At 44.7% G+C, this 124,181-nt stretch overlaps 2 protein-coding genes, 1 long non-coding RNA gene and 1 pseudogene across 4 annotated transcripts in view; 1 reads left to right on the plus strand and 3 right to left on the minus strand.

Moving 5' to 3' along the window:
• The window catches only part of SLC41A1 (solute carrier family 41 member 1), a gene marked incomplete at its 5' end in the record, with an annotated part of 22,568 nt that extends 1,966 nt beyond the window's left edge, over window positions 1-20,602 (minus strand). The window contains 11 exon segments of the mRNA NM_001261146.1: window positions 1-625; window positions 4,173-4,321; window positions 4,646-4,780; window positions 6,223-6,302; window positions 7,213-7,360; window positions 7,974-8,120; window positions 8,261-8,405; window positions 9,063-9,134; window positions 10,255-10,362; window positions 17,730-18,747; window positions 20,461-20,602. The exon segment at window positions 1-625 is cut by the window's left edge and continues 1,966 nt beyond it. Coding sequence (NP_001248075.1) covers window positions 440-625; window positions 4,173-4,321; window positions 4,646-4,780; window positions 6,223-6,302; window positions 7,213-7,360; window positions 7,974-8,120; window positions 8,261-8,405; window positions 9,063-9,134; window positions 10,255-10,362; window positions 17,730-18,101 — 1,542 coding nt within the window. The 3' untranslated portion in view covers window positions 1-439.
• Window positions 20,603-36,172: 15,570 nt separating this feature from the next.
• PM20D1 (peptidase M20 domain containing 1) lies at window positions 36,173-58,553 on the minus strand. Of its 2 annotated transcripts, XM_078004664.1 has the most exons (14): window positions 58,281-58,553; window positions 56,256-56,342; window positions 53,705-53,937; window positions 53,190-53,276; window positions 52,466-52,596; window positions 52,046-52,165; window positions 51,055-51,130; window positions 50,514-50,575; window positions 50,171-50,249; window positions 48,610-48,681; window positions 40,075-40,243; window positions 37,935-38,034; window positions 37,534-37,761; window positions 36,173-36,403 (listed from the first exon to the last, which is right to left on the minus strand). In XM_078004664.1, exons 1-13 carry the CDS (start codon window positions 58,447-58,449, stop codon window positions 37,560-37,562), a joined length of 1,587 nt encoding a protein of 528 aa, XP_077860790.1. In that variant the 5' UTR covers window positions 58,450-58,553; the 3' UTR covers window positions 36,173-36,403; window positions 37,534-37,559. The 2 variants fall into 2 exon arrangements, with proteins under 2 accessions (XP_077860790.1, XP_014974581.3); XM_015119095.3 differs by lacking the exon at window positions 37,534-37,761.
• Window positions 58,554-68,622: 10,069 nt separating this feature from the next.
• Window positions 68,623-107,957, plus strand: LOC144341437 (uncharacterized). The gene is made up of 4 exons (XR_013418361.1): window positions 68,623-69,141; window positions 90,986-90,990; window positions 103,020-103,173; window positions 106,041-107,957. It is a non-coding gene; the product is annotated as an uncharacterized LOC144341437 (long non-coding RNA).
• LOC696581 (non-histone chromosomal protein HMG-17 pseudogene) lies at window positions 85,033-85,491 on the minus strand (annotated as a pseudogene).
• Window positions 107,958-124,181: the final 16,224 nt, after the last annotated feature.

The raw sequence follows: 124,181 nt of genomic DNA on the forward strand, positions 1-124,181 counted from the left end.
TCTGTCCCTCTGTTCAACCAAAAATAAAACAAAACAGATAAAAAAGAAAACAAAACCAAAAACCCAGAGCCCACTCACAAAGGGTTTCTCATTAGGGCCAAGACAGGTTGCTAAAGCCAAACCCCATGTCCCCAGATTCCAGACAAAACTCCCTTGCCCCAGTCCACATCACCTGGAGGCACCCACCATGAAATTGCACTTGGTGATTGTCTCAAAAACCTACTTGTACTGCTTATCTCAGGCCGTCTGTCTTTCCTGGATTCTTGCTATACAAACTTGGCTCAATGTATAAAAATTCCCATTGAAAATAATGAGAATTTGGTATCAAAGTGAAGTCCTAGAAAGAGGTGGGAGTGTAGGGTGGAGTACGGACAGGGAAACAAAAGAAAAATTTCAAATAGAAAGTGCAGAGGGATGGGGAAAAGGTTGAGTGACCAAGCTAGTCCCCGACATCCGTGTCTCGGTCCCCTATGAGCCAGAGGACATGGAAGCTGAGTGCTAGGAGCCCAGTGCCAAGCAGGTCCCCCAGAGCAGTCAAGTATGGGATGGAGAAGTTGTCCGGGTCCAGGCCCCGGCCCCACATCCAGTGCACCATCCAGTCTGCGATGTACAGGAGAATCAGCACCTGGGGAGACAAAAAGGGCCCAGCCTATAGCCATCCCCTCTCTCCAGGGGGAGCCAGAGGCCACATGATCAGACCCATTCAGTGCCTTACAAGGCTTGGATGGCCACAGTCCTTACTTTTTATCTTCCTCTCTCCACTCCAGCAACCTCTCTGTGTTCCTCCACCCAACAATTACCACCTTGAGCAGACAACAGGCACAATGAGAGCTCTTTAGAAAGGAAGATGCTGCTACGGCCCAGGGTCACCCACATCAGCGTTATATTCTGCTCCCAAGTTTACCAAACGAGGAGCTTCCTGACCTAGATCCTACCTGTTGCAGGAACTCAGCCCTCTTGCCTCTAACTCTGGGTCACCTTATTCTGGGGTCACTCCAATTCCTGCCATGTTGGCCTTTCCAGGAGCCTGGCAGGGGGCTGGCTGTTGGAGTCAGCTTTTCCTAAAGGGATATCTTCTCTGGGCAGAGTGGTATAAGGACAGTATTTGAAGCTGCTGCTGGCAGTTGTCTAAGTAACAGACGATCATCCCAAGCTGGCTTCCTCCTGACCCTTTTCATTCTGTTGTTGTGGCTTTCCATTCCATTTCCTCTCCATTCTCTGGGCTCAAAGAACGCAAGTTTATTTTAACATTAGTCCTAATAAAGGTGAATTGTGAATAAGTCACCTCAATGTTAATATAAGGCAGACACTGCATACCAATTCAAAACACATTTGACATGATCTGCGGCTTTGATTTGTATCTGTGCTCTTGCTTACCTTCTATTCATACAGAGAATTAAGAATGACTCAGACCAGAATCTTGCCAGTGGGCCCAGGACCAGCAGCATCAACAACAGCTGGGCGCTTGTTAGAAATGCAGAATCTCTGGACCTCCTGAGTCAGAGTCCGCATTTAACAAGATTCACACGTGCTTTTAAGTTGGCGATGCCTTTGATCTAGAATACCATGGTGGGGCAGGCCTGAATCTCCTAGAATCTGCACAGTGCCTGACATTTGGGCTCCCCTAAATGACTGCATCTGCGTGAGAATGAAACAGTTTCTGATGGTTAAGCTCCAATACAGTCAGTCATCTGGGAGGTTTTACCCCTGACTATACTGTGTAAATACTGTGGTATGAAAATTCTGCCCTAAGGGATCCAGATGCGGGAACCACAGCCCTTAAGGGATCCGGAAGCCAGAAGTGATATCTATCTTTAGGCAATCTTGGTTGCTCTCCTGTCCTCTCTCTCTTTTTTTAAAATTTTAGGCTCTGCCTGAGAGAATCCCGCCCTCTCTTCAAGGAAGCCAGAGGTGACTCTTCACATTCTCGCCTGCCCTGCACACAGCTGTCTTGTGATACCACGGCCTTGGCTCCCCTGCCCTCCGTAACTTCACACCCTTTCCAGCAGCTGCAGAAGGGTCCCAAATACAGAGCATGGCCAGGAGGCCTTTGGGACGTGCCCTAGGAAGGGAATGGTAGCAGCTGTCCTCACATTCCAGCCTCGCAAGCAGGCCCCAGGACACACGGCTGGGAGGAGGTGGCAAAGGGATCAATAAGAGCCTTTACAGGGGATCAAGTGTCACGCTCTGGCCCTCCACAGATCTAGAGAGGAGAGCAGAGGCAAGAGTGTCTCCCAGGGTATTCATCATGAGTGATGGCACTGAGGCTCATCCTTTCCAATCCAGGCCAAGAGATGAGCTGAAAACCTCCACCACAGACCCTTGGCATATCCACCCCCACCTTCCCATCACGTGCTGCACTGGAACCCAGTAGCAATGGAATGCGACAGCTTGGCTAACTGCTGCAGGGCAACAGCATATGGCTGATTCTCAGCCCCGCCCCTGCCAAGATGTCCGAACACAACCTTTCTAAAGCTGGGGGTGAGGGGGCTGGAGGGACAGGTGTTAATCAATACACCGGCGAAATAAAATTATGGTCTGTGTATCATAGAATATGATGGAGCTGTAAGAAAATCAGGGTGTTGGCCGGGCGCGGTGGCTCAAGCCTGTAATCCCAGCACTTTGGGAGGCCGAGACGGGCGGATCACGAGGCCAGGAGATCGAGACCATCCTGGCTAACACGGTGAAACCCCGTCTCTACTAAAAAAATACAAAAAACTAGCCAGGCGCGGTGGCGGGCGCCTGTAGTCCCAACTACTTGGGAGGCTGAGGCAGGAGAATGGCGTGAACCTGGGAGGCGGAGCTTGCAGTGAGCTGAGATCCGGCCACTGCACTCCAGCCTGGGCGGCAGAGCGAGACTCCGTCTCAAAAAAAAAAAAAAAAAAAAGTCAGGGTGTTGTTCTCTTTATGTACTGATATGGAACGATCTCAAAGATAAACTTAAGTGAAAAATGCAGGGTGCAGACTGTGTACAGTATACCACATGTGTGTAAAAAAGAGGAGGGAAATAAGAAAAATATACGTTTACTTTTATAAATACAGAATAGGTTTGAAGGACACACAACAAAGGGATAATACTGATGGTCTGTGAAGGAGAAAAACAGATGGCTGTGAAGAAGAGGACAGAAAAGAAGACTTTTCACTGAGGTTTCACTATGAACCCTAAAACATTTTTGACCTATGTGACTGTTCAAAAATCAAACTTACAAAAATTTAAAAGGTAATAATAAGGGTGGACCTAGCTGTAAAGGGATAGCATAAGGGAGCCTTGTGGTGATGAAACAGTTTTCTGTGTTTTGGTTATAGTGGTGGCCACACAAATCTCCACTTGTGATAAAAACTGCATAGAACACACACACACACGAGTGCATGTAAAACCAGTGTGATCTGAATAAGCACTGTGGATCGTATCAATGCTAATTTCCTGATTTTGATACTGTCCTAAAGTTACGCAAAATGTTATTTTCCCATGGGGAGAAATTGGGTAATGGTATATGGGATTTCTGAACCTTTTTTTGAGAACTTCTTACACATCTGTAATGATTTCAAAATAAAAAGCTTTTACAATGTAATAATACAAGAAGGGAGAAAGTGTCACGGTATCATGGAATGGCAATTGTCACGGTATCATGGAATGGCAACTGTCACGGTATCATGGAATGGCAATTGTCAATGGTATCATGGAATGGCAATTGTCATGGTATCATGGAATGGCAAGGCTAGACAGGATCCGACAGATTATCTAGTACAGTGGTTTTGACAGTTTTTCAAGCTATGGGACCCTTTATGCAAATGAATTTCTCAGAAAGACTAGCATGCAAAACAGAGCCACATGGAACTCTGCGGCCAGTGGGGGTGGCACGCAAATCGCACATGCTCAGCATCCTACAACCACCTGCATGAAAACTACCACCCCCGGTCCATTCCTCTCAATTTACAAAGGTATTGCTGAGGATCAGAGAACTAAAAGAACAAGGTAAAAGTCACACAGCATGTTGGTGACTCTACTGGAACTACCATCTGTTCTCCTGCACCTTTGTCCGGTGTTTATCAGCTGCCCCGACACAGAGAAATAGGAGGTTGAGTGTCTAAGAGGCCAAGTCTGGCCTCCTCTCCCACCCCTGCAGGGCATCCTGGTTCCTTCCCATGCCCTTGCTCTTGCCACTTTGTACCTGGAGCAGTGCAGCTGTCATATAGAAGATGATGAAGATGAGTGTGAGGGTGGTGTGCCCGCCCTGCATACAGCTGATGGTGTAGAGGAACACCAGGTGTCCTGGGACCACGAGGAGGAAGAGGACCCGGGCTGAGCGAGAATTCACATCTGGAATTGGGGAAAAGAGGGTGTAAAGAGGAGGGGAGGAGAAGACCTGGCCCCAGAAGGTCTTTCAAAGTCAGGAGGGACTGCACCATATCCCAGGGCAACAGACAGATGAATGTCTCTACTTCTCCATCCTGTGGTCTCCAACCCCTAGGGTGCTCTAGGAAAAGACAGCCCTCCTGCCTGGGCTCTGCCCTTCAGAACAGCTGGCACAGCCCAGCAGAGAAGGAGAACCTGTGGATCTGGGCCCCAGCTGTCTCTTAAGTGAAGCTCATCAACAGTAGGCCCACTCCCCCCAGGGCTGGGAGCCTGGGAATCTGCCGTTACCAGGGCTGAAGAAGGTGGTACAAGGACTGGGACAGCGGCGAGGAGCTTGCTCAGAGTTCTCTCCTGGCATTCCATTCATGTGCAGGAAGGTGGAGATGCGGCTGGCCTGCACTGCCACCAGATTGCCCCCAACACCTGCAGAGACAGATACGGGCTTAGACACAGATACGGGTCAGGGGGAGGAGTGGGAACAAAATGATCTTCTCATTCTTTGTGTTTTATCTATAGAGGCACTGTCCTCTGTCTTAATTTAGGGTCTATGTGGGCATCACCCATTCACCAGTCCCCAAAAGAAGAGTAAGACACTAAGAAGGCAGACAAAGACCCCTGCTTCCAGGGCATCTTCCAGCCTCCCTCATCCTCCCCTCTATGGAGATGCAGCAGTTCCATGTTCCCCTGGCAAAGCTGTGACAGTGCTGGAAAGGATACGTGCAGATCTGCAGACTCAAGAGAGCCTGACTTCTCCACCAGTGCAGCATGGGCACCTGCCTTCCTACACAGCTGAGGGGATGAAGCCCTGCCTTGCCTCACCCGCTCTCCAACACTCTGAGCAGACCCAGGTACCCTATGGTCATATGCTGGCTCTGGTAACCAGTTTCAAGGATCAGGTTTGAGCTCCAAACTCTGGAAACTGGTAACTCCACCAGGACCTGTGCCGATTTCTCTGTTACCCTCACATCCCAACCTGGTCCCCGCTCTTCTCGGTCTTGCTCTGAGCTCTGGGAGACTGGTCTCCATGGACTGCATCACCCAGTCTCCCTTGCTGGCTGCTTCCACTGTGTTTGCTCGGTGGGAGGCAACAGCAGGCGACCAGAGGGCAGGTGGAGAGAGAGATCAGGTATGTCTTTCCCAATCCCTCCCTGCTTTTCAGCATTGGCTTCCCCACACTGGGGGCAAAGACAGAGCTTTCACTGGGCTCCTATAATGCTGTTCCCTCCTTACTATGGTTTGAATATAGTTTGTCCCCATCAAAACTCATGTTGAGGCTTGGTCCCCAAATGTGGTGGTGGGAGGTGATGCCTTTAAGATTGAATAGGTTATTAAGATGGACTAATGTCTTTCTTGGGAAAGGTATAGTTCCCATGAGAGTGGGTTGTCATAAAGCGAGGTTTGCTTCTCTTGTTTTGCCCATTTTGCACATGCTCAGTTTTCCTTCTGTTTCTCCATTTGGATGTCTGGATGCAGCATGAGGCCCTCACGAGAAGCAGCTGCCCAATCTTGAACTTCCCAGCTTCCAGAACTGGAAGCCAAATAAACCTCTTTTCTTTATAAATTAGCCAGTTTCAAGTATTCTGTTCTAGCAACAGATAATGGACTAAGATACTCCCCTTGACCCTTTAGGACTAGAGGCTTCCCATTGCTGCTAATCTCTGGGTGCCTCAACATCCCTTATCTGTCCTTTTACTCTGCTCCCACCTCTGTAAGCAGTCCCTTCATTAAGGTCTTGAAACATCTGAGCGAGATTCTCTTGTCTACTGGAACCCTGACTGATACAGAAACCAACCCCTTAAGGCCTCTTCTCCTGTCCCTTTCCTTCCCCCAGCCCTGCCCTCCGAAAGCTGATGCCCAGACCTCACCATTAATCACAGGCGTGAAGACAGCCATTCCCGCAAAGTTGGGGTCTGAGACAGTCTTGTCCAAGATGAGGCCTCCCACACTATAGAGACATAAAGACAAAATGACGCAAAGACCACTGAAGGGTTCTGCCTTAGTCTCTGGGATGAGAGGTCCAGGCCCACCTATCATTGGAGATGAAGGGAAGCACCGTGGCTCTCAGGAGTTCCTCATCGTCCAGTCCTTTCCTCCCTTGACAGGATTAGGTGCTGCTCATAACATTCTGACTGGGCAGTGACTCCAGAACAAGCTGGTGGTACTGGGTCAGGCAACCACCTCCTGTACCTGCCCTCTAAGTTGGCTGGAGGAGCAGCCTGTGGAACTATCTGCCGCTGAGGACCTCAGTTGTTCTGCCCACTCAGCATTTACTTCCCTTTCTGGTGATAGCTCTGGGGTCCTCCTCAGGGAACCACCTCTCTCAAGCTCAGTGACTGTGGCTCAGGTGACAATGCCTCAGTGATGGCTAGGCTCCACGTCCATCCAATCAGAGGATCGCAGCCCCGAGGCCACGCTGGCTGGTTTGGAGAGAATCATGTCACCAGATGAGAAGCAGTGGAACTCTATACTGGGACTTTGTGGCACTGGTGGGAGAAAGACTCTCTCTTCCCACTGGAATTGGTAGGAATAAGAAAAGCATAAACCTGGGCTGCAGGCCATGACAGAGAAGAGCAGAGCGGAGAGTCACAGAGTACTGGGGCCCTGATCTTAGGTATGTCCCTGAATTCAGCTGTGCCTTTTTGGTTCTCCAGGCCAATACATTCTGCCTTGGAATGAAACCCAGTTCAGATGGTTTCTGTCATTTTCAACAGAAGGACATGTGACTGATACACTAATGAACACATTTCTAGGGTCTGACCCCCACCCCCTCTCTCCAGGGTTTAAAAAGAAGTCTGTGGCAGGGTGGGAGTGGGGTAGGAGTGGGGTAGGAGTGGATACTCAGGGCTCCAGCCTACCTGCTGATGGCCATGGCAATGATAACAGGCTCCCAGCCCGAGTACAACACCTCCCTCGTGGCGGGGCTTCGTCGGGCCAGCACCACCCAGACAGGCAGCAGGGCCACAAAGAAAGCACACACCAGTGGGTAGATGTATCGCCAGTGATCTGAGAGGGCAGAGGTGAGAGGGAGATAAGCACTGTGGTTCCCTACTCCAAGTTTCTCCCTGGCTTAGCCTGAAAATGTCCCAACAGATCAATAGCAAGACTACACTAAATGCCAGTAAACACACTACCCCATTTGATCTTCACTGGCAGCTCAGGAGGTAGCCTTTTTCATTTTCATTTTATGGATGGGGAAACCAAGGTAGAGAGCTAGCCAGGCACTGAACCAATTAGGGACAGAGACCAGAGGACAGACACTCTCGGTCTCTTGATCGGATCCCAGAAATCACCATCTCCCACCCGTTTCTTCATTTTGCAAGCAGATCCCAGCCTCTTGTTCCTTTCATTTACTCTTGCCACCTCATCCCTCCAAGAGAAGTAAGAATATGCATGACCAAACAGGAATATACTTCTGATACTTTTCCCCGACCCTGATGCCTGCTTGAATTTGAGATCAGTACTTAGCTTCACATCTCTAAGATCAGCAATTATTACAACCTGTGTTCAAACCAAATAGTTTAAGAACACAGAAGAAACTCTTGCACATTTCCAAACTACTACCATCTCTCCCAACCCCACCCAGGACTCCACCCGAGCCACACTCTTGGTGGCTCACTCAGTTCCAGGTAGAGTCCCCAGCTGATGCCTGAGAGCAGCGCCAAGGTGATGAGGTCGCCCAGGCTGGCAGCAATGGGTGTGGCCACGTTGTCTGGGTTGATCCCAATCTTGCGAGAGCCAATGATGACTCCAATCATGATCATACCTGGTGAGGAAGTGGGAGGGGCAGGCAGGGTGAGAAGAGATAAAGGAGTCTCAACAAACAAAAAGACAGAGTGGAGTGCCAGGTGCAGCCAACACCTCTGGGGTGGCACTCCTTACTCCTCTACGCCCTCCCTTCCTTACCCAGTACCAGGGAGGCAATGAAGGCTGTGGCCACGCTGCTAGCACAGAGCAGGAAGGCGTGCGGAATACTGAAGTGGCCATCAGGGATCCAGCCAAAGACGACAGCTGCGATGGACGCCAGGAAGCCCACCACCGTGGCCTGCACCTAGGGACAGGAGTGGTAACTTGGAAAGCCCTGAGAGCAGTGGGCTTCCTAAGCTGAGGTCATGAGCATCTGGGCAGACCTCTTCCTGGCTGGCAGTAGCCCCAGGAGGCAGGCTGGACTGCACTGTCCAGTCCTCCCAGGCTGGAAGGATGTCTTTATTTATTTAGGTTCACACCAGACACTAGTACTGGGCAGTGCACTCTGCAGGAGCCCAGAACATGTTATTGGCTGAAGGAGTGTGCCTCTGGGGATGGGAGTGAGGTTCAACAGAGTCGGAGCCTTCCACCCAGAGTCAAGGCCTGGGCCTCAAGGGGGAAGGCTCCCGGTCTGAACCTGTGTGGTCTCAGGGGGAGATGGAACAGCAGTGGCACAGGACATCTCGTCACTCCTGAGTCTGCTCATATTGCCAGGATCTGCTGGGACTCAAAGGCACCTGCACCACCAGAAACTGAGAACTGGAATGGGTGATGCTGGGCTCTCCTCATCTTGGGCATTTTCTTGGGTAACCTAGTTATCTCCTAGAGCTACTCTGGGGGAAGCCAGCTCAGTGGGATACTGGAGACTTACTCAGGAGCCTGCTGGGGCTGACCTAAGCCTTTCAGAGATTCCTGACTAAGGGGAAGCTTAGCCCACCCTCTCTGGTCCCTGCCTTCTTACCTGGATGAGGGCCATGTTCCCAGTGATCATCCGCCAGAGCTCCTTGGGTGTGTCCATGTGTCCGATGTTGGCCTGGGAGAGGGAGGGCAAGGAGCTGGAGCTCCAGGCTGGAAAAGGCCTGAAGTTCCATCCATTAGGCTCCTGCCTAGATCATGAGGCAGTACGTGTGGCCTAAGACTCTGAGAGCAGGACCTGACAGTCCTGGAAAGGTGAAGCAGGATCAGAGAAACTGAGGCAAGAGGGAAGGAGCTAAAGCTGAGCTCCTGCAGCTGGGTAGGGGATGGGAGGGGGGTCCCCTAGGCAGTCGCCTCTCTTCCTCTCAGGACACCAGCTGAGCAGAGGCAAATTCCATTCTTTGCCCTGCTTATCTGGGCAGCCCACTCCTGCATGGGTCAGAACAACCCAGTCCCTGACTCTGAAGCCAGCCTGCTATCCCAAGGAAGGAAAGGTCAGCTGCTGGTGCAAGACTGAGGCTCCAAGAGTATTCGGGAAGGAGAGGGGGGCATGGGCCAGAAGTTGGGTAGGGCAAGTCAGGGTGGGTTAAGTTGGATGCCACTTCTCTCTTTCACCTTCTCTAGACTCTTGGCTGTGCAGGGACATCCCAGGCCTCCTGAGTTTTATCATCTCCCACCTCCAACCCAGGGCCCTATATCTGTTCAGGCCCGGAATGTCATGGCTCAAGACTGCGGGAGGTAGGAGGGACGAGCAGTTCCTCTCTGTCTGTTCCCTTAAAGAAGAGCAAGCTGCCATGGGTAAAGGGAATGGGAGGGCCGGGGGACTGGGGGTGCTGGGAGGGCCTGGCTCTGCTCCTGCCCAGCTGCAAAGCAGGGCTGGAGATCAGAGGAGGCCCCCATCTGTGCGGGTGGAGGAACCAGCATGATGCCTGCCTGTCAAAGCTGCACAAACAGTCACGAGGTGGTTGAGAGGTAGGGGGTGGGGCAGGAGTCCAGGGGTGGCTGGGACATCCAGAAACCAAGCCTGGGAACCACTTTGGGCAGGGAGCCCCTGCCCAGGAGCAGGACACCCAGCCTGGGATCTCCCTACACCTGCCCAGCCAGGCCCTCCCTTCCCACCCCAGTCCCACACTCCAGGACTGGGTAGTGGAGAAGGGCCCATAGCCCTCTCCCAGTCTCTGGCTCTGTGCTGCCCAGAGTCCTCTCTGTGCCCCGCTCCTCCCAGCCAGGACACTCACTGCAGTGGAAAGCCTTGATGCCAGGGTCATTTCCAGGTTCCCTTTGAGCCCCAGTAGCGCAGGCACTAGGATGAAGACCTCTGTCACCTTCTGGAAGACTTCCCAGTGCTACAAGGTGAAAACAGAACCCAGGAATTTCAGTGCCCCAAAGGGTGGGCATTGAGGTTCAACAGGTAGTCTGAGATCAGGGGTTCGAGGAGGAAATAGAATCAGCAGGGAGTGAGCACGCTAGCCACCTTTCCTCCAAGAACCCTGGAACGAAACCAAGCCCATGGTTCTTCAAACAACACAACCCCCCTTCCTGCTACCCAGAACCAGGGGGATGGAGAGGGTCTCTGCCGGTTGGGAGACTCTCAGTCTGGCACTACCTCCTCTGTCTGCTTTCCTGGAGGTGGGTGGGGAAGGGTAATGGGGACCCACACAGCTGAGCTGCCCTGGGCTGCCTGCCACCCTAGAAATCCTTTGCAATCCCCCCTCAAATTGCAATCCCTGGCCCCTTTGCTTTCAGTCCAGTTTCTCTGTTGTCTCAGCTGTGGAGAGTTGGGCTCCACGGGGCTGGGGCCGAGGCTGGGGAGATTAGAGAGTTTGTTTGGTTTCTATCTCCAAGGGCTTTGGGCCTCAGCCACAGCAACTCTCCTTCTGAACAGGCTCTGAATTAAGATTGTGGCCCCCAAACCTCTGAATGCTGGCCTGTAAGAGGCTTTTTATTCCTCTGTGCACTGCCTTACCCCACATACCTTCCTCAGTCTCTCAGTTAGGAGAAGCAAGTGTACTCCTGTAGGAAGCGCCCTGGACGAGAGTCAGGAGACCTGAGTTCTAGTCCCAAGACAATCAATCCTGGCTCTCCTACCAGTCTTTGGTTAACATCTATTAAGGACTGATTATGTGCTAGGCTAAGTGATCTCCATGTATTTCTCTTTTAATTATCTTAACAACCCAATAAGGTAGGGGCTATTTTATTCTTATTTTGTGAATGAGGAAACTGGGGTCCAGAGTGTATTCTACTAGTTAGTGCTAAGAAGATTGCAGGAGCCAGGACTGGCTATTTGAAAGCTACTTTACTTGCAACTGAAACTGAGGACTTGCAAAAAAGGTTAGGATTGTGTCTCCCTTCCTGGCCCTAACCGGGTAGGTGGTTTCCTTTATTTGTTTTAAGAATGGAAAGCCTCCAGGTTTGGAGAGGGAGGAAGAGGCAGGCCAGGTGGATATATGTGGGTTGGTCTGGGTATCATGGCTGGGAGGCCAAGGACTATGTTGGGCAAGGGCACTGGACCGAGAGCCTTGGGTCTCCGACAGGAGACAGCAGGGACGGGCCTCCTGCTTACTCCCCAATATGCCTCCTCACGTAGACCAGCTGGACACCTTAGACAAGTTACAAGGGCCTCAAGCTCTTGAAAAATGTTCAATTCAGGGACCAGTCAGATGGTCTCTCAAGGCATTTCCAACACCCACACTCTGTCGTGAAAGATGAGCAGTGGCCGGTTGCGGTGGCTCACGCCTATAATCCCAGCACCTTGGGAGGCCAAGGCGTGTGGATCACTTGAGGTCAGGAGTTGGAGACCAGCCTGGCAAACATGGTGAAACCCTGTTTGTACTAAAAATACAAAAATTAGCCGAGAGTGGTGCGCACACCTATAATCCCAGCTACTTTAAAGGCTGAGGCAGGAGAATCGCTTGAACCTGGGAGGCAGAGGTTGCAGTGAGCCGAGACTGTGCCACTGCACTCCAGCCTGGGTGACAGAGCAAGACTCTGTCTCAAGAGAAAAAAAAAGCATGTGGAGATTGGAACCCTTGTGCACTCTTGGTGGGACTATAAAATGGTGCAACTGCTATGAAAAACAGTATGGTGGTTCCTCAAAAAATTAAAAATAAAACTACCACATGATCCAGCAATCCTACTTCTGGATATTTATCCAAAAGAATAGAAAGCAAGGTCTTGAAGATATACTAGTATGCCCATGTTCATTGTAGCACTATATGCAATAACCAAGAGGTGGAAGCAACCCAAATGTCCATCAAGGAATGAACGAATACACAAAATATGCAAAGTGTGGTACATACATACCATGGAATATTTCTCAGCCTTAAAAAGGAAGGATATCCTGTCATATGCCATAACATGGATGAACCTTGAGGATATTACTCTAGTCATAAAAAACATTGTATGATTCCACTCATCTGAGGTATCCAAAGTAGTCAACTTCTTTTTTTTGAGACACAGTCTCACTCTGTGGCCCAGGCTGGAGTGCAATGGCGCAATCATGGCTTCAGGCTCCAGCCATCCTCCCATCTCAGTCTCTTGGGTAGCTGGGACTACAGGTATGCACCACCACACCTGGCTAATTTTTATATTTTTTGTAGAGACAGGGGTTTCACTATATTGCCCAGGCTGGTCTCGAACTCCTGGGCTCAAAGGATCCTCTCGCCTAGACCTCCAAAGTGTTGGGACTACAGGTATGAGGCACCGTGCCCAGCCTAAGTAGTCAAATTCATAGAGGCAGAAAGAAAAATGGTGGAAACAAGGGGCTGGGGTAGCAGGGAAAAGAGTGAGTCTTTAATAGGTACAGAGCTTCAGCTGGGGAAGATGAGAAGTTCTGGAGATCTGTTGTACAACGAGGTGAATATACTTAGTACTATTGAACAGCACACTTAAAAAGGGTTAAGACAGTAAATTTTATGTTACATATTTTTTACCACAATAACCAAAAGGCAAGGCTATCAGAGCAGGTGGGGCTAGGGCTTGAGACCAGGAGAAGCTGAGTACTGGGTGGCCCTATAAGGCAAGAACCTCTCTTTTCTTGTCAGAGCTCTCTCTGTGTGGATGGGGTGGGAGGCCTCACAGGACCCTGGGGAAGGGCTCATTTCAATGGGGCTGGAGCATACGCTTGCCTGCGCTCCTGGTCTGGCGAAGACCTGGGACTCTCCTTAGGGAAGCCCCACCATAAGGACTAACAATGGGGAGGAGACAGCCCCCCATCTCAACAACAGTTACTGGGCTTCCAGGCAGCCACAGGATGAGCCAGCCCCCTCCAAACACTGAAGGGAGGTAAATCCCTTCCCACCCTCAGACCCCCCAGAGTGAAGGCAGCCCCAGTGAGCTCCATCTGCCCTGGAGCAACTTGGGGACTATTACTCTTGAACACGGCTGGTACATACCACTGAGGCTCCAGCTCCCTGCAGTCCGGCCTTGCTCTGCTTCGCCTCCTGCTTCCTCCCAAACCAGCTCCAGAGAGGGGAAAAATCCCCCTTTTCTCCCCTTCCTTGTGGGCTTTCAAAGCTCCTCTCAGAGCACAGCCTCAGATCTCATCTTCACCCCAAAACACTGGCTCCACCCTGCTGCCAAGCTGCCAGCTCCATGAAAATCTCACTTCTGCAGGTAGGTATATTTTTTAATGTATATGTACTCGTAGAAAGAAAAAACCCAGAAGACGACTCCACATGTATGCAAGCAATGTTTTCTGAGCTGTTTGTAACTAATATTGCTTGCTTTTACTATTATTTAACAAAAAATGTATAAAGCTCAGCTAAGTTCCTCTGGTTGCTACCATAAGCACCCCCAAATCTCTCCACCTCCCAGCACAATGCACTCTCTCCTTATAGCTATAGGAGGACCTACAAAGTACAGAGTTTTAGGAGCATGGGATGAGAGACAGACAGGCAATGAGAGGGAGCAGTCACAGTAAGAGCCCCTGTGCAAAAGTCTTCCTGACTCTTACAGAATATAGCCTGGAACCTCACACTACCTGACCCTGGGCCAGCAAAGCCCCGAGTTGGCACTTGGGTCACAGAAGCCAATTCCTGCACACATACTTTCTTCATCCACAAACCCTCTCAAAGCTGCAGCTGAGGCAGAAAGCCTCTGACACATGGGCACGCATAGGACTCTGGGAAGAGATGCTGGAGGCTGGAGATGTGGAACCAGCCCAGGAATCAGGGTGGCCCTGAGGTTAGGAGTAGGCAGGATGTGGCAGGGGCAGACAGTAAGTAGCTCTTCTTCCTCCTTTGGCCAAATTCAGCCCCATCCTGTTCATCCAGGCTGGGAGTATCTGCCCCTGAAGTCACACCCGTCCGCCAAGCAGCCACCCACGCCTTCCTGCTCTGACGGGGATGAAAAAGGGCACGTTCCGGGAAGTGCTGCCCTGCTTGGGGGTGAGGGGAACATCTAAATTTTAACTGCTTCTCAGAAATGCAGCTCCTCATCTCTTTCCTTCTCTAACCTTGGGGTGAGGGGCTCATGGATCCCTGGTATTCTGGAGGTGAGGGAAGAGACTGCCTCCCCCATAGCCAAAACAAATCCTGAGGCACAGCAATCGCAAGTCTCGATCCTTGGTGGTCCTGCCAGTACCTCTTCCTTGCCCTTCCAATGCGCCTCTTCCATCCCTCACCTACTCCAAGCTCATACACTGACCCCGAACTGCCTTCAAGGGTTCTGGCCTGAGCCACCTCAGGAGGGTAGCAGCAGGGAAGAAAGTCAGAGCCAGGAATCAAGACATTAAGAAGACTTAAATTCCCAGATACAAGCTTTAGGCTCCAGGCTGTGGGAGAATCGGCTCCTGTGGGAGAAGCTGGGCTGGAGCTGATCTTTTAGGGTAAGGACTGGGTCAGATGAGATTGCAGTAACCCCAGGCTTCACCTGTCTGAGGCTCTTCCAAGAGGCATCCTCTAGGTGTCCAGGAAAGGGCTTTAGGGCAACACCTGGATCTACGGTGCGGTACAAAGCAGGAGGAAAGCAAATGGGTCCCTGACAGCAGGCAGGGGACGGAGATGGGAAAAGCAGAAGGGGTAGTCAAGTGAAGCAGGTATGAGTGTCCCGCCTAGGGATGCTGCGACCACAGGAGCAGGCCAGGCCCAGGAGGAATACTTCATTCCCACTCTACTTCCCCAAGGCCCCGCTTGCCATCCACTTTCATTGCTGTAGACTTCTGTATACACAGCAGAGTCTGCTTTGTTCGAGATCCTTAGCAGGTGAGTAGTGAGCTAAAATAAGGACCCATCTTAATCGAGCTGGGAATTAAAGTGCAGATGGGCACACTACTTCCTGCCACCCCATCCCTCACAAAGGCTGACAGATAAAGGGAGTGAGACGTCCGGAGCAGCCTAGGACCAAACTGGGCAGATGGGCACAAGGCTCCTGCAGTGAGGAGGCTCCCGTATCCCAACCCCCTTCAGAAGCCAACACCAGGCCCCAGCCTGCTTCCCTTCCAGATGCTGCAGGAACTTTCAGCCATGGTTGGGAAGTTAGAGCAGATGGACGTCCATTTATTCTTTTCCTACTTTGGGCCAGTACCAGCCCCTTAATTCACTGCAGATGCTGCTGTGCACATTTACCAGAGGGCAGATAAGAGGAGGAGAGAAATGAGCCTTCTAGGAAGAGAGTGGGTTTTCTTTTTCTTTTAAATTAAAATTACAATTTAATTTTTTTTTTGCATCGCGTTGGTGAAAGAGAAAGCAAGTTTTCTGTAGCAGCAAGGAAAGATGGGGGCCCTGGACCAAGGAGACATCTGAACCATGGCCAACACGGACTCCTGCTCAGTTGCTCCAAGACACTGGGGACACTCCATAGCCAGCTTCTCCAGATGGCCCCAGGGTCTTGGGGCACTTTCTGCCTGCCTCGGCCTCCCGAAGTGCTGGGATTACAGGCATGAGCCACTGCACTTGGCCCCTTCTCCGAGTTTTTAACCAACTGGTGAACCATGGCCATGGTGAAGGCCACAGGGGTTAGTGGTGTGGGCTCTGGGGTCAGATGACCAGGGACAAGTTACCTAATCCCTCTAAGCTACAGGTTCCCTACCTACAAAATGGAGATGATTATGGATCCTACCTCATGGGCCTTCAGAAGAGCCCCCCAAATGCTTCCCCACTACCATTATTATTATCCAGAAAATAAGACAACCCTCTTCAGTTCACGTCTGGACGTTGGTTCTGCACCCCTTTGTAGGTATCAAACCAGAATGCAAAAACTCCAAGAATGAGAACTGAGACCACAGGAAAAGAATAGAAGAGGTGGAGAAAAATGTTACCCTAGTCTCTTTCTCCTCCTCCTACTGTCCCAGTCACTGCCCTAGGGGGAGGAACAGCCACTAGGGGGAGGAACCCAAAGCTCCAGCCTGGCTTCCCAACCTCCATGCAGGAATAATCTTCAAGGTAACAGGTTTGGGGAAAGGGGAGGCAGTGCAAGGCACTTCGGCATGACTTAAACATCATTCTCATGAGCAATCAACGGTTCAGGGTTCCCCTGAAGGGCTCAAGTCAAAGTACTCCATGTGCACACACTATCAAGAACCAACCATCTTCAGTCTCCCGGGACACAGGCATGGCGAGACCTACCAGCAGGACTCTATATCACTATGGTCTGTAGGGTTGGCTTGGCACAGGGAAGGTGACGCTAAGCTTCGTGTCCTTCTGGGAGATATCATAGTCAGGGAACACTGGGGGTCCCAAAAAGCAAAAGCCAGATCTCCTTCTGCCTCAGTATTAATATTTCTCTGAGTACCTAGGACAGAGGCCAGCATTTAGCAGGAATTTGATACACATTGCTGAATTACTTAGATAAACCCAGCACCTTCAAAAAGTTTGGTGTGCCACACTGTGCCTAAAAGACTTTCATCTAAAAACAAAACTTTATCTCTTGGACCTGGAGGTTCTTTATAAGTCCTGACTCACAATAAATTAACATAGCACGTCTCTGGCTCTTAGCTTCCAGGTCCCTCCGACTCTCATACTTCATTCTACCCAATGTCCTCAAAAAGAACCCTCTTTGCCCAGGGCAGGTTCAGAATGACAGGTAAGGAGCAAAGAGGAGCGACAGTTCTGCCCAGGCCTAGTTACATTTTGTCCCCATTTACAGCAGATAATTAGTGCTTTTGGGTCTTGTTACACCAAATCTCCGAATCATGCATCAGACAGCAAGTGTCCACCCCCCCTCCCCAAGGGGATTATGCCAAGGTTACAGGAAGATAAGCAAAGCAAAATGCCTTCAAGAGCCTTCCCACTTAATTTGAGACCCTCTTGGCAGCTGAACAAATTCCTGCCCAGTAGGGGGATGGAGGAGAGGCTTGAAACTGAGCTTTCTATTATGGGTATCCTTGAAACCACAAATGCAGGGGAGAAAAGGCATAAAGAGGAGACCCTTGTAAATGTCTCCTACTGAGCTGGGCTCGGCAGGAATGCTTGGGAGAGATGGCAAGCAACGACCCTGTTCCATCTCTCCTCTCCCAAGCCTGAGCTCTGGAGCCAATTCTGTTTCTATTTAGCAATACTGCCCTGACTGCCTCCCCGGGGCTACTCGGCTTCCTTGAGGTTTCTGTAGGAAGGAACTAGACTAAGAAGAAACCAAGGACATGATCCAAAGGGAAACAGTATTCTAGGAAGCAGCAGCCACTTCTGACAGGGAGGTAGAGAGGAAGTTAAAAGTTTCCCAGCAGGCAAAGGTGGCCCTGGGCTCACAGTCAAGAGCTGCCCTACTCAGGTCCTACCTGCACGATGTCCAACACCATGCCAGCAGCCACGGTCCCAAAGCCTGCCAGAAGGAATGGAAACAGCACTTGCAGCCCAATGGAAAAGGAGGTCTCCTTGAGCGGGGAGGGTGGCGCAGGGCCACGGTCTGTGCTGACGTCGTCACTTTCGTTGCTCTGGCTCCCGTTCTCCAGCAGGGCGTCCTCCTCCCGAACCCCCTTGGCGTTGGCCCGAGACTCAATCACCACCTCTACCCCAGCCCCATCAGGCCCCAGGAACTCTGAGGTCCCAGCCAAGGGCTCTCTCCCTGGGCCATCTGAAGAGCAGGGAGAGGCAGAAGGGCCAGTCCCGTTCAGTTGGTGGACGTCCTTCGGCTCTGGCTTAGAGGACATGACAGGCAGGGAGGAGGGGAAGGGAGAACTTTCCTCTCTTCTTTTTGCTTTCTCTCTCCTTCTCTAACTTGGGAAAGAACTTAGTCTTGGGGTGAACCCAGGCTTGGGCGCCGCGGGACCTCTTCCCACGGCTCTCCACTCCTACCAGGCACTGCAAAAACTGATCCACCAACAGGCAGCCCCATCAAGCACTGAAGCCGCAAGCTGGGCAGAAACAAGAAACTCCTCACCAGACAGCCACTAGGGGTGCAGATGCCTGACTCCAACCCACCAGCTCTGTGCTTGAAGAAAATGTATCTGTCCTCTTATCTTCTTTGGTTCTCAGCAGCAGGCTCCTGGGAGTAGGGGGCATCCAGAGTAGAAGAGCTCAACCAAAGTCTGGGGCGCCCTCTGAAGGGGCCCCTCCTCCTTGAAAAGCAGCTTGAGTTCAAATCTTTCAGAACACAGTGCCGGCCTGGGACTGTGGCTTCTTCCCACTGCTTTGGCTGGGCTCTGTCAGCTTCCCACAGCTCCTTAGGCTCTGCTGGTCCCAGTGCAGCATCTGCTGTCTTTTCCTTCTCTTCCAGAAACTTCCTCTCTTCCTGGGAAGAGCTAATACCTCTTCAAATCCCTGGTCCTTAAAGTCACGAGAATCAGTGTGGAACACCTTATGTGGGAAGGAGAAAGAAAAGAAAAAGAACATTACGTTACAGCAAAGGACAGCTCCTACTGGGAGAATTTCCCCCCAAGGCAGTTAGGAGTTCGTCATATAGTTATAGAGTTTGCTATTTGCCTCCCTTTTTTCGCAAAAATTACTTAGTCCTGCACTGCTCCATCTGGAGGCTCAGCAGGAGCTATCCCTGCCATCCTCCCCACCAGCAACCCTCCTGGGGGATCACCACCATGGTCACCAGCAACGAGATGTGACCAGCCTGGGATTGGGAAGATGCCATGCAAGTGCCCTCTGCATTGTTTCCTCAGCAACTGGGGGTGGATAGGTATGTCCTCAGCAAGACCCCTTCTTGAATGCCCCTCCATTATTTAAGTGGGGTTCAGTTATAAATTCAGTCACAAACTCCCTGCCACAAGCCACCCCTGTATAAAGTGACTGCTTATCATCACAAGACAGCAACAGAAAGACAGTCACACAGGGCAAAGAAACAGGGAGAAACTGATTGCTGCGTGAAGTCCCCCAGACCCCAGAACGCTCTAGCTTCTGAGAAAACAAAACAAAGCTAGGAGGACTCCCTGGGCAGTGGGGCAAGCCTGCCAGACCAAGGCCAAGAGCCAGAGGCCTACCCACTCCTGCCCTTGAGAGTCAACAGTATTACAAAGAGCTCAGACAGCTGACTCGGATCCAGGCCTCTGTCTCTCCCCCTCTCCCCCTGCTCTTGGCCCTGTGAGCTTGTCAGATAGGACAACGGAGTTATCTCAGTTAGAAGGGACAGAGCATAAAATGATTGCTTATTACCCACGCATTTCAGTTAATTAGGCTCCTCCTGTTCCCCAGGGTTACTGAGAGTTGGATATAGTGGAATTCTTAGAAACAAAAACAAAAAAACAAAAGTAGCAATAAAAAAAAAACCCCAAACAAAAACCAAAGCACCCTAAGCCAATATGCACTTGCTCCAAATGCATCTCTTTAGCTGTAATGGCTCCACTTCTCTTTGCCTAAAGGAATCCCCAGGCTTCCTAATTCCTCATGGACTCTCATCCTATTCCATTTCACCAGAAGAACTCTTATTCGTAAAAAATAAATTTAAAGAGAGTTCCACCAGGTAAGAGGAACAGGTCCTTAAGTATTCCAAACACACACAATTAGTCAACTTCAGTTTAGGAAAGGCGGTATCAAACCCCAGGAACTGGCCAGGAGAACTGTTTCCTCTATCAATTCAGTCACCCATCAGGGCTCCCTTTTTCAATCTCCTTAAACACAGTACTGTGGTTCTTTCAAACTCCCTCACCAGAGATCCAGGAGGAAACCTCTGAGTCCTAGGGCCCCTATGCCAGAAAAGTTTCTGAGTCCGCTAAAAGCTGACACCCCCGCCTCCCTCCTGTGTTCCTGGCAGGCCACTGAACCTGAGAGGGGGCTCGCAGGAGGGGAAGCCAGTCCTCCCTCACCACTCCCCCAGTAAAGAGACTTCAGATGGGCCTAAGGCCCTGGGACGAAAGAAGCAAAAGTGAACCAGGACGCCCTATCCCCTCCTCCCAGGCGGGGACAAAAAAGACCCATTTTAGTATCCCCAACCCCGAGGAGGGAGAGAAAGTAACTGGGTGGCCTCCTCAGTCTCTCCACCACTCAGATTCAGCAAATGCGCTGCGCGCCAGGACTCCCGCCCTCAACCACCCCCTCCCCGCCCCAGGACCCCACAGGACTGACCTGCCTCTCGCTTGGGAGGAAGGGGGGCGCCTGGCGAGTGGCAACGGGGCCCGTGGTCTCGGGGGGTGCAGGGTACCCCCTCTTCTCATCACTCCTCCTCGGCAGTCCTCCTTGGCCCCCGGCGTGCCCCCCCCACACCCCCAGCCAAGGCGAGCGTCCAGCCGCGACACCCGGCTGGGCTACATTTCGCTTCTGCGTTACAGCGAGGCCGCCGCTCCGCTTCCACGCGTGGGAGGTGACCGGGGAGGGCAGGATACACCGCTTCAGGCCCGGCGGGGGGGAACCCGGACGGGGGACCGGGGGGCCGAGCTCACTCGCCCCCAATCGCTTCTTGCCCGCGGACTTGGGCCCAACTGGTTGGCTGCCGGTGGCAAACGTGATCTGGGGCAGACTGGGTGGCAACCCCCCTCCATCAAAAATAGATTCTCGGATGGACAACAGCAGCAGCCAATCAGGGACTGGGGAGGGGGCGGGATCACCCTCGGCCCGGCCCCTTTCCTTCGCTTGCTGCCCTGGAGGCGGGGCGCCGGGGAAACGCAGTCAGAGTAGTGACGGGAACCGGGAGCCGGCTCTACGCGCCTGGAGCGAGCGGGTCCCAGCGCCCATCCGCCCGGGGTCCGGGGGACCCGCTGCCCGAGCTCACTGCGTGGTGCTACCGCCCCCGGGTCCGCTGCGCCGCGCCGGAGCCCCAGCGGCCTTTGAGAGGCGTGTGCGACAGTGCGCGTCCTCTCCTGCCGCTGGATGTTTCCTTGGAGCCTCTGGGCTTCGGGAAGACCGGCAAACGTCCCTGTGGAGCCAGCCAGCCAGCCACCTCTGACCCTGGGCTCAAGCAGCCATCCGCGTGCTCCCTCCTCCCGCTCGGTACCCGGACAGAACAGTCCCTACCTTACTCTTGGACACAGCTCCTCTCCCGCCAGCTCTTCATTCAGCTCCCTCCAGATTCCGCGTTCCTTGAGCAAATGGCTCACCCCTGACGAATCCGGCCTTAAAAAAGTCCCAGCCTCGAAAGGGGTGGAGACTGGTGGGCGGGAGGGAAAGGAGGTCAGACTCACGGCTGGGGTCGCACACGTATCACCTGAGGTAGGAGGGAGGGGAGCCTCACTTCCTCTGACCCACTGAGCCTGGTGGCAGCGTGCGGAGAGATGTCTCCATCCCGCGCTAAATGAAATCCAACTTTCCCTGACGCACCTTGTGGGATCAAAGAGGGGTGTTCCCATGCTCACCTTTCGCCACTTCCTCCCTGGGGTATCTCCATCTCTCCAACACAAACTCAATGCCAGTTCTCTTTGGGATGTTTTTGTGCAGGGGGTGTGACCTCCCCCATAAAGGAACTCCCACCCCCAAGTTTTCCCCTCTTGTCAGTGGAACCTGTGACCAACGGTTCCTTCCTGTCCTTTTCCTCCCTGAAAGTGGCCCGGGGGCATTCGAACATGGCTCTAGACCCCTGAATAGGGTTTGGAACAAAGATGTGCCTGGGGAGAGGAGAACGCAGTGCTGTGTATGAAACTTTGGGCACGGGCACACACAGCAACTTGAGCAGGTCATTCCTTTTGATAAGGATGACAAATACACATACCAAACACTGTTCCCCTCACCCACGCCAAACCAGTACCCCCAGGATGATTCCGGATCAGCTCTGGAGTATTTGCATCAAGGGCCTGCAGACTCACAGGACCTACTAGAGCAAAATATCAGTGTCTCAGACCCCAGTTTTGGCCTCAAATACTGGGTTTCTCTGCCTGGAGAAGTAGCTGCTAGTCTGGGAAATGCTGGGCCTTGTCCAGAAAGATGAGGTTTGTGAATACGGGGTGTGGGGCTGGGTGGGGAATTAAGGCTGATATATCTGGAGAAACTTCAGTTGGGCTGGAGGCAACTTCTGCCCTGTTGTATTCAACAGTTCCCTCCCCTCCACTACCACATTTAATCTTGCCACAGCTCAGCTACCGGTGTATAAATCCTTGATCTCTCTCCTATTTCCTTTCTACCTTCCATGTTTTCACTTACTTGAAAACAGTTTCCCTCTCCTGTGTGTATTTTTTTTTTAATTGAAATATACCAGGCATTTAGGAAAGGAACACGAAACCTAAGTGTACAGGTCAACAAATGATGACACAGTGAACATCCCCCTATGACCACCATCCAGATCTAGAATGAGATCATTATTGGCATCCCAGATACCCTCCTTCTATCTGCTCCTGGTGACTATGCCATACTCCTTCTCAAAGTAACGTTTACTAACACTACAGGTTGGTTTTGCTTGCTTCTGAACTTTATATAAATGGAACCATTCAGTAGGTATTATTTTGTGTCTGACTTCTCTCACTAAATACTATGTTTGTGAAACTCATCAAAAATATTGTGGTAGCAGTAGCTTATTTGTTTTCATTGCCGTACGGTGTGCCATTAAATAAATATACCACAATTTATCTGTTATTCTGTTGATGGACATTTGGGTTGTTCCTACTTTGGGGTTGTTATGAATAAGGCTGTGATAATGTTTTTGTTCATGTCCTTTGGTACACTTACGTTCATATTTATACTAGATATATACCTAGGAGTAGAATTACTGGGTCATAAAAGGATAGGCATATTTTTAACTTTAGCAAATGCGACTAAACAATTTTTTCGAAGTGCTCATATTAATTTACACTCCTGCCAGCAGCGTCTTAGTGTTCCAGTTGCTCTATATTCTCATTAACACTTGATATTGTCAATCTAGAAAAATTAAAAAATTTAGCCATTCTGGTGGGTGTATAGTGGTATTGCAATTTAAATTTACTTTGTCCTGATAACCAATGAAGTTGACCACCTTTCCATACATTTATTTGACCCTTGGATATCTGTTCAAGTATTATGTCCATTTTCTATTATTCTATTCCTTCTGTCCTACTACTTTTTTTTTTTTTTTTTTTTTTTTTTTTTTGAGATGGCATCTCGCTCTGTCGCCCAGGCTGGAACCTCTTGGGTTCATGTGATTCTTCTGCCTCAGTCTCCCGAGTAGCTGGGACTACAGGCACATGCCATCATGACTGGCTAAGTTTTGTATTTTTGATAGAGACAGGGTTTCACCATGTTGGCCAGGCTGGTCTCTAACCCCTGACCTCAAGTGATCCGCCTGCCTTGGCCTCCCAAAGTGCTGGGATTACAGGTATGAACCACTGAGCCTGGCCCTGTCTTATTACTTTGTAGGAGTTCTTCATGAATATCAGATATGAGTCCTTTGTTGGTTATAGGTATTGCAAATATTTCTATAGTAAATAAATATAAAAGCCCTTGGTTTTGGTGTCTTCTGAAGTATCAGGGCCACTGGAACAAGAATATAATCTCTATATCTATTTCGATCACTAGTGTAAACCCAGCTCCTGGCACATAGTAGGTACTTAATAAATACGTTGAATGAATGATGGATGAGGTGGATAAGACTGAGGTAGGTACCTTGCTCTATGTTGTGCTGATCCCTAGAGTCAAACACCAAGAGGGCCTGGGGGAAGCCGATTTCCTCTGGCTTAGCCAGCTGTGACCTTGGGAAGAGGAAGACATCCTGGCCCTTCTCTACTGAAAGAGCAGAAATAGCTACAGTCGGTGAAATGACGAACACAGATGTAGGGAGCAGAGGTCACAGATGAAAAGACAGGAACTACCAGCAAGTAGCAGGCCAGCCAGATACTTCAGAAGGAGAGACTCAGTTGGGGGTGTCAAAAAGATAGTGAGGGTCTCTAAGCATCACTGTGGACCTTTGTATGACAAGAACTTCCAAAGGTCGTGTGGACTCTCTCTTGCCTCAAGACATGCCCAATCTTAGAGCTGGTTGGCCAAGTGAGCTCTTCCACGCCTAGAAACACATTTCTTTCTCCAAAGGAGGTCCCCTGAAACTTTGGTTGGAGGGTCTTATTCCTATCCCCCATTGGGCAACTCTTTTTTCAAAATCAGCTTAACTTCCTCATGGCCTGTAATGTCCATCCTGAATATGGAAGACCACTGAGTCAGCCTCTTCTCCATGCACTGTTTTCATAGGCCTGTTGCATTCTATAGCGTTTTTCTCTTGCTGTGTTTCTCTCCAGCATCCTTGACCAGCTCTGGTCAAGAGTCTCTCACTGATTCCTGTTACTCTGGGAGACAGAAATTTCTCCTTGCAGCACCCTAACAAACTCACAGCATCCCCTCCTCATGTCTTTCAGAATATAATGTGGCATTTACCTAGAAGCTGGTAGTAGCACCCCAAATTTTTATATAAACTGAGCTTGGGGATGCCATCTAGTTGGAGAGAGGCTGGGTGACTTGTCATGAAACAGCATTTGTATAGCAAGCACTTAGAATATGAGCATATGTTGGGTGTGGGGTGGGAAAGAGGGTTGTGGCAAAAGGAATTGTTGATCACTGGCAGGGGCCTGTGAAGGAGCCTGTGTGGGAAGGTCCTCTGTGGGGCAGCATTCTTCAGTCTTGCTTGGCACTTGTCTAATATGTGGGTAATTTAGCCTCTATCCTGAGGTTCTCTTAGCCCCATGGCCTTCCTTCTGGGCCAAGTACTGTCTACCAATGGCTTCTCCATAAACTACCTGAACACTCATCTTGAGACATCATAAAATTCCAGAGCCCCACAGATCCTGGACCCCCTAACCAGCATGGCTAGTCATAAGACTAGCCTGACATGGCTGGAAACTTTTCTGTTTTGTACTGTGGCGGAGGGTACCCCCTCCCATTTTTCCCCTTGCTTTGACTCCTCTGCTGCTCCCTCCCTCCCAGAGGTCAACTTCTTTCCTGCTGCCCAGAGCTGAGGTGACATCCCCTTCCGGCTTCATTCAGTTTTAGGAGGATGTAGTGATGGGGGTGGGATAGGGAAGTGTGGCCATCTGTGCTCAGCACTGTCATCATTCCCTTTGCTTCTCTAAAACTGAGTTCCCTTCCCCAAAGCCCCCTGGATACCCACGCCAGGATTCCCTTAGGCAAGATGGTTCCAGGTGTTTTGGAGCTGCAGCTCTGAATTTACTGAGTATAGCTGGGAAGCCTTGACAGCAAACAAAATGGTCTGGTGAACTATAACTGGGGATAGAAATGCAATCTTTGAGAGGCAGTGCTGCAGAGTGGAATATGCCACAGCTTTGTAATCATATGGATTTGAATCCATGAATGGCTCAGCCATTCATTAGGTACGTGACCTTGGGCCATATCTATCAAATGGAGACATAATTCCCTTTCTGCAACATATATTCCATGGTGAGCAGTTCTGTGCAAACCTACCCCCAAAGTCTGAGAAAGCTGACAGGCCAAAGAGACTGACAAATCTTGTTTCTTAGAAGCATTTAATAGGGACTTATGAACAGAAGCCCTGTCTATATCTCGGACAGCAGTGAGACCAGGGCTTGTATATCTTGTAAGGAAGGAATACCTATACCTTACAGGGAAGCAATGTGTAGAGAAAGGCGAGAATGCTATGTGAAGCTCCCTAAGGGCAGGATTTATGGTCAATTGTTTTAACCTAAGAGCAGGATTTATGGTAAGTACGTGGTCTAACCAAGGAATAGTAGATAAAATAGAAATCTTAGAGGCATTTCCGGAACTGGGGTTAATCAGAAGTCAACACGGTGGATTAGCATCCAAGATGGGGTTACATTAGCCTTCACAGATGATGAGAGGATTAGGATAATATGGCATTTGGAACATTCCCTGCACACAGTAGGACTGTTAAGATTTCACCAAAGAGAAAGAGCCATAAACAGGGATTAGGCATTTGGAATGGGCAGCTCAGGCTCTCTCTGGGCCTCACATGAAATTTTAGACTTCCCAGAGTGTGAGGGCATGCCTACCTGGAAAGGGTCAATGATGGACAGTCTCTTACATAGATGCAGGTGGGAGCTAATGGGGCAGCATCCCCACAGTGGGTCACAAGCCAAAGATGAGCAAACTTTATCTTGCAAGAGCCAGGAGGCAAAAGGACTGTATCCTTGTAAACCAGATTACCTAGTTTCAAACTGCCCTCTGTGTTTACTGCCTACTGCTCTATGATTATCCTCTAGACCAGGGTTTCCTAAACTGGCCTGGTCATAGGAATCACCTGTTGGGAACTTCTTTTAAAATATAGATTTCCAGGCCTCTTTCCTGGAAATTCTGTTTCCAAACGTCTGGTGCTGGGCCAGGAAACCTACCCTTTTAAATAAGTGCCCCAGGTGACTCCCATGATCCTACTAGGTTGGGAAACATTGCCCCAGTCTGGTGATTCTCAGTCTTGGCTGCATATTAGAATCTCCTGGGGAGCTTTAACAAAAATATACCTTTGTCACAGGAGGAAACATTGTGACAAAGGTATATTTTGTCACAGGAAGGCAAGGCTCAGGAAGTCTTCAAAGACATGGAGGTGCTTTGATTGACTCTGACTGTGTGGGTTTATATGCGAACTCATTTAATCCTAATAATTACCCTAGGAGGTAGGCTGTTGCAATATATCAGGTGGAAAATGAGGTCAGTGGGTTGGAGAATGGTAAATAGATTAAAAAGTTATTTAGGTTACTTGTTAGAGAATTGCAAATCAAAACCACAATGGGATACCCCTTCATATCCAGTAGGTTGGCCATAAAAATAAAAAAAAAAGAGAAAATAACAGAAAATGACAAGTGTTGGTGAGAGTGTGGAGAAATTGGAACCTTGTCCATTTGCTGGTGAGAATATAATGTGGTGCAGCTGCTATAGGAAACAGTTTGATGTTTCTTCAGAAGGTTAAACACAGAATTACCATATCACTGAGCAATTTCACTCCTAAGTATATGCCTAAAAGAATTGGGAATGGGAAAGAATTATTCCAGTTAGAGAGAAAAGAGTGAAATGGCAGGGAGGCAAGCGAGAATTTGGCATTTTCAAGGAACAGCAGGTTCTTTAACATGTGGTTGATGCATGTAGGGACGTGTAAAATGAAAGATGAAATGGTAGGCTTTGGTGATATGTTACATAGCTGAAGCCTTCTTTAACATGAACTTATTGTTTTATGCTTGATCACAAAGTCCTTGAACACAGAGACTTTATATTTTAAAATTTATATTAATTTCTAAATGCCTTATATTTAAAAATTTCTGTGAGGTTTGCTGACACCTTGTAATTTACACATCTGGGCCTTCTTTCTGTCAAACCCTTACATATGGAGTCTCATTCACTTGTATAGTGTCCATTTATGGTGCTCTGTTGATGACGCCCAAATATCTTTGTCTTAGACTTCTCTTCTGAGCTCTGAACTTGGATGTCTCAGCACTTCCAACTTGTGATATCCAAAATGTGCTAGTTATCTTCCAGATGTATATTTCTTACTCTGTCTTCTCCATCCCAAAAAAGAGGATTCCCCCTCTCATTTGATTGTCAGCCATCTGGGAGTCATTCTTGACTCCTTCCTCTACTTCCCTGCCTCCTCGCCCACCACCCATCAATCACCACTTGCCATGCATCGACTCTACCTCCTAAATAACTTTTTTTTGGATTTATTTATTTTTTGAGGTAAAATTCACATAACATAAATTCAAAATGTACAATTCATTGGTGTTTATTATATTCACAGTGTTGGACAACCATCACATCTGTCTAGTTTTAAGACATTTTCATCACCCCAAAAAGAAATCCTGTATCCATTAGCAGTCAGTACCCACTCTCCCCTTCCTTCCCCTCCCCTCCCTGATTAGTCAACCACTAGTCACTTTTCGTCTCTATAGATTTCCCTATTTTGGATATGTCATATAAATGGAACCATGCAATATGTAACTTTCTGCGAATGGGTTTTTTACTTAACATAATTATGTTGTTGTTGTTGTTTTATTTTTTGCCCTCAAATATTCTATCCAAATGTTTTCAAGGTTCAACCACACTGTAGCATAGATCAATACTTCGTTCCTTTTTATAAATAATATTTCACTGTATGGATACAACGTATTTTGTTTATCCATTCATCCATGGATGGACATTTGGGTTGTTTTCACCTTTTTTGATTATGAATAGTCCTCTGTGAACATTCATATATAAGTTTCATTTGAGTATCTTTTGTTTTAATTTCTTTTGACTATATACCATTGCTGGGTGATATGGCAATTCTGTTTAACTTTTTATTTTGTTTTATTTTATTTTATTTTATTTTATTTTATTTTAGAGACAGAGTTTCACTCTTGTTGCCCAAGCTGGGGTGCAATGGTATGATCTCAGCTCACTGCAACCTCTGCTTCCTGGGTTCAAGTAATTCTCCTGCCTCAGCCTCCTGAGTAGCTAGGATTACAGGCATGCACCACCATGCCTGGCTAATTTTTTGTATTTTTAGTGGAGACAGGGTTTCACCATGTTAGCTAGGCTGACCTCCAACTCCTGACCTCAGGTGATCTGCCTGCCTTGGCCTCCCAAAGTGCTGGTATTACAGGTGTGAGCCACTGTGCCTGGCCTTTTTTTTTTTTTCTACCTAGGTTGGACTTGAACTCTTGAGCTCCAGCCATCCTCCTGCCTCAGCCTCTCAAGTAGCCGGGACGACAGGTACACACCACCGTGTCCAGCCTATGTTTAACTTTTTGAAGAAACACTAAACTGCTTTCGATAGCTGCTGCACCATTTTACATTCCTAGTAGCAAGGTACAAGGGTTCCAGTTTCTCCACATCCTCACCAACATTTATTATTTTGCATTTTTGGATTATGGCCAACCTAGTGGATGTGAAGTGGTATCCCATTGTGATTTTGATTTGCATTTCCCAAATGACTAACCTAAGTAACCTTCTAATTTGCCTACTTCATAGGGTAATTATTAGGATTAAATGATTATATATATGTACATATAACTTAGAACAGTGCCTGGCATATAATAAATAATGTATAAGTATTAAAAAGAAAGTAGAAAAAGGAACAAAAGAACAGAAGGAAAGAAGGACCTCTTAGCTATACTTCCTTTCCCATTGTCCTAAGTCAAAGCCCACAATTCCACTCCTAATTTACAAGGCCCCAACTGGACTCCTTTCTTTTATTTTCTTTTCTTTTTTGGAGCCAGAGTTTTGTTCTCGTTGCCCAGGCTGGAGTGCAGTGGCGCAATCTCAGCTCATCACAACCTCCGTCTCCTGGGTAAAAGTGATTCTCCTGCCTCAGCCTCCAGAGTAGCTGGGATTATAGGCATGCGCCACCATGACTGGTTAATTTTGTATGTTTAGTAGAGATGGGGTTTCTCCATGTTGGTCAGGCTGGTCATGAACTCCTGACCTCAGGTGATCCCCCGCCTTGGCCTCCCAAAGTGCTGGGATCACAGGCTTGAGCCACCGTGGCTGGCCAACTCATTTCATGAAGGTTTCAGGCTCTCATTTGCCTTACTATTTTACTTTTGCTTACTACTTTGCCTACTCTATTTCCTGTCTGGCACAATTCTCTCCCTTGCCCCCCCAACTCTTTGCCTAGCTAACTCACTGTTTTTTTGTTTTGTTTTTAAATTTAAGAGCTTTTTTGAGGTATAATATGCAATAAACAGCACAGATTTAAGGTGTACAATTTGATGTTTTGACATATGTATACATCAGTAAAACATCACTACAATCAAGGTAAAGAGTGTATCCATAACCCCCTGCATTTCTTCCTGCTTCTTTTCATCTTTCTCTCTCAACCCATGCCTTGGGCCACCTGCCGTCTGTCACTACAGATGTTTTTCATTTCTAGAATTTTATATAAATGGAATCATGTAGTAGATATCTTTTTTGGTCTGATTTCTTTCACTCAGCATACTTATTCTGAGATTTATCCATGTTATGTGTATCAACAGGTTGTTCCTTTCTGCTGTTGAGTAGTGTTCCGTCGTATAGATGCACCTGTTTGCTTATTCATTCATCTGTTGATGGACATTTCAGTAGTTTCCAGTTTGGGGCTATTACAAAGAAGGCTGCTATATGCAATGTGTGCAAGCCTTTTTAGGGGTACATATTTTCATTTCTTTCTGTTTTTCAACTTTTGTTTTAGATTCAGGGGGTACCTGTGCAGGTTGGTTACCTGGGTATACTGTGTGATGCTGACGTTTGAGGTATGAATGATCTTGTTACCCAGGTACTGAGCATAGTATTCAATAGTTAGTTTTTCAACCTTGTCCCCCTTTTCTTGCTCCCCCACAACAGTCCCCAGTGTCTATTGTTGCCATCTTTACGTCCGTGAGTACCCAAACTTATAAGTGAGCACAAATGCTATTTGGTTTTCTGTTCCTGTGTTAACTTGCTTAAGACAATAGCCTCTGGCTGCATCCATGTTGCTACAAAGGACACGATTTTGTTCTTTTTTATGGCTGCATAGTATTACATGGTATATATGTACATTTTCTTTATCCAAACCACCATTGATGGGCACCTAGGTTAATTCCATGTCTTTGCTATTGTGAATAGTGCTGTTATGAACATGTGAGTGTATGTGTCTTTTTGGCAGAATGATTTGTTTTCTTTTGGATGTATATCCAGTAGTGGGATTGCTGGGTCAAATGGTAGTTCTGTTTTAAGTTCTTTGAGAAATCTCCAAACTGATTTCCACAGTGGCTGAACTAATTTACATTCCCACCAAGAATGTGTAAGTGTTCCCTTCTCTGCAGCCTTGTCAACGTCTGTTGTTCTTTGACTTTTTAATAACTTTCATTCTGATTGGTGTGAGATGGTATCACACTGTGGTTTTGATTTGCATTTCTCTGGTGATTAGTGATGTGGAGCATTTTTTTTCATAAGTTTGTTGACTGCTTGTATATCCTGTTTTGAGGAGTGTCTGTTCATGTCTTTTGCCCATTTTTTAAAGGGGTTATTTGTTTCTTGCTTATTCAATTGTTTCAGTTACTTATAGATTCTGAATATTAGACTTTTGTTGGATGCAAAGTTTGCAAATATTTTTTCCCATTCTGTGCTTTGCCTAGCTAACTCTTACTCAACCTTGAAATCTCAGCTTCAATCATGACTTCCTTACCAGAGGCCTTCCTGATTTTCCAGACCAGGCACCATGTGGTATATAAAATAACACCTTACCTCTCAGACCCAGGCAAGAAAGCCCCCTGCCCCAAACTTAATGCTTTAGAAGGCATCATATAATATAACCACAAAGGAAATAAATCCATTAAAAACACAGAGATGCCTCTGTCCCTTGGGATTCTGTGCTCAGCACTGGCACAGAACAACCAGTAACACTGAACCCACATTACTGAGTCTAATACAGTTCAGACCCCGGGGGTCAATTCTTTATATATCTTGCCCTGTCTTATTCATTTAAGTTGATAGATAAACATTGTATGTATTTACTGTGTACTTGACATTTTGAAATACATATACATTAAAAATATGGAGTGCTTTCACATATTTTTGTGTTATCCTTGTGTGGTTGTGTTGTTTTAATTGGAAATTTGTATTGTTCCAGTTTTAGTGTATGTGCTACCTAAGCAAACACACTCTATGTCTTTAAAAAAAGAAAGTAACTGTGTCTGGATGCCCTGAAGGTTTGTGGGTTGTATCAGTGTGAACTTTGGAGGCCACTGTGGTTTTGGAGTGTAGGCAGGAATTGAGCTGTCCAAGTGCTTAGCTAAGAGAAAAGAAAATTAACTTGTCAAATCCTTCCTTTTAGATAGCATGGCTGTAGTGGATTCCTTTTTTCTGAGACAGCCTCGCTCTATTGCCCAGCCTGGGGTGCAGTGGTGTGATCTCAGCACACTGCACACTGCACACTGCTTGAACCTCTGCCTCCCCGATTCAAGCAATTCTCGTGCCTCAGCCTCCTGAGTAGCTGGGATTACAGGCGCATGCCACCACACCCAGCTAATTTTTGTATTTTTATTAGAGATGGGGTTTCACCATGTTGGTCAGGCTGGTCTCAAACTCCTGACTTCAAGTGATTCATCCGACTCAACCTCCCAAAGTACTGGGATTACAAGCGTGAGCCACTGCGCCCTGCCTGTAGTGGATTTTTTTTTCTTTTTTTTCTGAGACAGAGTCTTGCTCTGTTGCCCAGTCTGGAGTACAGTGGTCATCTCGGCTCACCGCAACCTCTGCCTCCTGGGTTCAAGCGATTCTCCTGCCTCAGCCTCCCAAGTAGCTGGAATTAAAGGTGCCTGCTACCACGCCCAGCTAATTTTTGTATTTTTAGTAGAGACAGGGTCTTGCTATGTTGGTGAGGCTGGTCTCAAACTCTGACCTCAGGTCAGATCCACCTGCCTTGGCCTCCCAAAGTGCTGGGACTACAGGCATAAGCCACCACGCTTGGCTGTGTAGTGAATTCTCGCGTGACATATTATCTACCAGTAGTGCTGAGTGTCCATTTTCTTGCTCTGTTTTATGTTCCAATTTCTGGTTCTGGAGGTACCCATGAATTAGTGTAGTGTTTGCAACATTGCACGTTGGTGCTAAGAAACATTTTGTAGTAATAAATAATTTATATTATTCTTAAATTTTTATATTTGTACCTCTAGATACAACATGTTAAACATGATACTGATTCTTTTTATTGACATTAGATGGACACTGAATATTAGAATTGCAAGTAGGTTTGTTTTTATAAAATATTTAATTAGGCCAGGTACAGTGGCTAAACCTGTAATCCCAGCACTTTGGGAGGCCTGAAGTAGGATGATCGCTTGAGCCCAGGAGTTTGAGACCAGTCTCAGCAACACAGTGAGACCCTATCGCTACAAAAAAAATAGAAAAAATAAAAGCCAGGTGTGGTGACATGCACCAGTGGTCCTAGCTTTTCAGGAGGCTGAAGTGGGAGGATCTCTTAAGCCTGGGAAGTTGAGGCTGCAGTGTCATGATCTTGCTACTGCACTCCATCCTGGGTGACAGAGCAAGACCCCCTCTCAAGAAACAACAACAACAACAAAAACCAACCCTCTTTGATTAGATTTGAATTTTCAAAAAAAAAAATTTAATGAAATGTTCAGCTCTCAAGTAGGAACTTTGTCTCCTATTATCTTCCTTGGATAAAAGGAATACCGGGTTTAGGATGGCCATGTTTTTAGCAACCCAGATTCACAATCAAAGGATTCCAGCCAAACTTTCTTTTCCCATTCTCTTTGCGTATGAATATTTTGTCTTCCTTCTCACCTCAGGCAGTGAGGTGTAAAAAGCTTGAGCTAAGTCTTGATAAGGGTGTAGGATGTACCTATGATTATCTGTTGGAGCTCTTTCATTGCGGGATTTGGAAAGTGGTAGATGGATGGGGATGGGGTGGTGGAAAGTCACCGATTTGTTGCCTTATTCCATCCAGAGTCTTTTCGTTTGTTTTTTGAGCTGGTGGTCTCACCCTATCACTCAGGCTAGTCTTGAACTCCTGCCCTCAAGCGATCCTCCTGCCTCCACCTCCTAAAGTGCTGGGATTACAGGCGAGAGCTACTGCGCCAAGCCCCAACAAGTCTCGAGGCTGCTGTTGTTCCAGCCAGGCTGGGGACTTTGAACTGCTCTCTTGAGAAGCCTTCAGGGACCACCGGGCTGTAATGCAGGCGTTCTCAGAGCCAGGATTTGTAGCAGTTCCCTCTCATGGGCTTCCTACCCGCTCTGGGACTTTTTTTTTCTACAGCTGGAAGAGGGTAGTGAGACTAGAGGAGGGGAGGGTCTGCTGTTCACTCTTCTCCCAGTTGCTGTATGATCATTAGAGACCTGGTTGTTCCCAAACTCAGAGTAAAGGGAAAAGAGCTGAACCCAGAAGCTGGGGGTGGGGCTGGTAAGAAATGCTGGCAGACAGTGGGAGAGGTGTGAATAGGGAGAGTTGAGTTCAGCAAGAGGAATACAGAGAGCTAGAGCTAAGAACCAAGTCCAACAGTAGAATAGCCTTTGTCCTTGACATCTCTCTGGGTCAGAATGAATGAGCCACATACCACAGGTTCTTGAGGCAGGCAGCACGGTGCAACTGAAGAAGTACTGGACTTGGGATTTTTGACCTGCATTTCAATTCTGGGGCTGCCCCATAAGAACACTGTCAAATGACTTCTCTGAGTCTCAGTTTCGGTACTTTTAGCACAGGCTTTGGATTCAGATAGACTCAGCTCCTGGCACCTGCATGACCTTGGACAAGTTATTTAACCTAAGAGTCTCAGTGGCCTCATCTGTAAAATGAACAGTAACACCTTAGAGTTGTTGCGATGAGTAAATAAGATAATTTTTGGGAAGTAGATTCTATTGGTTACGTAGGATTGCAGAATAACAGTGAGTTTGGAGCCAGGTGACATAGACTTGAGCCAACTGCCTGCAGCTAGATGCGTAGCCTCTCTGAGAACCAATTCCTCCCCTGTAAGGAGTAACAATGCCTTCTTCGCAGGGTTCTTGTGGGGCTCTGCTGAGATAAGATGTATGAAAGCAGTCTGTACAGCTCTGTACAAATGTGAAGGATTATTTTTGTTCTTCAGCTCGCCCTCTAACAAAGGCTGAATAAGTACTGAATTGGCCAAAAAAGGGAGGGCAAAGGAAGGAATGTGAATCTTAGGGGGAGTAGCAAAAAAGCTGGAATAATCCCCATACTGTGGTTCCAACACTTTTCATGAAGCCCGAGCTCCAAGGAACAGTACACATCCAGGGAGGGAGGTGAGAAACTGGGGGCTCGAGGGGGAAGGGGGTTATGAGGAGAGGGAGAAGGAGCCCACTGCTGTCAAAGCCCAGGAGGACATGGAAGGTCCTTGCCTGGTGAGGAAAAGAAGAGGGTGTCCCTTGAGTCCCAGCTCCTCTCAAGAGGATCACAGACTCTCTTGTGATCCAGAAAGCACAGCTTCCAGCTTTGAGCCAAGAAATGCTGCCTTCCAATGCCCCCCACCTGGCAGCTACTGAGCAGATTCAAACATGCTCAGGGTTGGAGCCCAGAGAAAAAAGACAGGAATTCTGCTGTCCCCAGTGGAGGCTAGTTTGTGCCTCCTCATACCCCACCAGACAGCGCAGAGCCCCTCAAGCCAGCCTCCCCCTCCTCCTCCACCCTAATGCCCTCCACTTTCCCTTGATCTGCCTGAACCAGGACATGATGCCAGGGCCACGGCCCTGCTGGTCCTTAGCTCCGAGTGCCCTTCCCTTGGGAGCTTAGCCCATCAGATGTGCCAGGGAAATGTTTCCACAGATTAGTGCCTCCTGGGGTGAGACAGTAGCAGCAGGTGGCAGGAACAGGGCAGGGAGGGAACAAAGCCCAGGGAGCCCTTGGGAGGAGCCCAAGGACAGAGGCTTTCTTTTCCAGTCTCTGGCCTCCAGAACCAGGAGGTTTGGGGTTTCTCCAAAGCCCCCGCCTCAGTTTCACCCCTCAGTATCCAGCTGGTGATGGACAGATCACTTTATTTGACTGATTGTGGTGACAATTATGGTAGTTTCACAGTTTGGGTAAGTCCAGGTCCAGAAGTAGAATAAATTGGAGAGTAAGGGGAGAGATGCAGGAGAGAGAAGAGAGATGAAGATACAGCTCACAAGTCCAAGAGAGGGGAATAAAAGGGGAAAGAAAGTTCTAGCAAGAAGAAATATATAAGCTCTGGAGAAAGCATCCCAGCAACAGTGCCCCAAATTAAAGACTCCTATCAGATAACACCTGGTTGAGATTTCTCAAATCTACATTTGCTAAGCCAAGCCTGGAGGGTGAAGCAGTGAAATAACCAGCATAAGACAGATAAGGGACAAGAAGGCAGCAAATGCCAGTGGATCAAGGGATGCAGATATCAGGAGGAAGGGAGAAGCCAGATTTCTGCTGACTTTACCTTACCCCTGGCCTTGTTCTTGGGTGAGTTTAAGAGTGAGCAAGACAGATGGGCAATGTTTTACAATGTGGTTTTAATCAAAAGTTTCATCAACACTGGCTTTCCCCCTTGGGTTAGTCCTGGCCCGGGGTCGGGCATGCCTAACCCAGCAGGCCCCTTGACCTCACAGTTTGTGCAGGTGAGAAACTGGCTCCTGGTCTGTGTCAGCATTCTGAATCAACTCAAAGATGAATTTCACTTGGTTCTCATAGCCTTGGACTGAGATTTTCTCATTGATTCCATGGAAGCTGAGGAAAGTAAGATGCATTTAGGGAAGGAGGGGAGGGCCAAGTGCCACAGCACAAGTGTTATTATAGAGCACTTTCCTTACTCCCCTCACCAACCCGGAAACTACTGGCCCTCCAGGGCTAGGAAAGGGAGGGGCAAGGGAGGGGGCATCTGAGATTTCATATGACACATTGGTTGTTTCTCAGGGATCCATCCATGCTCATGACAAAGAACAGTGTGGAATAAACTCTTGGGGAGTCCAAAATAATCTCCTGCTGTGAAATCCACTCAATAATTTGTCCTCCAGGAGAATTGTCTTTTTTTTTTTTTGAGACAGGTTCTCATTCTGTAGCCCAGGCTAGAGTGCAGGGGTACAATCACAGCTCACTGCAGCCTCAACCTCCTGGGTTCCAGTGATCCTCCCACCTCAGCTCCTGAGTAGCTGGGACCACAGGCGTGTGGCTAATTTTTTTATTTTTAAAATTATTTTGAAGAGATGGAGTCTTGTTAGGTTGCCCAGGCCGGTCTCAAACTTCGCGGCTCAAGTGATCCTCCTGCCTCAGCCTCCCAAAGTATTGGGATTATAGGTGTGAGCCACCACACTTGACTGAGAACTATCTTTCCAATTCTCTTTCTCTTAGGACAGAGTACCTAGCTAGACTATCTCTAAGCCAGTCCCCTACTCTCCCACTAGAGGGTAGAGAAGGCAACTGCCCAGGGTACCTACCCAGTTTTCTGTGGCACCTAGGAACTTTACTATCAGACCTTACACCCACCAACCTGCCTCCCCACAGTGAAACAAAACAGAGCAAAACAAAACAAACAACCACCAAACTACATATGTAATCTCAAAGATAAAAGGAAACAGAGTACCTATCCATCTCCCATTTAAAAAACAAAAAAAGAAAGCTGTTCTTAAACTCCTATTCAAATATTTTCACTCTGTCTACAGAGGACTTAAGATGGGGAGACCAGGTCTGGACATGATAAGTAGCAGAGAGGTAAATGGAAATCGTCCTCCCATACCCCAGGATTAAAAATGTGCTGAAGAACCCACAAAAATAGTAATTCACACAGAGCAGTTAAAATTGGTGCTCACATCGTGGATTTCCATAGTGCTTTCTTCTGAGAAATCAAAACATGCACCCACCTTTGACCTCATGTGTGGTCTGCATTTCACAAAGTGCTGAGGAGTCTCCCCATTTTGTAAGTGGAGGAAACGGGGTCCAGAGGATAAGCCCTCTCCCAAAGACAGGAAGAGCTGGGATTAGCACCCAAGGGTACGGATTCCACCAGCTTCTCCCCAATCACCCAATTATCTCCATCTTTATAAAAGAGGGGCCAATTTCCATCAATTCTAGGGGGTGATGATGAGACTCTGGCAATAAGGACGGTAGATGGGTTAGGTTCTACAATGTCTCCATTTCATTTTGCCAAATCCCAGCTTCCCCCCGCCCTGATTCTGTGGACTGTCAGGAGCACAGGGTGGGAAAGAGACACGTCAAGTGTGTTTCTTTTCTCCCACTTGCTGCTCAAACCTGTTCCACTCACCGTTTTAAGTCTTCAGGCTGTAGATAGTAGGGATTGAACCTGTAGATGCCAGTGGTGAGGTCTGTAAAGAATCGGCTGTCTGTGTTGCCAAGACAAGTACCTAGAGAGGGAAGATAAACAGGAAAGGGGCTTTACATGAGCAACCAAACCAACAAAGTGGCTGGCATGTGGCCTGGCTGGAAAATTAGGATTACTGGGTCGTTACAGAGCAATGCCTGGGCTCTCTTGAAAGCCTATAGCTATCCTTACAAAACGCACCATTTCAGCCAGGAACATGGAATCTCCTTCCAAGGGCATTGGTGAGACATCCCTTGGATGGACCATTCAAGGGATGTCTCACCAATGCCCTTGGAAGTGTCCTCTCCCTGTGATGACCAGGGAGGCCAATATCTTCATTTCATACCCAAGGCCATGGCCATTTGCTATTTAAGAAACGAGAAACTAGATAGCACTTCTTTATCACCTGACCTTTATTCTGTATCACTCTAGGTCAAAAATAAATACCCTCTGGGAGAACTTTACTACTATAAAATATAACCCTCTTGAATTGGAACAAAATTTCCTGTTATTCTCACTCTCTGAAGGATGACTCTGTCTTCCTAGGGTCAAACCTTAGATCTGGAAAGTGCCAGGATACTCTTTCCAGTTTCCCACTCTCCTGAAGGTGGTAGCAGGTCACCTGGCAGGGGCTGGGACTTGTGCCCCTAGGTGTGTTCTTTGGGAAAAGAACTCAAGTGTGTGGGGTGATTTGAGACAGTAATTTGTGTTTTCTTTCATCTTCCACTCATGGTTTCAAATGGACATCCAGGCCCTTCACAGTTCCTTGCTTTGTGGTTGATTTCTGCCTGTCTTTTTTCTGTAAAAGCCTGGCCCCATTGGTGGACAAGTGCTCCAGAAGAAAGAGAATAGAGTAGGTAGCCTTTAAGGGCCAAGGGAGGAGAATCTGGGACTGTGAAGGCCGGGTTCCTGGATGTTTGGAGGAATCTCAGATTAGACCAAGGGAAAAGAAAACTAGACACGGGTCTTAATATTAGAGCATTAATAATTAAGCAATATCATTATTATTGAGCAATGTCTTTTTTCCTTTTTTTTTGACAGAGTCTTGCTCTGTCCCCCAGGCTGGAGTGCAGTGGTGCTGTCTCGGCTCACTGGAATCTCTGCCTCCTGGGTTCAAGTGATTCTCCTGCCTTATCCTCCCAAGTAGCTGGGACTACAGGTGCCCACCACCAGGCCCAGCTAATTTTTGTATTTTTAGTAGAGACGAGGTTTCACCATATTGGTCAGGCTGTTCTCGAACTCCTGACCTTGTGATCCACCCGCCTCAGCCTCCCAAAGTGCTGGGATTACACATGTGAGCCACCACGCCCGGCCAAGCAATGTCTTAATATTAGAGCAATAACCATTGACCAGAGATTCTCAAACTATGGTTAGTCATCACCTTAGTGATGACTAGGTTAGACATCACCACCTGTCAGAATCTCCTGTGGATATGTGTGAAAAAGGCAAATTCCAGGGTCCCTTCCAGATTTGGTTAACCCAAATCTTTGCAGTGAGTCCAGGTAATCTGCATTTTAATAGTTCCCTGGGGAGACCTCTTCCACTCTTAGATTGGAGAACCACTGTCTGCAAAGCATAGATTTGGATGGTGTGCTAGAAGGCTGCAGAAGGGGTACAGGTACAGAGGAGTGCTGCTGGGACTGATCTGGGCTGGGAAGCGTAAATTAGGTTAAGGCAAACGGTATGGGCTGGGAGGCTTTTCTGAGCTAAAGATTCTGAGCTTTGCTGCTGAGCTGTTATCCTAGAATGGATCAGAACCAGACTCTGGGAAAATCTTGGCCCCTTCTGTGACTCTTAGAGAGGAGGGAGTAGTCTAAGCCAATTCTCCCCTCTATGCCAGAGTGGCTGGCCTAGGTTAAGCAAGGACCCAGGCTTGACTGACCTAATTTATTGTTTCTGCTCCTTTCCTGTTTGCGTTTTCACTTCCACTCTGAAGGGAAAATACAGTTCTAGTCTCATCAGGAGGGGAAGCAGCCAGCTGTTTACAGGCTGAACATCTGGGGTAGGGGTGGGGAAGTAGACATTGGATAGGAAACAGTTCCAGCCCCCTCCTCCCTCCAGCCACAGCTGATGAAGTCATTACCTGGGATAGTAATATTGACTTCCGGGAAGACGGACTGTATGGTCTGGCGGAGCAGCTGGTAGCCCAAGGCCTTGTCATCATAAGGGCTGATGGGGAGGGGATCAAAGGCAGTCATCACATGGAACTGGACTCTGTTATCAGCCACAATGTTCTTCGTGAGTTCTAGGACCTCCAGGGTAGAAACAAAGGGGGTTTGATTTCTTATTGATTTCTATACATGTACAATATGAGCTTAAATATTCTGATTTCTTTCCAGCAAGGCAGAGCCCGGGGGTTTACAGACAGGACTCATTTTTTTAAACATTGGGACTTCAATTTCAGCTGACTGGCTAAAGGTGATGTAAGAGTTGGGTCTTCCTGGAAAGCAATCTATAGCATGATAGATTTAGGTTAAATGTTTTGGGAGACTTGTCTTACAGTCATGAATCAGATCTTGAATAGGAACAAATTTACATGAGCAACCAAACTAACGAAGTGGCAGGGGGGTGGCCTGGCTGGAAAATTAGGACTACTGGGTCACTATAGAGCAATGCCTGGGCTCTCTTGAAAGCCTATAGCTATCCTTACAAAAAGCACCATTTCAGCCAGGAGCATGGAATCTCCTTCAAAGGGCATTGGTGAGACATCCCTTGGATGAAAAATTGGATGGGAATTGGAAAATCAGGAAGTTATGTATCTTTCCCCTTGGGTGGTGAGCCACAGGCTGGTTGAAAGTGTTGAAGAGACAGCAGAATGTCAATCATCCCCAGGCTGGGGAATAGATGTGATGACCTGGCTTCAGCCTCGGAGAACCTCAGACAGGTGATAAAAAGGTCACACACTTTTCTTTCCCCTCTCTGGGCATTCCTGCTTCCTGTTTGTAACCAGCTGCACTGGAGCCAGGAAGATGAGCTCAACACAGACAAAAAGTCAGAAGTTGTGATACGGGTATTCAAGTTTTCTCTTTGCCTCCTTTCCTCGGGAAAGAACCTGAGGAAACTCCTAGAAAATTCAGTCTGAAACGAAGAGTAAATCCAGAAAAATTCCTGTCCCCAGTCAGGAAGTAGACCAGACCCTGAGGATTAGGTCACATAGAGCCATGTGGGAATGGACCAGGAGACTTAGAGGGACCTTCGCTCTCCAAAGCTCCAGCACTAGTCCCAATCCATTTGTTCAGTAGTTGCTTTAAAACTGCCTCTGCTCTAGAAAGGGGGGGTTGTCCCATAGCTGCAGATCACCTGAACGTGGGACATTATCTTAAGAGTACCTCTTTTTTTTTTTTTTTTTTTGAGACAGAATCTCACTCTGTCACCCAGGCCAGAGTGCAGTGGCACAATCTTGGCTCACTGCAACCTCCACCTCCCAGGTTCAAGTGATTCTCCTGCCTCAGCCTCCTGAGTAGCTGGGATTATAGGCGTGTATCACCACGTCTGGCTAATTTTTGTATTTTTAGTTGACACGGGGGTTTCACCATGTTGGTCAGGCTAGTCTTGAACTCCTGACCTCAAGTGATCTGCCCACCTTGGCCTCCCAAACTGTTGGGATTACAGGTGTGAGCCATCATGCCTGGCCAAGAGTACCTCTTTTTTTTTTTGAGACAGAGTCTCACTGTGTCGCCCAGGCTGGAGTGCAGTGGCACCATCTCAGCTCACTGCAATCTCTACCTCCTGGATTCAAGCAATTCTTCTGTCTCAGCCTCCCAAGTAGCTGGGACTATAGGCATGCACCACTATGTGCAGCTACTTTTTGTACTTTTAGTAGAGACGGGGTTTTGCCATGTTGGCCAGGCTGGTCTTGAAACTCCTGACCTCAGGTGATCCACCTGCCTTGGTCTCCCAAAGTGCTAGGATTACAGGTGTGAGCCACCGTGCCCTGTCCCAAGAGTACCTCTTTTATGCCAGAAGAATGTTAGGAGTTGAGTCTGGAGAGGAAGTGAAGGTTCCCACTTCTGGCTTAGAAACCACCATTTGAATCAAAACAAGTATCCCGCTATTGGATGGGCAAAGGGGTCACCAAGGTGTATTCTCACTTCTCAGACTATATTTTCACTCCAGCACTTATAATACAAGTATTCTAATACAAGAATTAGTGCACGGTCTTGACATATTCTCAGCCCATTGGCAAGTTTCTGAAGTCAGCCTCCATGAGGTGGGTTGGGACTATGCCCACTGCTCCAAATTCCTTAGAGGGTCCTCCAGAAATCAAAGAAGGCATGCAGAATGGATCCCTTCAGTAAGAGGCTGCAAGAGCTCAGGTTTCCCAGTAGCTGTTAGGCCAGGCAGGGACTGTGTCTGACTCAGGGGCAGGGACTGTCTATCTCATTTCCACATTTCCAGTAGCAAGCACATAAAAGGCATGCAATAAATCTTGGATACATAAAATTTAAAAGATGTGAACCAATAAAAATAAGAATAGGCGTTGATTCATTAAATAACTTGCCATGGGTTATATAGTCAGTTTTGTCAGGTCGGGTATCTGTCTGACTTTATGGGAATAACGCTTTACTGCTTCCTAAGTACATACAGTTAGAGATGGTGTGGAGTAGAACCTGAGAGGAGGTGTTCATCTGAGATGGACTCCTTAGTGGTATGAATGTTTAGCACAAGTTTCAAGGAAGGATATGAAACTGACAGAGATGAGGAAACAGATCATCTGAGCATGGAGAGGGGCAGGCACAAAAATTGAGATGTAACAACCAACTTTGTGCTTCAGACAGTCACTCACAGTTGTGTGAGCTTGGACAAGCTTCTTAACCTCTCTGTGCCTCAGCCTGCCTATCTGTTAACATGTAGATGATGGTAGCACCTACTTCATAAGTGGTGGTGACCTTTACTGGAGTTAATATGTGTAATGTGCTTAGGGCAGTGCCTGGCATATGGTAAGCACTCAAAAAATGCTAGCTGTTATTTGCTTGTTTAGAATAGAGGGACCACCTTGGGCAAGAATCAGAGGTACAAGAATGGAACTAGGAGGAGAGACTTGTCAATGGTGAGAGATCTCAAAGGTGACTTTAGAGCACACGAATCTCTCATTTCTCTGATCTCCTGTAGTTCTTTTTTTTTTTTTTTGAGACAGAGTCTCGCTCTGTCACCCAGTCTGGAGTGCAATGACGTGATCTCGGCTCGCTGCAACCTCTGCCTCCTGGGTTCAGGTGATTCTCCTGCCTCAGCCTCCTGAGTAGCGGGATTACAGGTGCTCACCACCATGCCCAGCTAATTTTTGTATTTTTGTAGAGATGGGGTTTCACCATGTTGGTCAGGCTGGTCTCGAACTCCTGACCTTGTGATCCGCCAGGCTCAGCCTCCCAAAGTGCTGGGATTACAGGCGTGAGCCACCGCACCCGGCCCAGATCTCCTGTAGTTCTTACAGTGCATTCCCACAACCTTATGTTGCTCTCTGTTTTATGTGTAAAGATATTTTCCTGTAAGTGAATGGTACAGCTGTTGAAGGCAAGGACAATGGATACTTAAAAACAGGTAAGGTCTTTAGAGTTAGCAAGTCCAGCTTCTGTCCTGCTGTAAGGCTGCTCATTAGAAAACTCATGACAGGTTGTCATCCCATCTGCTGGAATATTTCCAGTGGCAGAAAGCTCATCACTGCATGCTATACACCATTCCATTTTTGAGCATTTCAGTTATAAATGCCTTCCTTATAATGAACTCAGATACGGTGTCCTGTAATATCTAACCCCTCTCTTTCTTTTTGGAGACAGGGTCTTGCTCTGTCACCCAGGTTGGAATGCAGTGGTGTGATCATAGCTCACTGTAACTTCCAACTTCTGAGATCAAGAGATCCTCCTGCCTCAGCCTCCTGTGAGTAGCTGGGAGTATAGGAGTGTGCCTGCTTAATATTTATTTTTATTTGTAGAGATAGGGTCTCGCTGTGTTGTCCGGGCTGGTCTTGAACTCTTGGCCTCAAGCAATCCTCTGGCCTCAGCCTCCCAAAGCACTGGGATTACAGGTATGAGCCACTGTGCCTGGCCCTGCCTCTCCTTTTTTTGATAATGAATATACTCCAGCCTCATTCCAACTCCATGCCCTTTCCAAGGGCTGTTTTCCACCCAGCTGGGGCTTTCATCTCCCCAGGTCCTGGCACTCTTCCCTCCTCTCTATTCCCCTGCCACAGTGACCTTCCTTCCGGTCTCTCTGATGAAACCCCTGGAATCTCTAGGTCCATCCTGCCCACGTGCTGGAATGGAAAGCCTCCATGTTCAGAAAGCTTGTGGGTGCATTTGTCCTGGTTACTCCTCTCCCTCGGGCCCCATTTCCATGCATCAGGAACACTCCCTGCTGCACACCCTGTGCACAGAGCCTCGGGCTGCATCCAGCAGGAACACAGGCCGCCCCCAGAGTTCTCTCGCTCCATGGTGAGCACCTGTAATCCCACTACTCAGGAGACTGAGGCAGGAGAATCACCTGAACCCAGGAGGCGGAGGTTGCAGCGAGCCGAGATCACACCATTGCACTCCAGCCTGGGTGACAGAGCGAGACTCTGTCTCAACATACTCTAGTAATATAGTACTAAACTCACCATAAACACTCAGCAGAATCTTACCTGTCGAAATTAGAGGGCATCTGTACTGTTCCCCACTTTGTGCTCTTGCTGCCTGGATGCTATTGCCAGGTCTTTGCTCCTCCTCAGAGAGGGCTTCACTGACCACTGCATTTAAAGGAGCTCACTGCTCTACCCCTGCCCCAAAATTACTCTGTGACACAGCATCCTATTATTTTCTTTGTGGCATTTACCACTTAAAAAAAATCTCCTTGCTTACTGCTGTCTCTTCACTAGAACGTAAGCACCATTAGAATGGGAATCTTGTCTGTCTTGTTCACCATTCTCCCAAATACTTAGAAGAATGTCTAGTCCACAGTAGCTACCAATAGACACTTGAATGAATAGATGAAGGAAGAAAGGAAAGAATCTTCCCTACAACACTCTTATTCCACCCTTTTAGTGATGAGGAGCACAATTACAGTCCAAGATAGCACATTCCAAAACTCTCCCTCAAGTGGAGACTCTCTTAAACATCTCCCACTGGCCTCTCTACTCCTTCAGGCCCATTCAGGACACACTTTCCTTTCCACATGGCAACCTCTTGGATTTCTGAAGGTTCTGTTCCTCACAGCTAGGTGCTGGAGACCTACATACAACTGAAGTTGAATATGGAGCAGGAGAACTCTGGGGGCGGCCTGTGTTCCTGCTGGATGCAGCCCGAGGCTCTGTGCACAGGGTGTGCAGCAGGGAGTGTTCCTGATGCATGGAAATGGGGCCCGAGGGAGAGGAGTAACCAGGACAAATGCACCCACAAGCTTTTTGAATATGGAGGCTTTCCATTCCTCACTGCAGCACGTGGGCAGGATGGACCTAGGGATTCCAGGGGTTTCATCAGAGAGACCGGAAGGAAGGTCACTGTGGCAGAGGAATAGAGAGGAGGGAAGAGTGCCAGGACCCGGGGAGATGAAAGCCCCAGCTGGGTGGAAAACAGCCCTTGGAAAGGGCATGGAGTTGGAATGAGGCTGGAAAAAAAACTGGTGGAAAGAAGCTCAATGAGGGGAATTCAGTGATTTCCTGGCCCCATGAGACCCCAGGGAGAGGACAAAGGTTGGCACCTGATGAAAGGCAGGAGAACCCAGGGCTCACATTGGTCTTAACTCCCCCGCACTCCCCCGACCCCCTTCAATGGTGTGTGGCTCTGGGCAGGATGTCGATCTGCTCCCCGCTCTACAATGGGGAGTGTGCCTCTCTCCTTGCATGAGGGCAAGTAAAGTCCTCTCTGGGGAAGAACTTAGGAGAAAGGACCGTAGAAGTCCAAGTGCCACTGACCCTTGATGATCTGTGCCACAGAACTGCCCCTAACCCTGGTGTATTCTGGAATGTATAACTCATCTGATAGTCACTGGGTTGCCTTTTTGGATCTTTTTTTTTTCTGAAGCATCAGGTTTACCTTTTGAATTCCTTTTGCTTAGTCTGATGTTTAAATAAGCTGGCATTTACTGTGGATGTCAGACATTCTGTGTAACTTCTACTCACCCTTCGGCTTTCAGCTTAAACATCACTGCCTACTGTAGTCCCAGCTACTCGGGAGGCTGAGGCAGGAGAATGGCGTAAACCCGGGAGGCGGAGCTTGTAGTGAGCTGAGATCCAGCCACTGCACTCCAGCCCGGGCGACAGAGCAAGACTCCGTCTCAAAAAAAAAAAAAAAAAAAAAGAAAAAAAAAAAAATCACTGCCTTAGGAAGTCTTGCCTGATTCCCAGATGGGGTCTGGTTCCTTGTTATATTCTCTAACAAGCACCAGGTTCCTCTTCATTATAGCACTCATCGTGTTTTGCAATTATACATTCATTTTTAAATTGATGTTTGTAGCAGACCATTGCAAGGCTCTGGCCTCAACTCTTTTCTCTCCTAGCTCTCTGCACCTTCTTCCCATGGGCTTTTATTCAATCTAGAGGTTCCCATGATGTGAGTGACACTCCAGCCGCATCTCTAGTTCATATCTCTCTCCAGACCTGAAGTATTTATAATTGCCTATTTCATATGTTACAAGTTTCTCAAACTTCCAAACTATGATATTCTTGAACTTGTTTTTATTTCTGACTTTCCAATCTTAGTGAAAGTGGTCAACTACCCAGGTGAAAAACCTTGGAGCCATCCTGCTTTTCTCTCACTCCACACCCATATACATACCACATCCTATTGAACCCACCTCTGTCCCACCTCTGGTGGGTGCCCTCTTCTCCACCCCATGACCATGGCCTCAGTCCAGACCTTCACATGCACTACCTAAGATGCTGCAATAGCTCCCTGTCTCCTTCTCCTCCAGCACTCCCTCTTCAATGCTGCTAGCATGACCTCTCTAAAAGCAAATCTGAGTATTTGATTGAAGACCTCTAAAAGTTCTCTCCTGTCACAGATTTCACAGATTAGGGCCCAAACTCCTCAGCATAGCATACAAGGCCCAGATCTCTAAACTACAACTTCATTTCCTATCAGTTTTCATCTCCTATTACTTGTCCCCAATTTATCCTATTCCTTAAGCCACAATGAATGTCTTACTTCTAGCCAAGTTCTGTTTGTCCTCTAAGGCTTGGTTCAAAATTTTGGTAGCCAGAAAAGACTTTTTTGACCCTAAGAAGTAGCATGAATTTCTTTCTTTGCAGTGGTCCTATGGCAATTTGTTCACCTCTAATTTTTTTTTTTTTTTTTTTTTTTTTTGAGACAGAGTCTCGCTTGTTGCCCAGGCTGGAGTGCAGTGGCTGGATCTCAGCTCACTGCAAGCTCCGCCTCCCGGGTTCACGCCATTTTCCTGCCTTAGCCTCCCGAGTAGCTGGGACTACAGGCGCCCACCACCACGCCCGGCTAGTTTTTTGTATTTTTTAGTAGAGACAGGGTTTCACCGTGTTAGCCAGGATGGTCTCGATCTCCTGACCTTGTGATCTGCCTGTCTCGGCCTCCCAAAGTGCTGGGATTACAGGCTTGAGCCACCGCGCCCAGCCCTCTAATTTTTTTTTTTTTTGAGACGGAGTCTCGCTCTGTTGCCCAGGCTGGAATGCAGTGGCCGGATCTCAGCTCACTGCAAGCTCTGCCTCCAGGGTTTACGCCATTCTCCTGCCTCAGCCTCCTGTGTAGCTGGGACTACAGGCACCCACCACCTTGCCCGGCTAGTTTTTTGTATCTTTTAGTAGAGATGGGTTTCACGTGTTAGCCAGGATGGTCTCGATCTCCTGACCTCGTGATCCACCCGTCTCGGCCTCCCAAAGTGCTGGGATTACAGGCTTGAGCCACCGCGCCCGGCCTGGCCCTCTAATTTTTATAATCATAGTTTAGGGTTGTGGCTAAAAGCACAAACTCTGGAACTAGACAGCTAGATGTATAATCTTGGGTATACTATTTGATTGCTGTGGTACTCTGTACCTCAATTTTCACCAGTTAAATGCAGATTTAGGGTGGGTGGTTGTGAGGATTAAAATGTACGGGTATACCTTAGAAAGGTGCCAAATATGGCTGGGCATGGTGGCTCACACCTGTAATCCCAACACTTTGGAAGGCCAAGGTGAATGGATCACAAGGTCAGATCGAGACCACTCTGGCTAACACAGTGAAACCCCGTCTCTACTAAAAATACAAAAATTTAGCCGGGCACATGTGCCTGTAGTCCCAGCCACTCAGCAGTCTGAGACAGGAGAATTGCTTGAACCCGGGAGGCAGAGGTTGCAGTGAGCCAAGATCATGCCACTGCACTCCAGCCTGGGCCACAGAGCGAGACTCCGACTCAAAAAAAAAAAAAAATACATAGCAAACCTACTACATATATATAATGTTTGTTACTACAGGTATTGCTATCATTTATTCATACTTATCTTCCACTCCAGACCCCATGTATATCCAAACCCAGGATCTCCAATCCTAGCGAAGTAATTGGTGCATAGGTTGTCTTTGAAAAATGTTGGTTGAATAAATGGGACACTGGACCAGCCCTAGGACTGTAGTTAAACCCGGGCCCTGAGGGCCACATCTCCCTGATGCTGCATGAACTGTCTGGAACATATGGTACATACCTCTTGGACTGTCTGTCCAGAGTGAATCCGGAAGTTGACTGCGGCCTTGGCTACTGAGGGGATGACATTCACCTAGAGAGAGAAGCACAAAACCCTGGCCTGAGTCAACCTCAATCTTCTACATCTGCCTGCCCAGGAAATGCTAATTTCCTCAGCTCAGGCAGAGCTGGCTGATTTGACTTAAGGACCCAAGGCTTAGCTTTTCTAGTCTGCCTCTTGTCTTCTCTGAGCTAAGTGACATGTGGTTATATTCAGAGCTGAAGGGGTGTCTCTGCTTTAAGCCAGACCTTTGTGCTTCTTGGTGCTGGAGGGGGTCACAGACATGTTCAGAGCAAGGCTGCTTTCTCTGATCGCCCAGATATCTCTGTTTTGGCCCCATGCTGTGCCATTAGAAGCCTTCTGCATGCACTTTCTTTCCCAGCACACCCAGGACATTTCTGCAGCTGTTAACATTAGTGCTTACTCACAACGGGGCAGCCAGAGCCTCTGTTGGCCCCCATCATGGCATAGCACGGGGCTCACATCAGGTTTGATGCTTGAGGGGGATGAGAAGAACACATACTCCTCACATATTCCTGGTCAGGCAGGAACAAAAGAGTGACAGAAAAGTAACCTTCAGAGTAAGAAAAGGACCCTAGTGCTGCCCAGTGCTCTGCCTATTCTTACCTATTCCCAGCCAGTGGCTGAGCCAAGACAGAGGGATCTGGCTTGTTCTCTATGGCTGTTAGTGTGTTTCTGAGACCCTAAGACCTCATATACCCTTTGGGAGCTGGTTCCCACTTATCCTTGAGGCTGCTGAGCAATTGTTCTAACCAATCAGATAAGCCAGTCAGGCAGTAATTGCCTCCCCATTCCTGACCCTCTAGCAGGGATTGGTGGTTTCCCAGGTCCTGTTGTAAAATCTGACTTTTTTGCCTGACCAGGAGGAATCCAGGACTAATTGGAGAAAAGAATTAGGCTAGGAAGGGATTGTTCCTTGGAGGCCCGGAGACTCCCCAAGTACATATGTTTCTTTGAACTCGTATGGTGCAAAAAAGCACTAAGTTGTTAGGGACAGAACTGGGCTGTTGAAAATTAGCTGTTGCAACCTCTTTGTGCATCTGTTTTCTCAACTGGTTATTGGGGTAATACTCATAGGGCTCTTAGAAGGGTCAGATGGAGTAACAAAGTATCCTGGGGGGATGAAAACACCACTCAAATGTCAGGACACAGTGCTATTATTCTGATGAACACTACAGCTGACACACTGGACACTCCAGGAAGTTATGCCAGGAATTAATTCAGGGGCATCATTCACTTATATACCTGATTACTAGAGTGCTTCAAGGTCACATTGTACTCTAGGTGAATGGTGCCCCTTGAAGTTGTGCTGGTGGTACCAGCAGTTACAAGAATGGTCTAACTCCCTTCAAGATTTCAGAAAGGCCTATGTCTTTGCATGGCTAGGCTTGGATCCAGCTGACACACAGAGAAGGAAGGAAGGGCCAGTAGATAGAGCCAAGGAAGGGAGGAGTGGAGGGTGGTAGGGAAAAGCTGTATGGGGAGGAACCAGAGATGTTACCTTGATCCCTGCTTCGAATATGGTGAGTGCCGTGGTGGTCCTGATCATTGCATTGGTTAAGGGATTTTTCTCCATAAACCTAAAACAAACGGACCAAGGGCAGATGTTAGAAAGAACCAATGGGGTGAAGGAAAGGGCAGAAACATTACCCACTTTCCTGAACCCTGGAGATCTTTAAGACTGAGAGAGACATCTGAGAGATGTCTTAAATATACACACTTAGAGATGCAGTGTCTGGTGGCTGAGGGATGATTAGTCAGGTCCAGTTAAGCCAAGGAGAGGGGCCTGGGGGGTGGGTAGGTTTGAGGTGAGGGATATGAAAGAAGGAAAGATAATACTTTACCTGGTTATAAGGGGTTCAAATAGCCGTGGGTTGCTCAGGATTTTATCGACAGGGAAGGGAAACTGGGAAAGAACAAGGTCAGCAGGATTTCCAAGGGGTCAGCACCACAGGGTCACCTCTACTTTAGCCTGGGTCTCTGAGACCTGGATGTCTCTCTACTTTAGAACTGCCTCAGGAGCCCTTAGCAGTCAGGAGTGCTGCTAAATTCAGTTAGCTCAATCCCTGCTAGAGGGTCAGGAATGGGGAGGCAATTACTGTCTGGCTGGCTTATCTGATTGGTTAGAACAATTGCTCAGCAGCCTCAAGGATAAGTGGGAACCAGCTCCCAAAGGGTATATGAGGTCTTAGGGTCTCAGAAACACACTAACAGCCATAGAGAACAAGTCAGATCCCTCTGTCTTGGCTCAGCCACTGGCTGGGAACAGGTGAGAATAGGCAGAGCACTGGGCAGCACTAGGGTCCTTTTCTTACTCTGAAGGTTACTTTTCTGTCACTCTTTTGTTCCTAGCTGACCAGTAGTATGTGATACTTCTTCCCATACCTCATCTGCCATTTGCCGCAATACTGTCACCAGCGTCCCGCTTCCAAATATGATAGGCATTGGTGTCTGCTCCAGTCTGGAAGAGAAACAGAGTCCTCAAGACTTAGCGAACCCCAGCCAAAGATCAGTGGCTTGAAGAGGAGAAGAAGGGAAATAGGAGGAAGTTTCAACACTCCTGGCCAAGAGGTCTCCCATTCACCTCCCTCCCACCTCCACCAACTCAACATTCTGAAGATCTCAAAACACCCGCAGAAGCTTTCCCTGTCTACCAAGTCGGCATTAGGGTCCTTCTTTCCTCCCTCTGCTGTTCTCTAGAATCTTGTGTGTCCACTCTCATAGTCCATCCCATACTACAGCAGAATTGTCAGTCTCCTGACAGTCTGAATGAATATAGCACTCCTTCCCATTTTGCTAAGAAAACCCAGCCAGGGGTAAGCTCTGCTGTTACAGATTCTGCTGTCCTCATTCATAGCCAGTGGCTCTTATTTCTTTTTGTCCTCCTGCCAGGACAGGTGGAGAATTTCGACAGCTCTACCAGTCATTGCCAATTTGTGATTCTAAATGTCTGGACTCTGGACTACTCTAGTTCCCTGACCCAGCTTCTGCCTGTAGGTCCTTGCTTTCCATATGTATATACTGATAGATCCTCTTCTGACTCCAGCCCTTGCAGGATACTGGTGGCTCTGTCTCTCCTGTGTCTCCCTCAACCCCCACCTTGGAAGGAATTCTCACTCCATTTGAGATGACCCCAGTCTGGTATCTGTGAGCCATGCTGAAATAACTCTTTGTTTACACCTCTTGTATTAATCGCCTGGATCTTTAGTCTGTCCTGGGTTTCCCCTTCTGTTCTTCCTCTAGTGTCGATTTTTTAAAGCATAGCTTCCCAGCCCAACTTTAGGGCAGGAAGCTGAGCCTCCTCAAATTTAAAGTGGGAAAGTGCTAGGTCTTCCATCTTAAGTCTGGCATGGGAGCAGAGCCAGGAGTTGCTTACCGGCTGACAGCAGCTGCGAGGATGCCAATGCTCGTCTCCTTTGGAGGAGCTGAAGAGTGGCCTGAAGACATGTTTACTTGCAGCAAGAGGTTCATGGAACCCTTCTCTGAGACACCAATTCTGTAGAAGAGGATCGGAAACCACCCTCCTGACTTCTTGCCTCTCTGAATTCTCCCATAGGCCCATAGATCCATCTGTGCAATAGTCTAGTGGGCAAGGAGGTAGCTTCATGCAGTTTTAAAAATTTTATACTGGAGGAAGAATGGAGGGGGAAGCCTAGGAGAGGTTAAAGATTGGGGCGATTAATGCGAGAGGTGTAAACAAAGAGTTGTCTCAGCATGGCTCACAGATACCAGGCTGGGGTCATCTCAAATGGGGTGAGATTTCCTTCCAAGGTGGGGAGTGGGGTGCTTTACTCACAAGGCGATGGGCTTCTTGAAGTCGGGAATGAAATCATCCAAGATGAAGCCCCCCTCATCCACAACGAAGGCTAGCTGGACGCCCCTTGACTGTAGCAGGGCTGAGACCTTCTGAGCCCCTGTCCCTGACGACTGCAGACATGGAACACAGAGCTATAGTCCTTCTCAGTCAGAGACAGACCTCCAGACATAGCTAATGGGGACCCATTCAGCCTAGCTAGGGGCTCCAGAACCTTTCTACCTAGTCTCCTTCCTGGGAGCCAGGGCCCTAGAGAATTCTGCCTCACAGAATCCTGGAATGTCAGAGCTGGAAAGGTCCACCCTCCCTTATTTCACAAATGAAGAAACTGGAGCCAAAAGAGTGAAGTGACTTGCCCAGGGTCTAATTAAGTAGCATCATTGCAAATAAAATGCAGTTATCGCTCTCCCTTTTCAGTTCTTTTTCCATCACACCTATGTTTCTCAGGGTATAGGTGATGGACCCGCTGCCTGCCTCAGATATTATGAAGGAGTTTGTTAAAAATTCAGATCTATGGCACAGGGCCCAGGAATCTGAATTTTGGTCAAGGTCCTTAGATAGTCCTGGCATATAGACACACAGAGAAGGTGGTAAACTACCATATCATGGAGACCTTGCCACTGTGGGCAAACTGGACTAGGGTTAAGCGCCCACTCCCCTACCCTCAACAGAGGACAGAGATAGGTATAAGATGAGGAGGTTCTACCTCCTCATCATGGCCCAGAGAAATGAAGAAAGATCTTCGGGGGATGTACTTCTTGATCAGCAGGAGCTCCAAGGCCTGCAGTAATGCCTGGGGTTCAGAAGCACAACGGAAGAGGAAAAAGACATTATTTAGGTGGGTGTACCAGGGTATCAGAGACACTCAGTTGCCTGTTTTCAAGGATGGTGGGATAAGGATCTGATAGATTCTCTTGAAAGAGAACAGATTCAAATAGTACAGGGGACCTGATGTGGAGAAACATAACCTTTACCACCTGGAGAAGAGTATAAACATATCAATGACAGGACTGAAAGGGTCCCTGGGGATCATTTAATCCCATTTACAGCTGAGAAATCAAGGCCCAGAGAAGGGAAGTGACAAACTGATGGCTGGAACCCAGGTCTCCTGGAGCCAAGGTTCTTTTTACCATTATCGTCCACCTGCCAGGGTCAGTCAAGCACCCCCATCCTGAATTGATCTTTAGGGCCCCAAGTCAGAGGGAACATTGCATCTCAGACCATCACAGAGTTCTTGTCGTCCAGTGTGCCCCGACCATAGATGGCGCCTTCACGCTCCAACCCAGAGAATGGGGGCACTTCCCAGCCTTCCTCAGGGGCAGGCACCACATCAAAGTGAGCCATCAGCAGGTAAGGCTGCAAGCTGGGGTCCGAGCCTTTGATAGTGAACAGGTGGCTATACTCTTCCACAACTTCATGCTGGATAAAGCTGGTGCTGAGCACTGTAGGAAAGACTAGAGGCAAAAAGGGCAGGCAGGGAGAACCAGGGTTAACAGTTTCCTTAGGTTTTCCTACCATGTTGTGCTTCCTGTTCCTTTATTTACTTGTTTTTTTAAACATGCATCCTTCTTTAGGAAGCCTTCTAGGACAAAGCTAGTCTGATTCCTGATCTACCTGGACAATCTTTGAAATTCGTCTTCCCCATATTTCAATGTGCTATTACTATATAATAACATGCAAATCAAGACCCACCATTAAGGCCAGGCGCAGTGGCTCATGTCTATAATCCCAGCACTTTGGGAGGCCGAGGCAGGTGGATCACCTGAGTTCAGGAGTTTGAGATTGGCCTGGCCAACATGGCGAAACTCCGTCTCTACTAAAAATACAAAAATCAGCCAGGTGTGGTGGCTCATGCCTGTAATCCCAGCTACCCAGGAGGCTGAGACAGGAGAATCACTTGAACCTGGGAGGCGGAGTTTGCAGTGAGCTGAGGTTGCCCCGTTGCACTCCAGCATGGGTGATGACAGCAAAACTCCATCTCAAAAAAAAAAGAGACTCGGCCAGGCGTGGTGGCTCATGCCTATAATCCCAGCACTTTGGGAGGCCGAGGCAGGTGGATCACTAGAGGTCAGGAGTTTGAAACCAGCCTGGCCCACATGGTGAAACTCTGTCTCTGTTTTTTGTAAAAATACAAAAAGCAGCCAGGCGTGGTGGCGCGTGCTTGTAATCCCAGCAACTTGGTAGGCTGAGGCAGAACTGCTTGAATCCAGGAGCTGGAGGTTGCAGTGAGCTGAGATCACACCACTGTACTCCAGCCTAGCCGACACAGCAAGACTCCATCTCAAAAAAAAAAGACTCACTATTAAGATGGTCAATATCTCAAGCTCAGGCTTGGTCAGACCCATAACATGCTATCACAAGTACATGTTAAAGGGCTATGCAGATGAAGGATGCATTAAATTTTGACCATAGGAGGCCTCATTAATCAAATTATATTAAATTATTATATTAAATTAGTAGGCCCCATTAACCAAATTATATTTAAATATTATATTAAAAATCCAGAGACATTTTTCTTTTTAAAAAGCTACACATCTAGTGTATGTGTTATGTGAACATAAAGATTATTCTGTTTAGCACAAGGTCGTACTTCTGTGTGCAGGTGTAGATGTTCCTAGGGTCAATTATTCAAGTGACCTTAGCTACATGGGAGAAATAGATTTTCTCTCTCTCTGGGCTTTTTGGAAGAATTCACATATACTTCTGTGGATACCCAAAAACTGAAGAAGAATATGGTTTTATCTTGTCACCTAGCTTATCTAGTTCACTGTCACTATACTTTTATTTTCCTGCGTTTATCTCCTATTTAGTAGAGACTTCCAGCCTTTCCAGCCTGGCCTCAGCTTGGCTACTGGGCATTAATCCCTGAGCCACTCATTTTTGTTTTTTCCTTCTTCTTTTTTTTTTTTTTTTTTTTTCAGGGACAAGGTCTTGAACTCTCACTTATGCTTGAGCACAGTGGCACATTCATAGCTCACTGTAGCCTTGAACTCCCGGACTCAAGCGATCCTCCCACCTCAGCCTCCTGTAACTAGGACTACAGGTGCGAGTGACCATGCATGGCTAATCCCAGAGCCATTTGTCTCAGGGTGTTAGAGAGGGGGCTACTTGCTGCTCCTAGACCAGCTTCTCCCACCTCCAACAACTTCGGAGGGGTTGTTTTTAATTAGATTTAGCAAGGTAATCTCACTACTCTCCATGAGATTTTCACAAGGAGAGGGAGGAGTTCCAAGAATCCTTTTTTCCTCTGACCCATCGGTCCACAGTTCTGTACTCAATGGGTGGTGGGGATGAGGGAAAAGGACTGATGTTATAGCTCAAAGTTGTTGACTGCCTAGAAGCCTAGAAATGTGTTAGTAATGAATCTGGAGTAGGCCTGAGTACATTGAGTGTATGTGCACAGGTGTGTGGGGGTGTGTAAGGAGGTAGGTAGGGGTGGGAGGAGCATGGAACATAGTTCTGGGCAGTTGCATAAGTAGAAGGAAACGTTAATTCTACCTTTTGATGATTTAGCATTTATTGAATGACACATACGTAGGGCAAAGTTTGAGAGAGTTTACACTCTCACGCGATGGCTGGATGAACTCTCAATCTTTGCCCTACATATGGTGGCTTAGTTTTTCCAAGAGCAAATCTACAGTCTCTACTCTGTCCATGGGAATTAGATTGTCCTCTGATCAGTCGCAAAATAAACTCGTTATCACTTTGTAAAAGAACGGTGTCTCCATTGCTATTTCTACCACCCACCCCTTGCCCCTGATTTGCAGCTGACCTTTATAAATGTATTTTCCAAACTCAACCAGGGCTGTGGTATTGGCCTTCTCATAGCTAAAAGTCACTGTTGGAATCTGGATGGCACCTGTCAGAGTCAAATAGTGAGAGATGAAAGATTAAAAATGAATTAATCATTGTTTTTTTCTACAGTCCTCTGTGCATAAAAAGTTCTTTTGCATTTATTATCATATTGCAGAGGGCAAAACACTAATGTGAGGTAGGCGCTATTGTTTCCCCTAATTCAAAGATGAGGGAAAAAGCTTGGAGAGGTTAGGTGAGCTGTGTGAGCAACAGGCAGACTAGAGATTTAAACCCATGTCTTCTGGGTTTGTTAGGCTGATACGGTTCTTAAAGGCAAATACAGTCTAAGATTGGGGGGACGTGGATTTTTGGACCCTGGTCTTGAAGGGAAGCTACTATAAATTACTTTCTAAGGCCTCACTACCTGTGAAATCACCACTTCCTTTGATGAATCCAAGCTTCATCATTCTCAAGGCACCCACTGTCCTGGGTCCCTACATCAATGAGGCTTGTGTGTTTTTGTTTTTGTATGTAAAGGCTTATTCCTAATGTGGAGTCTCACTAGTCTGTCAACCAAGACCAGCTTTTTGGGCATATAATGCCCGGGAAGGGGTGGATTTAGAAGCCCCCAAACAAACTCCTCAGTCCTAAAATAATCTCATCCTCCTTACTCAGTTGTCTCAATTCCTGAAACTTCTCTGGGCTCCTCTCTTTGAGTCTTTAAGGCTTTACAGTTTTAAAGAGTTGCATGATCAAAGACAAACACCACTGGGAGGGAAAGCATGAGTCATGAGAATATTGAAGTAGACTGCTCTCCAAGAACACAGTGAGAACAAATTCACCTGAGGCAGGAAGGGTCTCTGAAAGACAAACTTCATCAGTTTTGCTAAGGATCAACGCTACAATAGCATAGCCCACCAGATAGATGGGGAAGCCGAGGTTCAGAAAGATTCAAGTGCCTACTCAAGGGCAGACCCAAGGATCTGAGCTCAGGTGTTCTGTCCCCTGCTCAGAGTTCTAAGCTGTGTTGCTATAAGGTCCCTATTCTAGGTTCTTACATAGCTTTCTATCTGTTCTGTGCAGACTGGGAGTGGCTGTCTAATGCCTTTTAGAGGACTATTTATGCTTTGGGAAAATGCTGCCTCCCAGGCCTGTCAGTCTAGCATATGAACAATCTACGTCCAACCATTGGGGTTAGCTTTTGGTCCCTGCATCTGCTTCTATATGTTTATGCAGGCAGTCTCTCTTAATCCATTACTTAATGAAAGGGAAAAGACTGGAGCTAAGCTGAATGGTAAAGAAGGATTTCATCCTATAGGATCTAGCACTCTGAACAGAAACTTTCCTGTTTCCTGGCAAATGCAGATTCAGAACGGGAATGAGTTTTTGGTCTGGATTACAGATCTAGGGGAGACATATTCTTCAATTAGGACTGAGAATTAGGAACATCCCACACCCCAGGAACACTCCACTCCCTTTCTTTAGAGCCATCTGATCCCAGCGAGTCCGGCACTAGATACTGAGACCCACTGCCCACTCTTTGCTGTGGGGCCCTGGGGAAGATCATTTAGCTGACCTAAGCCTCAATTTCTCTCCTTTGCAGATAAGACTAATATCATTTGTCTTATTTTACGACACCGCAGTAATTTATCAGGCATGCAAACTTTCAAAGGTTAAAAGTGATGTACCAATGAAAGTTCGTGTAATACTCGAGGCAAGCAGGGGAAAGAGTGGACGGTGGTCACGTCAAGAGGGGTGAAGTTGGAGTTTCCAGGTTAGGCAGGGCACACCAGAGTTCCAGGAGGCAGGAATGGGGGAAGTGTGACGTCCCCAGGCCGGGGCACGATGTGCTGGGAAGGGTGCTGGGGCCGGGCTGGGGTGCGTGTCGGGGCTCCGGCTGCAGTAGCTGATGCTTTGCGGCGGAAGCGGGGAGTCACGGGTTGACCTGGGGAGGGAAGGACCGACATCTGAGTATAGATGGGTGAAGGGGACCAGGGTTCACCTTTCAGCGCCTCTTTCATCGCGACCAGCTCCTCTTTGCTGAACTCAGCAGGGATTCGCGACTCCCTCTGATGCTCGTCGCTTCTCAGGCCCATCGATCTGGAGACGGTGGCGAAAACTAGGAGCAGCATAGCCGCCAGGGCCAGCACGCAAAGGCACCGCTGAGCCATGCTTCTCTCGAGCTCCTGATGTCAGGCTGCCGGAGGAGTTCTGACCTAAACGCCCCGACTAGCGTTTCTGGGTCCTGGCTCTGTTCTTATTCCGGCAAACAGCCTTAGCCACACCCCATCTCCAGATCTGACCAGTCATCGATTCGCTAGGACTGCGGAACACCCAATCGACAGAATGACCCCGCCCAGGAACCTTAAGGCCTTTCGGGGGTTGTGGTTTTTCATGCTGAGGCCAGCAGATACAGTAGAGCACAGGTGAGGTCGGGCTCCAGGCTAGAGTCAGGTCTGGTCTGCACTTGATCTCTCACCCATAAATCCCTTCCTGTATGACAACAAATCAAATAAAGGAGGAAAAGCAAAATAAAACGCACGAAACTTATCAGACCATACTCTGCTGCTCCCTTTTTCCGAAGCTTAGGACCTGACCACCATTCCCTAGGTTCTGGCGGGGAGCTCTCTAGGTTCCCAGCCTGATTTCATCTAAAATTGGAACAAATCGCTCTGTTTGTAGATACTGCTTTGAAATACCAGCTCAGAGGGTTGGCTCCTGTTTAGAAATTTTATTGAAAGTGCTTTTAATATTAATGTTAACACGACATTTTTGCAACTCTAAACAGGTACAGTAAGACTGAAGGATTTTTAGAAAGATTACTATAAAATATTTAAGAGAATTTTGATGTATAAAGAATTTTGATGTATTCAACCAAGTGAAATTTTATGGTTATTCAGAGTGGAGGATCTTTCTGGAAAAAAGAAAACCTGTCTTATGTCACAGAAATATAAAATTAGATTTCTTGAAGCCAGAAGAAACTGTTCCTTCCAGATTTCTTGATGCAATTTTATCTGGCACCACTCTCAAATTTTAGAATTCTCAAGAAAAATTCAGTAAGTGCTATACAGTCAGTAAGGTCATATTGCTACCTGTGACCAAAGCTACAAATTCACACTCCTGGCGTTTGCATTTCATTTAAGATTTGCTTAAAACAAACAAACAAACAAACAAAAAAAACTTCAGCCATGTAGTTACTTTTCTTTTCTTTTCCTTTTTTCTTTTCTTTTTTTTTTTTGAGACGAAGTTTTCTCTCCTGTTGCCCAGGTTGGAGTGCAATGGGGCGATCTCGGCTCACGGCAACCTCCGCCTCCCAGTTTCAAGCAATTCTCTGGCCTCAGCCTCCCAAGTAGCTGGGATTACAGGCATGCACCACCACGCCTGGCTAATTTTGTATTTTTAGTAGAGATGGGGTTTCTCCATGTTGGTCAGGCTGGTCTCGGACTCCCGACCTCAGGTGATCTGCCCGCCTGGGCCTCCCAAAGTGCTGGGATTACAGGCGTCAGCCACCTCGCCCTGCCTAGTTACTTTTTAATAGCAACTTTAAAACAGTATCATTAAATACTTCACATATTATAAAGATATAAAGAATAGCATAATGAACATTTCTGGATTCACCACCTAGTTTAAGATTTAGAATGTTAAAAATAGAGTTGAAATTTAAACATGAACATTGACAGAATTTTTAGTAAAAAGTAGCTTAATCTCTACCAAACTTTAAAAATTTTTTAAAAGAGACTTTTTATGTATTTATTATTTTTTAAAATTATTATTATTTTTGTAGAGATAGGGTTTCACTATTTTGCCCAGGCTGCTCTTGAACTCCAGGACTCAAGCTTTTCCCCTCATCTTCGAATTAGGGGAAACAATAGCGCCTACCTCACATTAGTGTTTTGCCCTCTGCAATATGATAATAAATGCAAAAGAACTTTTTATGCACAGAAGATTGTAGAACAAAATGATTAATTCATTTTTAATCTTTCATCTCTCACTATTTGACTCTGACAGGTGCCATCCAGATTCCAACAGTGTCTTTTGGCTCTGAGAAGTCCAATACTACAACCCTGGTTGAGTTTGGAAAATACATTTATGAAGGTCAGCTGCAAATCAGGGGCAAGGGGTGGGTGGTAGAAATAGCAATGGAGACACCGTTCTTTTACCAAGTGATAACGAGTTTATTTTGCGACTGATCAGAGGACGATCTAATTCCCATGGACAGAGTAGAGACGTAGATTTGCTCTTGGAAAAACTAAGCCACCATATGTAGGGCAAAGATTGAGAGTTCATCCAGCCATCGCGTGAGAGTGTAAGCTCTCTCAAACTTTGCCCTAAGTATGTGTCATTCAATAAATGCTAAATCATCAAAAGGTAGAACTAGGGTTTCCTTCTACTTGTGCAACTGCCCAGAACTATGTTCCATGCTCCTCCCACCCCTACCTCCTTACACACCCCCACACACCTGTGCACATACACTCCATGTACTCAGGCCTACTCCAGATTCATTACTAACACATTTCTAGGCTTCTAGGCAGTCAACAACTTTGAGCTATAACATCAGTCCTTTTCCCTCATCCCCACCACCCATTGAGTACAGAACTGAGGACCGATGGGTCAGAGGAAAAAAGGATTCTTGGAACTCCTCCCTCTCCTTGTGAAAATCTCATGGAGAGTAGATTACCTTCCTAAATCTAATTAAAAACAACCCCTCCGAAGTTGTTGGAGGTGGGAGAAGCTGGTCTAGGAGCAGCAAGTAGCCCCCTCTCTAACACCCTGAGACAAATGGCTCTGGGATTAGCCATGCATGGTCGCTCGCACCTGTAGTCCTAGTTACAGGAGGCTGAAGTGGGAGGATCACTTGAGTCCGGGAGTTCAAGGCTACAGTGAGCTATGAATGTGCCACTGTGCTCAAGCATAAGTGAGAGTTCAAGACCTCGTCCCTGAAAAAAAAAAAAAAAAAAGAAGAAGAAGGAAAAAACAAAAATGAGTGGCTCAGGGATTAATGCCCAGTAGCCAAGCTGAGGCCAGGCTGGAAAGGCTGGAAGTCTCTACTAAATAGGAGATAAACGCAGGAAAATAAAAGTATAGTGACAGTGAACTAGATAAGCTAGGTGACAAGATAAAACCATATTCTTCTTCAGTTTTTGGGTATCCACAGAAGTATATGTGAATTCTTCCAAAAAGCCCAGAGAGAGAGAAAATCTATTTCTCCTATGTAGCTAAGGTCACTTGAATAATTGACCCTAGGAACATCTACACCTGCACACAGAAGTACGACCTTGTGCTAAACAGAATAATCTTTATGTTCACATAACACATACACTAGATGTGTAGCTTTTTAAAAAGAAAAATGTCTCTGGATTTTTAATATAATATCTAAATATAATTTGGTTAATGGGGCCTACCAATTTAATATAATAATTTAATATAATTTGGTTAATGAGGCCTCCTATGGTCAAAATTTAATGCATCCCTCATCTGCATAGCCCTTTAACATGTACTTGTGATAGCATGATATAGGTCTGACCAAGCCTGAGCTTGAGATAGTGACCATCTTAATAGTGAGTCCTTTTTTTTTGAGATGGATTTTTTCTCTTTTCACCCATGCTGGAGTGCAATGAACTTAAACTATACCCTAGAATAAATGTACTTAACTGGTATTTACAGACCATTCTACCTAACAATTCAGAATATACATTTTTTTTTTCATCAGCACATGGAACATTCTCCAAGATAGACCATTTGATCGGCCACAAAACAAATCTCAATAAATTTAAGAAAATCAAAATTATATCAAATACTCTCTCAGGCTACAGTGGAATAAAATTGGAAATTAGCTCTAAAAGGAACCCCCAAAACTATACAAATATGTGGAAATTAAATAATCTGCTCCTGAATGATCTTTGGATCAACAATGAAATAAAAATGGAAATTAAAAAATTCTTTGAACTGAAAGATAATAGTGACAGAACATGTTAAAACCTCTTGGATACAGCAAAAGCGATGCTAAGAGGAAAGTTCATAGCATTAAATGCCTACATCAAAAATGTGAAAGAACACAAATAGACAACCTAAGATCACACTTCAAGGAACTAGAGAAACAAGAACAAACCAAACCCAAACCCAGCAGAAGATAAGAAATAGCAAAAGTCAGAGCAGAACTAAATGAAATTGAAACAAACAAACAAAAAAGGTACAAAAGATAAATGAAACAAAAAGATGGTTCTTTGAAAAGATAAACAAAATTGATAGACCATTAGTGAGATTAACCAAGAACAGAGAGAAGATCCACATAAGCTCAATTAGAAACGAAACAGAAGATATTACAACTGATACCATAGAAACACAAAAGATCATTCAAGGCTACTATGAACACCTTTATGTACACAAACTAGAAAATCTAGAAGAGATGGATAAATTCCTGGGAATATACAACACTCCTAGGTTAAACTGGGAATAAATAGAAACTCTGAACAGACCAATAACAAGTAGTGAGATTGAAATGGTAATTAAAAATTTGCCAACAAAACAAAGCCCAGGATCAGATGGATTCACAACTGCATTCTATCAGGCATTCAAAGAAGAATTGGTACCAATCTTACTGAAACTATTCCATAAGATAGAGAAAGACGGAGTCCTCCCTAAATCATTCTACGAAGTCAGTATCACCCTAATACCAAAACAAGAAAAGGACATAACAAAAAAAGAAAACTACAGACCAATATCCCTGATGAACATAGATGTGAAAATCCTCAATAAAATACTAGCTAACTGAATCCAACAACATATCAAAAAGGTAATACACCATGATCAAGTGGGTTTCATGCCAGAAATGCAGGGATGGTTTAACATACACAAGTCAATAAATATAATACATCACATAAGAGAATTAAGAACAAAAATTATGTAATCATCTCAATGGATGCAGAAAAAGCATTTGACAAAATCCAGCATCACTTTATGTTGAAAACCATCAGCAAAGTCAGCATAGAAGGGACATGACTCAAGGCAATAAAAGCCATCTATGAAAAACCCACAGCTGATGTTACAGCAAATGGGGAAAAGTGGAAAGCATTCCCTGTGAGAACTGGAACAAGAAAAGGATGCCTACTTTCACCAATGCTATTCAATATTGTACTGGAAGTCCTAGCCAGAGTAATCAGACTAGAGAAAGAAATAAAAGACATCCAAACTGCAAAATAGAAAGTCAAATTGTCACTATTCACTGATATAATGACATCATATGATGACATAATTGTATACCTAGAAAACCCTAAAGACCCATCCATAAAGCTCCTAGATGTGATAAACGAATTCAGTAAAGTTTCAGGATACAAAATCAATGTATACAAATCAGCAGTACTGCTAGACAACACCAACAACCAAACTAATAATCAAATAAAGAACTCAACTCCTTTTACAGCAGCTGCAACAAAATTAAATACTTAGGAATATACCTAACCAAGGAGGTGGAAGATCTCTACAATGAAAACTACAAAAAAACTCCTGAAAGAAATCATAGATGACACAAACAAATGGAAACATATCCTATGCTCACAAATGGGTAGAAACAATATTATGAAAATGAGCATACTACCAAAAGCAATCTACAAATTCAATGCAATTCCCATCAAAATACCATCATCATTCTTCACAGAACTAAAACAAATATTAAAATTCATGTGGAACCAAAAATGAGCCTGCATAGCCAAAGCAAGACTAAATGAAAAGAAGAAATCTGGAAGCATCACATTACCAGACTGAAGCAGGACTAACTTGTCTGTCATAACGTGAAAGAGTCTTGGAAGATGTCCGGGGTCCGGGGTCTAAAACCCCTCGTGGCCTTTGGAACAGCAAGCTCTATGCCAAAGAGTGGAAGGCTGCCCTGACATGCCAAACTCTAAGCCCAGGGCATAAAACCCCTTGTAGCTTGTATGGAATCTGGGGCTCAGGGCATAAACCCCCTTGTAGCCTCTGGAATGTGCACAGACTTGTTGGTTCCTTGCTTCTTACTCGTAAACATGTCCTCCATTATCTCTAGCAGCAGAGCATATTCTATATGCGTCAAAGAAAATGCTAAACCATCACAGCTATGCTTAATGCACCACTACCTTTCTACCCCCATGTCCTCATGCCCTCACCTGTTTACTCCCACATCTGCACGTCCTCACCACCTGCTTCTTTTCTTGGTCACCAATAAATAGTGTGGGCTCCCAGAGCTTGGGGCCTTGACAGCCTCCAATCTAGCATTGGCCATCTGGACCCACTTTATGCACTTTTAACTTGTTTTTTCTCATTCCTTTGACCCTGCTGGACTTTGTAGTCCCCACAGCCTGGTGTTGGGCCTGATCACCCCAACATTTCTGGCACCCAACATGGGGCTACGAAGACCCCGGTAAAGGAATGCTAGAGTGTGTGGAAGTGGAGGACACATCAACAAAGGACACCCAAGGATGACTGAAAGAAGCTTGGTGGGTAAGCTGGGCACTCTGAAGAACAAGAGTAACAATGGGACAAAAAGAAAGTAAACATTCTGCTTATTTAAACTTTCTAAGGCATTTATTACTGAGAGGGGGTGTGAAAGTTAGTACTCAGAATTTATTAACACTCTTTAATACAGTGTAGCAGTTTTGCCCATGGTTCTCAGAACAAGGGACAATGGAGTTAGATGAATAGGAAAGAATTGGCAGAGGTCTAAAATAGGTGCATAAAAAAGGAGCCAAAATTCCAGTTTCTGTTTGGTCAGTGTTGTTTTTGATAAAGGCAGGTCTTGAGCCATTTCAAACAGATGACGAGGCAGATTCAGATGAGGAAGAGGCAGACAAGTGTAAAAAATTAACTTCAGATTCTGAATGTGAGGAACAGTGACCAGAGGAAATTAAAGAAAAGAAAGGGAAACTAAAACAGATATATTTTAGTAGCCCGTTGGTTCCACCTGCTGAATTAAGTGAATGGCCATCTTCTTCCTCTCCCTCTAATGGGCGAGAAGATGAATTAGCTGCAAAACTTACTACTCTGGTAGCTGCAACATTAAAACCTGGAGGAAGTGGTGATGCTATACAAAATTATATTTAGAAGGTTAGAGCTGAAAGAGACCTAGAAGCATGGCAATTTCCCATTACTATAATCCAGCAAGGAGGACAGAATATAGCTAATTGGGCCCAACTTTCCTTTTAAGTCATTAAAGGAATTAAAGCAAGCCATTAGTCAATATGGGCCAAATTCTCCTTTTGTACAAACTTTACTAAAAAATGTGACTCTTGATAATAGATTAATACCATATGACTGGGTACTTTAACAAAGTCTCTTCTCCCTCCATCTCAGCACTTGCAGTTTAAAACCTGGTGGGTTGATGAAGCTCAAACTCAGGCAAGAGAAAACACACAAACACAGCCACCTGTGCCTGTTTCCTTTGAACGGTTAATGGGGTTGGGCCCTAACTGGGGCTGATTAGACACTTAAGCAGTAATGGAGGATGTTGCTATTGTTCAGTTATGCACCGTGTGTTTACGGGCATGGGAAAAAATAAATGTTACAGGAGAAATATGTCCTTCTTTCAGTTCTGTCCAACAAGGACCTAAAGAACCATATACTGACTTTATTGCTCAGCTCCAAGAGGCTATGCGTAAAGCTGTAACTGATAAAACAGCTCAAGACATGGTAATACAACTTCTTGCATATGATAATGCTAACGCAGAGTTATTATAGAGTGAAGCTGCTATTAGACCTATGCGAGGGAAGGCTCATTTGACTGAATATATTAAGGCTTGTGATGGCACTGGGGTAATTTACATAAGGCTACTACTCTTTTAGCTCAAACTATGGCTGGATTAAAGGTGGGAAAAAATATGCCCCATTTCTCAGGCTCTTGTTTTAATTGTGGGCAATTTGGACACACAAAAAAGGAATGTAGAAAAGGAAATCAAAAGGCAAAAACTGTTACCATCAATCAATAGAATAGTCCTGGTGTATGCCCTGGTGTAAGAAAGGCAATCACTGGGCAAATCAATGTCATTCTAAATTTAGCAAAGATGGGCAACCTCTTTCAGGAAATGGGAAGAGGGACCCACCTTGGGCCCCTCAACAAACCAAGGCATATCCAGCACAGCCAGTGCCCTTACAAAAGTACAAAAATTGTATCCCGCCACAGCAGGCAGTGCTGCGTAGATCTTTGTAGAACAGTTCCCATTTTCTTACTTCCTGGGGAGCCACCAAAGAAGGTCCCCAGGGGAGTTAGGGGCCCTTTACCCTCAGGAACAGTTGGTCTATTGCTTGGAAGGTCTAGTTTAAATTTAAGAAGTGTCACTGTACATACAAGAAGAATTGATTCTGATTATACTGGAGAGATTCAATTAGTTATTAGTTCCTCAATTCCATGGTCTGCTTCCCCAGGAGAAAGAATTGCTCAATTTTTACTGTTACCTTATACAAAGCTAGGAAGTAGTACAGTAAAAGGAACAGGAGGTTTTGGTAGTAGTAACCTAGCAGGAAAAGCTATATATTGGGATAATCAAGTGTCAGACAAAAGACCTATTTGTACAGTAACCATTCAAGGAAAAGATTTTGAGGGGCTAGTACATACTGGAGCTGATGTTTCTATTATTGGTTTAAATCAATGGCCCCAGCATTGGCCAAAACAAAAGGCATCCACTGGCATTGTTGGAGTAGGGGCTACCTCAGAAAATTTCTGAAGTTCTTTAATTTTGCCATGCCAGGGGCTGGATGGCCAAGAAGGGATAATTCAACCTATTATTACACCTATTCCTGTCAATCTATGGGGTAGAGACTTATTACAACAATGGGGTGCTGAAATATGTATTCCTACGGATCAGTATAATAATAAGAGTAAACAAATGATGATAAAAATGGGATATCTCCCAGGGAAAGGACTGGGAAAAAATGAAAATGGCCAACCAGAACATTTAGAACTAAAAGGGCAAACAGATAGAACTGGACTAGGGTATCATTTTTCAGAGTGGCCATTGCTGAGCCTTTGGCTCCCATTCCTCTTGTTTGGTTAACTGACAAACGAGTTTGGGTGGAGCAATGGCCACTGAAACAGGGAAAACTGGAGGTTTTAAAAGAATTGATACAGGAACAGGTACAAAAGGGACATATAGAGCCTACTTTCTCCCCTTGGAATTCTCCTGTGTTTGTTATTAAGAAAAAATCAAGGAAATGGAGAATGTTAACAGATTTGAGGGCTGTTAATGCTGTAATTCAACCCATGGGCACATTGCAACCAGGGCTGCCTTCTCCAACAATGATCCCCAAATACTGACCTCTGATAGTGATAGATTTAAAAGATTGCTTCTTTACCATTCATTTAGCTGCCCAAGATTATGAAAAATTTGCTTTTACTGTTCCTGCTATAAAGAACAAAGAACAAGCGGACAGATACCATTGGAAAGTACTACCACAAGACATGTTAAATAGCCCAACTATTTGTCAAACTTATGTTGGAAAAGCTATTAAGCTAGTTAGAGAACAATTTAAAGAATGTTATATCATACATTACGTGGATAATATTTTATGTGCAGCTGAAACTAGAAAGGAGTTAATGCTATGCTACAAACAGTTAGAAAAGGCTGTGACTGCAACAGGGTTAATCATAGCCCCTGATAAAATCCAAACTTCTACTCTCTTTCAATATTTAGGAATGAAAGTAGAACAAAGTACTATTAAGCCTCAAAGAGTTCAAATTAGAAGAGATAATTTAAAAACTCTAAATGATTTTCAAAAATTATTAAGAGACATTAATTGGATTCATCCCACTTTAGGCATTCCTACTTATGCTATGTCTCACCTCTTTTCTACCTTATGAGTTGATTCTGATCTTAACAGTAAACACTCCCTGTCCAAAGAGGCGTTAGAGGCACTTCAATTAGTTGAAGAAAAAATTCAACAGGCACAAGTGACTCGAATTAACCCTATGCAGCCATAACTGTTTTTAGTTTTTCCTACTAAACATTCACCAACAGGTGTTATTGTTCAACAAGATGATTTGGTTGAGTGGCTTTTTCTACCTCACAATACAACGAAAATACTCACTCTGTACTTAAATCAAATCGCTGTACTAGTAGGACAAGCAAGGCTGTGCACAACAAAGTTAATGGGATATAATCCAAATCAAATTATAGTTCCATTAAACAAACAACAAATTCAGCAGGCTTGTATTAATTCCCAGGAATGGCAAATTAATGTGGCAGATTTTATTGGTGGTCTTGATAATCATTATCCTAAATCCAAAATATTCCAATTTCTTAAATTAACATCATGGATATTGCCTTCCATTACTCAAAAAACCCCTATTGAAGGGGCCATCACTGTTTTTACTGATGGATCTAGTAATGGAAAGGCCTCATTTGTGGGACCTCAACAACAAGTTTTTCAAACTGACTTTGCTTCTGCTCAAAGGGCTGAACTTATGACTGTGATAACAGTGTTAAAAACTTTTAAACAGCCAGTAAACATTGTTTCTGATTCAGCCTATGTAGTGCAAGCCACACAAAATATTGAATGTGCCTTAATTCAAAATGTGACTAATGACCAACTTAATGTTTTGTTTCATTCTTTACAGCAAGCAGTACAACAAAGGCATTCCCCTTTCTATAACACTCATATGAGAGCACATACTAACCTCCCTGGCCCTTTAACTAAACTTAATCAAAGGGCAGATAATTATATGGGGCAGAGGATTTGCTTGCGTCTCTCCAGATAACAATCAGGCACCTGTGTGGGTGCCCACCAAACATCTGAAGATCTACCATGAGCCACACCAGGAAGAGAGGACTCTGGGAAGAGCCAGAGCTCCTGATATGAGTGATGGCACAAATGAACATCTCAGAGACAAAGGAGATGACCAAGTATACTCGTCAAGCAGATCCTCCAACATGGGTGCAAATAAAAAAACTGGCACAGATGGCAGAGGGCAACTTGATGGCACAAAACAAACCAAAGACAACTAGTAATTTAATGGTGGCTTTGATGGCTGTGTTCACCATTGCTGCAAGTATTCCCCCAGTAACAGCTGAAACAAAAAAAAATTATACTTATTGGGCATATATTCCTTTCCACTACTTCTATGGCCAGTAACATGGTTAGACCCCCCCAATGGAGGTATACACTAATGATAGTTTTTGGACGCCTGGTTCTACTGTTGATAGAGGCCCATCTCACCCCCAAGAGGAAGGAACAATTATGAATATCTCATTGGGATTTGAGCATTTACCTATTTGCTTGGGAAAAGCCAATGGGTGTTCACCTCCTAGTCATCAATCTTTGCTGGCAATAATGCCTGAATGTAACATCTCCATAGCACAATTGCATATGCTTTCTGGTCTTAGTATTTATCACAATGATTATGCTTCTGTAACTGAAGTTACTGCCCTCAAAAACCTATCTGTAAAGTGGATTGGACATGGTGAGAAAAAATGAAGGCATTTGCTTTGGAAGACTGTATCACATGGAAAGCAAAGGTGTTGCATAATGATTCATATGGCGTCATTATTGATTAGTCCCCTAAAGGGGCATTTATGGGGCTCACCTCTCAATCTGTAAGTAATGGTCACCCTGCATCTAAACAAAATAATCAGATGGTGGACACTATAAGAAGTATAGCAAGAGATCCTATTATTTGGGCATATGGTGGTATAGTGGTCCCTCAGTCCCAAATGATATGGCCTGCTGTAGGAGCAGAACATGAGGAGTTACGGAAAATATTAACGGCACTAAAAAAAGATAAAGATTTGGAAAGGGAAATATACAAAACCAACCCAATATAGTCCTAATAACATGTTAGAATTGGCTCACAATGATTCAGTCTGGATACAGAGTTGTGTCCATCCACCTTTCCTGTTTGTAGTGGGGGATTTAAAACTTGATCTCCTTAATCATCATGTGACTTGTCAATAATGTAGATTGTTTTCTTGTGTGAATTCTTCCATGTATAACACTGATCATTCTATTTTAGTGGTAAGAGCCCGAGAAGGAGTATGGATACCTGTGAAGTTTTCCCATCCCTGGGAAGCCTCTCCTTCTGTGCATATTATTACTGATTCTTCAAAAGATTTTGAGGTGCTCTCAGCATTTCATTGCTACTTTAATTTTCATTATTATGGGATTGATTGCTATGTAAATAATTGGCAGAAAAATTTTACTCTGCTGTGGAATTACCAAAGTAATATAGATCAGAAACTAGCCGATCAAATTAATGATCTCCAACAAACTTTAATGTGGCTAGGAGACAGTGTAGTTAGTTTAGAATATAAAATGCAGTTACAATGTGATTGGAATACCTCTGATTTTTGCTTTACTCCTCATCTGTATAATGAAACAGAGCATGAGTGGGAAGAAGTTAAGAAACATTTAAAAGATCATACTAGAAATTTATCTTTGGATATTACAAAACCAAAGGAGCAAATATTTCAAGCCTCTCAGGCACATCTGACACTAACACCAGGAACTGAACTGCTTGAAGGAGCTGCAGATGGATTAGCAGCTATTAACCCGCTTAAATGGATCAAGACACTGGGAGGCTCTGTGATTTCAATGATTGTGCTTTTAATCTATGTTGTTTGTCTTTATATAGTCTGTAGATGTGGAATCCACCTCTGGAGAGAAAGCTGCCACCGAGGACAAGCAATGATAGCTGTGGTGGTTTTGCAAAAATGAAAAGGGAGACAAGCGCCCAACTATAGTTACCAAAAAAGCATGGCACTGTATTAAAATAGGTGTGTGTTCTGTCCCAGTGGAACAGAATAGAGAACCCAGAAACAAAGCCAAATATTTACAGCCAACTGATCTCTGACAAAGCAAACAAAAACTAAGTGGGGAAAGGACACCCCATTCCACAAATGGTGCAGGGATAATTGGCCAGCCACATGTAGAAAAATGAAGCTGGATCCTAATCTCTCACTTTATACAAAAATCAACTCAAAATGGGTCAAAGTCTTAACTCTAAGACCTGAAAACATAACAATTCTAGAAAATAACAATGCAAAAACTCTTCTAGACATTGGTTTAGGCAAAGAGTTCATGACCAAGAACCCAAAAGCGAATGCAATAAAAATGAAGATAAATAGATGGGACCTAATTAAACTAAAAAGCTTCCGCAAGGCAAAAGAAATAATCAGCAGAGCAAACAGACAACCCACAAAGTGGGAGAAAATATTTGCAAACTGTTCTTCTGACAATGGACTAATATCCAGAATCTACAAGGAACTCAAACAAATTAGCAAGAAAAAACACTTGTTTTGTGTTTGTTCTGTAAATCAGCAAGGAAAACAATCACATAATTTCATTAAAAAGTGGGTAAAGGACATGAATAGACAATTCATAAGAAGATACACAAATGGCCAACAAACATATGAAAAAATGCTCAACATCACTAATTATTAGGGAAATGTAAATCTAAACCACAAGGAGATACCATTTTACTTTTGCAAGAATGATCATAATTTAAAAAAACAAACAGATGTTGGCATAGATGTGGTGAAAAGGGAACACTTTTATATGGCTGGTAGGAATGTAAACTAGTACAACCACTATGGAAATCAGTATGGAGATTCCTTAAAGAATGAAAAGTAGGCCGGGCACGGTGGCTCAAGCCTGTAATCCCAGCACTTTGGGAGGCCAAGACAGGTGGATCACGAGGTCAGGAGATCGAGACCATCCTGGCTAACATGGTGAAACCCCGTCTCTACTAAAAAATACAAAAAACTAGCCAGGCGAGGTGGCGGGCGCCTGTAGTCCCAGCTACTCGGGAGGCTGAGGCAGGAGAATGGCGTGAACCCGGGAGGCGGAGCTTGCAGTGAGCTGAGATCCGGCCACTACACTCCAGCCTGGGCGACAGAGCAAGACTCCATCTCAAAAAAAAAAAATAAAAAAGAATGAAAAGTAGATCTAGATCTACCATTTGATCCAGCAATCCCACTCCTGGGTATCTACCCAAAGGAAAATAAGTCATTATATGAAAAAGACATCTGCACATGTATGTTTATAGTGGCACAATTCACAATTGCAAAAATATGGAACCAATCTAAATGCCCATCAAGCAATGAGTGGATAAAGAAAATGTGGTATATATATACCATGGAATACTACTTAGGCATAAAAAGGAACAAAATAATGGCATTAGCAGCAACCTGGATGGAGTTGGAGACTGTTATTCTTTTTTTTTTTTTTTTTTTTTTTTGAGACAGAGTCTCCCTCTGTCACCCAGGCTGGAGTGCAGTGGCACAATCTCAGCTCACTGCAACCTCTGCCTCCCAGGTTCAAGTGATTCTCCTGTCTCATTCTCCCAAGTGGCTGGGACTACAGGCACATACCACCACACATGGCTAACTTTTGTATTTTCAGTAGAGATTTCCACAACATTGCCCAGGCTGGCCTTGAACTCCTGACCTCAAGAGATCCGCCTGCCTTAGCCTCCCAAAGTGCTGGAATTATAGGTGTGAGCCACTGTGCCCGGCCACATAGTGAAGTTTTGATACATATAATGTATAGTGATCAGATCAGGGATATTAGCATATCCATAATCTCAAACATTTGTCATTTCTTTGTGTTGGGAACATTCAATATCCTCCTTTTAGCTACTTGAAACCGTATAGTGCGTTATTGTTAACTATAGTCTTCCTACAGTGGTATAGAACAGTGGTCTCCAACCTTGTTGGCATCAGGGACTAGTTTGGTGGAAGACAAACATGGGTGGGGGAGGGGGAATGGTTTCAGGATGAAACTGTTCCACCTTGGATCATCAGTTAGATTCTTACAAGCAGCATGCAACCTAGATCCCTTGCATGCACAGTTCACTATAGGGTTCGCACTCCTATAAGAATCTCATGACCCCGCTGATCTGACAGGGTGCTGCTCTCTCGTCTGCTGCTCACCTCCTGCTGTGTGGTCTGGTTCCTAACAGGCCACATACCAGTACCAGCCTGTGGCCCGGGGGCTGGGGATCCTTGGTATCAAATACTAGTACTTTTCCCTCTTATCTAGCCATAATCTTGCTTTTCAAAAGTTTTTATTTTATTTTGTTTTTTATTGATACAAAATATTTTACATATTTTTGGTGCACATTTTTTATTTATCTTTTTATTTTGCAGTTGCAAGACATATTAGAGTGAAAACAGAGCTCCCATACAAAGGGAGGGGACCCAAAGAGGGTTGCCCACTCCCAGCTTGAATGCTTGGGGTTTATATCCTAATCATTGTCCCTCCCCCTGTGCTCTCAGATGATAGATCATTTGACTATTTCTTTACCTCCTGCTTTTAGTCTAATTTGTATTTTAGGAGCCCTCTTTACTACCTGACTGGTTGGGTGTAAGCAGAGTTACAAGCCCTGTGTTTAAAGGTGGGTGCAATTATCTTCTCCAGCTAGACTTAGGAATTCTTAGTTGGTCTAGGAAGTCCAGCTAGTCCTGTCTTTCAGTCCCCCCTCTCAACATGAAAACCCAAGTGCTGTTGGGGAGGTTGGCTGACGACTGCTCTAACTACTTCCTGCTGAATTGGGGCATAGTAGCAGTCATGCAGTTGAGAGTTCCTCAGGAGGGGTGCCTTCGATGTCATCAACGTCGGAGCATGGGCTAGCAGGCTGGTCCAGGGGTCTGCAGTAGATCTTAGTCATGGACTGCATCTGAGGCTCCATTTGAAGAACCATTTGTAGTTTTACAGCTTCAATTCTGGAAGAGACAAACTTAACAAGGAGGTTAAAGATACAGGGATTGAAATGTATGGCCTGAAGTACAGGGGCATATGGGTGTGGGTGGTGAAAGTAGGGTTTCCTTTAGAAAAACTCCTATACAATGGGGCATCAATATTTCAGGGAAGCCGCATTCTCCATAGAAGTTCTTGGTAAGGGGAGGTACTGGTAGTACAGCGGCATAGAGGAGGTGCAGAGAGTGTGAAAGGGGGTAAGAGAACAGTAAAAAGAAAAATATGACAAGGGAGGGCCATGGGAATCTACGATTCTAGTTACTTTCCTCACGGTCGTTGCTTGAAGAGCAGGTGCAGATCCTCTAGAGGTTCACAGGAATAGCTAGTGTTGTCTCCTGGATTTTTGGATTCCTTTGGCAGTATCCAGTGTTTGACTCGAGTGTGATGTATCCAAGACTCCACTCCAGACATTTTAACCATGGTTGGGGTAGATAAAATGACTTTGTAGGGTTATCCCAGGATGTGTCTAGGGATGGGGAATTAGAGGGAAGGGACTTGACTAATACCATGTAACCAGGGTGGAATAATTCCTTTCCCTCCTCTTGGGGACAGGTTCCCTGTAATGTTTTAAGAGCTTGTTGATATTTGGCTAAGGAGGTGATGTCTGCAAATAAGTTGGCCATCTCTCGGTCAAGCACAAGGTCATTGGTTAGGAAGGGCTGTCCCTACAGCATCTCGTATGGGCTAAGTCCTGCTTTCTGAGGAGAGTTTCAGATTCTTAGTAAGGCTATAGGCAACAGAGCAGGCCATGCAAGGTGGGTTTCTTGGATTAGCTTTTTTAGATGTCATTTGAGTGTTTCATTCATTTTCTCGACTTTTCCTCAGGATCGTGGCCTCCAGGTGCAGTGTAAGTGATGTTGTATGCCTAATGCCTAGGATACTCCCTGGGTTACTGCAGCCTTGAAAGCGGGGCCATTGTCACTCTGTAAGCCTTGGGGAAGTCTGAATCTGGGAATTATTTCATGAATTAGTGCCTTTATTATCTCTTGGGCCTTTTCTGTTCTACAAGGAAAAGCCTCCAACCAACCAGTGAAAATGTCTACCCAGACTAGTAGATACTGAAATCCCTGAGATTTGGGCATGTGGGTCCTAGGTAATGGCCTGTTCTTTGTTCTCCTGAAGGAGCTTGGCAATAAAAGCAGGGGATTATTTCTTTGGCACACTTCATAGGCCCTGACTATCTGCTTGATAGTTTTGAAAAGGCCTGGTACAGTAAATAATGATTTGGCCATCTGATGGGTGCTATCAATGCCTAAGTGAAAGGTCTGGTGAAGCGTTTTAAGCAATTTCCCTTGGTTAGCTGCAGGCAAAAGTATTTTTCCTTCTTCAGTGGCTAGCCATCCTGAGGGGAGGAAACTATGTTCTTGTGGGGTTCCCCATTCTATTTCTTCTTCTGAGTACTGGGGCTTGGTTTCCCGGAGGGGGTTACCCCACACTAGGGGTCCTTCTATAAGCATTTCTAATGGAGGATCCTGCCTTGTGGCTCTTTTGGCTTCAATATCAGCTTGGCGGTTCTCTTTTATTTCCCTTTCCTTTCCTTTCTGATGACCCCGGCAGTGTAAAACTGCCACCTCTTTAGGTTTCTGTACAGCCAATAATAATCTCCTAATGGCTTCCTGATGTTTGATAGGCGTTCACTCGGAAGTTAGGAATTCCCTTTCTCTCCACATTTCTGCATGGGCATGGAGGACTAGGTAAGTATACTTAGACTCTGTATATATATTTACCCTTTTTCCTTCTAATTCTAGTGTATAATGGCTGCTGCTTTTGCTAGGATGTCTCCCCTAACAAAGGAGTGGGGCTTTCAGGCAAAATTAGAAAGGCATAAGAAAAGAGTAAAGTTCCCCAGTCATGACTTAGCGTCTTGGAGAGGTATTTAGTGACTGCCTGTCCTAGGACCCCTCAGACAGTGACAGATCTAGAGGACAGTTGTCTGGGACAGGAGAGTAAGACTGAGAAGGCTGCACCAGTGTCCAAGAGACAGTTAACCCCTTGGCCCTCAATGGTCAAGCATACCCGGCGCTCCGTGAGGGTGATTGCATGGGCTGGCATTTGTCCTGGGCACCCTTGGTCCTGCTGCTGGATCAGCTAGTTAGTGGATTCTGACTCAGAGGACCTTGATCCCCTGGGGCAGTGGGTCTTCCAGTGAGTCCCTTGACATAAGGGGCATGGATGAGGGGTGGCTTATTTCCATTTGGACAATGTTTTTAAAAGTGTCCTTGTAGACCACTCGGGAAGCAAGCCCTATTAGGCATTCAATTTGCCCAGCCTGGCCGGGCGCGGTGGCTCACGCCTGTAATCCCAGCACTTTGGGAGGCTGAGGCGGGTGGATCACAAGGTCAGGAGATCGAGACCACGGTGAAACCCCGTCTCTACTAAAAATACAAAAAATTAGCCGGGCGCGGTTGTGGGCGCCTGTAGTCCCAGCTACTCGGGAGGCTGAGGCAGGAGAATGGCGTGAACCCGGGAGGCGGAGCTTGCAGTGAGCCGAGATCGCGCCACTGCACTCCAGCCTGGGTGACAGAGCGAGATTCCGTCTCAAAAAAAAAAAAAAAAAAAAAAAAAAAATTTGCCCAGCCTTTCCCTTTTTCAGAGCCTCCAAAGTCAGCTTGCCTGAGGGCCCTGACTAAAGCGGTGGCTTTATTTTTTTTTTCCCGTTTGTCCCGTTCCACCTGCTCCTTCTGATCTCTGTTATAAAAAACAGAGGTTGCCAAGTTCAATAGGGTTTTTAAGTTTTGCTCCAGGCCTAAGGCAGACTTTTGAAGTTTTTTCTAATGTCTGCAACTGACTGAGTGATAAACTTATCCTTTAAGATTAGTTGGCCTGGCAGGGCGCGGTGGCTCAAGCCTGTAATCCCAGCACTTTGGGAGGCCGAGACGGGCGGATCATGAGGTCAGGAGATTGAGACCATCCTGGCTAACACGGTGAAACCCCGTCTCTACTAAAAAATACAAAAAACTAGCCGGGTGAAGTGGCGGGTGCCTGTAGTCCCAGCTACTGGGGAGGCTGAGGCAGGAGAATGGCGTGAACCCGAGAGGAGGAGCTTGCAGTGGGCTGAGATCCGGCCACTGCACTCCAGCCTGGGTGACAGAGCAAGACTCCGTCTCAAAAAAAAAAAAAAAAAAGATTAGTTGGCCTTCAGTAGAGTCAGGTGACAGAGGGTGTGATTACTCAATGCCTCCCTTAGTCTCTCCAGAAAGGCAGTAGGATTTTCTTCCTTTCCCTGTGTTATAGTGGACATCATTGAATAATTTATAGGTTTCTTTCTAGTTTTCCTTAGTCCTTCTAGCACACAAGTTAGCAAATGTCTGCAGCACCAATCTCCATGCTCTGATTCTGCGTCCCAGTGAGGGTCTACACTGGGAACTGCCTGCTGGCCTGTGGGGAATTGTTCGCTTTCTTCTGTTGTCATCCTATTATTGACCTGACTGAGATACCAGAGATTGCCAAACTCTGGGGCTGCAGTTATGGTGGCACTTCTCTCATTTGGGGTTAGTGTCTGATCTAGCAGTAACATTATATCTCTCCATGTCAGATCAAAGGATTGTCCTAACCCTTGTAAAACATCAGTATAGCCATCAGGGTTATCTGAGAATTTACCTAGGTCTTTTAATTTGCTTCAAGTCTAAGAGGGAAAAAGGTACATACACTCTTACTGGGCCGAATTCTCTAGAATACATCTTAGGGACATTTTTGCCCTGTAGGGAACGTTTCCCATCTGAAAAAAGAACATAGGGATGCCAGCACCGCTAGTCATTTTCCGATGAGCATTAGTCCTAGAGCGTCCTCTGTGGTCCTAATGCTTATTCCTTTCCAGGTGCAAAACCACCCATGGACCTCTGCTTATCGGATTAGCTACGCTCACTGATGTAGCTGTCAAAACACCTGTTTTCCTGCCTTTCTTGACCACGAAGAAAGGGGTACGGCTGCTGGATTCTAGTGGCCCTTTACCAGCGTGCCCAACATTGCCTTTATGCTCAGGAGTGAGTTCTAGAGCTGGGCTGGGTTCCTATTTCTTAACAACCCAGCTGCCTCATCAAGAGGCAGTCCCATAAACAACAGTTGTTATGCAAATTTGTTTCTGAGCAGGTGGAGGTAACATTTTTGAGTCAGGATTGAGATAGGTTTTTTTGATTCTGTAAGTATTTTAAGGCTTGGCTGAGTTCAAACAGCTTGCACGTTTGAGCAGACCAATTATTAGGCAATTTTCCTAACTCTGCTTCTACAAGAGTTTCCCTATCAATTACTGAATACCCATTGTGTGTGTGTGTGTGTGTGTGTGTGTGTGTGTGTGTGTGTGTGTGTTTTTCAGTCTCACCCTGGAGGAACCATCTATCATCCTGTCCTGAAGGGAGTTTCTCCTAGGTCTGGTCAGACCTTTGTATGGTAATTAAGATTTAAATCCCCTGTTAGGAAATCTGCTGGGTTAAGGAAATTTTCAGTGGTTAATGTTAAGTCATCTTTTTCTAACAGAATGGCCCCATACTTTAAGTTTTTTGAGTTAGTAAGCTACCTTTCTGCTTTTTTTACTTAGGATAATTCTGAACTGGTGAGATGTACTCACAGTGAGGTTTCCTCTAAAAGCTATTTTTCTACTTTCTTCTGTTAGCAAAGCAGTAGCCGCTACCGATTGAATGCATATGGGCCATCCGTGGGTTACTGGGTTAAAGGATTTTTGGTAGGAATGCTACGGGTTGTCAGTGGTCTCAGTGTTTTCAGGCTATGCCCTTGCTTACACTGACAACAAGTTGGTATTGTAGTGTTATAGGGTCCCAGAGAAGACCTTCAATTATCAATTATAGGTTTTAAATTTACCTTGGCTTTTAAAGGAATAGTGTACACTGTTTTTTCTTTAACTACTTGTATATCTCTTTCTCTCTCTCTTTGACTTTCTGTCTCTCTCTCTCTCTCTGACTCCCTCTTTGCCTCTGTCTCTCTGTCTCTCACTCCTCTCTTTGACTCCCTCTTTTTCTCTCTGTCTCTTCCTCTCTCTCTTTCTCTTTTTGTAGATGGATTTTGGGAACACAGCAGAAGGACGTTCGCTTATTGCCCCCATTTGCCACTATAGGAATATGTGCCTCTCTTTTATGTACTCAATTTGCTTTCATCCCGATCTGTTGTCATAGACCCAGTTCCAGTTGTTAAAGTACTGTGTCAACAGTTCTAAGGCCCTGGACAAGGAGCCAAGGCTTGGAGATTGTATTGCGGGGTGGGGGTGGGGGTGGGGGTGGTAATCTGGGTAGAAATGGGGGAGGAGAGCATCTTACACAATGGGAGAGCAATCCTCCTAGCTGTCAGGCCTCGGAGCCCAAGCTAAGCCATCATATCCCCTGTGACTGCATGTATACATCCAGATGGCCTGAAGCAACTGAAGATCCACAAAAGAAGTGAAAATAGCCTTAACTGATGACATTCCACCATTGTGATTTGTCCCTGCCCTACCCTAACTGAAAAGATATATTCTCCCCCGCCCTTAAAGGCACTTTGTAATATTCTCCCCATGCCCTTAAGAAGGCACTTTGTATGCCTATCCCAAACCTGTAAGAACTAATGATAATCCCACCACCCTTTGCTGACTCCTTTTTTGGACTCAGTCCACCTGCACCCAGGTAAAATAAACAGTCTTGTTGCTCACACAAAGTGTTTGGTGGTCTCTTCACACAGACACGTGAGACATTTGGTGCTGAAGACCTGTGTCAGCAGGACTCCTTTGGGAGACCAGTCCCTGTCCTCACCCTCACTCTGTGAAGATATCCACCTGTGACCTTGGGTCCTCAGACCAACCAGCCCAAGGAACATCTCACCAATTTTAAATCCAGTAAGTGGCCTCTTTTTACTCTCTTCTCCAACCTTTCACTATCCCTCAACCTCTTTCTCCTTTCAATCTTGGTGTCACCCTTCAATCTCTCCCTTCTCTTAATTTCAATTCCTTTCATTTTCTGGTAGAGACAAAGGAGACACATTTTATCTGTGGACCCAAAACTCCAGCGCTGGTCATGGACTCGGGAAGGCAGCCTTCCCTTGGTGTTTAATCATTGTGGGGATGCCTGCCTGATTATTCACCCACATTGCATTGGTGTCTGATCTCCGCGAGGATGCCTGCCTTGGTTATTCACCCACATTCCCTTGGTGGCGAGTCAATTGCGGGGATGCCTGCTTAGGCTGCTCATCCACATTGCAGCCCAGGGCTGCTCACCCCACCCCTTCTCTCCGTGTCTACACCCCTTTTCCACTTTCCTGGGGGGCAAGCACCTCCCACCCCTTCTGTGTCTCTACACTTCTCTTTAAACTTTCCTGCTTCACTACGGGCAACCTTCCACCCTCCATTCCTCCCTCTTCTCCCTTAGTCTGTGTTCTCAAAAACTTAAAACCTCTTCAACTCACACCTGACCTAAAACCTAAACACCTTATTTTCTTCTTCAACACCGCTTGGCCCCAATACAAACTCGACAATGGTTCTAAATGGCCAGAAAACAGCACTTTTGATTTCTCCATCCTACGAGACCTAGATAGTTTTTGTTGAAAAATGGGCAAATGATCTGAGATGCCTGACGTCCAGGCATTCTTTTACACATTGGTCCCTCCCTAGTCTCTGCTCCCAATGCGACTCATCCCAAATCTTTCTTCTTTCTCTCCTGTGTTCCTTCAGTCTCCACCCCAAGCTCTGAGTTCTTTGACTCCTTCTTTTCTATGAACTCATCTGACCTCTCCCCTTCTCCCCAGGCCTCTCCTCACCAGGCCAACCCAGGTCCCAATTCTTCCTCAGCCTCTGCTCCCCCACCCTATAATCCTTCTATCACCTCCCCTTCTTACACCCGGTCTGGCTTACAGTTTCATTCTGTGACTAGCCCTCCCCTACGTGCCCAACAATTTTCTCTTAGAGAGGTGGTTGGAGCTGAAGGTATAGTCAGGGTACATTCGGGGTACATGTGCCTTTTTCTCTATCAGACCTTTCCCAAATCAGCCAGTGTTTAGGCTCTTTCTCATCAGACCCCACTAAATATATACAGGAATTCCAATATCTAACTCAGTCCTACAATTTACCTGGAGTGACTTAAATGTCATCCTAACTTCTACCTTCTCTCCAGATGAACGGGAAAGAGTTTTTTCTCTAGCCCAATCTCACACTGACAACTGCCGGCTCCATGAACCAGACCTCCAGGAAGACATTAGAGCAGTCCCTAGAGAGGATCCCCAATGGAACTATCAGGCAGATTCCCCAGGTATAGGTAGGTGAGATTACATGATTTCCTGCCTAGTTGAAGGGCTTAAAAAAGCAGCGTACAAAGCTGTTAATTATGACAAGCCTAAAGAAACTACCCAAGGTAGAGACAAAAACCCAGCCCAGTTCATGGCCTGCTTAGCAGCAACCCTTAGACGCTTTACTGCCCTGGGCCCAGAGGGGCCAGAAGGCCGCCGTATTCTTAATATACATTTTATTACCCAGTTCGCTCCCAACATTAGAAAAAGCTTCAAAAATTAGATTCTGGCCCTCAAACCCCACAACAGGACTTAATTAACCTTGCCTTCAAGGTGTACAATAATAGAGTAGAGGCAGCCAAGTATCAATGTATTTCTGAGTTACAATTCCTTTCCTCCACTGTGAGAGAAATCCCAGCCACATCTCCAGCACACAAGAACTCCAAACGCCTTAACCACAGTTGCCAGCAGTTCCTCCAGAACCTCCTCCCCCAGGAGCTTGCTACAAGTGCCAGAAATCTGGCCACTGGGCAAAGGAATGCCTGCAGCCCTGGATTCCTCCTAAGCCAGGTCCCATCTGTGTGGGACCCCACTGGAAATCGGACTGTCTAACTCCCCGGACAGCCACTCCCAGAGCCCCTGGAACTCTGACCCAAGGCTCTCTGACTGACTCCCCAGATCTTCTTGGCTTAGTGGCTGAAGACTGACACTGCCTGATCCCCTCAGAAGCCTCCTGGACCATCACGGACACTTTGGGTAACTCTTACAGTGGAGGGTAAGTTCGTCCCCTTCTTAATCGATATGGAGGCTACCAACTCCATATTACCTTCTTTTCAAGGGGCTGTTTCCCTTGCCTCCATAACTGTTGTAGGTATTGACGGCCAGGCTTCTAAACCTCTTAAAACTCCCCAACTCTGGTGCCAACTTGGACAACATTCTTTAATGCACTCCTTTTTAGTTATCCCCACCTGCCCAGCTCCCTTATTAGGTGGAGATATTTTAACTAAATTATCCGCTTCCCTGACTATTCCTGGGTTACAGTCACACCTCATTGCTGCCTTTTGCCCCAGTTCAAAGCCTCCTTCTCATCCTCTCCTTGTATCTCCCCACCTTAATCCACAAGTATAGGATACCGCTACTTCCTCCTTGGTGACAGATGATGCACCCCTTATCATCCCATTAAAACCTAATCACCCTTGCCCCGCTCAATGCCAATATCCCATCCCACAGCAAGCTTTAAAAGGATTAAAGCCTGTTATTACTTGCCTGTTACAGCATGGCCTTTTAAAGCCTATAAACTCTCCTTACAATTCCCCCATTTTACCTGTCTAAAAACCGGACAAGACTTACAAGTTAGTTCAGGGTCTGCGCCTTATCAACCAAATTGTCTTGCCTAAGCACTCCGTGGTGCCAAACCCATATACTCTCCTATCTTCAGTACTTCTCTCCACAACCCCTCCATAACCCATTATTCTGTTCTGGATCTCAAACATGCTTTCTTTTCTATTCCTTTGCACCTTTCATCCCAACCTCTCTTTGCTTTCACTTGGACTGACCTTGATACCCATTAGGCTCAGCAAATTACCTGGGCTGTAGTGCTGCAAGGCTTTGCAGACCTCCCCCCTTACTTCAGTCAAGCCCAGATTTCTTTGTCATCTGTTACCTATCTTGGCATAATTATTCCTGAAAACACATGTGCTCTCCCTGCTGATCGTGTCTGGCTAATCTCCCAAACACCCAGCCCTTCTACAAAACAACTCTTTTCCTTCCTGGGCATGGTTAGGTACTTCCGCCTTTGGATACCTTGTTTTACCATCCTGACTAAACCATTATGTCAACTCACAAAAGCAAATCTAGCTGACCCCATAGATCCTAAATCCTTCACCATTCTTCTTTCTGTTCTTTAAAAACAGCCCTAGAAGATGCCCCCACGCTGGCTTTCCCTAACTTATCCCAACCCTTTTCATTACACACAGCCAAAGCACAGGGCTCTGCGGTCAAATTTCTTACACAAGAGCCAGGACTGTGCCCTGTAGCCTTTCTGTCCAAACAACTTGACCTTACTGTTTTAGGCTGGCCCCCAACCCCATGACATATCTCTCTGATCCACCTGACATTCACTCCATTTCCCCGTATTTCCTTCTTTCATGTTCCTCACCCTGATCACACTTGGTTGGTTTATTGATGGCCATTCCACCAGGCCTAATCACTACTCAACAGCAAAAGGCAGGCTATGCTATAGCATCTTCCACATCTATCATTGAGGCTACCACTTTGCACCTCTCCACTACTTCTCAGCAAGCAAAAATCATTGCCTTAACTCAAGCCCTCATTCTTGCAAAGCAATTACGTGTCAATATTTATACTGACTCTAAGTATGCCTTCCATATCCTACATGGATATGCTACATATTCATGTATTATCCTACATATCCATGCTGTTATATGGGCTGAAAGAGCTTTCCTCACTACTCAAGGGTCCTTCATCATTAATGCCTCTTTAATAAAAACTCTTCTCAAGGCCACTTTACTTCCAAAGGAAGCTGGAGTCATGCACTGCAAGGGCCACCAAAAGGCATCAGATCCCATCGCTCAGGGCAATGCTTATGCTGATAAGGTAGCTAAAGAAGCAGCTAGCATTCCAACTTTCGTCCCTCATGGCCAGTTTTTCTCCTTCTAATTGGTCATTCCTATTTACTCTCCTACTGAAGTTTCCACTTATCAATCTCTTCCCACACAAGGCAAATGGTTCTTGGACCAAGGAAAATATCTCCTTCCAGCCTCACAGGCCCATTCTATTCTGTCATCATTTCATAACCTCTTCCATGTAGGTTACAAGCTGTTAGCCCGCCTCTTAAAACCTCTAATTTCCTTTCCATCATGAATATCTATCCCCAATCCCCTAATCCTCCACTCTTGACTCCCTCTTGGAGTGGATAGATGATCTTTGCTGACAGGACACACTCCAACACTTTCACTCTGATGAAGTCCTGTTCTTTACTGTTATACTCGCTCTTACTCTCATTCCTGTTCTTATGCCACCCTCAACCTCTCCCCAGCTATCTCCACCACACTATCAATCTCACTCACTCTCTCCTAGACATTTCTTTTTTTTTTTTTCCAAGTCAAGCTGTATCCAGCTTTATTAAAGATACTTTCCATAAACAATAATGATATTTCAGGCAGAACATGGGCAGACAATTGTTAACAGTATACAACAACTTTCAAACTCCCTTCTTCAATGGACTACCAAAAATCAGAAAGCCACTATAAAACCCAATGAAGTCTTCATCTGATGCTCTGAACAGGGAAAGTTTAGAGTGACGGTTGACATTTCATATTTAGCATGTTGTTTGACAACTTTTCACAAGCCGACCCTGACTTTCAGGAAGTGAAATGAAAATGGCAGAATGTGTCTGAAGATCCACAATCTAGAAATGGAACCACTGCTGTTTTGACAGATGTTATCTCAGTGGCATCACTGGAAAGTCTAGATTGCCTGACACATTGGTAACCAATGACTGGGGGTCAGGTCCCAACAGATGTCTGGGCTTTAGGGAGTTAAGTCTATGCTGAAAGATGGAAAGAGAGAAGAGGACATAAAAACAAATTTGTTTTTCCATACCACAAGGCTTTTGTGTCAACGTGGCCATGTGTGTCAAACTCAGGGAATCCCTCCTACTGGGAACCAAGAGGAAGTCTCTCAAAACTAGAAGGGAAAGGTGTTTTCTCCACATCAATCCAGCTGTGGAGACATTCTATTAGTGACATATGCCCCTTCCCCCAAAAACAACAATGAAGTGTTCTGTGTGCTAAGCTCAAAAAAAAAAGTAAAACAAAATTCTGCATTTTTATAAAACTTGATAAAAAATAGTATTTCAAACTGTACAGTCACCAGAAGTACACAGTTATCAAAAATGCACACTTCACTTGGCATCTCCAGCATCTTCAGCTTTCTGTGCCTGGTCTGTTTTGGCATCTCCATTTTCTGCAGGGTTATCCCCTTCCTTGCCAGCATCAGCTTTTCCCTTTTTCCCTTTGGGTACCTTCTCTCCCTTCTTTGCAGGGGCCTTTTTAGGCTTGGGCTCTGGCTTTGGAGGAGCAGGTTTAGCAGACAACCTCGTGGATCTTCTCTGTGGTTCATGCTTCACCTTGGCTTTATCTCCTTTAGCATCCCCTTCAGCCTTTCTCTTGGGCATGGTGGTGATGGCGGCGGGATGTAGGTGCTGGATGCAGGATGCAGCGCGTGCGGGCTTTGGTCGGTCCGAGGGTCGTTCTTGCCTCTTCTTCTTCACACTGCTCCTCTCCTAGCCATTTCTAATCCTTCTTTAACAAACAGTCGCTGGCTTTGCATTTCTTTTTCCCCCATAATCGCTGAGGCCTCAATTTACTCCCTGCTGAAAAAGGAGGACTCTGTATATTTTTAAATGAAGAGTGTTGTTTTTACCTAAATCCATCTGGCCTGGTATATGACAACATAAAAAAACCTCAAGGATAGAGCTCAAAAACTCATCAACCAAGCAAATAATTATGAACCCCCTTGGGCACTCTCTAATTGGATATTCTGGCTCCTCCCAATTCCTAGTCCTTTAATACCTGTTTTTCTCCTTCTCTTATTCAGACCTTGTGTCTTTTGTTTAGTTTCTCAATTCATACAAAACCACATCCAGGCCCTCACCAATAATTCTATGTGACAAATGCTCCTTCTAACAACCCCACAATATCACTCCTTACCCCAAAATCTTTCTTCAGTTTAATCTCTCCCACTCTAGGTTCCCATGCTGCTCCTAGTCCCACTTGAAGCAGCCCTGAGAAACATCACCCATTATCTCTTCATACCACCCCCAAAAATTTTTGCCACCCCAACACTTCACCACTATTTTGTTTTGTTTTTCTTATTAATATATGAAGACAGGAATGTCAGGCCTCTGAGCCCAAGCTAAGCCATCATATCCTGTGACCTGCATGTATACATCTAGACGGCCTGAAGCAACTGAAGATCCACAAAAGAAGTGAAAATAGCCTTAACCGATGACATTCCACCATTGTGATTTGTTCCTGCCCTACCCTAACTGAAAAGATATATTCTCCCCCACCCTTAAGAAGGTACTTTGTAATATTCTCCCCAGCCCTTAAGAAGATACTTTGTAATATTCTCTCCCTGCCCTTAAGAAGGTACTTTGTATGCCTATCCCAAACCTATAAGAACCAGTGATAATCCCACCATCCTTTGCTGACTCCTTTTTTGGACTCAGCCCACCTGCACCCAGGTGAAATAAACAGCCTTGTTGCTCACACAAAGCCTGTTTGGTGGTCTCTTTACACGGACACATGAAACACTAGCCATTTACAAACTTGGGACTCTGGCAAGGGTGGTGGGGAATGGGTCCCACATAACTGCTCGTGTTGAGAGCTGTTTGCCTAAATTGGGGTAAGACTCCCTGGGTTCATAGCCTAGTTGCTTAAGGACACAGCATAGAGCTTCCTTAGATCCCTTTGGAGATACAACTTGCTCTAATACTTGGAGAGGAAACGAAAGTCTGAAGCATTAGTACCTAGGAGGCAGGGATTGGAGGAAGTAGATTCAGAGGTAAGGAGAATTTTGGGGCTACACTTTCAAGAAAGTCATGGTCAGGACCCAGGAGGTATGGGTCAGAAGGAGAGGTAGGGGTGCACACATGGGCGACTGTTGAGTAGAGACTTCTGGCTGTGCCATGATCTTAACTGGCCAATGCCAGTTCAGTATGACAGCTTTCAGCCTCTAGTTGGCCCTTGGCTTCCCCCAGGAAATTGTGAAAGTGGAAGCTATTTCCAGGCAGACCAATGTTCCCAACCCAGAAGGGTTGGGGGTTGTTAGAAAGCCTTTTTCCAGGAAGCCTCACACTTGAGTCTTAAGTCCAGCGGCCATGCTAATCATTTTTAACCGGCTGACAGGTGCCCAGTATTTTCCTCCAATTCTAAGGAAGGATAGGACAGAATAGCAAGTGAAAGTGGTACAATATTACTCACTGCTTTGGAGAATCCCCTTATGGTTGCCACCAAATGTTGCAGGTGGGTCTTTGTTCTGCACATGTATTTTTTACATCCATAGAATGTGTAATGATCAAGTCAGGGTATTTGGGGTACTCATCATCTTGAGTATTTCTCATTTCTATGTATTGGTAACATTTCAAATCCTCTCTTCTAGCTACTTTGAAATGTATAGTGCATTGTTGCCAACTATAGGCACCCTACTGTGCAAGAGAATACTGGGGCTTATTTGTTCTATCTAACTATATGTTTGTACCAGTTAACAAATCTCTCTTTATCCTCCCTCCCACCCACACACTCTTCTTAGCCTTTGTTATCTATCATTCTTTTCTCTCTCTTGAGGAGATCAATTTTTTAAACTCCCATATATGAGTGAGAACAAGAGGTATCTGTCTTTCTGTGCCTAAGTTATTTCATTTAACATGATGACCTCTAGTTCCATCCATGTTGCTGCAAATGACATAATTTCATTCTTTCTTATGGCCAAATCACATTTGACTTGTATATGTGATATATATGCATGTATATGCATATATATGTGTGTGTGTATACATATATACACACATATATAAATATACATATATATGCATATGTGTATATCACATTTTCTGTATTCATTCATCTATTGTTGATGATTCTATATCTTTGATTCTATATATGTTGATTCTATATCTTTGCTATTGTGAATAGCACTGCTATAAACATGCAAGTGCAGGCATTCCTTTGATATAGAGACTTTTCCTTTGGACAGATATCCTGTAGTGGGATTGCCAGATCATATGGTAGTTCTACTTTTAGTTTTGTGAGAAATCCTGATACTGTTTTCCATAGTGGTTGTACTAATTTACATTCCCAGTAACAGTGTATAAGATTTTCCTTTTCTCCACATCCGCATCAGCATCAGTTATTTTTTGTAATTTTATTAATAGCCATTCTCATGGGGGTAAGATGATATTTCATTGTGGCTTTGATTTGCATTTCCCTGATGCTTAGTGATGTTGAGCATTTTCCCATATACCTGCTGGCCATTTGTATGTCTTTTTATTTTTTAATTTAATTTAATTTTTTTTTTTTTGAGACAGAGTCTCTTTCTGAACCCAGGCTGGAGTGCAGTGGCAGGATCATAACTCACTGTAACCTCAAACTCCTGGGCTCAAGTGATCCTCCTGTCTCAGCCTCCTGAGTAGCTGGGACTACAGGTGTGCACCACCATGCCTGGCTAATTTTTTAAATTTTTGTGGAGACAGGGTCTCGCTATATTTCTCAGACTGGTCTTGAACTCCTGACCTCAAGTAATCCTCCTGCCTTGGCATCCCAAAATGCTAGGATTACAGATGTGAGCCACCATGCCCAGCCTGTATGTCTTCTTTTGAGAAATATGTATTCATGTCGTTTGCCCACTTTTAAATGAGATTATTATTATTTTTTTTTATTATTGCTGAGTTGTTTGACATTCCTGTATATTCTGGCTATTAGTCCCTTGTCAGATAAATAGTTTGCAAATATTTTCTCCCATTCAGTAAGTTGTCTCTTCACTCTGTTGATTGTTTCCTTTGCTGTGCAGAAGCTTTTTAGTTTAATATAGTCCCATTTGTCTATTTTTGTTATAGTTTCTGTGCTTTTGAGGTCTTAGCCATAAAATCTTTGCTAGACTCATATCTTAAAATATTTTCTCTATGTTTTTTCCTAGCGGTTTTATAGTTTTGGGTCTTATGTTTACAGTTTTAATCCATCTTCAGTTGATTTTTGTGTATGGGGAGAGAAAGGGGTCCAGTTTCATTCTTCTGCATACAAATATCCAATTTTCCCAGTACCATTTATTGAAGAGGGTATCTTTCCCCCAGTGTATGCTCTTGAAGCTTTTACTGAAAATCAGTTGGCCGTGAATGTGTGGATTTATTTCTGGACTGTCTATTCTGTTCCATCGGTCTGTGTGTCTGTTTTTATACCAGTGCCTCAATCTCCCAAGCAGCTGGGATTACAAGCACCTGCCATTATGCCCAGCACATTCTTTTGTGTGTGTTTTTAGTAGAGATGGGGTTTTGCCATGTTGGCCAGGTTTGTCTTGAACTTCTGACCTCAAGTGATCCACCCACCTTGGCCTCCCAAGGTGCTGGGATTACAGGCGTGAACCACCACACCCAGCCCTTTTTACTGTTTTTGACTTAAAGTTTGTTTTATCTAAGTATAGCTACTGCTTGCTTTTGGTTTCCATTTACATGGAATATCTTTTTCCATTCCTTTGAGTGTAGATGTGTCGTCTTTCTTGTAAGCACCATTTGGTTGGATTATGTTTTTTTATCCATTCAGCCAGTCTATATTTTTTAAGTGGAGAATTTAATGCATTCATATTCAAGGTTATTATTGATATGTGAGGTTTGTTACTGTCATATTGTTAATTATTTTCTGGTTGTTTTGTATATTCTTTGTTCTTTTCTTCTCTCTTATTGATAGTAATTGTGGTTTTATGGTTTACTGTAGTGGTACCACTTAAGTCCTTTCTCTTCCTCATTTATGTGTTTGGTTTACCAGTGAGTTTTATACTTTTGTGTGTTTTTATGATGGTAAATATTCTTTCACTTCCAAGTTCAGGACTCCCTTGGGCATTTCTTGTAGCATTGGTCTTGTGGCGTGTTCCCTCAGAATTTACTTGTCTGAGAAAGTCTGTTTCTCTTTCATTTATGAATTTTGCTGGATGTAGTATCCCTGGGTGGCAGGTTTTTTCTCCCAGCACTTTGAATATGTTATCCCATTCTCTCCTGGCCTGCAAGGTTTTGATGTGAGTTTCTTTGTAGGTGACTAGATACTTTTCTCTTGCTGTTTTTGGTGTTCTATGGTTTGTTTTGACTTTAAACAGTTTAATCATAATATGCCATGGAGAAGATCTTTTTCAATTATATTTGTTAGGGAATCTTTGGGCTTTCTCTATCTGGTTATCTGTATCTCTTGCTAGATTTGGGAAGTTTTCAACTAATATTTTGTTAAATAGGTTTTCTCACCCTTTGTTTTCTCTTCACTCTCAGGGACAGTGGTAATTTGAATATTTGTTCACTTTATATTGTCCCAAATGTTACAAAGGCTCTGCACATTCTTTCTAATTTTTTCTTTATTTTTATCGCCTGGATTAGTTCAAAAGACTTGTCTTCAAGTTCTGAGATTCTTTCTTCTGCTTGATCTAGACTATTGAAGCTTTCAAATGTATTTTGTATTTAATTCAATGAATTATTCAGTTCCAGAATAAAAAAACCAAAAACCTCTCTCTTTGGTAAAGTTCTCATTCATATCCTGAATTGTTTTTCTTATTTCTGTGTATTGTTTTTCAGAATTATCTGATATCTCTCTGAGCTCCTTTAAAATCTGTATTTTGAATTATTTATCTGGGATTTCATAATTTATTTTTGATTAGGATCTGCTGTTGGAGATTTATTGTGTTCCTTTGGAGGTGTCAGATTCCTTTACTTTTTTTTTTTAATGTGAAAACAAACAGTCCAAGAAAACACTTAGAGTCCTTTACTTTTTCATGTTTCCTGTGTCTTTACATTGACATCTGTGCACCTAGTGTAACAGTTGCTTATTCCAATTTTTTTGTATTTGCTTTCATAAAGGAGTACTTATTCCTGAAGATTTATGTGTTTTTGGCGGGTAGGGCACTTTGGCTTTGATTTTGAGTGAGTGCACTAGTATAATCTTTCTATGGTTTTTCCCAGTTGTAAATAGTGTCAGTGGTATCTGTGATTTCCTCAGTGACTTAGGGTGCCGTTATTAGTGGAGGCTGTGGTGAAGTTTTTGCTAGGGACTAGGATGCCAGGTGGGCTAGCCTTTGGGCCCCAGTTTTGGGAGCAGGGGGCTGAGCATGCTGTCCTTTGTTCCCAGGGCAGCTTATGCTAGCATTAGTGTTAGTGGGTCCAGGGAGGCTGACTACTGGGCCTCCAGGTGGCTTGCTCTGATGCCAGTAGAGACAGTGGGGGGCTGGGCATGTTGACAGGTTTTTGGGCCCCTAGGCAGAGAGGGTAATGTGGGTGGTGGCAGTAGCAGTAGAGGAACAACTCACTGAAACCCAAGTAGTCTGTGCTGGTGTTGGTGGTGACTGTGACAGGTTAAGTGGGCCAGTTCCATAGCCCACTAGTGGCATGTGCAGGTAGGTACTATCTTTGATAGTATTGACAGATTGTGTTGGCCTGACTTCAGATCCTGGGAGGAGTGTTCAAGTGCCAATGATGGTAGACTGGGCCGGGAGATCCCCAGGCCCCTGAATGGCATGCTCGAGTACTGGGGGGACTGGATTGGGCTAGTGGACTTGTACTCAAGTCCCTGAGTATTGCATTCAGGGGCCAGCTGTGATAGACAGGGGTGGGGTGGTCTCTAGGCCACCAGCGGAATCCTTAGGTGGGAGTAGTGGTGGCTGTGAACATTTCTCTAGTTCTTAGAGGAATGTGGAGCCCTGAGGGTCTCTCACCCTTTTACTGATGTGTGGGAGCTTATCTCAGCTCCTAGCTGATCCTGGCTGAGCAGACTGCCTTGCTTCCCTCTCTTTCTTTGCTTTTGGTGCTTCCTGTCACTTCTCTTTTGAATTACATTGTTCTCTCATAGATAATCTAGTTGATGTATGAATATCTACTTGTTACTTTGGCTCCTGTCCAGAGAAGAGGTGTGTTCTAGCTGCATCTAGTCAGCTAAATTGCACCCTTCCTTGCTGTAATTTTGTATCTTTTAACAAATCTCTCTATCCCTTCCTTTCCCCTGCCCTTCCTAGCCTCTAGTATCCTCTGTTCTACTTTTTATTTCTATGAGATCAACTTTTTTTTTTTAGCTTTCATATATGAATGAGAACATGCAGGGTTTAACTTTCTGTTTCTAGCTTATTTCACTTAATGTAATGTTTGCCAGTTTCATCCATGTTGCTGCAAATGACAGGATTTCATTCTTTTATATAACTGAATAGTAATCCATTGTGTATACATACTACATTTTCTTTATCCAGTTATATCTTGTTGGACACCCAGGTTGATTTTGTATCTTGGCTATTGTGAATAGTGCTGTAATAAACCTCAGGGTGCAGATGTCTCTCTGATATAATTATATCCTTTCTATTGGATAAATTCCTATTAGTGAGATTGCTGGATCATATGGGAATTCTATTTGTAGTTTTTTTTTGTTTGTTTTTTTTTGAGGAACCTCCATAGTGTTCTTCATAGTGGCTGTACTAGTTTATATTTCCACTAGCAGTGTATAGGAATTCCCTTTTCTCCACATCCTTGTCAGCATTTGTTATTTTTTGTCTTTTTGATAATAGCTAACCTAACGGGGTGAGATGATACCTCGCTGTGGTTTTGATTTGCATTTCCTGGATGATTAGTGATGTTTAGCATTTTAAAAATATACGTGTTGGCCATTTATGTGTCTGCTCTTGAGAAGTGTCTGTTCAGGTCACTTGCCCATTTTTTTTTTTTTTTTTTGAGACGGAGTCTCGCTCTGTCCCCCAGGCTGGAGTGCAGTGGCCGGATCTCAGCTCACTGCAAGCTCCGCCTCCCGGGTTCACGCCATTCTCCTGCCTCAGCCTCCCGAGTAGCGGGGACTACAGGTGCCCGCCATGGCGCCCGGCTAGTTTTTTGTATTTTTTAGTAGAGACGGGGTTTCACCGTTTTAGCCAGGATGGTCTCGATCTCCTGACCTCATGATCCGCCCGTCTCGGCCTCCCAAAGTGCTGGGATTACAGGCTTGAGCCACCGCACCCGGCCCACTTGCCCATTTTTTAATCAGATTGCTTTTTGATTGTTAAGATGTTTGAGTTCCTTGTATATTCTGGATATAAATTCCCTGTTGGATAAATAGTTTGAATATATTTCACCCATTCTGTAAGTTGTTTTTCACTTTGTTGATTCTTTCTGTTGTTGTGCAAAAGCTTTTTGGTTTGGTAATCCCATTTGTTTATTTTTGCTTTTGCTGCCTGTGCTTTTAAGGTTTTATCCATAAAATCTTTTTCCAGACCAATGTCCTGAAGTGTTTCCCCTATGTTTTCTTCTAGTAGTTTTATTGTTGTATGTCTTACATTTAGGTCTTAGATCCAGTTTCAGTTGATTTTTGTACAGGGTGAGAGGTGGGAGTCTAGTTTCATTCTGCATATCGGTATCCAGTTTTCCTAGCATCACCTCTATTTTTCTGAGACAGAATCTCATTCTGTTGCCCAGGCTGGAGTGCAGTGGTGCAGTCACAACACATTGCAGCCTCGACTTCCCAGGCTCAAGCAAGGGAAGAGGTGAGATGTCACCTCAGCCTCCCAAAGTGCTGGGATTATAGATGTGAACCACTGGACCCAGCCCCCAGCATCATTTATTGAAGAGGCTGTCCCAGTGAGTGTTCTTGACATCTTCGTCAAAAATCAGTTGGCTGTAAATATGTGGATTAATTTCTGGGTTCTCTACTCCATTCTATTGGTCTGTGTGTCTGTTTTTATGCAATACCATGCATTTTAGTTACTATAGCTGTGTAGTATATTTTGAGGTCTGGTATTGTGATATCTCCAGCATTGTTCTTTCTGCTCAGGATTGCTTTGGCCATTTGGAGTCTTTTGTGGTTCCACACAAATTTTAGAATTTTTTTTCTATTTCTGTAAAAAATGTCATTGGTATTTTCATAGGAATTGGATTGAATCTGCAGATTGTGTTGGGTAGTATTTTCATTTTAGTTTTATAAATTATTCCATTCCATGAGGATGGGATGTCTTTCCATTTGTTTGTATCATCTTCAATTTCTTTATTTTAAATCAGCATTTTGTAGTTTTCTTGTGGAGGTTGTTCACCTTCTTGGTTAAATTTATTCCTAGGTATTTTATATTTTTTGCTATTGTAAATGGGATTGCCCTCTTGATTTCTTTTTCAGCTAGTTCACTGTTTGTGTATAGAGCTGCTACTGATTTTTGTATATTAAGTTTGTATCCTGCAATTTTACTGAATTCATTTATCAGTTCTAAGGGTTGTTTTGGGTAAACCCTTTAGGTTTTTCTATATATCAGAGTATGTCATCTGCAAACAGGGATAATTTGATTTCCTCATTTCCAATTTTGATACCTTTTATTTCTTTTTCTTGCCTGACTGCTCTGACTAGCACTTCTAGCACTATGTTGACTACAAATGGTGAGGGTAGGTATCTTTGTCCTGTTATAGTTCTTACAGAAAAATCTTCAAGCTTTTATCCATTCAGTAAGATATTAGTTGTGGATTTATCATATATGGCCTTTATTAGGTTGAGGTACTTTCATTTTATACCTAATTTATTAAGGGTTTTTATAATAAAGAAATGTTGAATTTTAGAAAAAGCTTTTTCTGCATCTATTGAGATTATCATAGTATTTTGTCTTTCATTCTATTGAAGTGATGGGTGACATTTGTTGATATGCATATTTTGAATCATCTTTGCATTCCTGGTATAAATCCCACTCGATCATGGGGTATTATGTTTTTGATGTGTTTTTAGATTTGGTTTTCTAGTATTTTACTGAGGATTTTTGCATTTATGTTCACTAGAGGTATTGACCTGTTGTGTCCTTGTCTGGTGTTGGTATCAGGGTTATGCTGGCCTCACAAAATGAGTTAGGAAGAATTCCTTCTGATCTAATATTTTGGAATAGTTTGAGAATAATTGGTATTAATTCTTTAAAAGTTCAGTAGAATTAAGCAATGGAGCAATTGGTCCTGGACTTCTCTCTGTTGGAAGGATTTTTATTACTATTTGATTTCGTTGCTTGTTACTGATCTGCTTGTGTTTTCTGTTTCTTCTTGGTTCAATCTTGGTAAGTTGTATGTTTCCAGGAATGTGTCCATTTCCTTCAGATTCTCCAGTTTGTCAGCATATGATTCTTCACAATATTCTGTAATGATCTTTTGTATTTCTATGGTATACATTGTAATGTCTTCTTTTTTGTTTCTGATTTCATTTATTTGGGTTCTCTTTCTTTTCTCTTAGTCTATTAGATTTGTTTATCTAGATAGGTTTGTTAGTTTTGTTTATCTTTTCAAAAAATCAGCTTTTTGTTTCATTGATCATTTGTATTGTTATTGTTTTTCTAGTCTCAGTTTCATTGATTTTTGCCCTTATTTTTAATTTCTTTCTATTAATTTTGGGTTTGGTTTGTTCCTGCTTTTTTAGTTTTTTGAGGTGCATTGTTAGGTTGTTTGGGACCTTTTTAGTTTTTTGACGTACACATTTATTGTTATATACTTGCTTCTTAATACTGCTTTTGCTGTATCCTACAGGTTTTGGTATGTGTATTTGTATTTTTATTTTTTCCAGGAATTTAAAAATTTTACTCTTAATTTGTTTCTTCATCCATTGGTCATTCAGGAGCATGTTGTTAAATTTCCATTTATTTGTATAGTTTCCAAAGTTCCTGTTGGTGTTGATAACTACTTTTATTCCACTGTGGTCTGAGAAGATACTTAATATAATTTTGATTTTTAAAAATTTGTTGAGACTGTTTTGTGGCCTAATATATGGTCCATCCTGGAGAATGTTCCATGTTCTGATGAAAATAATGTGTATTCTGTAGCCATTGGATGAAAGGTTCTGTAAATATCTCTTAGGTCCATTAGGTCTATGGTGCAGTTTAAATCTGATGTTTCTTTGTTGATTTTCTGTCTAGATCATCTGTCCAGGAACAAGAGTTAAGTGTTGCAGTCCCCAGCTATTATTATATTAGGACCTATCTCTTCCTTTAGATCTAATAATATTTGCTTTATTTGTATTTGAGTGCTCCAGTGTTGGGTGCTTATATATTTACAACTGTTACATTGTCTCACTGAATTGATACCTTTGTTGTTATATAATGTCCTTCTTTATCTCTTTACAGCTTTTAACTTGAAGTCTGTTTTGTCTGATATAAGTATAGCTACTCATGCTCAAATATGGTTGCCATTTGCATGGAATATCTTTTTCCATCCCTCCTCTTTCAGTCTGTGTGTCTTTAAAGGTAAGGTGAGGTTCTTGTAAGCAGCATATGACTGGGTCTTGTGTTTTTATCCATGCAGCCAGTCTATGTGTGTGTGCATATATATATATATATATAGAGAGAGAGAGAGAGAGAGAGAAAGAGAGAGAGAGAGAGAGAGAGAGAGAGCAACAGGGCTGTTTATTTCACCTGGGTGCAGGTGGGCTGAGTCTGAAAAGAGTCAGCAAGGGTGGTGGGATTATCACTAGTTCTTATAGGTTTTGGGATAAGTGGTGGAGTTATGAGCAATGTTTTGTAGGCAGGGGGTGGATCTCACAAAGTACATTCTCAAGGGTGGGGAGAATTACAAAGAACCTTTTTAAGGGTGGGGGAGATTACAAAGAATCTTCTTAAGAGTGGAGGAGATTACAACGTACATTTATCAGTTAGGGTGGGGCAGAAAAAAATCACAATGGTGGAATGTCATCAGTTACAGCTATTTTCACTTCTTTTGTGGATCTTCAGTTGCTTCAGGCCATCTGGATATATACGTGCAATTCACAGGGGATATGATGGCTTAGCTTGGGCTCAGAGGCCTGACATTCCTGTCTTCTTATATTAATAAGAAAAGCAAAACAAAATAGTGAAGTGTTGGAGCAGCAAAAAATGTTGGGGGTGGTATGGAGAGATAATGCACGAGGCTTCTCAGGGCTGCTTCAAGTGGGATTAGGGGCGATGTGAGAACCTAGAGTGGGAGAGATTAAGCTGAAGGAAGATTTTATGGTAAGGGATGATACTGTGGATTTGTTAGAAGGAGCATTTGTCATATAGAATTATTGGTGAGGGCCTCGATGCAGTTTGTATGAATTGAGAAATTAAACAAAAGACACAAGGTCCAAATAAAAGAAGGAGAAAAATAGGTATTAAAGGACTAAGAATTGGGAGTACCCAGGATGTCCAATTAGAGAGTGTCCAAGGGGTTCAATGTTATTGTTTGCTTGATTGGTGAGTTTTTGGGCTCTATCCTTGAGTTTTTATATCAGGCCAGATTGATTTAGGTAAAAACAACACTCTTCATTTAAAAATATACAGAGTCCCATTTTTTTTTAGCAGTGAGTAAGTCAGGGCCTCAGCGATTTTGGAGGAAAGAGAAATGCAAAGCCAGCAATTGTTTGTTGAAGAAGGATTAGAAATGGCTAGGAGAGAGTAAGTTTGATAGTGTGGTGGAGAAAGCTGGGGAGAGGTAGAGGGTGGCATAAGAATGGGAACCAGAATAAGAGTGAGTATAAAAGTAAAGAATAGGACTTCATCAGGGTGAAAGTATTGGAGTGTACTTTGTCACTGAAGATCTTCTATCCACTTAAAGAGAGACTTAAGGGTGGCAGTTTGAGGGAAACCCAGGTGCCACTGAATACCAAGAGCCTGAGACACTGCTTGGGTGATTTGACTAGTAAAGGCCAGTCCATTATCAGACTGTAGAGAGGTGGGAAGGCCAAACTGAGGAATTGTCTGACCGAAGGGAAGAAATGACTGTGGTGGCCTTCTCAGACCCTATGGGAAAGGCTGCTACCCATCCAGTGAAAGTGTCTACTCAGACCAGAGGTATTTGTTTCCTGACTCGAGGCATGTGAGTAAAGTCAATTTTCCAGTCCTGGGCGGGGGCAAATCCCCAAGCTTGATGTGTAGGGAAGGAAGGGGGCCTGAACAATCCCTGAGTAGTAGTAAAATAGCAGATGGAACACTGACAATTGATTTCCTTCAGGACGGATTTCCATGATGGAAAGGAAATGAGAGGTTCTAAGAGGCAGGCTAGCAGCTTGTAACCTACATGGAAGACGCTATGAAATGGCAACATAGAATGGGCCTGTGAGGCTGGAAGGAGATATTTTCCTTGGTCCAAGAACAATTTGCCTTGTGTGGGAAGAGATTGATAGGTAGAAGTTTCAGTGGGGGAGTAGGTGGGAGTGACCAGATGAGAAGGAGAAAAACTGCCATGAGGGATAGAAGATGGATGCTAGCTGGTTTTTTAGCTATCATATCAGCATAAGCATTGCCCTGAGTGATGGGATCCAACACCTTTTGATGGCACTTGCAGTGAATGACTCCAGCTTCCTTTGGAAGTAAAGCACCTTAAGAAGAGTTTTTATTAAAGAGGCATTAATGATGGAGGACCTTGAGTAGTGAGGAAACCTCTTTCTGTCCATATAACACCATGGTGATGCAGGATATGGAAGGCATATTTAGAGTCAGTATAAATATTGATGCCTAATTCCTTTGCAAGAGTGAGGGCTCGAGTTAAGGCAATGAGTTTGGCTTGCTGAGAGGTAGTGGAAGGGGGCAGAGTGGTAGCCTCAATGATAGATGTGGAAGATGCTATAGCATAGCCTGCCTTTGCTGGTGAGTGGCAATTAGGCCTGGTGGAACTGCCATCAATAAACCAAGTGCGATCAGAGTGAGGAACATGAAAGAAGGAAATACGGGGAAATGGAATGAATGTCAGGTGGATCAGAGAGATACAGTCATGGGGGTGGGGACAAGCCTAAAACAGTAAGGTCAAGTTGTTTGGACAGAAAGGCTACAGGGCACAGTCCTGGCTCTTGTGTAAGAAATTTGACTGCACAGTCCTGTACTTTGGCTGTGTGTAATGAAAAGGGTTGGGATGAGTTAGGGAGAACCAGCATGGGGGCAACTTCTAGGGCTGTTTTTAAGGAATGGAAAGAGGAGTGGTGAAAGGATTTAGGATCTATGGGGTCAGCTATGTTTGCTTTTGTAAGTTGACATAATGGTTTAGTCAGGATGGTAGAACTAGTTATCCAAAGGCGGAAGTACCTAACCATGCCTAGGAAGGAAAGAAGTTGTTTTGTAGAAGGGCTTGGGGTTTGGGAGATTAGCCAGACATGATCAGCAGAGAGAGCACGTGCATTTTCATAAAGAATTATGCCACGACAGGTAACAGATGATGAAGAAATCTGGGCTTGACTGAAGTAATGGGGGCTGTCCACAAAGCCTTGTGGCAGTATGGCCCAGGTAATTTGCTGAGCCTGTTGGGTGTCAGGGTCAGTCCAAGTGAAAGTGAAGAGAGACTGGGATGAAATGTGCAGAGGAATAGTAAAGAAAGCATGTTTGAAATCCAGAACAGAATAATGGGTATGGAGGGGTTGTGGAGGGAGGTATTGAGGATAGAAGAGTATATGGGTTTGGCACCGTGGAGTGGATAGGCAAGACAATTTGGTTGATAAGGTGTGGATCCTGAACTAACTTGTAAGGCTTGTCTGGTTTTTTGACAGGTAAAATGGGGGAATTGTAAGGAGTGTTTATAGGCTTTAAAAGGCCATGCTGTAACAGGCAAGTGACAACAGGCTTTAATCATTTTAAAGTGTGCTGTGGGATGGGATATTGGCATTGAGTGGGATAAGGGTGATTAAGTTTAATGGAATAGTAATGGGTGTGTGACTGGTTGCCAGGGAGGGAGTAGAGGTATCCCATACTTGTGGATTAAGGTGGGGAGATAACAAGGGGAGGATGAGAAGGAGGCTTTGAACTGGGGAAAAAGGCAGCAATGAGGTGTGGCTGTAGCCTAGGAATAGTCAAGGAAGCAGATAATTTAGTTAAAATATCTCCACCTAGGCCAGGCGCAGTGGCTCAAGCCTGTAATCCCAGCACTTTGGGAGGCCGAGACGGGCGGATCACGAGGTCAGGAGATCGAGACTATCCTGGCTAACATGGTGAAACCCCGTCTCTACTAAAAATACAAAAAACTAGCCGGGCGTGGTGGCGGGCGCCTGTAGTCTCAGCTACTTGGGAGACTGAGGCGGGAGAATGGCGTGAACCCGGGAGGCGGAGCTTGCAGTGAGCCGAGATCACGCCACTGCACTCCAGCCTGGGAGACACAGCGAGACTCCATCTCAAAAAAAAAAAAAAAAAAAAAAAAAAATATATATATATATATATATATATATATATATATATATATATATATATATATCTCCACCTAATAAGGGAGCTGGGCAGGTGGGGATAACTAAAAAGGGGTGCATAAAAGAATGTTGTCCAAGCTGGCATCAGAGTTGGGGAGTTTTCAGAAGTTTAGAAGCCTGGCCATCAATACCCACAACAGTTATGGAGGCAAGGGAAACAGCCCCTTGTAAAGAAGGTAATGTGGAGTTGGTAGCCTCCATATTGATTAAGAAGGGGACAGCCTTACCCTCCACGGTAAGAGTTACCTGAAGCTTGGCATCTGTGGAAGTCCAGGGGGCTTCCGAGGTGATTCAGCAGCATCAGTCTTCAGCCACTAAGCTGAGAAGATCTGGGAAGGAGTTAGAGTCTTGGGCCAGTTGGACAGTCCAATTTCCACTGGGGTCACACACAGATGGGACAGAGCTTAGGAGAAATCCCAGGCTGCGGGCATTCCTTGGTCCAGTGGCCAGATTTCCAGCACTTAAAGCAAGATCCTGGGAGAGGAAGTCCTGAAGGAATGCCTGACTTCTGTGGCTTAGGCATTTTGAAGTTTTTGTGTATGGAGATATGACTGGGGTTTCTCTCACAGCAGAGGCAAGTAATTGCAACTCTTCCCTATTATTGTACACCTTGAAGGCATGGTTAATTAAGTCCTGCTGTGGGGTTTGAGGGCTGGAATCTAATTTTTGGAGCTTTTTCTAATGTTGGGAGCAGATTGGGTAACAAAATGCATACAGAATAAGACGGCCTTCTGGCCCCTCTGGGTCTAGGGCGGTAAAGCATCTAAGGGTTGTTGCCAAATGGGCCAGGAACTGGTCTGGATTTTTATATTTGATGAAAAAGAGCCTGAATGCCACCTGATTTGGGAGAGGTTGGATAAAGAAAAAAGAAACATTAACCTTGACTATGCCTTTAGCTCCAGTCACCTCTTTAAGAGGAAATTGTTGGGCAGGTGGGGGAAGGCTAGTCATGGAACAAAACTGTAAGCCAGACTGGGTGTGAGGAGGGGAGGTGATAGAAAGATTATAGGGTGGAGGAGCAGAGGCTGAGGAAGAATTGGGACCTGGGTTGTCCTGGCGAGGAGCAGCCTGAGGAGAAGGGGAGAGGTCAGATGAGTCCATAGAAAAGAAGGATTCAAAGGACTCAGAGCTTGGGGTGGAGACTGAAGAAACAGACAGGAGAGAAAGAAGAAAGATTTGGGATGAGTCGCATTGGGAGCAGAGACTAGGGAGGGACCAATGTGTAAAAGAATGCCTGGAATTAGGCACCTCAGACCATTTGCCCAGTTTTTGACAAAAATTATCTAGATTTCATAGGATGGAGAAATCAAAAGTGCCATTTTCTGGCCATTTAGAACCATTGTCGAGTTTGTATTGGGGCCAAGCAGTGTTGCAGAAGAAAATAAGGCACTTAGATTTTAGGTCAGGTGAGAGTTGAAGAAGTTTTAAGTTCTTAAGAACACAGACTAAGGAAGAAGAGGGAGGAATGGAGGGTGGAAGGTTGCCCATAGTGAAGGAGGCAAGTTTAAAGAGAAGGGTAGAAACACAGAGAATGGGCTGGGGAGCAGCCCTGGGCCGCAATGTGGGTGAGCAGCCAAAGCAGGCGTCCCCGCAATTGACTTGCCACTAAGGTAATGTGGGTGAATGACCAAAGCAGGTGTCCCTGCGGTGGTCAGACACCAATGGAACATGGGTGAATAATCAGGCAGGCGTCCCTGCAATATTAAACACCAAGGGAAGCCTGCCGTCCCGTCTGTGACCGGCACTGGAGTTTTGGGTCCACAGATAAAATGTGTCTCCTTCATCTCTACCAGAAAATGAAAAGAATTGAAATTAAGAGAAGGGAGTGATTGAAGGGTGGCGACAAGATTGAAAGGAGAAAGAGATTGAGCGATAGTGGGAGAGGTTGGAGAAGAGAGTAAAAAAAGGCCACTTACCCAATTTAAAATTGGTCAGATGTTCCCTGGGCTGGTTGGTCTGAGGACCCGAGGTCGTAGGTGGATCTCTTCATGGAATGATGGTGAGGACAGGGGACTGGTCTCCTGAAGGAGTCCCTCTGACTTGTGTCTTTGGCACCAAATGTCTCACACATCCATGTGCAGAGACCACCAAGCAGGATTTGTGTGAGCAACAAGGCTGTTTATTTCACCTGGGTGCAGGTGGGCTGAGTCCGAAAATAGTCAGCCCAGTCTATATCTTTTAAATGGGAAAATTCAATCAATTTACATGCAACGTTATTCTTAATAGGTGAGTATTTACTCCTAGCATTCTATGGTTTTCTGCTTGTTCTGTATATCCTTTGTTCCTTCCTTTCTTACTGTTTACTTTTGTGGTTGGGAGGTTTTCTGTAGGGTTAAGATTTGAGTCTTAATCTCTTTCTCCCTGTGTATTAGCTTTACCAGTGAATTTTACAGTTTCACATATTTTTATGATGGTGGTTATCATCTTCTCTGTTGGGAACAGGCCCCCCAAAATCTGGCCATAAACTGGCCCCAAACTGGCCATAAACAAAATCTCTGCGGCACTGTGACATGTTCATGACGGCCATAATTCCCACGCTGGAAGGTTGTGGGTTTCCTGGAATGAGGGCAAGGAACACCTGGCCAGCCCAGGGTGGAAAACCGCTTAAAGACATTCTTAAACCACAAACAATAGCATGAGCGATCTGCGCCTTAAGGCCATGCTCCTGCTGCAGATAACTAGCCCAACCCATCCCTTTATTTCGGCCCATCCCTTCGTTTCCCATAAGGGATACTTTTAGTTAATCTAATATCTATAGAAACAATGCTAATGACTGGCTTGAGGTTAATAAATACATGGGTAAATCTCTGTTGGAGGTTCTCAGCTCTGAAGCCTGTGAGACCCCTCATTTCCCACCTAACACCTCTGTATTTCTGTGTGTGTGTCTTTAAGTCCTCTAGCGCTGCTGGGTTAGGGTCTCCCTGACCGAGTTGGTCTTGGTAAGTGGTGTCCATCGTAGGGCCTCAAATCTAGGCTGAAGCATCACCGGAATGATGGTTGGAGAATGTGGAACTAGCTGGAGGACACCTGAGTACTCTTAAAGCAATCCCCATGGTGAGTAAGAAGGGAAGCTCAGAAGTGTAGGGTAACAATGGGTCAAGTATGGGTTCTGGTTCATTCCACCTTGGAACTTTTTCACACTGATGATGGGGAGGAAGGAGAGTATAACAAAGAAACAGAAGAGGTTACAGAGCAGGTTTATTTGCCAGCTAAAGCTAAAGCGGCAAAGGAGGGAGAGGTTCATCCCTACCCTTCTGCACCCCCTCATTATTATTTTGAAGAAAAAGGTAATTTGGAGGGCGTGACCCTCCAAAATTTTCTTTTCCAGAGGACACTGGGTGAAAAGTAGTTGCCCCAGTGACTGTTCGAGCAGCGCCTCGAGCGACCGCTCTTAGTTCTATTCAGGCAGGAATTCAGCAAGCTTGACGAGAGGGTGATTTGGAGGGTTGGCGGTTCCCTGTGAGAATATACCCCCCAGATCAACAGGGAAATAGTATAGCTACCTTTGAGCCTTTTCCTTTTAAATTTCTCAAAGAATTTAAACAAGCTATTAATCAGTATGGACCAGTTTCTCCTTTTGTAATGGGACTGTTAAAGAATGTTGCTGTTTCAAGTCAGATGATTCCTACTGACTGGGTCGCTCTTACTTGAGCTTGTCTAACTCCTGCTCAGTTCTTACAGTTTAAAACTTGGTGGGCAGATGAAGTTTCCATTCAGGCTGCTCGCAATGCCCAGGCCCAACCTCAAATTAATATAACTGCAGACCAACTTTTGGGGGTTGGTGGCTGGGCTGGTTTAGATGCACAAGTGGTCATGCAGGATGATGCTATAGAACAGCTTACAGGAGTGTGCATTAGAGCTTGGGAAAAAATCACTTCAGGTGGGGAACAATACCCTTCCTTTAGTGCTATAAAACAGGGACCAAAAGAACCATATGTGGATTTTATAGCTTTGTTACAGGAGTCTCTTAAAAAGGTGATTGCAGATTTGGCTGCTCAGGATACAGTGCAGCAATTATTAGCTTTCGACAATGCTAATCCCGATTGCCAGGCTGCTCTGTGACTTATCAGAGGGAAAGCACATTTAAGTTGATTATATGAAGGCCTGTGATGGCATCGGAGGTAGTCTGCATCAGGCTACTCTGCTAGCACAGGCAATGGCAGGACTGAGAGTGGATAAAGGAAATACTCCATTTCCTGGAGCTTGTTTTAACTGTGGGAAGCATGGTCATACTAAAAAAGAATGTAGAAAAAATCAGCGAGTCAGGCTGCCAGATAGGGGAAAAAAGAAAACTGCTGAGCCTGAAATATGTCCATAATGTAAAAAAGGAAAACATTGGGCTACTCAGTGTCACTCTAAATTTGATAAAGATGGAAACCTGATTTCAGGAAACACCATGAGGGGCCCGTCCTGGGCCCCATTCCAAACTGGGGCATTTCCGGCTCAGGCCATTCCCTCACCCCTGTACCATGTCTGTCCCCTGCCACAGCCGGTAGTGCCACAGTAGATTTATGCTGCACAAAAGCTGTGAGCCTTCTGCCTGGGGAACTCCCACAAAAGTTCCCAACAGGAGTCTGTGGACCCTTGCCAGCAGGGATGATAGGATTAGTTCTAGGCAGGTCTAGTGTAAATTTAAAAGGGGTACAAATACATACAGGACTCATTGATTCAGATTACAATGGGGAAATTTAAATTGTTATATCTACTTCTGTTCCCTGGAAAGCAGAGCCCAGAGAGTGCATAGCACAGCTCCTGATTTTGCCATATGTGGGAATGGGAAAAAGTGAAATTAAATGAACAGGAGGATTTGGAAGCACAAACAAACAAGGCAAAGCAGCTTATTGGGTAAATCAAATGACTGATAAACGTCCTACCTGTGAAATAACTATTCAGGGAAAGAAATTTAAAGGTTTGGTCGATACAGGAGCAGACATTTCAATCATTTCTCTACAGCACTGGCTGTCCACATGGCCAATTCAACCCACTCAATTTAACATAGTTGGAGTTGGTAAAGCCCCTGAAGTATATCAAAGTAGTTATATTTTGCATTGTGAAGGGCCCAATGGACAACCTGGGACTATTCAACCAATTATAGCTTCTGTACCCATACATTTATGGGGGAGAGGTTTATTACAACAATGGGGAGCACAAGTTCTAATTCCAGAAAAATTATATAGCCCTCAAAGTCAACCTATGATGCATATAATGGGGTGTGTTCCTGGTATTGGACTAGGAAAGAATTTGCACTGTTTGAAAGAACTGCTTCTAGCAGAAAGACTAAGTTCCCACCAAGGTTTAGGATATCATTTTTGATAGCGGCCATTGTTACACCTCCAGAATCTGTCCTTTTAAAAAGGTTAATAGATAAACCAATTTGGATAGAACAATGGCCACTAAGTAAAGAGAAACTGGAGGCTTTAGAGAAATTAGTTCAATTAGAAAATGGGCACATACCTCCAACATTTCCCCTTGAAATTATCTAGTTTTTGTAATTAAGAAAAAAATCAGGTAAATGGAGAATGTTAACTGACTTAAGAGCCATCAATTCAGTTATACATCCTATGGGAGTATTACAGCCAGGATTGCCTTCTTCTGCTATAATTCCAAAGAGCTGGCCTTTAATAGTCATAGATTTGAAAGACTGTTTCTTTATTATCCCTTTAGCTGAGCAAGACTGTGAATGGTATGCATTTACAATTCCTGCAGTAAACAACCTGCAACCTGCTAAGCATTTTCATTGTTTTACAGATGGGTCTAGTAATGGTAAAGCTTCTTATTCTGGATCAAAAAGTAAAGTTTTCCAGATGCCCTATACTTCAGCTCAAAAAGCGGAGGTTGTAGCTGTAATTGATGTATTGACTGGTTTAGCTATGCCTATTAATGTGATTTCTGATTCTTCATATGTGGTTCATTCCACACAGTTAATTGAAAATGCTCAGTTACTATTTCATATAGATGAACAACTGATGAAAAAAACAAAAACGGGGAAGAAACAGGGATTACAGGACAGCCCACATACAATTGAATCTAGCATTATTAACTTTAAATTTTTTGAGCCTGCCCAAATGCCAGATGTTATCAGCAGCTGAACAGCATCTACAGAAACTGGCTGCAAAGACAGAAGCAGAACAACTGGTTTGGTGGAGAGATCTGATAACAAAAAGTTGGGAAATAGGTAAAATAATAACTTGGGGTAGAGGTTATGCTTGTGTTTCTCCAGGCCAAAATCAACAGCCAATGTGGATACCATCAAGACACCTGAAATCTTATCATGAGCCAGATGACGAGGAAGAATTTCTGCGAGGATCCCGAGGATCCCCTGGTTGCAGCCATGTTGAGGCTGATGCTGAGGAGGACCCTAACTGTCATGAGCAACACCTGTCGAACACAGCCACCCACCTGGGGACAAATCATGACACTGTCACAGATGGTGGAAGAAAACCTGAGGAAAGTGGAACAACCAGTCACAATAAGTAATTTAATGGTAGCTATGATAGCGGTGATCACCATTGCCGTGAGTATTCCTTCTGCAAGGGCTGACACAGAGAACAATTATACTTGTTGGGCATATTTATCAATCTTGGCTGGCAATAATGCCTGGATGTAATCACCCTATGACACAGTTACACATGCTTTCTGATCTCAGTATTTACCATAATAAATCTGCTCCTATAATTGAGGCATACCGCCCTCAAAAACATATTTGTAAACAAAATAGAACCTGGCCAGAAATAATGAGCATACTTGTTTAGTAAGATTGCATTGCAGAACAGGCAGAGGTGCTACGCAATGATTCTTATGGAATCATTATTGATTGGTCCCCTAAGGGGATGTTTAGCTTAAATTGCACTTCTCAGTCTGTGTGCCATGACCATACTAGTTCAGATGGTCTGAAGAAAATGGTCAGATGGTAGAAATGATAAGAAGTATGGCAAAAGTTCCTATTACCTGGAACCATGGCCGTATAGTGCCATCTCAACCTCAAATGATATGGCTCATTGTAGGAGCTAAACATAAGGATTTGTGGAAACTATTAATAGTTCTTAATAAGATCAAAATTTGGGAAAGAATAGAAAAGCATCTAGAAAGACACTCTATAAACTTGTCTTTGGATATTTCAAAATTAAAAGAACAAATATTTAAAGCATCCCAGGCACACCTGGCCTTAATGCTGGGAACTGGAGTGTTGAAGGAACTGCAGACAAATTAGCAGTTAGTAACCCATTAAAATGGATAAAACACTTGGAAGCTCTGTGATTTCAATGATGATTGTGCTTTTAATCTGTGTTGTTAGTCTTTGTATAGTCTGCAGATGTGGATCCTGACTCCTGTGAGAAGTAGCTCACTGTGACAAAGTTGCCTTTGCTGTTATTGATTTGCAAATCAAAGAAGGGGCACATGTTGGGAACAGGCCCCCCAAAATCTGGCCATAAACTGGCCCCAAACTGGCCATAAACAAAATCTCTGCAGCACTGTGACATGCTCATGATGGCCATAATGCCCACGCTGGAAGTTTGTGGGTTTACTGGAATGAGGGCAAGGAACACCTGGCCCGCCCAGGGCAGAAAACCACTGAAAGGCATTCTTAAACCACGAACAATAGCATGAGCGATCTGTGTCTTAAGACCATGCTCCTGCTGCAAATAACTAGCCCAACCCATACCTTTATTTTGGCCCATCTCTTCGTTTCCCAGAAGGGATACTTTTAGTTAATCTAATATCTATAGAAACAATGCTAATGACTGGCTTGCAGTTAATAAATACATGGGTAAATCTCTGTTGGAGGTTCTCAGCTCTGAAGGCTGTGAGACCCCTCATTTCCCACTTCACACCTCTGTATTTCTGTGTGTGTGTCTTTAATTCCTCTAGTGCTGCTGGGTTAGGGTCTCCTCGACCAAGCTGGTCTTGGCACTTCTCACTTCTGAATATAGGCCTCCCTGGAGTTTTTTTTTTTTTTTTTTTTTTTTTTTTTTTTTTTAAAGGTCTTGCTCTTTCATCCAGGCTGGTGTGCTGTAGTGTATTCATGGCTTGCTGCAGTCTGGATCTCTCAGGCTCAAGCAATCCTCCCATCTCAGCCTCCTGAATAGCTAGGATCACAGGCATGTGCCACCATGTCTGGTTACTTTAATTTTTTTTCCCCTTAGAGACAAAGTCTCACTATGTTGCCCAGTCTGGTCTCACATTCCTGCACTCATTGTCTTCCTGCCTTGGCCTTCCAAAGTGCTGAGATTACAGACATCAGCCACTACACCTGGCCATCCCCGGAGCATTTCTCCTTCCTTCCTTCCCATTTTTCCTTCCTTCCTTCTTTCCTTCCCATTTTTCCTTCCTTCCTTCCCTTTTTTCCTTCCTTCCTTCCTTTCTTCCTTTCTTCCTTCCCTCCCTCCCTCCCTCTCTCCCTCCCTCCCTCCCTCCCTCCCTCCCTTCCTTCCTTCCTTCCTTCCTTCCTTCCTTCCTTCCTTCCTTCCTTCCTTTCTTCCTTTTTTCCTTCCCTCCCTCCCTCCCTCCCTCCCTTCCTTCCTTCCTTCCTTCCTTCCTTCCTTCCTTCCTTCCTTCCTTCCTTCCTTCCTTCCCTTCTTCCTTCCTTCCTTCCTTCCTTCCTTCCTTCCTTCCTTCCTTCCTTCCTTCCTTCCTTCCTTCCTTCCTTCCTTCCTTCCTCAGGGTCTCACTCTGGGTTCCTTCCTTCCTTCTTTCTTTTCTCAGAGTCTCACTCTGTTGCCCAGGCTACAGTGGTGTGATCTCGGCTCACTGCAACTTCTGTCTCCCAAGTTCAAGCAATTCCTTTACCTCAGCCTCCTGAGTAGCTAGGACTGCGGACATGTGCCACCACACCCAGCTAAGCTTTTTTTTTTTTTTTTGAGATGGAGTCTTGCTCTGTCGCCTAGGCTGGAGTGCAGTGGCTCGATCTCGGCTCACTGCAATCTCCACCTCCCGGGTTCCTGCCATTCTCCTGCCTCAGCCTCCCGAGTAGCTGGGACTACAGGCGCCCACCACCACGCCCAGCTCATTTGTTTGTATTTTTAGTAGAGACGGGGTTTCACCATGTTAGCCAGGATGGTATCGATCTCCTGACCTTGTGATCCACCCGCCTCAGCCTCCCAAAGTGCTGGGATTACAGGCTTGAGCCACTGTGCCCAGCCGCTAAGTTTTGTATTTTAGGTAGAGATGGGATTTCACCATGTTGGCCAGGTTGGTTTCGAACTCCTGACCTCAGGTGACCCACCTGGTTCAGCTTCCTAAAGGGCTGAGATTATAGGCGTCAGCCACTGTGCCCAGTCCCCTGGAGCATTTCTTTTAAGGTGGGTCTAGAGGTGATGAATTCTCTTAGTTTTTGCTTGTTTGTGAATTTATTTTTTTAATTTTTTTAATACGGAGTCTTACTCTGTTGTTCAGGATGGAGTGCAATGGTGTGATCTTGGCTCACTGCAACCTCCACCTCCTGGGTTCCAGTGATTCTCCTGCCTCAGCCTCCCAAGTAGCTGGGATTACAGAAGACCACCACCATGCCCAGCTAAAGTTTGTATTTTTAGTAGAAACGGGGTTTCACCATGTTGGTCAGGCTGGTCTTGAACTTGACCTCACATGATCCACCTGCCTTGGCCTCCCAAAGTGCTAGGATTACAAGCATGAGCCACGATGCCCAGCCTTTATTTCTTACAGATAGCATTGCTGGGTACAGCATTCTTGATAGGCATAGACAGTGTTTTTCTTACTCTAGTTTGAATATACCATCCATTCTCTCTTAGCTTTCAAGTTTGTTATTGATAAATCCACTGCTAGTCTACTGAGGATTCTCTCATAGGTTACTTGATACTTTTCTCTTGCTGCTTTTAAAATTGTTACATTGTCTTTGATTTTTGACAATTTGACTATAATGTGCTTTAGAGAGGACCTGTTTGGGTCGAATCTATTATTTTATTAAATATGCTTTTATAATATTTTACCACCCTTTATCCTTCTGGAAAATCCACAATATCAATGTTTTTTCATTTAGGCCGGGTGCAGTGGCTCAGGCCTGTAATCCTAGCACTTTGGGAGGCCAAGGCAGGCTGATCACCTGAGGTCAGGATTTCGAGGCCAGCCTGGCCAACATGGTGAAACTCCGTCTCTACTAAAAAATGCAAAAATTAGCTGGGCGTGGTGGTGGGCGTCTATAATCCCAGCTACTCAGGAGGCTGAGGCAGAAGAATCGCTTGAATTCAGGAGGCAGAGGTTGCAGTGAGCCAGGATCATGCCACTGCACTCCAGCCCGGGCAACAAAGAGTGAAACTCTGTCTCAGACCAAAAAAAAAACCACAAAAAACAAAAACAGCGTTCACTTAGTGGTGTCCATAAATCCTGCAGCCTGCCTGCCTGCCTTCTCCTTCCTTCCTTCCTTCCTTCCTTCCTTCCTTCCTTCCTTGCTATTTCTGCTTTTGTTTGTTGTTGTTGTTGTTTTTCAGAGTTTCGCTCTTGTTGCCCAGGCTGGAGTGCAGTGGTGCAATCTCAGCTCACTGCAGCCTCCACTCCCTGGGTTCAAGTGATTCTTCCACCTCAGCCTTCCGAGTAGTTGGGATTATAGGTGCACACCAGTATGCCCAGGTAATTTTTGTATTTTTAGTAGAGATAGTGTTTCACCATGTTGGCCAGGCGGTCTTGAACTCCTGACCTTAGGTGATCTACACACCTTAGCCTCCCAAAGTGCTGGGATTACAAGCATGAGCCACCATGCCTGACTCTTTTCTTCCTTCCTTCCTTCCTTCCTTCCTTCCTTCCTTCCTTCCTTCCTTCCTTCCTTCCTTCCTTCCTTCCTTCCCTCCCTCCCTCCCTCCCTCCCTCCTTCCTTCCTTCCCTCCCTCCCTCCTTTCCTTCCTTCCTTCCTTCCTTCCTTCCTTCCTTCCTTCCTTCCTTCCTTCCTTCCTTCCTTCCTTCCTTCCTCCCTGTCTTATTTCAAAAGACATGTCTTCCAGTTCAGAAATTATTTTATATACTTGGTCTAGTGTGTGGCTAAATTTTTATTTAATTCATTAAATTCTTCAGTTTTGAGATTTCTGCTTCTTTTAATACTATTTTTTTTGTTGTTGAATTTCTCATTCAAATTATGAAATGTTTTTCTGATTTTGTTGAATTGTCTGTTTGTGTTCTTTTGTATCTCACTGAATTTTTTTTTCTTGTCATTGTTTTTGAGACAGGGCCTTACCCTCTTGCCCAGGCTGGAGTGCGGTGGTGTGATTGTAGCCCACTACAACCTCAAACTCTTGGGCTCAAGCAATCCTCCTGCCTCAGCCTCCAGAGTAGCTGGGAATATAGCTGTGTGTCACCATCCCCAGCTAATTATTTATTTTTTTTGTAGAGATGTAGTCTTCCTGTGTTGCCCAGGTTGATCTCGAATCCCTGGCCTTAAGTCATCCTTCCATCCTGGCTTCTCAAAGTACTGGGATTAGAGGCATGAACTACTCATTAAGTTTCTTTAAGATTATTATTTTTAATTGTTTTTCTTTCTGGCATTTCCTATATTTCCTATGATTACTGTTACTGGAGAATTATTGTTTTCTGTTAGAGGTGACATGTTTCTTTTTCATGGTTGATGTATTTCTACATTGATTTCTACATGTCTGGTGGAAAAGTCATCTTTTCTATGTTTATGGAATACATTTTCAAGGGAAAAGTTTACTTGTATGAATGAGTCTTGGGATGTCACTACAGTGGGGTGCATTGGTCTTGGTTCTAGGTGGATGCAGTGGTGGTCTCCATGTAGTTTCTTCAGCTATAATCCACACTAGTGGAATCTGCAAGTTTCCCAGTAGCCTAAGCTGAGAGAATCTGTGGTGATGATGGTGTGGCTTTGCCAGAGGTGGGCTCACCTGGCTGTTTCTGTTTCTCAGGTTGGAAGCATATGTGTTTACACAGTGGGTCAGCCAACATGGGGTCTGGCTCTCTGGAGCTGGAGCCTTCAGCCATCGGTGTACTTGAAGGGTGTAGTGGCTACTGGCCCCCAGAGAAGGGCACACTGCAGAAGTGGCTATGGTCTCAATATTGCACCATGCTGCAGCAGCTTGGCTCACAGGGAGTGGGTGGAGTGTGGGGAGTGTACACTTTGTGCTCCTAGTCCAGGGCAAAGCAGCTAAGTCAATTCCTGGTAGATCTCCAAACTGGGCTTAGGACTTGCGAGGACTGTGAGATTCTCCTATAGTACAGACTGTAGGTATTTGTGGTGGCCATGTATCTAGTGAGAATCTTCTGCTTACCTATTCCTTGCAGTGGGAAATCCTTCCCATCTCTGGGCTGATCTGATCCTGGTGAGGGAAATGGGGCTTCAAAGGGCAGGTGCCTCCATGTTGCCCTCCTGTACTTCCAGTCACCACAGGTGCATCTCCACTTTCTCACTGTACTCCAGTGCTCTTCCTTCAACAATCCAGTCAACTATTAGCTATTTATTTATTGCCATGTCCTTTCTTGTGGGGGAGACTAGCACCAGGCATCTCTAGTCAGCCATCTTGCTCAAAAGTTTTAAATTTTGATGAAGTTCGATTTGCCTATTCTTTTCTCATGTTTTTGGAGTTATATCTAAGAATTCTTTGCCAAATTTGAGATCATGAAGATTTACCTCTGTGTTTTCTTCTAAAAGGTTAATAGCTTTTGCTTTCTTACTAAATTTTCGTCAATTTTCTTGAATAGAAGTTTCTTCACTTGCTGTTTACCCTTAGGACTATTTCTAGAGGCTTTAAGAGAGAGAGAGAGTGTGTGTGTGTGTCTGTGTTTTCTTTTCTTTTCTTTTCTTTTTTTTTTTTTTCAGACAGAGTTCACTTTGTTGCCCAGGCTGGGGTGCAATGGTGCAATCTTGCCTCACTGCAACTCCGCCTTCTGGGTTCAAGTGGTTCTCCTGACTCAGCCTCCTGAGTAGCTGGGATTACAGGCATGTGCCACCATGCCTGGCTAATTTTGTATTTTTAGTAGAGATAAGGTTTTTCCATGTTGGTCAGGCTGGTCTCAAACTCCTGACCTCAGGTGATCTGCCTGCTTCGGCCTTCCAAAGTGTTGGGATTATAGACATGAGCCACTGCACCCTGCCAATTTTTGTATTTTTAGTAGAGATAAGGTCTCACCATGTTGCACAGGCTGGTCTCAAACTCCTGACGTCAAGTGATCCACCCACCTAGGCCTCCCAAAGTGTGGGATTACAGGCATGAGCCACCGCACCTGGCCTACATGTTTTTTTTTTGTTTGTTTTTTTTAATAATTTTCACCAGTTTCACTGGGGAGCTGGTCAGTGGAACTCCTCCCATTGTCATGCCAGTTGTTGATCTCTGTCCATCCATTCTTGATAAAAATCTCAAAACAACAATATATATATTTTTCCCAATGCAAAATAAGAATCATGTTTAATCACAAAAAAACTCGATACATTTATAATAAAGTCAGAAATGGTATAAGAATTTCTACTGTGGATTCTTCCAAGATGGCCGAATAGGAACAGCCTCTGTCTGCAGCTCCCAGCGAGATTGACACAGAAGATGGGTGATTTCTGCACTTCCAACTGAGGTACCTGGTTCATCTCACTGGGACTGGTTGAACAGTGGGTGCAGCCCACAGAGGAAGAGTGAAGCAGGGTGTAATGTTGCCTCATCCGGGAAGCGCAAAGGGTAGGGGGATTTCCCTTTCCTCATCGAGGGAAGCCATGAGAGACTGTACTGGAAGGAATGGTACACTTCTGCCCAAATACTGCACCTTTCCCATGGTCTTTGCAACTGGCAGACTAGGAGATTCCCTCTGGTGCCTGGCTCGGTGGGTCCCATGCCCACAGAGCCCAGCAATCTATGATCCATTGGCTTGATATTCTTGCTGCTAGCTCAGCAGTCTGGGATTGACCTGGGTTGCTTTAGCTTGGTAGGGGGAGGGGTGTCTGCCATTGCTGAGGCTTGAGTAGGTGGTTTTATGCTCACAGCATAAACAAAGCTGTGAAAAAGCTTGAACTGGGTGGAGCCACCGCAGCTCAGCAAGGCCAACTGCCTCTCTAAATTCCACCTCTGTGGCAGGGCATATCTGAACAAAAGGCAGCAGCCCTAGTCAGGGACTTATAGATAAAACCCTCATCCCCCTGGGACAGAGCACCTGGGGGAAGGGGCAGCTGTGGGCCCAGCTTCTCCAGGCTTCAACATCCCTGCCTGAGAGCTCTGAAAAGAGCAGTCGTTCTCCCAGCATGACGTTTGAGCTCAGATAACAGACAGACTGCCTCCTCAAGTGGGTCCCTGACCCTTGTGTAGCCTGACTGGGAGACATCTCCCAGTAGGGGACAACAGACACCTCATACAGGAGAGCTCTGTCTGGCTCTGGTGGGTGCCCGTCTTGGACGAAGCTTCCAGAGGAAGTATCAGGCAGCAATATTTGCTGTTTTGCCACCTCCTCTGGTGATATCCGGGAAAACAGGGTCTGGAGTGGACCTCCAGCAAACTCTAACAGACCTGCAGCTGAGGGGCCTGACTGTTAGAAGGAAAACTAACAAATAGAAAGGACTAGCATCAACATCAACAAAAAGGACATCCACACCAAAACCCCATCTGTAGGTCAGCAACATCAAAGACCAAAGGTAGATAAAACCACAAAGAAGCAGGGAAACCAGAGCAGAAAGGCTGAAAATTCCAAAAACCAGAACACCTTTTCTTCTCCAAAGGATTACAACTCCTCCCAGCAAGGGAACAAAACTGAATGGAGAATTAATTTGATGAGTTGACAGAAGTAGGCTTCAGAAGGTGGGTAATAACAAACTTCTCTGAGCTAAAGGAGCATGTTCCAACCCATCGCAAGGAAGCTAAAAACCTTGAAAAAAAGTTAAGGGAATGGCTAACTAGAATAACCAGTGTAGGGAAGAGCGTAAATGACCTGATGGAGCTGAAAAACACAGCACGAGAACTTCATGAGGCATACACAAGCTTCAATAGCCAATCTGATCAAGCAGAAGAAAGGATATCAGTGATTGAAGATCAAATTAATGAAATAAAGTGGGAAGACAAGATTACAGAAAAAGAGTGAAAAGAAACAAAGCCTTCAAGAAATATGGGACTATGTGAAAAGACCAAATCTACATTTGATTGGTGTACCTGAAAGTGATGGGGAGAATGGGACCAAGTGAGAAAACACTCTTCAAGATATTATCCAGGAGAGCTTCCCCAACATAGCAAGGCAGGCCAATATTCAAATTCAGGAAATACAGAGAACACCACAAAGATGTTCCTTGAGAAGAGTAACCCCAAGACACATAATCATCAGATTCACCAAGGTTAAAATGAAGGAAAAAATGTTAAGGGCAGCCAGAGAGAAAGGTCAGGTTACCCACAAAGGGAAGCCTATCAGACTAAGAGTGGATCTCTCTGCAGAAACCCTACAAGCCAGAAGAGAGTGGGGGCCATATTCAACATTCTTAGAGAAAAGAATTTTCAACCCAGAATTTCATATCCAGCCAAACTAAGCTTCATAAGTGAAGGAAAAATAAAATCCTTTACAGACAAGCAAATGCTGAGAGATTTTGTCACCACCAGGCCTGCCTTACAAGAGCTCTTGAAGGAAGCACTAAACGTGGAAAGAAACAACCGGTACCAGTTACTGCAAAAACATAACAAATTGTAAAGACCATCAACGCTATGAAGAAACTGCATCAACTAACAGGCAAAATAACCAGCTAGCATCATAATGACTGGATCAAATTCACACATAACAACATTAACCTTAAATGTAAATCGGCTAAATGCCCCAATTAAAAGACATAGACTGGCAAATTGGATAAAGAGTCAAGACCCATCGATGTGCTCTATTCAGGAGATCCACCTCACATGCAAAGACACATGTAGGCTCAAAATAAAGGGATGGAGGAAGATCTGCCAAGCAAATGGAAAGCGAAAAAAAAAAAAAAAAAAAAAAAAAAAAAGAGAGAGAGAGAGAGAAAGAAAGAAAAGAAAAAAACAAAACAAAACAGAATTTGCAATCCTAGTCTCTGATAAAACAGACTTTATATCAACAAAGATCAAAAGAGACAAAGAGGGCTATTACATAATGGTAAAGAGATCAATTCAACAAGAAGAGCTAACTATCCTAAATATGTATGCACTCAATACAGAAGCATCCAGATTCATAAAGCAAGTTCTTAGAGACCTACAAAGAGGTTTACACTCCCACACAATAATAATGGGGGACTTTAACAACCCACTGTCAATATTAGACAGATCAGCAAGACAGAAAATTAACAAGGATATCCAGGACTTGAACTCAGCTCTGGACCAAGTGGACCTAATAGACATCTACAGAACTTTCCACCCCAAGTCAACAGAATATACATTCTTCTCAGCATCACATTGCACTTATTCTAAAATTGACCACATAATTGGAAGTAAAACACCCCTCAGCAAATGTAAAAGAATAGAAATCACAACAAACTATCTCTCAGACCACAGTGCAATCAAATTAGAACTCAGGATTAAGAAACTCACTCAAAACCACACAACTACATGGAAACTGAACAGCTTGCTCCTGAATGACTACTGGGTGAATAACAAAATGAAGGCAGAAATAAAGATACTCTTTGAAACCAATGAGAACAAAGACACAATGTACCAGAATCTCTGGGACACATTTAAGGCAGTGTGTAGAGGGAAATTTATAGCACTAAATGCCCACAAGACAAAGCAGGAAAGATCTAAAATCGACACTCTAACATCACAATTAAAAGAACTGGAGAAGCAAGAGCAAACAAATTCAAAAGCTAGCAGAAAACAAGAAATAACTAAGATCAGAGCAGAACTGAAGGAGATAGAGACACAAAACACCCATCAAAAAATCAATGAATCCAGGAGCTGATTTTTTGGAAAGATCAACAAAATAGAGAGAATGCTAGCAAGACTAATAAAGAAGAAAAGAGAGAAGAATCATATAGATGCAATAAAAAATGATAAAGGGGATATCACCACCAATCCCACAGAAATACAAACTACCATCAGAGAATACTATAAACACCTCTATGCAAATAAATTAGAAAATCTAGAAGAAATGGATAAATTCCTGGACACATACACCTCCCAAGACTAAACCAGGAAGAAGTCAAATCTCTGAATAGACCAATAACAGGTTCTGGAATTGAGGCAATAATTAATAGCCTACCAACCAAAAAAAGTCCAGGACCAGATGGATTCACAGCTGAATTCTACCAGAGGTACAAAGAGGAGCTGGTACCATTACTTCTGAAACTATTCCAATCAATAGAAAAAGAGAGAATCCTCCCTAACTCATTTTATGAGGCCAGCATCATCCTGATAGCAAAGTCTGGCAGAGACACAACAAAAAAAAGAGAATTTTAGGCCAATATCCCTGATGAACATTGATGTGAAACTCCTTAATAAAATACTGGCAAACCGAATCCAGCAGTGCTTCAAAAAGCATATCCACTGTGATCAAGTCAGCTTTATCCCTGGGATGCAAGGCTGGTTCAACATACCCAAATCAATAAATGTAATCCATCACATAAACAGAACCAATGACAAAAACCACATGATTATCTCAATAGATGCAGGAAAGGCCTTCGACAAAATTCAACAGCGCTTAGGGCTAAAAACTCTCAATAAACCAGGTATTGATGGACTATATCTCAAAATAATAAGAGCTATTTATGACAAACCCACAGTCAATATCATACTGAATGGGCAAAAACTGGAAGCATTCCCTTTGAAAACCAGCACAAGACAAGGATGCCCTCTCTCATCACTCCTATTCAGCATAGTGTTGGAAGTTCTGGCCAGGGCAATCAGGCAAGAAAAAGAAATAAAGGGTATTCAATTAGGAAAATAGGAAGTCAAATTGTCTCTGTTTGCAGATGACATGATAGTATATTTAGAAAACCACGTTGTCTCAGCCGAAAATCTCCTTTAAACTGATAAGCAACTTCAACAAAGTCTCAGGATACAAAATCGATGTGCGAAAATCACAAGTATTCCTATACACCAATAGCAGACAAACAGACAAATCATAAGTGAACTCCCATTGACAATTGCTACAAAGAGAATAAAATACCTAGGAATCCAACTTACAAGGGATGTGAAGGAACTCTTTAAGGAGAACTACAAACCATTGCTCAATGAAATAAAAGAGGACACAAACAAGTGGAAGAACATTCCATGCTCATGGATAGGAAGAATCAATATTGTGAAAATGGCTATACTGCCCAAAGTAATTTATAGATTCAGTGCTATCCCCATCAAGCTACCACTGACTTTATTCACAGAATTGGACAAAGCTATTTTAAAGTTCATATGGAACCAAAAAAGAGCCTGCATGCATAGTCAAAACAATCCTAAGCCAAAAGAACAAAGCTGGAGGCATCATGCTACCTGACTTCAAACTATACTACAAGGCTACAGTAACCAAAACAGCATGGTATTGGTACCAAAACAGATATATAAACCAATGGAACAGAACAGAGGCCTCAGAAATAACACCACAAATCTACAACCATCTGATCTTTGACAAACCTGACAAAAACAAGCAATGGGGAGAGATTCTCAATTTAATAAATGGTGCTGGGAAAACTGGCTAGCCATATGTAGAAAGCTGAAACTGGATCCCTTCCTTACACCTTATACAAAAATTAACTCAAGATGGATTAAAGACTTAAATGTAAGACCTAAAACCATAAAAACCCTAGAAGAAAACCTAGGCAATGTCATTCAGGACATAGGCATGGGCAAAAACTTCATGACTAAAACACCAAAAGCAATGACAACAAAGCCAAAATAGATAAATGGGATCTAATTAAACTAAAGGGCTTCTGCACAGCAAAAGAAACTATCAGCAGAGTGAACAGGAAACCTGCAGAAGAGGAGAAAATTTTTGCAATCTATCTATCTGACAAAGGGCTAATATCCAGAATCTACAAAGAACTTAAACAAATTTACAAGCAAAAAACAAAAAACCCCATCAAAAAGTGGGCAAAGGGTATGAACAGACACTTCTCAAAAGAAGACATTTAAGCATCCAACAGACATATGAAAAAATGGTGACCATCACTGGTCATTAGAGAAGTGCAAATCAAAACCACAATGAGATACCATCTTACACCAGTTAGAATGGCAATCATTAAAAAGTCAGGAAACAACAGGTGCTGGAGAGGATGTGGAGAAATAGGAACACTTTTACACTGTTGGTGGGACGTAAACTAGTTCAACCATTGTGGAAGACAGTGTGGTGATTCCTGAAGGATCTAGAACTAGAAATACCATTTGACCTAGCTATCCCATTACTGGGTATATAACCAAAGGATTATAAATCATGCTGCTATAAAGACACATGCACACATATGTTTATTGCGGCACTATTCACAATAGCAAAGACTTGGAACCAACCCAAATGTCCATCAATAATAGACTGGATAAGGAAACTGTGGCACATATACACCATGGAATACTATGCAGCCATAAAAAAGGATGAGTTCATGTCCTTTGCAGGGACATGGATGAAACTGGAAACCATCATTCTCAGCAAACTATTGCAAGGACAGAAAACCAAACACCACATGTTCTTACTCATAAGTGGGAATTGAACAATGAGAACACATGGACACAGGAAAGGGAACATCACACACTGGGACCTGTCAGGGGGTGGGGGGCTTGGAGGAGGGATAGCATTAGGAGAACTACCTAATGTAAATGACGAGTGGATGGGGGCAGCCAACCAACATGGCACATGTATACCCATGTAACAACCCTGCATGTTGTGCACATGTACCCCAGAACTTGATGTATAATAATAACAATACAGAATGTCTACTGTCCTCACTATTATTTAACATTGTTTTGCAGATACTAGTCAATGCAATTAGATAAGAGAAATTATAGGTATAAAATTTGAAAAGGAGGTACAGTTATAATTATTTGCAGCCATATAATGTATAGCTGAAAAACCGGAAGCAATCAAAAGCAAAACTAACATTGTGAGAGAATTCAGTAAGTAGCCTGGATGCACAATTAATATACAGAATCGATAGCCTTTATATATGTAAATAACAACAAACAGTTAGAAAATATAATAAAATAAATTCCATTTATAAAGGCGGTAAAAAATATTTAGGGTTAAACTTAAGAAATGTGTAAGTGCTGGCTGAGCACAGTGGCTCACGCCTGTAATCCCAACACTTTGGGAGGCCAAGGCGGGCAGATCACTTGAGGGTAGGAGTTCAAGACCAGCCTGCCCAACATAGTGAAACCCCGTCTCTACTAAAAATACAAAAATTAGCCAGGTATGGTGGTGCGTGCCTGAAGTCCCAGCTACTCAGGAAGGCTGAGACAGGAGAATAGCTTGAACCCGGGATATGGAGATTGCAGTGAGCCGAGATTATGCCACTGCACTCCAGCCTGGGCGACAGAGCAAGATTCTGTCTCCAAAAAAAAGAAGTGTGTAAGAGCTATATGGAAACACTTCTGAAATTATCAAAAGAAGACTTAAACAAATGGAAAGAAATACCATATTCTTAAACTAAAAAAACCTACAGTGGTCCCCCATTTATCTGTGGGTGACGTAATCCATCTACCCCCAGTAGATGCCTGAAACCTTGGATACTACAAAACCTTATTTATACTGTTTTTTTTGCTGTACATATTATACATACATATGATACAGTTTTATTTATAAATTAGGCATAGGAATATATTAACTACTACTAATAAAATAGAACAATTATAACAATATACCAGCATCACGATGCTTGTACTTTGGGGCTATTATTATTATTACGTATTTTTTGAGATGTAGTATCATTCTGTCGCCAGGCTGGAGTGCAGTGGCACGATATTGGTTCACTGCAACCTCCACCTCCAGGGTTTAAGCAATTCTCCTGCCTCAGCTTCTTGAGTAGCTGGGACTACAGGCGTGGACCACCATGCCCAGCTAATTTTTGTATTTTTGGTAGAGACCAGGTTTCACCATATTGGCAAGGATGGGCTTGATCTCTTGACCTCATGATCCGCCCTCCTCGGCCTCTCAAAGTGCTGGGATTATAGGCGTGAGCCACCGCGCCTGGCCTACTTTGGGGCTATTATTAAGTAAAATAGGGGTTACTTGAACACAAGCGCTGTGATACTGTGACAGTTAATTTAATAACTGAGATGACTACTCAGTGGCTAATGAGCACATAGTGTACACAGCATGGATATGCTGGACAAAGGGGTGATTCACATTCCAAGCAGGACTACAGCAGGATGGTGCAAGGTTTCATCATGCTACCCAGAACAGCATGCAATTTAAAACTTATGAATTGTTTATTTCTGAAATCTTCCATTTAATATTTTTCAGACCAGAGTTGACTGCGGGTAACTGAAACTGTGGAAAGCGAAACCCACAGTTTCAGTTTTCCACAGTAAGGACTGACCTTCCTCTATATCTGGTAGGGTCCGTTCCTACCTAGAACATAAAAATGTACTTGGGGGCTATTACAGATAAAGAACACAAAGATGTACTTTGGAGCTAACATAAAGATGTTTTAGGCTTATAGCTTTTGCTTTATTATTAAATTTTCATAGGTTTTCTTGAATAGATGTTTCTTCATTTGCTGTTTGCCCTTAGGACTATTTCTAGAGGCTTTAATTTTTTTTTTTTTTAGTAATTTTTACCAGTTTCACAGGGGAGCTGGTGAGTGGAACTCCTCACATTGTCGTGCCACTTCTGCAGTGTGCCCTCCTCTGGGCGCCAGTAGCCACTACACCTTTCCAGAACTCAGATGTTGGGATGACAACATCAAGGGAATCCAAGGTTGTTGGGAATTCCAAGACCAAGGTGCTGGCAGATTTGATGTTGGTGAGAGCCCTCTTCCTGGTCCATAGATAGCTGTCATTCCATTATAACCTCACATGGCAGAAGGTGAGATATCTCTGGGTCTTTTATAAGGGCACTAATCCCACTCATGAGGACTCTACCCTCATGACTTAATCACTTCCCAAAGGCCCTTAATACTATCACCTTGGGGGTTAGGATTTCAACATACAAATTTTGGGGCAACACACACATTCTATAGCAACTACAAAGCCTTTCTAATTCTCTCTCTCTCATATCATCGTTGGTATGAGCTCGATTCTTGTTTTTATTGGTTTAAAATTAATTATTGTATTTAATTATTTTGGTGCTTAAATTGCGAGTAGAGGCCACTTTGATCTGATTCCTGTGACCTTGTGACATACTCCCATCAATTTTTTGGAACAATTCCTTGCTTTCTGGTATAAAAATATGTTCCATACTTATCTTGTACCTATCTACCCTGGCCTTGGAATCAACCATTTCTTTTAAGGCGTTCTGTCTCCTTTTAGAAAGGAATGGTGTTAGAAGCTGAAATCTGGGTCCTAGATTTGTTCCTTTTTACTGGGTGTCATTGCTGCTTGGAAGTTCCAGCAGTCAGCACTAGGAAATATATCCATGTACACACCATTGTTCTGGAGGCTGGGAAGTCCAGGATCAAGGTGCTGGCAGATTCATTGTCTAGCTAGGGCCCTCTTCATGCATTGCTTAACAATGGAGATACATTCTGAGAAACGTCTCTTTAGGTGTTTTGTCATTGTGTGAACATCATAGAGTGTATTTACACAAACCTAAATGGTATAGTCTACTATACACCTTGACTATATGGAGTAGCCTATTGCTCCAAGTCTAGAAGCCTGTACAGCACGTTACTGTACTGCATACTATAATTCGATGCTAAGTATTTGTTTGTCTAAACACAGAAAAAGGTACAATAAAAATAACAGTATTATAACCTTTTGGGATCCCACTGTATATGCGATTGTCATTGACTGAAACCTGTGTGGCACATGGCTACATACCCATCCCTACAAATGTACATACATACACATATACATATTCATACATATACATGTGCACATAAACAGGCACACTAACACACATATACAGTTTTGAGGAACTTGTAGAAAAAGGTGAGAAGTGAGTGTTCTTAGTTATAGTAGGATGCCTATTAGAACTGGTAAATGTAGAGGGTGTGCTGGGGTTGGAGAATCATCCTTTTGCAATCATCACAGTATTGATAGGATCAGACAAGAATTGTTAATGGATACGTAACCTAGGGGAAATTTTAAGGAGCAGCAGAATATTTGCACGGTCTTAAAGTGTGTCCTCACAAACTATAAGTTGCAAGGGAGAAAAAAAAAAAAACCCAGTAATCACACAGGGAAGAAATCGGGCAATACCCCGACTGAGTAATCAAAATTAACTTCACCTATGAGAGACTGGTGGCCATTATGTGCTTCCAGATATGTTAGGCAGAAAAGGACAGACGATTCCTACGGAGGATTCTGGGAGAAAATGCAAAACCTCAGTGTAATCATGAGGAAATATCAGACAAATGCAAAATGAGGAATACAAAGAAAGGGTGGGTGAACTGCAATCTTAGAAAAATGTCAATGTTGTAAAAGACAAAGACGAATTGTAGAAATGTTCCAGATAAAAGGACACTAAAATGCATGCAACTAAATTCAATACCTGGTTGGGCATGGTGGCTCATGCCTGTAATCCCAGCCCTTTGGGAGGCTGAGGCAAGAAGATTCCTTGAGCTGAGGAGTTTGAGACCAGCCTGGGGAACATGGAGAAATCCTATCTCTACAAAAAATACCAAAAATTAGCCAGGAGTAGTGGCGTTCACCTATAGTCCAAACTACCTGGGAGGGTGAGGTGGGAGGATCACTTGGCCCCAGAGGTTGAGAGTGCATTGAGCTATGATAGCTCCACTGTGCTCCAGCCTGGGCGATAGAGTAAGACCCCATCTCAATAACTATATGAAAAAAAAGAAAATAAATTCAACACCTGACTTTAGATTAGATCCTGTGCTGGAGAGAAAAAATGCTTCATTAGATAAACTGACAAAATTGGCATATGGATGGTAGATTAGATAAAAGTATTGGATGTAAATGCATTAAGTTGATACCTGTACTGTGATTATGTAAGAGACTATCTCTCAGGAAATACACATTGAAGTATTAAGTTAAAGGACTTTATCCTCAAATGACTCAGAAAAAAGTTATGCATGTCCACAGAGAGAAAGAAAAGAG

Source organism: Macaca mulatta, chromosome 1 (genome assembly GCF_049350105.2).
Source record: "Macaca mulatta isolate MMU2019108-1 chromosome 1, T2T-MMU8v2.0, whole genome shotgun sequence".
Classification (NCBI taxonomy): domain Eukaryota; kingdom Metazoa; phylum Chordata; class Mammalia; order Primates; family Cercopithecidae; genus Macaca; species Macaca mulatta.

What these genes read in the sequence shown, in the direction of transcription:
- PM20D1 (XM_078004664.1), bottom strand. Translation starts at nt 58,449, where the DNA reads ATGGCTCAGCGGTGCCTTTGCGTGCTGGCCCTGGCGGCTATGCTGCTC. An exon ending in CTCTGGGCCATGATGAGGAG is followed by an intron (nt 52,597 to 53,189) that starts GTAGAACCTCCT and finishes CCATGTCTGCAG; the next exon opens with TCGTCAGGGACAGGGGCTCA. An exon ending in TATTCGAAGCAGGGATCAAG is followed by an intron (nt 48,682 to 50,170) that starts GTAACATCTCTG and finishes TTCTCTCTCTAG; the next exon opens with GTGAATGTCATCCCCTCAGT.